Genomic DNA, 144,179 nt, shown 5'->3' with positions numbered 1-144,179 from the left:
AACAGTCAGCTGGAGTTCATCCTGATAGTCCTGCAAACCATTTTATCACAAAAATGTACAGTAATCAGTAAGAAGCAGCCACAGTATTTTCCCACCACTTTGTGCTTTATAGGCGTATGGGCAAGGGGGGAAGAGAGACTATAGTGTGGGGTTCATGCTGCATGTGAGTAATGAGTTTGGTCCATGTTTAAAAAAAATGTATCTTGTGGAAAGGGAAAAAAAAGGAACTAGGATTGCATGTGAACTTCAGCTCTTCCTTTTGCCTACTAATTATTTCTTCTGTTTGTTAGGGCAATATTTCTTGCATATTTGTTCATATACCATACCAAAGGAATGAAGATGAGTCAATAAACTGATGGATGTTACATTCTGTAATGTCTTTGCATTTGCCTCCACTGCTACACTACCAGCTGGGGAGAGACTCTAGAAGCATCAGTCCTGCTTCACAGGCTGATCACTCGCTTAGTGAAGACAAAATTTCTCCTATTTACAGAAGTAAGAAATTAGAAGCACCAGAGTATTATACCTCCAGAGAAACTGATATTGGCTACTTTCAGAGATAAGAGTACTGGCTTAGCCTTCAACCAAGATCCACAAGAATGCAGTTTTAGCATCTGTTTTCTATTTATACCAATCTGGGTCTTAAATTGAATCACTGTATTTCAGTGTGATGTTTCATAATGCTTTCGATATACAGCTTTCATCATCTCAGTGTAAAGATACAACTTTATCATCTTAAAAAACTAGATGTCTTGTGTGCCAACTTACTTCACAGTTTCGATTCAGGAATACAATCGCTTTTCACTTTGTACTCAGTTCCCAGGTGTGCAGACCTGCTTTAACTGGGTCCTTTGAACACTGACATCGAAAAAAAAATTAATTATAGTGGTGGTAAAGTCAAAGGCAAAATGACCCATTGAGGTTTCTGGTTCAGGCAAGTTCTTACACTGTCGTCCTTCTACTAGTTCACTTCCAGCTGACACATGATGTATAGATAGTTGTTAATGTGCTATGACCCAGTTATTAGAAAGAAAATCCCAGTCTTGGCCTCAGCGAGATAATTAAGATGAGTAGGAAGAGCTTTTATCCTATTTTATAGGGTTAAAAGCCAGAGGATTGATGGCATGACAGCAAATGCCTCTTCTGGCATTTTAGAGACACATTTACCAACTCTGTGAAATTACGATACAGTCGTTGTTGAATCTGAGGCATTTGTATTTTCCTCTTACACATCACATCCCTGTGGCCAGGATGGAAGCATTGGTTCAGAGGTCAGCCCATTGGTTTAAAAAAAAAAACAAACAGTCATTACAAAATTTTTCTACAAGTCTGTCAAACCTGAAGTGCTCTCTCCCAGTCCTGGTGGGCTGCAGTGGCAGTGCTGTGAGGTTTCTGTCTAGGAGCCTGTGGTCCTAGAGCCCCCAGCTCCAGAGCAGCCCTCTGCACAAGCAGTCCTGGGGTGAGGGGCTCTGGGGGAGCGGGGGCGGCGTGGAATCCTGCTCAAGCTAAGAGCAAGGAAGCCTTGGAAGCTCCGGCTTTAACTTTATTTTGGCCTCCATCTCTCTAGCAGTCAGCTTGCAACCCCAGATCAAGCCAAAATTTGCCTGCCCGCCAGGCGTCCTGCCATGCAGGAGGCTGCCGAGGTTCATCGCTAATTCAGATTGACCTGTGCCGAGGGTCCCAGGGTTTCCAGGCTCCCAGTCCAGCTGGCTTTCTAGGCTCCCCAAGTCCACCTGGAGTCTCAAAGCCGTGGCAGATGCTGACATGATTCCTGTTGATTTCACTACTGCTTACCCTGACTAGCAGCCGCTTTCTCAAAACTGCTGCCATGAACCCAGGAGAGTACCTTTCATTTTGGAAATTATGTGTGTTGGTATTTCCAGAATTATTTTTTTCACTTTGCTTGCTCAATGGGAAATTTCACAGGCTTTTGTCCCCTCTAATCTGCACATAAACAAATTTCAAAATGCCAAAATTTCATCCCTTCAGATATTCTGGGATTTGGCCACCTCCAGTGGAACTGTTGGTATTTAAATCCCAAGAAAGATTCACATGGTGAGACTACCTCAAAATGTAGCAAGTTTCCCTAGCTGAGGGAAAGGTAGAGATCTGCTGACAAGGTCCATCCTCTTTATGTTTAAAATTTGAGAAAGTTCATCTCGTGAAGGGATTGTAGCCAGGTTCTTTGGTTTTCTGTATTCTTTACACTGAACAAAGATGAACAAGAACTGGAAATTCAGAAAAGTAAATTTTGCTCCCTCTTCAACTCTGGTAAAGCCTCTGCCCAGCAATTTTTAATACTTTCCTTTATGGGTTGTTTTGTAAAATATCCTCTTTAAAGCTGACAAACAAGCACCTAATCGCTCATGAAAAAAAAAAAAGGTTAATGTCGATGCATAAGGAAAAGTCCATAGCTTCCTAATTCTTAAACTTCCTGTGCTCCTGCAGCTGAACAATATAGAATTGTGTTGAGAAGGAAAGCACATTCCCAGTGGTACCTGCCTGAGCTTGGGATTACACCGTCATTTAAGGATACACCTAAATGCAGTTTCACAGGGCTCCAAAGCTGACATTTCCCTGAACATCTAGCATTGCCTTAGTTTCAGTACTGGTTTTATCTACCTTCTGCAGTTAACAATGCATATTTTTAGATGATTCTGGGGTCCTATGGTTTCCAAACCAGGAAGCTGCTGCAGCCATTGTGCTGGATCAGATGAGTATGAAAAATAGAGGAAAGCATCACTGCTTTGTAACTACCATATCTCTCTGCAGGGCTTCTGAAAAAAATTAAAAACAGCTTCCTGCTTTAGCAGGAAACTTCCTGTTATTTATACAGCCCTCTCTGTCACCCAATGCAAGGTGTCAAGTCTTTAACTGGAATGTAGTGTATCAAGTATTGTACCTCCATAAGGCTGAACCAATTCTCCTTTCCATTGCTTCATTCTCATGGGTACTAGGAGGGGCATGAACAGAAAAGGAAAATAAGGAAGTTTGTGGATGACTGTTTTCTGCTAGAAATTCTTGTTCTTTTTATATTAAAAGGAATTTTTTTTGGGGGGGGGGGGGGAAGAGTCTCTTATGTAGTATACCTTCAACACACTCTATATGCTTTCAGCTCTCTGTGTTGCCTCCAGCCAAGCCTTCAGGAATAGGGCCTTTAACCTTGCAGATATTTAAAACTTCAAGGCTGCAAACAAGACACGGTAGAATATTACTTCTTTCATGTGTTAAGGTAGAAGAGAACAGTGTGGCATGGCAGAATGGTATTTGGCACTGTGATGGGGCTAAAAATTAGGAGACTGTTATTTTTTCTGCCTCTTTAATATTTTATTTTTCTTGGCAAGTGTGCCTTCATTACATATGATGCCTCCCATCCCTGTATCAGCAGTAGAATGAAGGCTATTACAGAGTGTTTGGAGTAACAGGACAGAAAGTAGAGTGTGGATCCTTTTACTGCAAAGTAATTCTACTGGTACTGACTGCATCTGAATTTGCAAAGGTGCAAGCATGGAAATGGGCAATCTGGCTTCATAGGCACAGTGTTATTTTACTGGTGCGGATCCAGGGAATCCAGAACCCCAGAAAACAACAACCAGCAGGTGTCCATGCTGTGGCTTTTCTTTAGGGAATGAAGGTACGAACCCAAACCAAGATATTTTTCTTGGTCTGTATTACCACAATAAGAGATTTGCTCGTCAGGAACAGCTGTATACAGGGTCCTATCATTTTAAGTGATAAACAAGAAGAAGAGTATCAGAAGCCTTGCACAAGCGTGTGTTTCCTGCAAAACTTTCTGTGTCCTCTCTTCCCTCTCCCTTGGCAGCAATAGATGGAACAAATCTTTCCAACTTACAAAGGTGCAGTAGGCTTTTCTGCAGAACGTTTTCATTGCCTGTCCCCAACTGTTTTGGCTTTTGAGGTAAGACTGGTTTAATTTTTCAGATCTGCTAGGATTTGGCCTGCATGTTTTGTTTTTCTTTTCCTGTGTTATTGCAGACTTGTGCCCTTCTTGCTTACTTGTTGATTGGCAGCCAGATAATGACACTCAAGAACTGATTTTTTTTGTCATGTTTTCTTTTAGGAATGTTTTTTCATGGTAGAAAAACCAAAGGCAGTGAAATTGAGTTTATAAGTTTAGCATTCACAAGCATTGGTTTTGTTCAGAATAACTTTCAATTTTCTCACTTCAAAATACAAACAGCCGGAACTGTTATAACAACAATGGTGTCATAACAAGTCCCAGATTTGTTCATTGTTGTCGAGCCTGCTTTTAATTGTATGAGTGTTATAAAAGTAAATTCAAAAGTTTTGAATTAGCAGCGTTTAAAAATCTGTGCAAATCTGGAACTAATAAGGCTTGTACTGAAAGTTAGTTCTAGAAAGTAAGGCCATTTCAAAATATATTCATTTGTGGCCATTGCAACCTTAAGTTTTGCCCTGAGTTGACTTTGTACAGAATGGGGGTACATTATGTATGATGTTAAGAGAGAAGCCAAGCCCAGAACTCAAGAGGATGGACAATGCTAGATGTGATCAGGGAAACAGAGACATCTGATAATGTAAGAGTAGTGAAGAAATTGCAACCATATTGCTTTAAAACAACACATAAACAAAGGCACCGAGTAGATGGGGTAGATGCACTTTTGAGAATTGTGTGAAGGAAAGTACTGCTAATTCGGATTGCAGAAGAGATGGGAAAAAAACCCATATGAATTTGTGCAGACATCTGCCACTAACTAACCTAAAGTCAAGTGAAAGTTACTGTGTGGCTAGGCAGACAGAAAGGAAGATAACTAAAAGTATTAAAATGAAACAGCTGAGCTTTCCTATTACAGCTACAGATATAAGGCATAAAGTGAAAGAATAATCAGGGAGAATCTGAACCTAGTAATCATTAGATCAATAAAAAAGAATTCATTTAGAACAACTGGGAACTTAAGAATGTAAAAGCAAGCACAAAAGTGATGTTTTGGCCAGGAACGTCTGGACAGGGAAAATAATTTTTTTTTCTAATGTCAGCAGAAAACTTTGTCTAAATGTCAGCAGCAAGAAGAAAATGTGAAATCGTCAGCAAAAAGAAACATTTGTCATTCCTGAACTTCCATGTCACCTATGGTAACTTCTGGGAACAAGCTTTTCTGCAGGGAATATTATGAATATTTTCTGGCACTAGATTTCAAATATTTTTCAATATCTCCCTGAAAACAAAATATATCATTGGATGTCCACTCCAGAATGGCCTTCTGTATCTGAGAGGAGAAGCAGCGTAAACAGTACACCTACTTCTAAGCAAGATCCAGAATGGTTTTCAAAAAAAGCAAAGGCTGAGGAGGGTAGGCGGTTTTGGTTTTGCTGTACAGACACAGTTGATCCTAAAATGCTGAACAAATGAACCCACTGCAGTCTTAGAAATCGTAGTGAAATGCATCACAGTGCAGCAGTTTTGTAGGAGCCCTCTAAAAAACCCTGAATCAAATAAGAACAAGTAGACCAAACTCATAGTAGGTTATTAGCAGATAAACGTGAAACTCCTCTCCTGGTAAGTGTAGCCACGCTCTGGTACGTAGGCAGTCCGCCACTGCTTCCCAGGTCCAGCTGGCTCATAGCACCTTACGACCGTACGGGCTGAAAAATGACAGCAGCGTCGCCTCATCGCTTCCAAGCGCGTGAAACTTTCAGATGAGGCCACCACAATGCAAACCACTCAATCCGCAAGGCAGCGTATGTCACCGCAGCAGAAGACTGGCTTGCCCCCGGTCAACAAAGCCGGCCGTAAGAGCCCTCTCCTGCTGTGAAATGCCCCTTCGGACCGGTTCAGAGTAGGAGCTGGCGCTCCCGCCTGTCCCTTCCCCACTGAATACTTGGTGGTGGTGTACCCCAGGTGCTGCCGGGAGCTTTTCATGGTGCTACACCCTGCTCCTCGGTTGGTGGGATCAGGCAGGGTTCTGGGCTGAGGTTGATTGATAGAAAGCGCCTACGTTGCTGGGCAGAGGGCTGGCCCTGCTGGCGGGGTGGAGGAAGAGGTCCTCGTCTTTGCTTGTCCTAAACCCAGAACAAGTTACTCCCAATGAAGAAATGATGATTGACCTGCAGGTAAAGACTAGGGGTAAGTAGGTGTTTCTCTGCCTACTAACGTCCAAGTGGGATGCTCATTTTGAAGCTACACTTAAAAGTTAGTTTGATAATAATCCAGCACCTGCAGCAAGGGGGTTTCTTTGAGAAAATGTTTGGGGGGTTGGGGTTTTTTTTGTAAATTGTGACACTAGCTGCATGAAATGTATGTCCTACCGCAGAGTCTGTGCTAGAACTATGAAACCCAAAAGCTAAAGCATGGCATAGCTTAAGACCACAATAATGTACAATTTCTGGAAAAACTAGACCTATCAGCTATGAGTGTTCATCAGCAAACAGCATGAACTCTTATTTTTTCTGCATAGAAGACAACCTGAAGGACTCAGAACACCTAAAAAGACAATACCCTTTTTGTATTTTTGTACCAAATTCCCACTCTGTAATATGCTAGGTTTTTCATCATACAGCCTGATTACCAGATACCGGACTATATAGTCCACCACGTTATTTTTTAGGGAGAATACTTCAAAAAAGCTAAGAGAAACTAATGCAATTTGCATTCATTTTGTCATAATCAGAGTCATTCCTGTTTACAAAAACATACCTCTGAGTTGTAAGACAGTAAGAAAATGGCACAGTCCCCTGTCGCACCCAGGATTACCATGTAACACACTCAGTAAGGGGGAATTTAAGCCGCTGCTGTCCATTGTGTCACAAGATAGAAACTTTAAGTACGTGGAGGTACAAAGAGGAACTGCTACAATGCTTTAGAGACTGTCTTGGGCCACTGCAATGGTAACAGTGGGGAGAAGGCAGCACTATCTCCACTCAGCACAATGAATAACCAGAATTCTTCGCAAATAGACACATACGGGTCTTTTTAGGCGTTAACACTGGAAATTATAATTGGTTCCAACCACTTCACCCTCAAGCTAGGAAACCAAAAATCCTAAATCTAAGGAAAAAGCAAAGCATCAGCCTCAGAGTACCATATAAGCCTGCTAAAAATCAGCCTATGCTATGGCTCCAGGAATTTAAAGGCTATGAAAATAAACCAATTTTACCATTCAATTTCTAAGCTAGAGGCTTCATCGTTACCTAAATGGCCTGCCAAAGCTAGATAGCAGTGTACAGTAATATTTAAAGAACACCTTGACAGTGCTATTTAGAACATAGATTATTACTCAAAACTTTCAGAAGTGCAGCTCTCACTTTTTGAGGTTGCTGAAGATTAATTGAAAACTTGGCTTTTTGCCATATGGCCTACCTGTCTACATGTTACCTAAAGCTCCTATAGGGTGTCTCTCAAAATGAAGCCCAGATTCTGGAATATAATCCTTGACTGGAATTGTGAAAATGTCTTGCTAAGAGAGATAAACATTTGCATTTCCTCTTCTGGGTTTGTGTAGTTCTGGACATATTATTACCATAGAAAATTCAGGAATATTTGACGGGTTCTGTTAAAGAAACATCTTAAGGACAAGGTTAAATAAATCTCATGCCTATGCAATGATTCAATGGATCTATGATTATAAAACCCAAGCTCATGGAATTTTGAACCCAACACAATTTTTATTTTGCTGGATTGGAAGAGCAGACATTTCATCAACACACAGAGATCCTGCAAATTTCATTTATTCATACTGCATAATTCTCTTAGTCTCAAACTAAATTTCAGTGATCCAGAAAAATCTGAAGTGTCATTTTTTGATATAAGATTTATAAAGTACCTTTTTGTGCACATGTATCATACACACATGCACGTGTGCATGCACCCATGTTCTCTTTGCTGTTATTTCACCATTACATTCTATATAAAAACTGTGAAGGTTCTTTGGATAATTTCTGATGGCTCAGAATACCCACTGAGGCTGAGAGCAAGCCAGAGTTTCTGGAAACCTAAAGCCTCTCATTTTAATAGTTTTGAAAATCCTTGGCATTTAGCTTTGAACTTTAACCAAGAAAAGTTATATCTTATAAACAATGGCATTTGTTGATTGGATGAAGGACTAGATCAATATTGATTTTGGCAACTTGTTTTGGCTGGGTTTGCCTGAAGAAATATGCTGGTTGTGGTGTTAAAAAGTTATGTCAGTTCCTCAACATGTGCCTCTTTTTCTTGGAGCATTGCCTGAAAATTAGTTTCCAAAGTTACTTCCAGAAGTTAACCTAGAGGCTGGCCTCCTCAGCAGAGGAAGCTACACAAAAAAATACTGGAATATATTATTGTGAGCTAAGAACAGCCTTCTGCTGAGCTATCACCATGTATGAAATAAACCATTCAAGAAGACAGATTAAAGACATATAAAACAATGGATTTTTGTTTCACAGAAGTCCTAAAGCATAGGACCCAATTTTTCTTTCCATTGAGTCTGATTTACACTGTTCTTGCAATTTAAAAGGAGCTGTAAAGTAAGTAAGTAGAGTGATAGCAACAAGACTTTAGGCACTATGGGAATTATCTAGTTGACACGCAGCGAAGAGCCGTATGATTTCCATGAATCAGTTCCTGATTCAAAAGCAGCATTATGAATGCAGAAACATATATCTTTTAGAGAAAACGTGCCATTCTAATCTCAAAATTTCCACTGAGACATAATCTACTGCAACTGATAAATTTCTACAATTGCCATCACAATTAAAATTTTCATCTCATTTTGATTTGAATTCTTGTTTCAGCTTCCAACTGTCTGAGCCTCTGATACGCCTGCTATGGGAAAGAGTCACTTTGAATGTGACTATCTATCTATCCACCTATCTATCTATCTACCTACCGATCTTCCATTTCCTGTATATGCTGTTAGTTCACATATCTTTCTCCTCTCGTGGTGCTCAGCCCTCTGATGTATTTCCAGCAAGCAACCATATCACATCCCAGCCTTTCTTTTGCTATGATAAACAAGACAAGCTCCTTCATGCCTGCTCTACAATAACAATTTTCCCCATTTCGTCCAGGTGCCAGCTCTACCCATGCACAAGTTTGAATTCTCAAACATGAGTGAACAGAGTTTCCAGATAACATCTTACCAATAGTCTTGGCAAATAGCATTAATATTTTCCCTTTTTAAAAAAAGAACTTCCCTCACCTGATTCAGCCTGAGATTACTTGTCCCTTTTTGCATTCAGGTCACTTTGTTCCTCTGACTGCATCCTGTGGCTGACTAGCCTTTCCAGGTTAGGGTTTTTTTTATTGTGCCCTGATGAGAAATGCCACTTTGCAACAGAAATTCATGTTCTCTGACCCAGAGGATGGAAATCATCTCCTCTGTCTTTAGGCACTTTCAGAAAATGATTTAGTCTGTCCTGAGAGAGGACTCCAAGACAGCTGGGATAAATGAGCAGCAAAAAGCTCCCATTTTGTATGTTGAATAGAGATGCCTTGAAAACTGCTGTAGAGGAAAGTATTTCATCAACGGATTATGTGAATACAGTGTTGCATTCCCCTAGAAAAGAACAAAATCACTTACTGAACATTTCTAGATTTTCTGCATTATTTATAATTATCCTCTAATAATGGCTAAATACATTGTGGTCCTCTCTGGTCATTACTTTTGGCCCTTGATTTTATATATAGATATATAAAAAATTATAATTAATGTGCTTGTGATGTGTGGGAATTGTCCCTTCCTCCTTCCTATGCAGAACCAAGCGTATTTTCTTAATTTTTAACATCCAAATTAATTATTTCTTAAGGCAATACAAAGGAAACAAAACAACCCCTATACTGAGAATGTACAAAGTAATATCTACTTTTTGAAGATATATATAGAAAACTCTTCCAATTGACTGTCCTTTATTAAATGCCTTCACTTTCACTTTAGCATCAAGTTTATTTTTAGGAAAAAATGTGCTGTTTCAAGTTTTTTACTGTTGTAAATTATTGCTAATGAAAATGGGTTATGAATCACGTTATAAAAATTAAGGTTATGTTAAAGATGTTAATCCATAATAATTTAAGGGTCTTGCACTTACAGTAAACTATTGCACTTATAATAATGTATGAAGTGACATATTCATTCCATAGGTTTTATCTTTTTCCCCACTATCATGATGATACAATAATTCTGTGTGACTACTTTATTAATAAAGCTAGGTTTGCACCAAACTAAATCTGAGGAATTTGTGCACTGCATGTGTAGCTGCCATTATAATTTTCATTGAGCAACTTTTTCCTTAAGGAATTCAAATGTGTTTTACAAACAAACAAACATTCCATCTGCACATCAGTATTATTTTATTCAATAAAGGAATGCAGGTAGCACTGAGGTATGAACAGGTCAGTCAGTTTAGGCAAGAGGTGGATTTCAGATGGGATTTAATTACGGGTTGGAATTTGACCAATTAAATGTTACTCTTCCATAAGCCAATGGAGAAAATTCAGTGGCAATAAATATTCTGCACTTGGTTGTGCTTAGTTTTCCCTTGATATGGAGAATATAATTTTGGAAGACTGCTTTACCCTGCATTAGGACAACCAGAGTGAAGTGATGCATCAGTAGAGCTGCTGTTATAGAGTTCCTTTATAGATTTTGTGATAACTTTCTCCATTCTCCATTTCATTATTTCAGAAATCCTTTCCAGTTTACACTCAGTTAAATGTAAGTTTTTCATCACCAAATCTAATAATTTCAAGAAAAGAAGAGAAAATGTTCTACAAGTAACTGGCCCTTTTTCTTTACTTGACAAGAAAAATTTCAGCCAGTTTTATAAGGCCAGCACTTCCTGCAGTCACTGGGAGTCTGCTGCCTGAGTTTTGATCAATGCTACTTTTGATGGCAGGCTCTGTTATCAGTTGGAAGTGGTATGTGATAGAAAATTCTTCAGCATTTTACTCTAAGTTTGGCTAGAGATCTGAAATTCTCTAGTCCTCTTTTACCTGAAGTGGTGCTTCTGAACTATGATGAGAGCAGAAATAATTTCCTTATTGCTCCAGAATTTGTCAGACATCTTTGGGAGCAAGCTGTATTGTGGGATTTCTGTGTCTCTGCCTCTGACCCTAGGTTGCCAAATTCAATGATCAGGGCGCCCAAAAAAAGGAAAAAAAAAAACCTCTTACTCCAAGGGCCGAAATGAAATGTTTCCCTTTTCAGTCCTTACTTCTTTTGCCCCTGATTGCTCAATCCTAATACATGTTAAAAAGACTGCTTTACAAGGCCCAGTCCATGATACTAAAATCAATCCAGACTTGTTAAGAATCCCTCAGCAATTCACAGGTGACCTGTCAGCCATATAGCCATTATCTTGCCTGGCTTCTTCTCTAACGCACAGTGCATTTGATGCAATAGCGTGTCATTGCCACTGAGCCAAATCAGGGCCGTGGCCACAGCTTGTCTAGCTGGAGGCAGTGCCAGCACTGGATTCCGCAGAAGGAACAGTTCCCCCACGACCATCTCAGCTGGACCGAAGTGGAGCTGTTGGGAAAGGCTTTCTTTTCGGTTGGGCTTTTAGGGGAAGCCTCAGATCACCTTCTAGGTCTTCTACTTGTTTACTGGATCGGAAAGCCCTTTATCATCAAATTGTTTCTTCCTCAATGAGCATGACTTGCAGACTCTCCCCTAACTTTATCACCTACCTAATATATAGGTTGAGCTCCTTTGAGTCTTTGTACGTCCTCCAGTTCTTTAACCATTGCTGTGCATCCTCTTTGAGTTCTCTCCAATCTTTTGAGATCATTCTTGAATGCTAAAAACAAGAACTGCACTATTCTAGAAGCTGTTGAAGCAATGGCAGCTACAGAAACTCTTAGCCAACTGAACTGCTTGTCTTCTCGGGTTGGTGCTTTACATACTGAATTCCACCATGTACCTCCACCCTCCTGCTAAGAAGCAGAGAATAATCAATGAGATTATCAGTCATCTTTGAGATCCTCACCAAAGGCCCACAAATATGAGACATAGGTTCCCCAGCCGTGCAAAAGGCACGTGGACCCGCAAGCCCACATGCCAGGCCGCAGCTCAGTGAGATTTGGATGCTTGCTGTCTCCCCAGCAGCTCCTGGGAGGGACTCGTGGGCAGGTGGGAGCCAGCACACGCTTCGGCCACATGCTTGAAGTGAACAGCTAGAAAACAGCCACCCTGAGGTGCTTCACAGCATGTACCTGCTGTACAATTTAAACACATCCAGAGAGACATTCAGACTGTTTAGAGGCCCAAAACTGTAGCCACATCTCTCACAGAGAGAAAATAGCTAGAAATACAGATTAAAAAAACAGTCTCTTCATCTTCCAATATGAGATCTCTCAAAACTAGGCATGAGGGGCAGGCAAAATGTAACTGACTTGAATAAAAATGACATAGTTCTGCTTCTTTATAGTACCAGGCAGAGATCTTTCAATTAACAATTCTTACATCAAGTCCTCTTTTCCAGAAAATGTATCGCTAAAAGAGCTAATACAAAGTGGGACAGAGGCAGAGTAACACTGCAGAAAAGTTTAAGAATATGTTTAAATAGTATGATAAGCACCTGCAAGACTTTCGTTGGGTCTCATTTACAGTATCAGCATGTGATGTTCTTGCAGCGCTTTGACCTCTGAGCCACAGGATTGACAGTCTCCTACTTTATCCCCATCCCTCTGTATCCCTTTGGCTTTTGGGCTGAGCTCTGTTATTTTTAGCTTGAAGTGGAAAAAGGAAGTTATTCAGATCTTTCATCTGAAATTCACTAACTCTACATAAAAGAGTAGACTTCCTGGTTCATATATGGAGCAGGTCATATTCCTCTTTCGCTATGACTGTCAGATCTGTGATATAACCTCCAGAAACCCACTGCAGAGAAATTCAGACAGATTTTAGAGAAGTCGTTTACTTTTGCTAAATATAAAAGGGCAGGGACTTGCTTTTAAAGACTGAAATTTTGCTTTAAAAGTGATCTTAGTATGAGAAGGAAAATGAGTCAGTAACATGTGGAACATATATTAAGTGTGAGACATCTTACCCACGCAAAGGGAGAGGGGATACAGAGAGGAGTTTTGCCTGCACTTTTAACAACCTCAGAAAGCTTCTTTCTCCTTACCTTGCAGGACAGCAGATTTCTTTGTTCATACACTAAACTAGTCATTATGTGTTCCCAACCTTCTAACTGAGCAGGCTACTCAACGACATCCTTCTGTCCAGTATGACTACTTTGAGTGGCATTGCCAGCATGATCTACCAATAGAAACAAACTAAGTGGTCAAGGGAGAATCATCTGAGTTTCAGGATAGCTCTTAACATCGGGTGCCTCCCATCTCACATCCTGCTGCGGTAGCAGCAGAAAAAAGGAAGTGGCTGGAAAGCTTCTGACCCAGCCAGCTTTCTGCTGCATTTGAGGCGTTCTGTAACTCACAGAGCCCCAGCATCAGCTCTGTGATAACTCTGTCTCTCCTGTTTCTCGCCATCCCTCTGGACTGTTGCCTCCTCCAAGCATGGATGTGACTAATAGGAGGGAAACAGGGCAAAAGCAGGGCTGTGGATAAAATTATGAAATCACATGCCCGGTTGGCATCGATCAGATTCAAAATTCACAAAGTTGTCAGAAAGAGGTATCTGAGATACTAGGCAGGTCTGGTAACCTTTACAAGAAACACCCACAAGCTTTTCTGTCTTCTAACCTTTTCCCCTTGACATGTGTGCAAGGCAGGAGGAGGCTATTACTGCTTTCATTTTACACCCAAAGGACTGAGACCCGGTGGTTATAACTAAGCAGCCCAGTGCAGGGACACATAAATCTACCCAACTTAATCATGTGGCGGCAAAGCAGGCACTGGGAAAACAACAGCCATGCTTGTTTGGCCAGTCAGCCCTGCTGGAAAGCAACCTGTGCCTTGCTAATGAGATTATCCTGCTTCCAGAAACCAGGATTGCTCATTCAGGGACTATCTTTTAGTATCTGAAACTTGGCTTTAGAAATTGTCTTGGTATGAGAAGGTTCAGGGTTGGCTTGGTCATCCCTGCATGGAGAGGGACCCAAAGGAACTGAATGGATCATCCTAAAAGTACTGAAGGCTTTCAGAGGAAGTTGGGGCAGAGCAAGCAACTGTACCCACATCTGTTTGCAAAACTGACCCCCAAACCAACCCCCAAACCGACCCCCAAACTGATGAAACGTGTGCTGTTCGGTCAATGGCTATAGAGACTCTCACTCACATGAAAAGCTTTGACTTGGGCTCCTGGGTATGTCAATGGTTCCAGTGAAATTATACTGCTGTTTTCATAAGCTATTTATTTCCTGTGAATATCTTGGAAAAATTCTTAGAAGAGACTTAAATGAAGACACTATTGTAACTTGGCAAGTTCCCTTCAAAATTCATTAGCGCTCGTTTTCTCTTTTCCTTTGCGGAGCTCTGGTGCCTGTCGTCAATAGTCAAGGGGAGAGATGGGGGCTATTTTGTTTTATCCTGATTCTACAGAGGAAAATCCTATTGGCTTCAGTGTTTGGCCCTAAAAAATTATTGAATTTCCCCTAGGAAGCTGCAACTTTAAAATATTCTGTGCTGATGCATTTTTAAGTCTGCCCAGATGTAAAATGTTTACATGAATTAACTTCACTTTTTGAGTATCTGAGACAGAAAGATTTCTTAATTAAAGAAGATATATTTTGTATTAGTCTTTCCTATCTATTGTGATTCAATCCATATGATCAATCTATTTTCCTTATGTCATGGATTGCAGAGACCATTCAACCATGGTGATTTAACATAGTGCCATGCTGTGTTTGTACAGAAACACTGCACAAGGGAGATTCCAAAGGGATTTTAGCAACCCCCGTCTAACACAGGAATTTTGAATAACATTACTTGGCCATAGGCAAAAAAATTTCCTTTTGGCAGTTTTTCTCTCCAAAGAAAACACAAAAAGTGGAAGTTAGATAGTACTGTTATTAGAGCTTTGTTGCAACGAGAGAAAAAGTGGTGTTCACAACAGCATGGATACAGCAGCAGCTGAGACAGCTCCTCTGCTGAACCTTCATTTGCTCAGCCTCTTTCCTGGATTCAGGTCTTCACAGAACTGATCCCTCTCTTGGGCCACGCCTGCACATCCCACTTCCTTTTCTTAGAATCCTCTATATCATCGGGAGTTTCTCAGGGCAGAGAGCAAGCAATGAAGTCAATGTTGAGATTTTTCTATTTTAAGTGTTAGTTACTAAGGAGATGCTTGGAAATATTAAGGTTTGCTCTGTGTGAAGTTCTAATGGAAAGAAAGAGATGAAGACTGAACAATCCTGTCAAAAAACCCTCAAGCAAAAAAAGCCACCCATACTTCCCCTTGGCTGCAACCTGAATGGTGTAGGAAGCACTAGAACATAGCAGGTCTGTTTCATGCACTCACTAGAGCCAGGGAAAAATGTTAATATTTTCATAGAAAACATTTCAAAATAATCTCCCTTCTGCAACAGTTTTTGGGTTCTCAGTTTTCTCCTGGTTTGTGTTTTTTTCCCTTGCTCTCCTTCCATTTCACCTTCACTGGTGAAATAAAAGAGAGCAGAAAGGCGGTAAGTGATCTAGCTAGTTAGATACATAGGTAGGTATCTTGCAGTGACAGGGGAGTAAGTATGCCTTGAGGTAATCATCAGGCCTGTTGAACTGAAATTTAGTTTTCAAAGATTTCTTCCCATACGCTCTGCATGCGTCAGACTCGTGTTTCAGTTCCAGTGAGTGGTGTGCCGTGCTGAAGGCATTTACGCAGTCATGTGTGAGGTAGCTAATGGCACATTGTGACACTATTTGCTATCCAGCCAAGAGAATGTATATTCCTGCTCCACTGTCAACATGAGACAGAATTGTCTCTAAACAGCCCATTTATTCTTTTGACTCTCATTTATCACCTGTATATGTTGACTTGTAACTTAGTCTTGTTTCCATTTACTTCTCCGTTATGCTGTGCATGGACAAAGCAGCAGTAGATCCTTGAACAGTTCCGAATTGTCACTAACAGTTCTCATGTCAAGTTTCTGTTCCTAAGTGACTACGCCTAGAACTGCTTTAGGCTTTAGAGAACTGGCTCGCTCATTTCCTTTAATCGTTTCATGCCGTACTCTGATTGCATAAGGTAACAAAATCATAGAGCACTCCTCTTCCTCTGTTAGACTGAGCTCCTATCTTAAGTCATCCCCCCTGGGTGCAAGGCTTTCTGTATTTAAAAGTTGGTTCTTATTTTTGGAGTCTCTTTTAGAGTTCAGCATTAGATACCTAGCAAATCCAAACTGGAGTCACAAAAGATTTTTTTTTGTTTTTCTTAATACCACCAAATAGATGTCCCAGGCAGCTGCCTAAAATGACCAGGTGGTCTGTAAAAGGTAGTCACCGGTTCCTCTTTCAGAATTTTGCAGATGTGAGCTGCATACATAGGTAAGGCTTGGTGCTCGCAAGACCTGTCTGGCACTAGCAGACCAGGCTGTGCCCACTCTGACATGCAGCATCTCCTCACCCCACTTCACCTGCCCAGACCAAGCTGCTGCCACGGATGGTCACATCCCGTGCTCACCTCAGGGTGCTGCAGCCATATTAATTATTAGGTTTTGTTAGTGGTACACATGGTAGCACTCAGTAGAGGAAGAAAGCAGGGTTTTGAAATGTGTTTTATTATGAGTAACTGAACTGGAGAATGATGCAGAGAAACGGAGCTGGAAGGGAAGCCAACATATCTCGGAGAACACAGGCATGACTCAGAGTCACAGGACCCCGAACACTCAAAGTTCTAGCGCGTAAAACTAAATATGAAAGGTCTACTGGCTTTTCCTTCCATCTCCTTATTTTCTCTTTCTTTGGGCCATTTTTTATGGTAGCTTCTCCATCAGCTACATGGAAGACCAGATTAACTGAAAAACGTGCAGCTTGCAAAATACTAGTTCTCTGCCTCTCAGATTGAAATGTCATTTGTAACAGGGTAGTCCTTTGCACCGTGAAGACGTAATATGCACTAGAGGGTGACTACATCCATTTCAGGGTTGACTGTGTTACTGGGGCAAACAGTGTAATAAAACCCAGCATTAAACTTTGAAGAACTTGAGACGACTTTGAAAAAAATCATTTCTTAACAGAAGACTTTCTAGTCTATGTTTCGACTACCATTTTAATGGCCAATAAAAATTGGGCCATAAGCCTGCTTCCCTACTTCTCCCTTCCTCCCTTCTCCTAGTGCTGCAATTTACAGAAGCAAAAAGAGGAAATCTGATGATGACTTTTTTCCAACCATAGAACAATTTTTACTTCATGTTCCCTGCAGTGTTCTTTGCATAATGTTCTCATTTCTTATTCCCTTTGTACATGACAGTAGGAAGAAATGGTTGCTGCAAGACTTGGTGTGCCCATGCTAGCTTTCCTTCAGAGAGCAAGGCCAACGTGAAGGCTGAGGACCGAACTGCATGGCTTTCAGCCAGGGTCCCAGGTAGTTCCCGATGCCCAGGCTGAACCCTGAGCTACTGCACCATCACTTTTGTGAATACTGGATACACTGCCTGGGGCATAGCTAGCATCTTGTAACTGATTCTGTTGAGACTACTCTCTGAATATATCCTTACGTTATTTCTGTTTATTGTGAATCTTTAAGGAGACAGGCACATAACACAATGACACTGCCACAGTGATTTCCATCAGATGGTCTCAAGATATCTTGCAAGGCATATTTGTGAGAGGAATACACCTTTAGAAACTGGCAGCCCGCTATCCCAGAAGCCCTAGGACTGCTGGCGTATCAGCATTCTGTGGCCCTTTCTGATAGCGAACAATATCAGATTTTTTGGAAGACAATGAAAAAATCCTTGTAAAATAAGAGTTTATTTATTTTTAAAGGTAACTAATAGTGGCGAAGTCACTGGACCAAAACCACTAATCCAAACCTAACAAGATATGTTGCATGGATACATCAATGTCCAAATAACAAAAGTCTCCCTCTGCCCGTTATATAGAAGAGTTTATAAAGTCAGGAAAGATTATAGACAAAAAGGCTTAAGAAGTCCAGAGAAAAATGCTTGCTGAATGAAGTGCTGGGTGAGATTACATCTGAGAAAGGAGAGGAATGGCCCAAAACTGATGAGCAGGAAATTTGGCTTACTTGGCGAACAACAAAAGGATAATCCTTTTTTGCTTACTGCACTTTTGTGTCCATAATTTGATGCCAAGAGGGCTGAAAGGAGAGAGATTTACCTTCGTGCCATAAAATGCCCACTGTCTGCTGGGACTTGAGGGTTCTTTATGGCATTGTTGGACCTTAATTCTCCTAATGGTAAGAGATGATGTAGGCAGACAGAGTTGACGGGAAGGATCTAAAGGATAACCCCATTTCTACTAGCTTCTGTTAACTTCTGAATGATATCCAGCATGTAAGGCTCAGGTTCCTGTTCCCAGCCTCTCCCTGCTATCTCCTTTTCCTTCTCCAGTTCAGTTAATCTTTCTCTATTCTTGCCATTTGTTTAGTTAGTCTGTCCTAAACTGTTTCTTTTGCAACACTGCTGCAATCCTGCAACCAGCAAGATAACCAAGAGCGCTGCCTTTGACAGCCCAACACCAGTGTAAATTTGCCAGATCTCAGAGTGACTGATAAGGCTTTCTGCTACATTTTTTTCTTTCTCTAGCAGCAAGCTTGGAAGAAATAGAATGAGAAAAGGACTCTGCTGCTGTTTTGCTGTCCCATTCTCCCTTTCCTCTTAAGTTTTTTTGTCTTGTGTTGTCCTCAAGAAACTAGGAGTCAGTTTTAAGTAAGAATAATAAAATCACCTTTTTTCTGTTCTACCAAATGGACAGTTAACACCATAAAAGATTCAGAACATGGGAGTGAAGGAATCTTCACAAGAACTTGCTGCAGCTAAATAGAAAGGGAAAAAGAAGGAGAGTTAACTCCCTTTCCTTCTTTGCCCAGGTCTCAAAAAATGTCCAGGTGATTATTAATGGTAACTGTTTGTCAGCATGCCGTAAAAGAGAAGATCACGTTAGCACCTGTGAATCTCTATGCCCAGTAGTTTCATTGAAAAGAACTCAGAGCAAATGTGCCTCCTCTGCTTCTGCCTTCTTTATTGACTGCCTGTTTGTGCCATTGCTATCATCAGTGCACATGGCACAATGCACACTTCAGCCTTAATATGATATTTAGAAAGGCAGTTAAATGCTCTGGCATCTTTATAAGAAAATTTCCCACCTTCAGACTGTCCATGATGAAGGGGACAGATCTTCTCAGCCACTAAGTTCTTCTCCTCAAGCATTTTATGGCAATGGAAATTTGGCATTTACACCAATATGTTTCAAATGTCTTCCCTTGAGTCTGTTTCTTTTTTAGAGAATGCTACTTCCTTTTTCATTGAGTTCGGTTGACGACAAAGTGTAGCAAGGAGGGGTGACTGGAAAATTGGAATTCTGTTTCATTAAACTGCGTCTAGTTTCAAAATTTGTTTCTGTATGCATGTGAATGCAATCCACAACCTTTCCACTGAAAACAAAGCAGAATTCTGACAAAGCTCCCAGAGAAGGTTCATAGTGGCTGCACTCCCCAGGAAAGGGGGAAAGCCCTCTGGAGAGCTTTCACTGACCAGACTGGGGTTGGAAAGTTGGTTTTCCATGCCTGGGAGAAATCCAAGGCCTTTCTCTTAGCTTGATCTCTTCTTTCCATATATCATCTGGAGAAGCTATTTTGCCAAATTTTGGTGAACTGACATTTCAATGTTTGAATGCTGCAACAATATGACATTTTCTGACTAAAAAAGATTTGTCAAAAGACTCCTGTTTTATAGTTGAGTGCCCAAATAACATTATTTGTACAATTCATTACTGTATAATCTTTATTGAAAAGAAGCAGCCCTCTAATTTTTTCTCTCATCAGTTGCACTGAAAACGGCACTTCAGTCTCGATGCTAAAGAATTGAGGTTTTTATTCCACAACTTTGATTACAACACAACCGTATAAAAATATTGTCAGCACAACATTAAAGAAAACTTAACTGTACAACAACCCAACAAAAATTAGACTCACTTTTTTTCTGAACCCATGTATTTTTCTGCAGTATTACTTGTAGGGTTTCATATGCATTACTTAGCATGGAAAGTAAAAAATAATATTGCCAACAACTGAGCTATAGGTGAAGCTTGGGACAGAGACAATAAAATGAGTTCTTATTGTAGCTGAACCGTCAAAGTAGCCTGTTCACCTCTGAGAGCTGAAAACGTACCCTCAAGTGTGCTGTGACATACTGTAACCAGCATAAAATGGAACTGCCACTAAAAATATGGATCTCACCCTTGATGCACTTTACACTTCTCTTTCCCAACTTCATCTCTTGTCTATATGGTCCCTTCCCACACAAACAACAGAACAGCTTTAGCTGAGCTTCTCCCTTGATCTTGTTCACCATGAGGCATCCCAAGCATGTGTGACATGAAAAAAGATGGAGCAGAACTGGGAATGAATGGGCAGCTAGAGATGAACAGAACAAGATTTTTTATTCCAATGGCAATGCCAGTTTAAGCAGGATTATGGCATTTTCTTCTACCTGGTAGTTTCTCTAGAAGTCACCAGAAGCTGCGAATTTCCCTATAAAAGTTGGGTTATGGGGAGACCTATTTTTGATGTCAATTGTCCCTCTGTGTTTCCAGTACAATAGAAAGGAAGCATATTTGGACCATTGTAAGAAAACCCATTTTCCTGAAATGTAGCAGATGGCCATGAACTCTTTAATAGGTGCTTGGCCATCCCCCAGGCTCAGGCTGTATTATATCAAAGGTAAGCTGTCTGGCACACACAACGGCAGCTTTGTGTTATGCAGCATAATACTGGATTTCACTCTCCCATCAGAATTCGGAAGATTCACATACCTATTATTTCTCCAGCTATTGGGAGTGGGAGTTACATGCTTAAATTCCTTAGCTGAAAAAAATCAGACTATCTTATTGACTAAACAGTATTGTTCCTCTAAAAACACACACACACAAGACATAAATGCAGATGAACTGTTAAGTAATTTCCAATAGTTTGAAATACTTATATTCATACCGTGCTTGTACACTTTTTTTCATTGGAATACATTTTGCACTCATTAACAAAGATGCTATTCCATTTAAGTCAATCGGGGCTTCTCTGGTGTATCTTAGAACAGAACTGGAGCCAAGATATGTATCTTACTCAGTTCATTAGACTCTCCAATGCTGTAGATTAAATAAGCAAGTATGTCACTAAATCTGTTCAGCATTAAAATGATACAAAATGTATTTTTCTTCTTCCAGCTAAATAGTTTTCTTCAAATCTGAACCAGATGGAAACACAGTGAGTTATCTGAGATGAGCTCATCTGGACTTCTGAGTGGAATGTCCGACATTTGGTCACACATCTTGAGATGTGAGTTAGGGTCTGAACGGGGAAATTTTTATCATCTTATGTTTACTCTTGTGGATAGCCTCATTAGCTTCAATGGACAACAAGTAAAATGAATGACACGCACACCATGCAGGATACATTTCTGTACAAAATCTCTCAAATATGGTTCATATTCCCAAAGACAGTTGTCCCCCAAAAGTCCAGCAAACACATTAAGTGAAACTCAGCATCAAAATTAGTTAAGAAATCTGGAGCAGCTCTTCTTTTGTCTTCCATGAAACCTGCTTTTGCTATGTTTGTCTGGGAGATTAATATTTCTGGGGGCATGCTGACTTGCAAGTCCTTTATGGAACCAAGCATACTGTTGCCATTTGACTAATGAAAAAAAGCAGGCATCTAAATTATTCCTTTTTTTACAGTTATGGAAAAATTATGAGGGGAGTTTACAAATGCAAAGTGGCAGATATTAAATCCCCTCATTTACAGGATTAAAAACAAATGGCTCCAATGAGAACTCACTTCCACATGGCAATGCTACCAGGAACTACATACATTTCAGCTGTAGAGTCATCTTCTGTTGTCAGGTTCACTGAACGCTGCAGTGAAACTACTCTTGTGTTGAAGAAGTACCTGTCCTTTATTAGCCCAATCAGGACAATCTTGCCTCACTGAATTCAGGGGAGCTTTGCCATTGCCTTCACTGACACTAGAATTTTATCTTTAGTCAAGAGCCTGAATATGAGATGTGTTGAGCTCCCACATCTTCAGCAAAGTAAATGAGACCTGAAAGTACTTAGTACCTTCTCTACATTATGCACATCCGATTTTTAGACAGTCTGGTGACGGCTGCTTCAGGCTAATTTACCAGGCTCCCTGATAAGATAAATTAGCATAGGTGGAACTCCTCTCCGTGAGAATTAAGCTGCTTCTAATATTTAGACTGAACAGGTTTGGTTCTTTACACTGCATTGAACTGGGGCCAGCATACTTTTAATATGCAACTCTCCTGACTCCCATGAGCAAGTTGGAGGAGTCTATTCTGTGGCAATGAAGAACAGAAAATCTGTGTATCTGAGAGAGATTTAGCACCCATCTGCCTGAAAGTTTCTCCAAACTCTACTATAGGTTTTTGTTGTTCGGAGTTGTTTTTTTTTTTGTTTGGGTTTTTTAAAATGCTTCTTATCACGGTCCTAGAATCAGGACTCACTCAGGACATCACAGATCATCAAACATCAGAGAAATTAAACCAAAAATATTTCTAATCAGAATGGCCTGGCTTTATTCCTCCTGTGACTCCACTGCAGTTCAATAATTATTTTGTATTTATTCTTTACCTCTTTTGGAAGGAAGACAGTGAAAATAGCTGCATTTAAACAAACTCCAGGCTCATAAGACAGCTCTCTATCCTGAAGAATTCAGAGGTTTTGTGTTTTGTTTTTTTTTTTTTTTTAATCAAAATCAGAGACATGAGATCTGATTTGTACTGGCTAAATTCCAATTTATTCCTCTTGCCTAATTTTTCCTCCTGGCTGGCCCTGCATCTTCAGCCATGTGTAGCCAAGAGGAATCACCAGGCATGGGGATGTTAGTGGAATTTAAACTGACTAAAGCTGGGCTTTGGTGCCTTCATTTTGTGACTTTTTTTTTTTTTATCCCTGAAATGTTTGACAGAGGCTTAAGAGTTCACGGACCAAGATCTAGATTATTACTTGAACGGCAAAAGATGAAACAGAATATCTGAAACATAAATGAATTTGCACATGAACTCAGAACTGAATTTATCCAGCAGAAATGTCTCTGTAGGACTTAACGGACACCAGAAAGAATGAAAAATAGTGGGATTAAAAAAAAAAAAAATCATACTTACTGGAGCTGTGGACATTCTCAGGATAATTAGTTACATATGTTTTGGTTGTGCCCTAGGGTAAAATAAGTTCTGGGATGAGGTAATAAATAAATTAAATGTGGTTTTGGAAATAGTTATCCCTAACTACCCAAAATGTCCACTGTGAGAAGAATTTGGATGCAGCCGACTTCTTTGGAAATCTGAAAGGACCACAGAAACAATTTTTATAAGAGCAACAATACTGCAAAGAAGACACCACAAAAACTGAAGTCAGCACAATCCTGAATGCTGCTGATTGATGCACTGAGCTAATCTAATTGATACATTTTGGAAAGATTTGTTTGAATAAGCTAGATAATTTGGAAATGAGGTATATAATAATGTACCCCCACATAAAGTCATCAATTATTATAGCACCAACTGAAATACTAGCTGCATCTTTTGTTCACATGGGTGAATTCTATAAATACTGAATTGCTTTCCACTGCCACCACCTTTTTTTTTTTTCTTTTTCACTTTTTAGAGTGGAAAATGTAAATACAGCTTAGCTTCACTTATCAAGTCATATGTTCATTTGCTACTATTATTCAGTCTTGCTTGCAGTACCTCTAGAGCAAACTTTTTTTAACTGCTATGGGTCAGATCCCGGTTAGATCCTGTCCTGCCCCTGTGATGAAATACAGAACCTGCTTGACCCAGCCACTCTGAGAAGACAGATTTTAAGTCCTTAACTAATCACTAGGCTTGTACTTAGGGCTAATTTCCATTTTCAGTGGAAAAGACAGATTTCAAGGATTTGACAACATGCTGGGGCTTTATTTGGTCTTGTAGGGGCAAGGAGCTATCAGTAAATTTGCCCAAGTCTCCTGAGGTTTTGGTAAATTGCATAATTTCCTTCTCAAAACATGGCTGATTATCCTCACAACTTGTTCATCAAATTTCCCAGAGGATTTCATAGAGATCTCAACATTTTAATCGTATTCTTGGGTTGGACAAAAAATATTAATACTTAGTCTACAGGATCAAACTCATTTCTACATGTCTTTGCTGTAAAGTCAGCTATTCAGTTGTTTGACTCCATTTTAGCTCTTCTCATTCCTCTTCCATTAGATGCAGGACAATTCTGGGCTGGCAGCTCCATAAGAAGAGCCTCCAAAGAAGGACTCTCCCAGTGGGAAATAGGAATCAGCAAGTCCTGAATCTGGTGTATGTTCCCAATGCCCAGTTCCCAATTATTAAACAAATGGACAAATCAAGACCAGGCCAGCTTACCACTCCTGCCCCTTTGTGCCAGTTTAAACCTTAGCCCAGTCAGAGGTACTGGAAAATTCAAATTACTCCAACATCCAAAGGACTGTACTCAAGGACTAGACTTTGGTTTCCTCCTATTCAGGAGTTCCCTAGTCTTTGGATTCTTACATCATTAAATTTTAAGAACTTAGCGAAAAGATAAAAACAAAAATTAACTTCCAATTCTGTTTTGCTGTTCTCCCACTTTTTCCATTTAGAATAAAGGTGTAGATGTTTTTCATTTCTCTTTTTAACTTTGAACAAAATTAAGGGATGCTAGCATTTCACATCTTTAAACCATTGTCAAGTGCTAAAGAGTAAAGGGAGAACCCAGAAATCCACTGTTCCAATGCCTCACCACCCTTATAGTGAAGAACTTCTTCCTTATATCTAATCTAAAACTAGCCTCTTTCAGTTTAAAGCCATTACCCCTTGTCCTTCTTTCCCTATTATGCTGGTGTAAATAATCTGCTCCATCCCTGCTCTCTAACACATAGCCATGCATCTTGTTCTTAGAAATCCACATGTGAAGTTATGCATGACCACCAATTGCCCATCAGAAGAAGCCATAGGACAACATCAGTTCCATTTCTGCTATCTGGCATATTTTTATTTTTTAAAAAGAAAATTAAGTACTAAATTTACCAAATTTTCCATACCTGATAAATACTTGAAAATAATGCAATTCCATCACTGGCCAGCAATGGATCTAGTCTTTTAATCTATTTTATGCCTTAGGTGACTATCAGCAGAAGAATTTTTCAGATGGACAATGGCCTAGTCTTCAGTCCCCTGCCATTAATATAGCAACTTGCTTTAAAGAAGGTCTGAACACCTACCCCATGAAGTTAGCAGAAATTCACTCTTATTTCAGCATCTGTATATACCTATACAAGGCCACTAACAGATTCCAGCTGAAGTATTTTACTCCAGATTCAGGTCCTCCCTCATCTGGGTAACTCACAGGAAAGCTGGAACCTCTCTTCTCTTTAAGTAAACAGAGGTGTCTAAGAAATGAAGGAAGTACCCAAGCAACATAAGAAATTAGGGATTTAACTGAAATCTTGAAGACAAGAAGTAATTATACAGGCAAAAGATATCACGGAAATGCTCAAAACAAATTCAGGGCCATCAAAATAACAAAAGAAGAGATTATTATTCCTGTACAAGACTAGCAGAGGTAGACTGATAAGAGACGAAAGACCGGTGTTTCAAATAAGGAGCTTAATCAGTCTTTGCTTGGCTGCTTACCTCATCTGAAAACTGTTTCAGCTGTGGTAGGATTTTACTTCAGACTGACTAACTCTAATCACAGCTTCTCCCCTCTTCTTGTTTGTCATGAAACCAAACACTACAATTTTACCTTGCATTATTTACCAAGGTTAGTCAAACCTCATGAACACACACCCAAAAGAGGAGAAAGAGAAGACGGGATTTGTGGCTAGCTGATAGGAACATATTTCTGATGCTAATTATCAGCAACTGATAGGAACACCCTCACAGATTAGGAATCCAGTGTTGAATCATTTCTTACCAACATGTTTTTCTAGAACCTCCTTAAGAATACAGGTTACAGCTGGGAAATATTGTTCATTTTATTAAAATTATTATTATTATTTCCAAAGCTTTCAATGCAAATCTGATAGTTTGCAAGTTCTAGTTTTGTTTCTCTTGTGCCTGTGTAGCAAACACTGTATTAGTCAGCTCTTTAGCAGAGCTTGGAAGGAACAAGGACTCCCCCAGCACTGCCTCTGAGCAACAACATAGCATGCAAAAGATTCTCCAGGACCCAAATTCTTTCCCCAGCCTTGCTTACCTATGCTGGACACCCATGCAATCATACCGCTAACCCTGACCATTATTTGCTTATTTAGTACTTGTTCCATGTACCTCCTGATTACTTCTCTTGCAATGTTGCTTTGCTGACAGCCTCACTTTTCAAGCCTCCCAAGCCTCTAATAATTTTTCCTTTTTTCACTGCTCTCCTATTCCTATATATTCAAGTACACACAGTAAGAATTCTGCAAGCAGGTAACTAATGAATCAAAGAGGAAGAAATTGTCCACTTAACATCACTCAGATTGGATGCCTCACTGCTGAGTTCCTCAGCTTTTTTTTCCTAGATGTGAAATTATTTGGGGTGACTAATGGATTTTAAAAATCAGTATAAATATTCACTTTGGGCATGAAAGCTAATACAGGATGCTTGTGCAAGCACCTTAAACCTAATTTACGTGGACCATCATCTTACTGTAGAGAATACGAGGTGAGTGTTTATTAACACAGCCAGAACTTCTGAAGAAAAAGTTGTGTTTATTTTCTATTAGGAAGGTTCCCTTCAGAAGATGTTCTGATGCTTTTGTCCAGAATCAGGCTTACAGTAATATCCATACCTAAATCCACATCCCACTAAATACCTTCAGAATGACCTTTACCTGAAAGGAGTATTAAGAAAATACATCATATTCAAACGAGAACAAGGACTGCACCTACCTCAAGGCCACAGTTCAGTGGGTGTGCATGAAAGTAATCTGGGAAATACTGCTGGTTGCCTGTCCTGTTCCTGTACTCTTCCCAGAGTGCCTGAAGTTGATCACTGTTCCTAGTGGATTTTCCTCCAAAAGTAATGGGCCTTAGCCAGTCCCTAATAAAGCTGAACACCCTCTGGCCACCACCTCCCAGCAAAGTATGTGAGCAAAACAAAAACTAGGGAGAAAAACAATGATGGGGCAACAAATGAAAGAAAGGGAGAGACTTCATGGTCATAGGTTAGAAATGAAAAACCAGTATTTGGAGAGGGAAGGACACAACAGAGGACCCTTCCAAGGGTCCCTGAAACCAACCAAGGAGCTGGTGGATGCTGTGCAGCAGTGCTCTGCCCAGAGACATGACAGATGAGAGAATGAAAATAGGCTCGGGTCCCTGGGATCCCCATCAGACATCCCCTCCCGAGGCTACGACAGAGCAGCTCAAGCACAGCAGAGGAAACTGATGGGGAGGTATCCTACAACCTGGTGGGTCTTGCATTGAGGCATATAAATAAAAAGGCAGGGTGGAAACTGAAACCAAAACCTGATTAAGAGGTTTTGGAGGAGCTTTAAGAGGGACTGCCATGTGGTGAACTCAATATGCTTGTACATGGTGGTCTTCCAGTTCCCACAGAAAGGACACGTGTCAAGGGACCCACACAAGTTGCAAAGCAGCCCATGTCTTTATTATACGAACACTTCCACAAAATATCAAAGTTACATGCTAAATCTAAAAAAGTTGTATGAGCAACTGAATTTAGCAACACAATCTGTCCAAAGCCACTGAAAATCATCTTTTAATAGCAGTCACCGCTTATGTTCTATCAGCATATTTCTGAAACATATCCAAGGGTGTTACAGAAATATGAGGTATTGTGGGTAGAGGTAACCTGGACTCTGCACATAAGTAGGCAGTCACAAAACACACATTAACCATAGTTGGTGACTAGAGTTAGGTTAGAGTTAAGCAGTTTTCTACAGGATTGCACTTAATAATGGTAGGAGGGAAACAATCACATAAGTAGAACAAGTACCATTCATTCACTTCTTGCCATAATGGTATGTCAATGTCTGTAGACCTTGCTCCAGACTACTGTGTTCTGAGCAGCAGCAATTTGCAGTAACATAACTGGTAGAACTTAAGTAAATCAGGATCATAACTACTAGATATAGGGCTATGCATCATTTGTAATATATTAAAATTTAATAATCATCTTGGTTTTTTACAATATCAAATGTAGGGCTTTAGCACAACTCATACTTATTTTTTTTGGCAAGCGGAGAGCTGCTGCTGTAGTTGCACCACCAGACTGGCATTCAAGAGATGTAGGGTTAGCCACACGTTTCCTGTGTGACTTCGTATAAATTGCTTAATCTCTGTTTCTCAACTCCTCATCCATGAAACAGAATGATTTCCTTGTGCCACAGGAATGCGTATTAAAACACGTGTATTAATGAGCAGGTACAATGGTGACACAAACTATATAAAATGGCACTTAGGAAAATGTCAGCATTAATTGAAACTAACAGTGAAAACTCTCTGTATTCATAGCTGTAATTTATTCCTAACTTCAGTCCACTCTACAATTTCTGCAGACCTATGCTAATACTCCACTGGTAAACTTTTATACTACTCTGCTTAATTCCCCGGAGAACATTGCAAAAGTACAGCATTCTATCAGAATAATGTTTTTACTATTTCACCATGTTGTCACTAAAATACATGAAAAAAATTCAAACTAGAGGATCATCAAAGACTATTTGCATGAGAAATAAAGTATCGTATGAGGAAATAATCCCACAAAACTTTGTCTCCTTCAACAATCTTTGCCAGTGATAAAAGTGTTGTTGAAAATTTGTCCAATGTGAAATTCAGATATGTTAGAGATGAAACTGTAGGTCATTTGATAGGTAGAAAACATGTAAATAGATTATAGCAATGCCTACTTTAGGACCTTTGATTAAAAAATGCTCTTGAATATATTGGAGCAACTCTTTTCATGGCGGGTAAGGGAAATGGGGAGGCGAAGAGTGAGGGATGATGTAAGATTGCACAATTGCTCCACGTGGAGTGAATCTGCTCTAGCGCTGAGGAACCGTTTGAGGAAGCTGGGAAAAGGAGAAGGGTGTGGCTGCTGAAACCGTGTCTCTCAGAGCCATAACCACATGTTTAAAATAGCATTGAAAAAATACACTCTGGACCATCTTTGTTGGTTTTGAGTGCAGTAAGCTTGCTACACAACTCCTTTAAAACAAGCATGAATACAGAAGGAAAAATAGGAGCCATCAGTGGCACAAAGCATGTCCGTAATTTCCACACTCCTCTCAGCTCTAGGCAAGAAGGAGCTCCCGAAGTCCAGACTCTATGTAGTTATTGTCTAACTGAAGTATCCTTTCTAGTGATGCACAGCAACAGAAAATGTTTCTTATTGATTCCATAGAAAATGAAGGAACAGAAAAACAGGGAAAATACTCGTTCGCATTCGTAATAAGAAGAAATGTGTGGGCTTATGCATCACGAGTATAGATAGGTCACAGTCAGGAAGAACATAGTATTCTGGTAAAATAAGTTTCCACTTTATATTTATTGAAGAAAAATATTTCATTTAGGCAGGGCAAGAGATTTTTCAATGCTAAAGAAATAACAAAGCAAGCCATGCAACTAAAAGCAGTAACTTTGCTAAAGGTCTCTTTCTAACCAGTTATTTAAAGGGAGGGGAAGTAGATGTGGAACTACCACAATCACAGCTACCATTTGAATTTGACAAAATGCTTCAGGGGACAGTAAAATGACAGAATGAAAACAAAAGTGATCCTCAGAGTGACCCATCTCAAAACAGGTCAGGCCATCTCGGGCTCTTATGTCACTTCATGCTAGCCCCTATTTCAAAATGGTTCAGAAGGCCCTTTCCAGAGGACAGCAGTCCCACACCTAGCAGACTGAGTCAGTTCTGAGTAGTCATGCAATAAACTTCTTTCCTACTTGCATAGCTGCTGCTTTTTTTTGTTTTGATTTAAACTGAGAGGTGATACCAAGGCACATACCCTGACATGACACCAGGATTTGAGGTTTTCCTTGTATGGAGCCAGTGCAGTTGTTTGATCAGTTACTAAGATAAATGGAGTCCTGAATAAACAGGTACAAGACAGCACATCAAACAACCAAAAAATATTTTCACGGTCTGTCTTAATGTTGTAGATCTTTCTGTATTGGATATGGTATTCAGATCCTTAAAATTGCTAGGAGAGGGCTTGTCTGAGTCCTCTCACTGAGGTCTCACAGACTATCAATCATTTAAATTATCGACTGGACTCATCAGCCTTATTGCAGATATTTGCTCTCTCCTGAACGCTGGCTCAGGGTCATATGAGCAAGTCATTCCCTGAAAAGCTGCTCTTTTGTCAAGGTCTGCAAGGCAAGATTTACAGAATCACAGAATCACAGAATGGTTGAGGTTGGAAGGGACCTCCAGAGGTCATCTGGTCCCACCCCCACCTGCTCAAGCAGGGTGACTTAGACCCAGGTGCCCAGGACCACGTCCAGACAGCTTTTGAATATCTCCGAGGATGGAGACTCCACAGCCGCCCTGGGCAATCTGTGCCAGTGTTCGGTCACCCACACGGTGAAACAGTGTTTCCTGACATTCAGAGGGCTTGTGTGTGATGGTGCCTGTTACCTCTAGTCCTGCCAGTGGGCAGCACTGAAAAGAGCCTGGCTTTGTCCTCTTCATATCCTCTCTTCAGGTACTGATATACACTGATCAGAGTCCCCTGAGCCTTCTCTTCTCCAGGCTGAACAGTCCCAGCTCTCTCTGCCTTTCCTTGTAGGAGAGGTGCTCCAGTCCCTTCATCAAACTCGTGGTCCTTCACTGGACTCTCTCCAGTAGAGGTTTTACAATAAACCTCCTCATAATTGGCCAAGCTGAGGAAGGACTGCATTTATTGCTTGCTTTCCAATAAAAAAGCATTGGCCAACACTGGCCTCATCTAAGAAAGTGTCAGAACTTTGTTCGTATATCGTATGGCGCTCTCCCAATCTCCTGCCTTCCAGCTTTGCACACTCTGGGATCTTTTGTAGAGGAAAAATGAGCTAATTTCAGAGCTGAATGGACTTCACTGTGATCAAATAAGCTTTTCTGAGCTTTCAAATATTTTGGCAAACTTAATTTCTCTAATTGACCTCACTTTCACCTGAGGCACTGGCATCCCGCGCAGCAGCAGGGGTAGGTGCCAGTTTTGCCCTCCCGTGCAGGGGTGGCTCGCGATGTGTGCCTGCTGCGCCGTGCTGGGGCACACGCACACGTCGGCACCTTCCCACCTGCAGCACAAACACCTGTGGCTTTGCCACTTGCTCTCCAGGGTTCGCAGGCACCATAAGTGTGCAGCTGTTTGAGATCCGCTCTGTTGTCGCATACCCGCTCCCTTTCACAGCTGGGGAGAAGGTAGCTGGTCAGGTCCAGCCTCTTCCTCTGACTGTCCTGGGCCACATCTCTACAACACCATGGGGAACAGTGCAGCATGCTCCAGGAGAGGGTCAAGCGAGTGGGCAGGACCAGGTCTTGGCTGTTACTACTTCGGATCCCCAAAGCAGTTCTGCTACGTTTGCACACTGTTGGGTCGAAGCTATTAAGCACAGGTTTCAGTTGGAGATGTGAAAGACTGTGATAAGCTCCTGGAAAAAACGTAGAATCTCCTTCATGTGAGGTTTATAATGACAAGTTAAAAATGACCTGTCAGGAAGGCATATGGATACCTGATCCTGCATTAGTGCTGGGCAGTTTCAGGTCCAAGTGTTTTCCACCCTGCGGTTTCTACAATACCTAGCTAAGAGCTTCCTTTCTCCACTGGGAATCAGCTTTTAGGTTTAAATTCTCCAGCCACAGCTTCCTTATTGCACAGCCATGCATAGGCCAGTTGAACCTGAAAAAAATCTCCTCCAGCACTTGTGCTTCTAGTTACTTCTGAGTGGTCCCATATGGGCAGCACATCAGGATGGCATCATGCCCCCAGGCTCATGCAGCAATCCCAGCCCACCACCACCTCAGTGATGTTGCTTGAGCCTACACTCTCCTTCTTATACAGAGAATGACCTGAAAGAGACCATTTCAGCCCTCTTGCACCTGCTTCACATTTGCCTTCATCACACATCGAAGTGCAGGAAGGAAATATTGTCATACTACTTTGTAATTTTTTCATGTCACCTTGTAATCTTTTCATGTCACCTTGTAAGTTTCTATGCATATTGATGTGTTATTACAGAAAACAGCTCTTGTTGGGGAGCTCACAACTACTTCTGGCCTGGTAATCAGACAAGAATATTGCAGAAGGGAGAGTCTACCAGATGCTCCAGAATACTTCGAAGATTGATTGCAAATATTTTTTTTGTTGTTTAGATTGAGCTGACTTTAGATTAATTAGAACTGCTGTTAATAAACAGTGAATGACTTTATGCTGAATATTGCTGCCAGTTACTCCATTTAATTGTGCTCACAGTGAGAGTATTAACAAAAGATCTTATGGGAATCATTACATTCCCTCACTGTGAAAGGATTTCTTCGTGTTTATCTTACATACTCTTACTGCCAGTTCAGGCATTCGGCTTTAAAAAGTTCCCCATCACTTTCTTGGCCTGACGTTGCCAATTCTCAACCACTGTCACCAGCCTATTACCCAAAATGTGCACAAAGGCTGCCATTCAGATCTTTAGAATGCTGCCTTATTATTAATTAGCTGTAATATTACAGTTACTACTACAATACTATTGCAGTAGTTCCAGTGTGTAACATGATAGTAACATTTCTGATATGCAAATATAAATAAATTAATATTGTAGCCTGAAGTGGTTACAGCATTTCCCTGTGATCCCCTGGTTAAGACCCAAACCCTGGGGCAATGATATCTGTATTCTCACACTCATGCCCAGTCTGCTGTCTTGGGCCTGTCTTCAAACATCTGCATCTTTCAGTTTCATCATTTGTGAAACAGAGACAATGACACCTTTGTAGACTTTCTTTATAATGTTTGTGAAAAGCTTTGAAATACTGGGTTTAAAGATGCTAGCAAAACCCAAAGTAAAGTTAGGTGCTTCATTTGTTTGACTGTGTCTTACCTAGAATCTATGTGATCAGCAGGTCCAACTCTAAATGGCCTGGTGACAGGCGAAGAGAAAAACCAGACCGTTGGCATGATAAAAGATTAGAAACAAAAGATGTGTAAAACAGGCTTGCCACCCGCCATTCACTGGGCTTTTGTTTAGCTGTCCCAGAGATCTGCTAGACTGTGCCCAGGGTAGCTGGACTCAGGGAAACCCGAACCCATCCTGCCCATACTCCAACCTGGCCAGCTGTGAGCCAGCTGTGGTCTGCAGGCCAGGTAATCATGTCCAAGCTGAGATACCCTGTGTTAGCATGGGTCACAGCTTTCAGGTCAGAGCTTGGCCATATTTCAGTTAGCTCAGAGGACTCTTGGACTGTCTAACCAGCACAAATACACCTGGCCATATTCAGTATGTTCCCCATCTCCAGACAGGTATGGTTATTGTTAAATCTCTCACTGCAATAATTTGCATCTCACAAATACTAGCTCCCTATTTACCTCTGTTCACAAACTCGCTTCCCTGCAGTCCTTGTTCTTTAAGAAAGGGAATTACAGGTCGCTGCATCAGAAGGGACTCATGGATTTTCAACAGAGCAGACAAAAATGCATTTTGCCTCCTTGTGGGTGAGAGGTCAGACCTTCTGTGATTGGAGAGGAGAGGAAAAGGCAGAGATAAGACAAAGACTGAGGGAAGAGCCCTCATTACCCATCCTGCCGTTGGAAGAGGCCCTAAGCTCAACAACTCCTGCCCTCCTGCTCATCCCTGCCAAAGACCATGGTGACAAGCCAAGGAGCAGGACCTCCAACAGACGAAGCAAGCTGCAGAGCCTTTTTGCTGCCACTAGACATCTGCCACCCTTGATAATGCTCCGCTTTGCCTATGCCGGCAGCTGGCCCCGACCGAAGCCTACCTCTACAAACAGCACTCTCAGCACGCTCCGTCTGCAGTGCCGCCCCAGCTCTCGACGTGAGTGTGGGCCCTGGGGCACTGGCAGCCATGGCTGTGGGAGCACAGGAGCTGCTGTTGTCCTTGTGGTCTAAACCTTTGTCTCTGACAGGACTTAATGCCAACTTCATCTGAGAAGGGCTTTAGAAAATCTGTGCAAGCAATTAGGGGATGAACTGCCTCCAAGGAAACTTTCTCTCTAACCCTTATTAGTAGTTAGAGGTTGGCCGCAAAGCAAGTAGCTTTACATTCTCAGACTTGCAGACACCATTATGATGGATGCCCCGACAGGAGCCAATTCAAAACAGATACACGGCACTTTGTTCGGTAACGTGGGTGCGCTGGTTCGCGTGAGGTACTAGCGCTGCAACTCCATACTGGATTGACGTGGCTTTATCTTTTCTAAGCACTGGTCTTTAAGAGATTAAAAAAGATTTTTTTTTAATCTAAAGCCAAAATAACTTGATTTGACAAGACTTCGCATTGCCCTGAAACCAAAACCAGACAATCTATGAGCACTTAAAAATTAAATCTGTTATGAAAACTCATTTATTTTGGGGGGGGGTTAAAAATATTGTTATTGACATCTCATGCAGTAGTGTAGCAATGCTGTCTCACAGGACATGTAATGTTGTACAATACTTCAATATTCTATGAGCTGATTCTCATGTTTTATTTTATATATGGACAGCTGCATCTTAGTCAAGGCAGAAACTCTTATTTTATGGATTGGGAGGTCTTCTGTTTGTACTGTGACACATTTTTACAGAATATTTCAACAGAATTTCCATTCCACAGGAAGTTTCAGACTGTTTTCCTTCTGATGGAGAGCAATTTGCAAAGTGACAATATTTTCCATGACATGGAAATCCCATCTTTTAACTCATTCCTGTTCCAGAGCAAAGAACTGTGTGGGTGACTCCTTCCATCTCACTCCCAGCTCCAATGCCAATCCTGTCACTTCCTGCATTATGTACTGTTGCTTTTCAGCTCAGGATTTATGTCTCCAAGGTTAGCAGGTATGATTCTGCATACAGGGCTAGGAAGAAGATTTCATGAAAGGAGCATGCCATTTTTTTAGAGCTGTCTCGCTTCACATCAGAATCACACTCCAAAGCCAAAGTCACAGCCCCAGATTAAATATATATATTGTGTGTGACCAAGCCCTGCATTTTCCAGGTCATAAGAGTTATTATGACCTGGTCTTGAAGGGAGTTGGGTCCTGAGTTGTGCAACCATTTTGCAGATCCTTTTATTTGCATGAACAGCTTCATCTGTAATCATACATGCACCATATGCAAAGTCCTGTTTGCAATTCACATAAATTATTAATTCACAGCTTAAGCTGCACATTCCCTCTATTAGTCACATTTCTTAGAGGCTTCTCATTACTGCAGCATATGGAAGTCCTCTGTGGACTGCATATGGAAGCGCAGTGATTAATTGTGGGAATGAAAAGGTATGTAAAAGACATAATTTAGGACCAAAGTCAACATAGAAATTTCCCTAGCACAAACCTCAAGCAAGCAGTAGAGTTACTGAAGTTTATATTATATTACTGCAAGCTTTTTCAGTGTTTGAAGACAACATATTTTCAGTTTGTCCAATACCAAATGGACAACAGGAGTTTGAGAACTATTTGTAGGGATTAATGACTAGCTGGGAGGAGCTGATAGCTCAAACACAGTTGAGGGCCATTAATCATGGACAGTCATTAATTCTCAGGCAACACCCAGTGTCAGAGTTGTTACTCTTATGAATTGTTGTTTAAAATAATGTATATCAATGTTTTTAGGGTTAGGTAGTTATAGTCAGCATGTATGGGGCATTTCTAGAAAATTAACACTTTGTATGTTAGGCAGATTGCTTATGTCAGCTTTCCCCATGGCTCTCATTTGCTAATATAATTTATTTTGGATGATGGATTGTGGTTTATGTTCTTATACACTCCCAGTACAGGATACTTAAGTCACACCTATTGATTTTTCAACAGCTTCCCTGTCCGTTTGTGTGTATCCATCCCCGCCTTTTAAGACAGTGTATTCCAGGAGACACACTCCACGTTGACACATCTGACATGACTTGTAAAAACAAAGGAAAGAATTTTAGGTAAATCACAAATGAAAGGGAAAACCTCCCAGGATGTTGCAGGTTATGTGAGTATGCAAGAAAAGGACAAAGGAAGGTAGAGCAAACTGCTGACAACAGTCATACCTGCAAGGTATTTTTAAGTCAATTGCAAACATGCAGACACATGCCTGTTGGACATGCTGTAGACTTCTCCAAGATGGTTACAGGACTAGTAAAAATGTGCAAGTTCAAAGAACTATGAGAAGCTCAGGAAAATGATGCTGGCATATGAACTACTTTTCTTATCAGGCCTCCAATTAAAACCTTGCCAATGATAACCTGTATCTATTTTTATGGGTTGTATGAAATGAAGATGTAGTTTCAGTTCCATTCTCAGCAAAGGCCTATTTGCATCACATAGTCATCATCAGAGAAGATGTTAATATGACTTCCTTGTTGGGGAAGCCAAGACCTAAAGGACTATGGAAAATGAAGCTTCCTTTTCCCATTAGAGTTTTTTTCTCCAGGTTGAGTTGGAAAGGTATTGGTAGTGAAACACAAAAAATATTCCTGTCCTATGTATGTCTCCCAGGTGTCTCAGCATGCCTAGTTAACACCTTTCACAAGTGCAATATCCATTTTTAGTGGTCATTTTAAGGAAAGAAAAATCTATTGGTTTTTCAAATATGACTACTAAAGCCAGCAAGCAGACATATAAAACAGAGAGCACATGAGCAGCTGCAGATGTAATCCAGGCAGCCAAAAGAATAGTGCAAGCATATTCTTCTAGACCTCAAAGCCTGCCAGAGGACATCCATCCTCTCCCCTCCTCCCTTTCAAAACCCCCTTTGCCATCTTGCAGATCTGTTTATTTTCCCTACAAAACCCTAGGTTCTGATGGGTTTTCCTGAAATAAGAAAATAAAACCCAATTTACTGGTGGGAGGACTTAGAAGTCCTGTTGAGATCAAGGTTCTGTAAGAACATGCCAGTCTCCAGTATGAGCTTATTACTAATCTTGCTTCACATTGTGCTGTCTCTGAGGGCAGAGCATTTTAGAAGCATTAGATTGCTCTGCAGGGAGAACTTCTATCTTATGCACATGGAAAACAGAAGGGTGAGGGAAAGAAGTAAGGAAAGACTTTAATTCTCAGATAAAATTGGATAGTTAAGTCACCCTTATAAAACATAGAGACATCCACGCAAATTTGAGAGTTGTATATTTCCATGATAGGGAAACTGCCTCATCTGCAGATGCAGCAGTGTATTTTATGCACACCTGTTTGACTGCACAATAGCTTAGATTCTTGATCTTGCAATGAACTCTTCATAAGCAGGTCCCTGTGCGTAGGTGCTTATTTTTTGATAATGTAGCCTCTAAGTCTCTCTTCAGAATAGTTTTAAGGTTTCCATGAACTTTGCTCAAAAATGTGCCAAAAGACTTCCAAGTAACAAACATGCTTTTGCAATTTACTGAAACTTTCCCCTTGTGTTCCAGAGAAGCAACCTCCCCATTACTCACCAGAGAGACACACGAGCCAAGGAGGAAGGAAAGGGAATCAGCTAGTAAAAACAGGCAATTCCCTTCTTTAGTGTCTACACTTAGTCATTAAATAAAAAATAGAAGTGAAATCCAAACTTTTTTTTCCAAATAGGTCACTGCCTCAGTGAAGATTGACTAGATGAGGACTATTTGTATCTCGGTTTTGATCAGAACTTTTTGTAATCAGTTGCTTTTTCAAAATAATAGTGCTGCACTTCATACCGTAGCAGGGGCTATTGTGCATTTGAGGTACTCTGCATCCTTCCAAAGGAATGCAGTCTCCCAAGTATATCTTTTTACACTTCTTTAAATAACTAGTGAACTATATTACCCAATAAGCAAGGGGGTTGGGGTTTTTTTGCCAGATACTAATTTTACTTGGAAAAAATTGAGTCAAGGCCAAGGCACAAAGTTCAGATCTAAATCAAATTCACTTTCCTCTAAAGTTAGAGTTTGTTGCAGCCTGAGGTTTCCAACTGACTCTTCTTGAAAATGGACTTTTACAAACTTGCAGTGTTGAGCTTGCTTGGGTTCTAGGCTTGGCTCTACTGGGAATAGTAAAATTATTTTTTGCAAGCTATGTCACAGGGAAGTACAAGCACAGGAGATCATAATGTCCCTTCTAGCCTTAAAGATATGGCAGTCAAGTAGAAGTTGAATTTTCAAAGGAAAATGTCAGTTGATACATGATGAAATGGTAATTCCTGTTCATTTCACACTACAATGTATTCAAGGCCAGAGAGTGATACTCAAACCTTACTTCCTGCCAGACAGCACCGTACTTAGTAACATACTGTGTAGTATGAGTTGTACACTTGTAACTCATGAATCCCCCCTGCAATTTTTCAAGAGTAGTCAGTGGTAGGTAGCAAAAACCAAGCACACATCTTCTTTTTCTTGAGTTATTCTCTGAAAACTTTCTCTACAAGATCACTGGAAAGATTTTTGGGGGTGCCTCCTGTACATTTGCCACATCAAAGTGTAGAAAACCATAAAATAATCAGTGTTACATTGTCAAGGAAGCATTCTTTCCATGCATCTTGGCCAGAGCAAATTCTGAAAGGCTTTCTGGTGCCAAAGCAGTTGAGTTAAATTAAAAAATGGGTATATTTAGCCATCCCTCCAGATTTCAGTTTCTGAGTAGCATTTGGCTGCAGATGAAGGTGCAGAAGGACTCACAATCATGGGTCAAGTTATAGTAAATCAGCTGACCCCCAGGAAATACCTGGCTGTACACTTGGCTGTACTAATTTGGCCAAACACAGGGTAGTATAGCTTAGTTTAGCCATCTTTCCCTGCAGGCAAAGCTACGTCAAATTGTCTTACTTTTTCCGTGGGCTAGAAGCATTCACACTGGATTTACCACATCTCAGCTGACAGATGGTAACTTATTAAACATCAGTATGCTGATGAAGATTTTGAGCCCACAGGTTTTCTGAGGCTTTGAAAAGAAATAATTTCTAAAGTATGCTACACAATTTCCACCTACACTGCTAGCTACATACATTTGCAAATGCTTTGTGGGTATAAGGTGCCATATTTGCAAAGCCAAGCAGACGTGGCACTTCAGCCTCTCTCTCTCCTCTCTCCTGCTCTCACAAATTATCATCCTATTGAAACAAGCAGGCTATTTGGCACAGTTGCAAGTGTGGTTACATAACAAAGCCAAAAAAAGCAGCTCCCACAAATCCAAACCACAGATTAAGTCTAGTTTTAGAAGATAATATGTACAGTAGTGACAATGAGAATTATGCCATAAGAAGGAACAGCTCTCTGCCTCCATTGCTCACAATAGTTAGGTTTAAAGGCTCATATGTAAATATTCCAAAATACAATAAAAATTGAGTGTAATAGTCAGGATGATATTTTCCATTCATGTCTTTTTCCCACACCTACAAAGCCCACACTGGAGGTAAGCAAATTAGTTTGTACTGGGCATTCCTTCAATAATGTAAGAGCTGTCTCTGGAAGCAGTACTAACAGCATTGTGTGTTTATATACACAAAAAAGCTGATGGAAGAAGGAAAAGGAAGAAAGGATGTAGGCTTCAGAACTAGCATGTCTTGAACTTCTTCTGGAAGAGTCAAAAAAGTGCACCTATAGAGTCTTAAGAAGTCTTTGCTGGCCCACAATACCATTTGACTCCTTTCTGAGGCACACATATTTTAAAGGTAGATGCACAGCCACATTTGTCTGCTTGCGGGTACTGAGTAACAAGTACTTGGAGATTTTTGGTAGGTGAAACATTATTTTTCTCACAACATTTGGGAAATGCTTCTCATTACTACCTTTTTCAGCAGTTTGAAATGAGTCATAAAATAGCTGGTTGATTGTCAGGTAAGCTGCCTACACGGGGCTCCCAAAGTAAGTATCCTCTAGTGGAACTTGACAATCAGCTAGAGGTTCTTCACTGTTTATATTTGGTTTGTAAGTTTGCATTATCGTCATTAATGAGGCCAAGAATGAAAATGAAAAGCTATGATGTGCTTTGTTAATGGGAACTAGAACAAGAACGACATGGCTTTGGCTAAACTTGAATAGAACAGTAGTTGAGAATACAATCAGTGAAAAGAACAAGAACTCTCAGATGCTGTATATTATGATATTCACAGGCTTAACAAAGTGTCACACGTGTCTTGAGGTTCTGGCCCTATTATGTGTATTTACTTTTTAGTCCCAATGGTTGATGTAGGAAAAAATGCACAGCTACCATTTTATAAAATACTGGAATTGGAACTAGAACTGGAATTGATTACAAATGATGAGAAACAGAAATGAGTTTCAGACATTCCAGAAATAGTCACAGCTTTCATAAAAAAAAAAAAAAACCAAGAAAAAAATCCCAACAAATAAAGCAACCCACTCTTCCAACCCTAAAGCTAAGTTGTAGTATATGAAGCACAAGAACTAATTCCTTATTACTACACTAACAGTTGTCTTAATTATGTTGGCAGGTTGAGTGTTGGGTAAGGACTAGCCAGCCTTGTCCAGGACACAATTTCTGATGTTTCCTGAGTCTACAGTACTCTTTGTGTGTGAGAACAATTCTCAGAATGAACAAACAGAAAATAGAGGGTGGCTGCATAGCCATTTTAGAACAGAATCTTCTACTGGACAGGAGACCAATAGGAAAGTAATATCTGTAAGGTTTTCACTGAAAGTGGTCAGAGAAAGCACGTTGGCTGAACAAGGTACATGCCCTACAGATCTTACACATAGGATTGAACACTTAGGAGTGGCTGATGGAGTGAAAACAACATACCACTTTTCTGGTTTGATCAGGACATTATCAAGCCCAAGTTCCTCCTTTTAGCACTGTTCTCTCAGTGCTTTGGAGCTTTCTCACCAAACAGGTCTTCTTCTAAAAAGAACCTCCTCTCTGGAAGGTTCACTCACCTTAGGAGAACAGAAATACTCATTCATTAATGCCGTAACCAGCAGCCCAACTACCTGATGTTAATTGTCATCAACATGTAAATTCCTAACTGCCCACACTGATAGGAAGTCCATCATGGTTCAGAGATGGCTCAAGACCAATGAATCAGACTGACAGAAATCACTCTTTAAAAAGTGTAGCACAATTACAACCAGAATAGTTAGTTCACTACACAAAACAGCTTATCAAGCCAGGCAGTTTAATTAAGACATTAGACTGAAGCCCTGGAATCTGTGAAGAATCATAAAGGTACAGGACTGGTAAGATAAGTAAACCCTCATAGGAAAAAATGTGCAATCTTTCAACAGATACCATTATCTGTTTCATCACTTCTGGATGATCCCATCCCATATTCATATGGCAAAGCTCAAGAAAAGTGGTGAAAAATCAGAGTCATAAACTATGAAACAGTTCTGTGGCTTTCTGTATTGGTAACAGTGCAGAAGTTTGTTGCCTGCCAAAGATGGAAATAGCCAGTGCCTCAGTTGGAGAGATTTACCTATCAAGCTCCTTGAAAAATAAGTAGGTTTTCCACTCCTTAGAAAGGAAACACTATCCCCTGAAGATCTCTGCAATTGCCATCTCATTTCTGGGCAAAACTATTAAAAATGCAGTAACCAGAAAGTGCCAACAGCATACAACTGCCAGCTTTCTGGAGGCCTTGCAGTCAGAGTTCACATCAGGACACAGAATAGAGACTGTCTTTATTGCTACTCAGGTTACCACTAACATAAACAAAAGCCTGATACTCTCATATAGAGCCATATGCAGGGGTGCAATAAGCCATGAAATGCTGATACAGAAAGAGGTGACCCTGCCTGTAGTACCTGCAATGTCTTGTTTGAAGCAGAGCTCAGAATGATCCGTAATTGTATCTTCTGTCCAGGCCTTCACCTGCAGTGTCACACATGTTATCCTTTTTCTTTAATAGCTACACAAGGTCACTGGTGGACACTCCAAGGTGGCAGAGGCGTAGCTGATAACACTACAAGGACACTTACTCTCAACAGCTACAGCTATTACGATTATTGAAAAGACAGACAAAACACCTACAGGAATTCAGCTCTGATAAAGCATGGCTGGCTGGCTCAAGCTGAACTTAGGCAAGGCTGAGTCAGTGTTGGTCAGACTGGGGAAAATGCTTTGAACTGCCTGAAAATATTCCTGAAAACTTCAGAGTTGAGCTACCACAGTCATGTGGTGAACGAGGGCATTGACTGACACTCTGCTAGGTGTGGATGGCCAGAGAGTGTCTCTTCCCTCCTTTGGTCTGCTGGACAATTTGTTCCTTACTCCTTAGTGAAGATCAACCCACGCCTTGGTCAGATCCAAATTTAGGCAGCTCTATTTGCTGTAGCTAAACAACTTTTAAGCATTAACAGACTTCCTCTGTCCTCTTTCTCATGGACTCAGACCACTGTGTCAAGATGTCCTTCCAGAAGCTTTGGAAGCTGGTTTGAAAACTTGGTCCTAATTTCTAAATCAGTTGGTAGACTAAACCCCAGAAACTAAAATGAATTCTGATCAACAAACCTCTGCAGCTGCTTTATCTGCTGGGACAACGCAATCACAATGCAGCAAAGCCTTCCACCACATCGTGGCCCTTGTCTCAAAGAAAACCCAAACAACTTTCCTGCCCTGCAAAGAACTCTACCCTAAGCACTTTTTTTAAAAATTAATATGGACAACGTACCAGAAACAACATGAAAACTACCAGGAATTTAGCTAATTTTTAGAGATAGCATTTGCGTATCATGGTGATAGATGTTGATACTGATCCTATAAATAGATAAGTTCAATATTGAGGAGGAATTAAACAGGAACATAGGCCGTCAGATAAAAGAGTGATGGTAACTAGAACAGGAAGATAAACAAGAGAGAAGTTGAAGGAAAAGTAAGGCTTTTTTTACTCTTGTGGAAAGAAGGTGGAAAGAACAGAAAGGCAGAAGCACAAGCTTATGAAGATGGATTTCTCAGCTGACTACCCTAAATACTGCTCAGTTTTGTGGGGGATATAATGAAATTTAATGTCTCCTAGTTTTGGATAGAACCCGATCACTTTTAACATGGACTAAGAATAAAAATACAAGAGTAACAGCCTATGTATATGAGTCCAGAATGAATAGGATATTTTTATGCCATTCTGGTGATACAGAACAGATGGAATGGACCTTGAATGTGTCTCCATGATTTGACAACCTGGAATCTAAACTGGCTTTTCCCCTTTTCCTTCTATTTTCTTTTAAACAGTCCCCCAGCAGTTCTGAAGAGGTACTCCTCTTGCATACTGTATGCTAATCACCATTTGTGTGCTCCTCAGAATTAAGCACTGACTTCATTGTGTGGAAAGTCTTTAAAAAAATGTGGAGGTGTGTGTGGGGGAAGTCATTTCCAAGTGACATTCCAAGCCCCTCCTTCTCCCTGGCTCCGAGGAGTAATTACTCAGCTGGAAAATGAAACAACGCTGCTATTTTAGTGTGGCTTAGGACCTTGGGCCTGGTTTCATGTTTCAGATTAATGCTTTCTGTGCCTTTTGGAAATTCAGAATAGCAGAAAAGCCACCCTTCAGAGAAAGCTGCATCCTATAGATGCAAGGCATTCTGGAGACATGTATGACTTGCTGCCCCTTTCCTATTTTGCTGTGTCCCATTGAGACACATAGCTATTTTCCCTCCCACTTGAATGAACTTCTAACCTGCATCTACAAAGCCACATCTGTTCTTCCTGACCCTCTGTCCGGGTCTCTGGTTGCTCTGTGATGAACACTTAGTATACTTTGTTGCAACACACTAATAAAGCAAAACAAACTAAACCAAACTTTAAAAACCAAGTACCAACATGAGCCACTTCAAGTCAACTGAAAAATCCAGTCTTATGATACCTTATGATCCTACCTAACTCTAGTCCTAGTAGGACATGGCTGGCTAGCATCCCAGAGCTTTAAAAGAGCTGAAACACTTTCTTCAGCATATTCTTTAGTATTTCAGTAAGCAGCAAGAAAGTGCTTCAGTTTTGGTTCTACCATTTCTTACATTCCAGTGTGGTGGTCGCTCCAAGAATATGGACACACCAGGGCAGTGGTGAGATGCCATGCAAGGGGAACTTCGATGTAACCTATCAATCCGAGGAAAAAATCGAAGCAAAGTACCCCTTTACAAAAACAAGACAGTCTGAGACCAAAGTTTGGAAACTGAGAACGATTTCCAGATTGTGAAAATAAATTAAAGAATAAAAGCTTCCAAAAGCAACATGATCAAGGCATTATCAATAGCTAAGGAAAAAATGATTAGAACACTGAGTCAGTAACTTGTCTTTCTAATATAATAACAAATCAGAATGACATAAACTATGAACTCTGTAAGTATCTGTATCCTCATTTCCACACTTTTAAAGGATTATGGAAAGATATGGGTATCATTTTAACAGCATTCTATAATCTATCTGCTCCTTTATTTGTATATTCTAGAAATGGTTTAACATATAACATAGTAATTGCCAGATCCACAAAGACACAAGGTCCATTTAGACCAGAACACTTCCATTTAAGTGTCCAGCAGGAAACGTTTTAGCAAAGGGAACAAGAGGCTGCACACACCAAAAGAAAAAAAGTGCACCAGATGTGGTATACTTTGCAGCCTTACTTTCCACCCCAGCTCTCCATACACCCTCTTCTTCATCACTTAATAGAAAACAAGGGTCCTTTTCAAAAGTGTGCATGCTCTTCAATGCACCAACAATAACAATCCATACTGCTATAAATTCTTTCAGCAAAAGTAAGACAGCTTATTAATAAAGCACGAGAAGAATGAATTCCCAAAGCTGTGGGTAGGACATTCACCTATAAATCCCACATACATGGTTGCCAGCAGTAACAGTTCATAGCAACTAGACTGTGCAGCATCAGATCCCACTGTCTGCCCTCTGCTGAGAATATTATTGACCAGGTGATTGTCTCTGTTTGTGAAGTCTGGGAACGTTTTCAATAGTGCAAAAGCAGACACACTGACACACCTCAGGTCTACCATATGTGTGGAAGAAATACCTGGTTGATTCTTTAAAGTTCAGAGCTCATAAAAATTCTGGCAACACGCATTTCATTTCTGCTTTACTAAAGTAAGCATACATTTTACAGGGAAAGTACAAAAGTGAAATCTCACTACTTCAAATAATTCCTTCATACTTCAAGAATTCTAATAATTCAAAATGATTCATTGATCTCTAACAGGCTGCCTAGAGATGATCACAGAGACTCCTACAAAGCTTTGCATATTGTCACATTCTTCCTCCTGCTGATAAGATACCCAGAGGTAGAAGCTGCTGTCCCTTAGCTCCTTAACAGTGAACAGAAATCAGTCTCCAAAAAACAAATTATCACTCTCTTTTCCTTATGAAAAGCCATGATAACTCATTCACAGCAATAACGGGACTAGTTCACCATGCAAGTACATAAACACCTCCCCGTTCTTTTTGATGTCTCGCATCCAAGTTGCTCTTTCAAATCCCCCAAACAATTCAGCCCTATCTGATAGCAGTCATAAGGGAAAGTAAAAAGCTGTGCTTCCTCAGGTGAGCTTTAATTTTTTCCTCCCACAGGTGCTGCAGGGTCTTCTTGTTCTTTGAATGACATAGGACACCATTGCTACCAAAGTGGTGCCATCACTTTCTCCTGTGGGTTGCTAAGTCTCCACAGTTACTGCATAAAAACTTGCTTCAATCACAGTGATCTTGCAAGAACTTCAGCAGGAACTTCTGCCAACACTGAACTTGAGGTTTAGTCTTTGTTTAGCGAAAAAACTCAAAATATTATTACTCTCTGTCTACCTCCAGAAAATGGTGGGACTTCGAACTTTATTTCCTGAAGTCTTCCGGGACCTACCACAAATTGCTGCTTCAGGGAGCTGTTCCAAGAACCATGAACCAGGTTTCTAGAGAATAATGCAGTGTACTGGCAAAGTGACTGGCACAGGGACATAAAGTACAGGGACAACTGAATAAAGATGGCTGTTGTGCGCTGTTGTTCCTTGTACTAATAGTGTGAGTTCATATCTCTAGCCAAAGCCACAACAGTTAATAGGTTTCTTTTTGAACACAAATAAGTTCACTTAGGGAGAGAATATATAAACAGTTTCTATCAAGCATGGAACTTTACTCCAGAAAAAAATTGCTTTCTTCCTTGAAGCCATGAGAGGTTTCATGAGATTTTCCAATCCCATGCCCTAGCCTAGCAAGCTAAGAAACACACAAATCCTTAGAACAAATAAAACAAGAGGCATCAAGTTACATAATTCTTTAATAAAACACTTAAATAAAAGTTGAGAATACTAGGGACAATTTCATAACAACTTGGTCAGTTAACTATAGCTTTTGACTCAACAACTTTTATTTCATATTTTCTCTGTTTTCCACATTGTGCCAGCAAAATGATTTTTTTTTCAAGATCACTGGAATTGGAGACAATTTCTGCTGCAGCATGTGAAAAAGAAGGAAATAAATCCTGATCTTTACTTTCTGAATGATGGGGCAACATTTTAAACACTTCCTGTTTAGGCCCTGCATGCCCAAATTGTTTCTCTGGCATTTTGGCTGACATAGGTGAATGAAACAGTCCAAGGAACCCAAGCCCGAAGTTTTCTAACACCAACCAAACATTACAGCCAGGTGAAGGTCTGGGTATTGAAAAAAAAAATAAATCTATTGAATCTTTTCACTGAAAGTTTTAAAACAAAATCCAACAAAAGGTTTCAAATTTAATTTTGTTTGGTTTTTTTCTCACTTCACTCTGCTATGGAATGTAACAAGTTTAGTAGAGTTATGGGGATGTTCCTTCCCTTACTATTTTCACATCTATTGTTTCACTTACTCAACGAACTCCCTTCCAGCTGGAAAACTTAGGGAGCAACAAAGCATCATGACTGTGGTGCCCTTAAGAGTCATGGAGGAAAAAAATTAAGGATATAAAAAGAACTGTTTGCCCCTTATTTTTAAATGAAAATTCATTTCATGTCAAGCCCCATGATGGAATTGCAGCAGCATTCTAATATTTATTTTTAATTAGCTTTCTATTTTTTCACCTACTGTAGTCTCTGCTCTGTCAGAGCTGGTGTGCATGAGTTTTTCTTGGACAGCACTTGCAAGAACATGGACATAGTGGCTGAAGACATCTGAGGATCGGGACAGATTTTACATTTTAAAAGTGAAGTGGTAGAAGCTAGGACAGCGTTATCTACCAGAGCGGGTGCCATTCACCTGTGGAACTGACAGATTTCTAGTATGTTGGGGTAATTCCCTGATTAATTTCCTAACAATTGCTTTGTCTGCATTTCTCCCATATTTGTGTCACTTCTTTCTTCTGTCACCTGTATGTCCTTCCCCTTTTTGCTGCCTTTTCTTTGTCTTTCTTCACCATCTCTTTGGTTTCAGATGGGTATTCTTCACTCTTTATCAGTGCACTTCCTTCAATACAAGGAACTTCAGTGGTGCCAGCATTAGTTATCTGTATTTAAAACACCTACAGAAAAAAAATATTTAATAGAGTTTCTCCGTTTGTGCTGATTGTAAAATGCAAAATATTCCTCCCGAGCAACACAGCCTAAGGTCTCAGTATTACCGCTTTTTCATATCCATCTCAATTCGTTGCTGCAGGAATTCTACCTAAAAATTTATTAATCCCTTGCTTGTGTCTTCTTATTTCTCTCCAAAAAAGGAAATAACCTATTTCAAGAGACCAAAGATTCCTCACCGCCCAGGAGTCATGACAAATTCAGCCCTGGGGAGGAGCAGTGGCTCCACGTTAGCCAAAGTATACACTGAAATGCTGTTCTGGTGCTTATGGTTTCCAAAGAAGTGTCATGTGGCAAAGATGTCACTTGGTACTTGATAGTTTAATCAAACCCTCAGGGGCAGCAGACATTCATTATCTTGTAGTCCAAAAACATTGTTCCCTTCCCATAGTGACATCATTTCAGTATGACAAATGCATCTCCTTTCACTTTTCTGACTGGAAAGCTAACACCAAATAATTCATCAACAGCATCGTTTTTTCCTTTAACAGCATTTTTGCTCGGGTGGAAAACATTGCACAAACAAAGAATATTGCCATGAGCGTGGTGGCAAAAGTCAGGCCTCTGAAATAGATTGAAGCCTTTCCCATCCTGCCATCTTTCCCTTAGTGGTTGTTAAGCAGCAGGTTATTCTCAGTTCCTACTTATCTCTTGGAAACTAACCTTGGCATTGGGATCCTTTTACCCGTTTACAGATGTTTACCTCTCTGTGAGGTGACTTTTCAGATGCCGAGTGCTTGACGATCTCCTTGGGTTTCCGTTTAAAAGTGCTCTGCTGAGGCGTAAACTTACTCCAATTTGCAGGGAGACTTTAATTCAAATGGGCATAACCATTTTGATTATAGTCAGAAGGCCAGGCTGGTGCTGAGGTTTTGCGCTCACCTTTAACAAACGCTTTTGTTTACTGCCTGCCCAGATGATAATTTTGTCTGGCTACACCCAAGAGACATCAGCATTTCTAAAGCATCTCTAGCAATCCAGGAAAAAAAGCCGGACTCTAGCAGTCACCCTCTTCTGGCAGAAGCATTAAAATCGGGTATTTGATTAAGCTTCAGGTTTGTGACTTGGAGAAGGCACTCGGGGAGGTTTCGGCACGGAGCAGGCAGGCGCGTTCGTCCTCAGGCCCGTGGCCTGCACGTGCTGCTGCCGGCAGAGCTCCTGCGCAGGGCTGCGCTGGCACCAGAAAGCCAAAGCGGCCCTCAGGGCCCTGCCAGCCCCCCCCAGGGCTCCCCTCACCCTGCCCAGGGCCCAGGACCCCGTTTCATTATCCCCTGGGGCCATCAGCCGCTGCCCCAGCGGCGCTGCAGCAGTGCCGGTCTCCAGTTGCCCACAGCCATGCCCCATGTCCCCAGGAAGGTGCCTGATGTCCCCAGCTGTGGCTGCCCCATTGCCCCCCCCCGGCTGCCTGCTCCTGGCTGGGGCGGTGGGACGGACCCCGGCTGCCAGGCCTGGCAGCAGTAAGCAGTACCACCATCAGCAGTCTCCAAAAAGGAGGCTCTTGCCAGCAGCCCGTCAGGCAACAAAAGCATCCTGGCACCATTTTAGCTGAGGAAAACAGAAAGAGCTCTTGGAGCTGCTGTAAAGCGGCAACAGCTACCAGCATGGCTTTCATTTATTTCTGTGAATGTCCTTACATGCAGCAATTGCTATGCAAGTGGTACGTTTCATTGCAGACAGCTCAGTTTTTAGCTGGAAATTCCAGCTTTTAGCTGGAAATTTGTTGCATGGTAAGGGTGATTTCAGAGTGGCTGGTGAACTACCGTTTGCTGGAAATGGCCATTCCGATGGTCATGGTCCAGCACGCCTGGGCCAGCACCCCTGCAGGAGATCAGCAGGTGTCATCCTAGTAGAGACCCTGCAATAAAGGGTCAATTAGGGAATAACACCCCTTGCAATGACTGTCCCCTTGACACGCAGTGAGGCTGTGAGAGACCATCTGGCTCCCAAGAGCAACACAAAGGTGTTACACACACTTCTCTGGAAAGCTGGGCCCTTAACAAGAACACAGGCATTTAAGGCAGGTGCAAGAGTGGGCTTAGATGATATTTACAGGTGGCTGTGCATAGAGCCAGCAGGCAAGTAAGACACAGCACCCACTCCCAAGGAGTACTGCAGCTTCTGGCAGGGGTGTGTGGACTCCACACGGTTCCTCAGTGGGATGCTTGGCAAGAAGAAATGAAGTGTGAGACAGAGGAAGCAGGAGACACAACAGAGAGAGACACTCTTAGTCATAAAGCTAGCAAGGGGTGAATGAAAGCAGGGTGTAAATGACGGATTTTTATCTTGACTTACAAACACAGGGATTTCCCCCTTTCATGTGGAAGTGAGAGCTTGGCCATGCATGGTCAGATATTGGCATAGAGTTTCACATCCCCCAGATTCACCCCCCCGATATGAGCAGGTTTTGTACCACAGACCTGTGTTACCCTCTGGCACGTTGGCTTTTCTCCACATGGCTGGCAGATAATGTAATACCATGGGTGCCCCTAACTTTCACATCATTTTAGGCCCCCGCCTTTGCCTTTCTGAGTGACTGCAGAGAGTCACGGAGAGAAGAAAGGGCAAATACCATGAATCAGTCTTCTCCAGCAATTCTGCTTTGCACATCAGCTCAGAAGGGTTGGAAAAGGATTTCCTCCTGCATGGTGCCATCTTCTCCTCATCTGTATCTGAAGGTTTGTCTCAAGTTGCAATCCTACGATCTCATGACCTACAGTTTTACCTTCACTTGTGCCTTATTGTTCAATACTGCAAACACGATCTTGTTCACTTGACCTGCATGCATGACATCATTTAGCTCTACTGGACTTCTAACTCAAGCCTGTGCCATCTGTGGCATAAACAGCCTACTTCCGTGTGCTACTTAATGGCACACTAATACTCCTCTGTCTAGGAAGCCACTACACTGACTCACACTGGGTTTATTTACTACGTACATTGCAGACAGATGTTTCGGCACTCAAGGCCGACTGGAAGGTGTGCAGCCATGTTAGAGAAGTGTTAAGCCACAGCTGCAAGTTTACGAGTTGGGCTCTGCACCCTGCTAACTACAGTCACAGCTCAGAGCACAAGCAGAGGGAGCTCATATCTGCTGGTGAGTGACCACATAGCTATAGGTATAGGTAAGGAAGTGAATAACAGTATGAAAAGCCACATACAAAAATTTGCCAGAATGAAGACGCTCGATATGTTTTACTTTGTTGAAGAGTATAAAGTTCAAAGATGGCAACTTTAACTTTATGAACTCCAGCAATGAGGATGCAAACATGTATCACCATAATAGTGTTAATCATAGCTGGATCAAAGGTCCTGTTTAAAATGAACAGGATACGGTAATAAAGACTATCTGTGGAAAGTGAAACATCACGAAGAAGCAATCAAACGGGTTATCAAAATAATTGATTTTTGGATGATCCGCATCAGTGGGGGAGAAAAGTGGTTTTGACAGTAGCACTGTAGGTCAAAACAGTCTGAAGTTTATTCTCTGTTTTATGAGACTGAGTCAAATGATGTGCAACAAGCCTCAGATATGGAGAAAAATCCAGTGTCAGAGGATACCAGGACAAAGTACCCTCTGAGCCCTCAGAGTCTTCCTGGCTACTGCCATGCACAGTCCGCAGCATCACTGGTGGTTCATCTTCCTCCACCCTTCTTCCACCTCATGCTTCCCAGCATTTGGTGCTGTTGTTACTGATTATGGCATGTTTAATGTTCAAGTGACCTATGTTACTCCTTCACGGCTGGTAGCCACCTCCTCCCCATCCTCAGCTAAGATGTAATACTTGACAACAGATGAAAAGCATGTATGTATCATCCGGACTATGAGATTTACTTATACCTCTCCAGAGATGTTTTACTTCACCCTGAAGTCGAACAGGAGCATGCATTTAGATACAGACTTACCTCATTCTGTCTTAGGGAAAAGAACAGAGGGATAGGGTAACAGAAGACTAATGTGTGCACCATCTCACCTGTGCTTGGCACTGCAGTAAGATTTAACTAGTCCTAAATTTTCAGGTCCCTCATCACCTGGAAGAGGAAGTGCAGTCTGCCTTCCTTCCATGTCCTGACTCTGCCTTGTAGCTTCAAGCTGATGCTTTTAAATCATAAAGTCCTTTTCTCCTAATTTTCTTCCCCAGGGTCTCCTTCCCCTTGCAGGCTTACCTGTAATGCACATCAGGAAGTGGTGGTAAGCCCACAAGTCTCAATACTTGAATTACTAGCCAGGCATCAGCGAGTATCTGCCTACACACAACTACACGTCTGCAGGAAGGAAGGGGTAAAACCATCTCTCACTGAAATCACAACCTGCCCAGCTGTAGCTCACAGTGTGGTATAAGTAAAAAGGCAAAAGGTACATATAACTTGCCAAAAAAAGTCTCTGTCTTACCACTTAGTTGAACATAGCAACTAAGGGAGCCCATACACGGTAAAAATCAGTTTAATGTAGGAAGTCTCTTATGTGATGAGGGAGCTATAATATAGCGTACTGTCTTTATATTTTCCTACGTACTTGAAGCATATGCATCTGGAATGGCTCCACATTTTCAGTGTATGAAATCTAATTTTATGTTAGCCAGTCAACAGAAGTCAAATTAACTCAGTGTCCTGCATCAACAACATACTTTGATAATCAAATTACATATTTAACACTAGCCCATAGAATATGAGCTCTGACAGGTCCTGATCCAGCCTCCTCTCTCAGCTCGCAGTGAAGTCTACAATCTCATTCAGTCTTGGATTAGACTTGAAGAACTGCACATAGCAAAATGGTGCATGCAGAAAGAGGGTAGGAGAGCTGCAGTCTGCACACTGGACTCTGTTGTTAGAGTAGCTGAGGACCTTCCAGGCACAATGTTGAAATGCCCTGAAGGTGTTATAAAGTGATACCATATTAAGTAAGGGCACTAAATGGGTTTTATCCATTTTGACAGTCTCAGTTCTCCACAGCTAAAGGGAGGGAAACAAAGTATCATAAGCATGGAACAGATCTCTAGGCACCATCCAGTCTATTTGCCCACCTTATTACTTCTTCTAGTTTTTAACACAGGCTTGGAAATTTACATTGTTTCTTTCTTCTTTATTGTATTTGAAGATTTACATCCCTCCTCAATTTGGTCATTTGTCATAGGTATATTTTGGGTTCCTATCCCCTTAAAAGCAAAATAAAACAACAAATCACATATCCTAAGCATTGTTCAATCCCTCCTGGGGACAAGCAGTCTCGCAGAGCAAGCAATTGCACAGGGAGGACTATGGGATATGCAGACTCCATCTGCCCCTGAAGTGTGTGTGCAGCACCGGGCCAGCAGCGTGCTGAGCTGCGGCTCCGTTCCATGGAGACACTTTCCACGTTTATTGTTCTTGATTAGAAAAACATTCCAAATTTCAGAATTGACATTTAAGACTGAATAAAGTTCCAGTTTGGTTTTATCAGGGCAAACTTTAAAATAGATTGTCTATTAGCCTTTGTTACTATATTTCTTTTATGAGTGTGAGTGGGAAGAGCATTAAGGAAGGCCATAAATCAGATGCATACTTCTGGTGAGTGCAGGAAATCCTTTAACCTTTATGTTTCATAGAAACAGGAATAAATGCGGATTTATTCATATTGTCTACATTTTCTGAAACATCATCCGAGGAGGCATTTCCAGAAGCAAAATGATCAGAAGAAAACAAAGACTGCCAAAAAATCCCCCCAAAACACAGCAATGTCTAAAAGCACCAATTAAAAGCCATTGCCTCTTACTCATATAAGACAGAAGGGGCAAAAAAACCCCTACTTTTTCTTTTCTTTTTTTTGGTTGGGGTGGAGGATAAGGAAACACCATGGTACTAAGACTTGAGACAATTCTCTTAACACCGATAGCGTGCAAGCATGTCCATTGGAAAGTAATCTGCCCTTAGTGACTAACTCCCAGCAGAAAACTTGGCTACTTGCCAAAATGTAAATATCCCTTCATGTATGCAGAAAATCATTTTCAGCAAACCCAGAGCTGGTCTAGCAGGATGGGAGATTCTGAGCAGCACACCATCCATATATTCTTATTGGAATGGGTTAAAAGGCTCTCACAGCAGCGTGTTATGGATGACACCAGCGAGAATTTAAGCATGCAGCATAATGGTAAAGCAATTAATAAGAGCAGTTGCTAACAGTTGCACAACAGAGGAGTGTTTTAAAATTCCTGTGCTCTTTAACAATAATGTGGAGAGACGCTGTGAAAGCGAAGAGAAAAAAAATAAAAAAGCCTGGCATGGAAGGGACATTCCTTCAGTTCCTCTCAAAAGTTTGAAAAACCTCTGGATAGGAAAATACTATTGAGCAGCCAATTCTTTCCACATTTGGCTAAGCCCAATGCCCAAAATACACAGAACACTACTTCACTTTGAAAGGATTGCAATACTCCTATCTGAGTCATCTGAAAGCAAATAAAATGAGACCTAAACAAATAAACCTAATTGTGCATGGAAACAAATCCAGCTCTCCAGCTTGGCCATGGCTTTGTTTTTGTTAGTTTAAAGCCTGCATATGCAGTTTTAGTGGCATCAGGAGTTATACAAATATTGACAACAAATTGCCAAATGTTGTTTTTTTCCCCTCAGTGCACAGTGTGAAGAAGCTGGGGGAATGCTTCTAGGAACCTTCCCTGGTGCACTGAACCAAATCACAGCTTGATGGGATCTGCTCCAGCCTCTTCTCTGAAGGGTAGACACTAATGAGATTGAGCTTGTTGATTGTTATCGTCAAAGACTTTTATTTTTCACTCTGTGAACTCTGCTGAACACAAACTTAGGCTTTCGAAACGTAGCCCAAATGTTTGCACCATAGCCAGGGCATTGTCACATGCTCTGTCCTCCACCCCATGATTTGTTGCTAGTTTGTGTCATTCTTAACCTGCTTCTGGTGCTTCAGCCAGGAGAGAAACAAATAATGATGACAAGTGAGAAAACCAAGCTGCTTTCTGACATCCTTCCTTTAAAATGCTATTGCCACTTGCTGGTTGTGGAGAAGGGGCAGTCGCCTTGAAATACAAATCACTCATGAAATCCTGCTGTCATCTGTCAAAGGTATATTTTGATCTAGTTGGTCTGAATCCTTAGCAGCTTGCAAGGAGAAATGAGAATATGTCAAATCTTGATCTGTCGCAAGCCAAAGTTAGCAAAAATATATTTACATTTGACTTTTAAATGAAGCCCAGACTTTCCTCTCACACAGAGCCAATGAAACAACACATTTTCTTCTTCTTTGCCTCAAATTCACAAGACACCTACAACTTTTATTATTCTAGCTGGCTGGATAACAAGGTTTCCATTTTGCAAAAACATAATCTTTTAATCCCAGGTTAAAAAAAAAAGGAAAAGAGAAAGAAAAGGAAGAATTTTAGAATTGAATGAAGACCCCGAGAGTTTTCACACAAAGAAACCACAGAAATCAGACTCATGCACCCTCCACAAAAGCCCAACAGTTAAAACACTTATCTACAGTACTGGAGAGATTAATTCATATTCCTATTTTTTCTAATTCATCCTGAGAACTTAGAAGTTGGTCATGTACATCTTGGAGATCACCCAATGACCAGGTTATTGAACACCCTGCAGTGGACTCTCCCCTATCAGAAATTGCATGCTACACATAAGAAACTCCCCTAAGAATTTAATCACAAGTACTGAATTTCCAGGAAAAGTTTTAGGTTTTAGTTTTGACATCTCCAGCAAAAAATTCTTGACTGTTTGTACATCTCTTAGTTTCATTATTATAACGTCCATTCTTCAGTTATTGTAGCATTATATGCTCAGTACATTCAGGAAGACCTCAATGTATTCAGTAAGACATATGCAGAAGCATCTACACAGGCTTTCTGTGTTGCATTTCTTACCATGGTGCAAGTGCCCTTAAGCACTTGCACAGTAAAGGGTGAATCATTAAATCGGTGGAAGGAAGGCATAGTGGAAAGGCATGAGAACTTGGGGGTTTGTGAGAAAGCGGAGGAAAAAAGATCCTCTCTATTTCACTAACTCTGGACCTTCGTAAAAAAACCAACACAATGCTTGGGACTGTTCGTGCTGTGAGCAAACACTGAAATATGACAAGGCATCAAGGCATGTTGCGTTACATGATATTCAGGCAGCTGCTGTGATGGCAGTTTCAATCCACCAACTGGTTCAACGAAACAAATCTGAAATGTAAAAGCTAGATTTCCACCAAAATATTTCATTAATATTACATGCATGTAAGTCAGGGAACTCAGACTACTAATCCCCGCAGCTACCCTGAGTCAGCCCTGGAGGACAAAGCAACAACGCAGCTGCACAGATAGGGTCTCAGAAGGTATTCTAGGTTTCAGTTTGCTGATCGGAGCGTGCAAAATTTCTCTAACAATGTTTTCTTAGTGTATTTTCTTTGAAATTTGTTGAAGGGGGAAAATACCCGTTGCTTTTCTGTGGAATGCAAGTATGAAATGACTGCACACCAATATACGAAGATAGCCAGATATAGCCAAATTTGTATGAACACCTACTAGTGGAAAGTCCCACCCTGTGCAACAGACCTCAGCAACATGCTTTATGTCAGAGCAGGAGAAGAGAGCTGAATCTTCTTCCGTCCTTGATTGCAAATCGGGCACCAATGAGCTTCCATAGCATATGCCACCCTTGAAACCTGGCCCGCACTAAAAACAGTCCCATCCCTCTCTGAAGCCCCAGCAGCCAGTCTGTCAGCCCAGGGGGTGCGTTGCCATAAGCCCTCACAAGAAGTGCGGACCCGTTGCGCACAGCACCAGAGCTTTGCTTGCCTCATCTCAGCTGAAATGCCCCGCAGGTCCCACTACATGGAGGAGGGAGAATGACCTACCACCAAAAGTCAACCGCAAGGCAGGAGAATGACATACTTCCTAGCAAATTAAGAGAGCAAGCAGGAGCGCAGGTTTTGTCTGATTTAGCAAAGCACCTTCTCTCATGGAGAGATCCATTCAAGCCACTTTCAGATTTCCAGAGATTAAAGCAAGAGGGAATGAGGAGGAATAGAAAGGAAAGCAACATCTTAAGCTGTCTGTTAAACAGGCCAATATATATCTGGATAAGAGATTACTGGACATAAAGGGCACCTCACCAGCCTACTCTCTCCTCCCCACCTCTTCTGTCTCTCTTGTTCTCACCCACTCTTTCTCAGGCTGGGCACCTTCTTCAGCACTGAGGCAAGTCAATTAAAACCAAATAAAAACTATAAATATCACACATAGGAAGGAGACTGCCCTCCCAACGCTGACAGCTGCTGCTGCCAACCTGAACTGCACAGGGGCACCGAATGTCATCCCTCCTGACCCTCCCTCCTACTGGCTCCCTCACCCGACAGCTCCCAAGATGCGGAGGTGTGAGTCTCCCACCGCAGCATACAAACTCCCCCTGAGCACAACAAGGCAAACTGTCATTTTCCTCCCTGGCTGCCGTTGTGGATGTTCATGTCGGTGTCTGCTCGCATTTGCACAGTACTGGACACTGCGGAGTGTACAAACTGTTCCATATGGCACATGAAATGAAATGTCCCGTGCAGAGAGCGCCATGCTAGCAATACAGTACGAAGCTGAATTTAGCAGTCGTGTTACCGCGTAGAGCCCCTGGTCTGTATTCGACTTGGCATGTCTGAATTATTAGAGGATAAATGAGAAAAATCATACTTCTCAGTTGATGAAAACGCAGGAAGAGTGGCTACTAGCAAGTCTGTGCACTTTATCTCCAGGTTTCTACCTGTCACTCTTCTGCTTGGTAGTTGCCACAAGTTTAACTGTTTCTTACAATCTTCATTGTTCCGCTTAAATAGCTTTTACTTCTTCTTCTTAACTTTCTAGGCCACCTACTTGTTTAATATCTGATCTTCTCATGCTAATTATTTGACTGCTATTTCCGAGACAGTTTGTCAAGTTATTTACCTTGCTGAAGTGACATAAGTTCTTCCCTCCCCATCCACCCCCTGTCTGTCTGGTTTCCCCCCTCTAGTCTGGCTGAAGTGACAAACTCTCTCCCCTAGCCAAACATTTGTTTTTACAAGGTATTTTTATACCATCACCTCTTCCCTGCATCTCCCCCGCCTACCCACCACAAACATATGCTGTGGTGGGAGGACATTCTGGTTTCACATCATTTGCAATGTTAAGGTGACAAATTTCCCCTCCTTCAAGTCTTTTTTTTTTTTTTTTTTTTTTTCCCCCCCAAGATCTGGTTTGTAAAATGCAGATGGAAAAGGGCTAGTTTCTCTTTGCCTTTTTTACCCACTGCATGGAGATGTCTTTCTTTGCTTAGTGGAAGAGAAAGCAAAAACCGCTTGATTTATGTTATTTGAAACCTATTTATGCTGTAAAAACATTCAAAAATATACAGAAAGAATATTGTCTGTGTTGATAGATTCCTTTTATTATCCCAAGGAAGACAGGAATAGTGAAGATTTCCAAGAAAGTAGGCAAATGTAACCACCCTACTGACTTCATTAGTCTATCACAGTCTGTTTTCCCCTGTATTAAAATGCACATGCAGTCACATTTGCACAGTAAAAACAACCTCAAGTGCTCTAAGCATCAGGCTTGGACCCATGAAAAACATGACTGTGGCCTTCATCATACCCAATTAGGGGTAACATGTACTCAGCAGTGATACTGGTGTGGTGGAGAAATGCCTAAGCCAGCTTTAAATTAGGCAGGAACAATCTAGTTAAAACAGCACAGAGCCCAAATTGGGCTCAGCCACTCTAAATATTTATCCTACCCTGAGCTAGAGGTTGCAGGGCCATACGTACTACCACAACTGGAGAACTTCCAGTACCTACATTCACCACTGCAAAGCTAGATCTGATGTGCTAAACATCCTGGTCATTTTAGCAGCATACATGCATGGAATGGGCCAAATTAAGACTGTTTATAAAGAGACTGAGTTTACATGGCAGGATAGCTGAAAAATGCTTTTTATACGGAGACTGTATCTGTTCAGCACACACCATTAGACTTTTTGAAGCAGGAAAAAGTCTTATTCCCTGTCCCAGGACCACAATTAATATTGTTCCAGCATGTCAGCTGCATTTTAATTCCCGTTTTACGCAAAACTTTTAGTGCAACACAAGACAACCAAAAAAAGTATGCATCAATAATGCATCTTTGTTAATTTAATCTTGTGATTTTGTCTCATATAAGAAGGGCAAAGAAAGATAAATTTGAAAAACAAAACAGGGTGGGTCAACTCATCACCAGCAGCAGGGGAACAAAAAGGGAAAGTACTAAACAGTGAAATTTATTTATACTGTGTGGCAACAGGCTCCAGAGAACAAATTATTAGCAGAAGGAGCCACTCACAGCACATGCAAGGCTTCCCTAAAATCAAACAGATATGGGTGTCACTGTGGGCAGTCATGGAGCAGAGAGAATGAAGAAAGAGGAAAAAAACCCTCTCCACAGACTGAAAACATTTTGTAGTTAAGGGACTCGGAGCAGAACGTGGGTAGTGCCCTTTGTTTCACTTTGGTTCTAGCAAGGTCATTTGGGGAGAATGTCCGCAGAAAACCACCAGGAGTGAGCTGAGCAAAGGAGAAGGGAACAATGCAAGTTTCTCAGTAAAAAAAGTACACAAGTTGGAAGGACATGAGCTGTTTGTGCATTCCAAGAATTTTTGGAGATTGCCCCCTTTTGCATGTTGTGGAAAAGAGAGTAGAGGATGACTAGACCGTCGCAGAGGAGCCATCCACCACAATTATCTGGGGATACATTGGAGAAGAAGAGCCATCCCCCGATCATTTCTGGAGCTATCAGTCTCCAGGGCTCTGCTGGAAACTGTTCAGGGCAGTACAGTTCTGCTGGCTCCTAACTCATCGCCTAACCCCTGGCACATACACAGAACCAGGTGATATTTATTTGGCAGCACATTCTTTACTAGAAAAACAATATGAAATCCCTGCATTAACACCCTGCTGTTGGCTAAAGATACGGTCCTCTTCTGTACACCACTGAAGACTAACAAGTGACCTCTGAATATCAAAATAAGCACCCGAAGAGGTATCTGTTGGTCCACGAGGAAAATACACATGCACATGAAGAGACTACTTCTCTCCCTTCAGGGTCACTGGACATTTCCCTGTATTAGTCATTAGCTGAACATTCACTCAGCAGGCAGACATGGCACAACCTACCCTGAACCTATTTTCACTAGTGATAATCTACTCAGTATTTCACTTTTTCCATTCTCCTCCCCTCAGAAGCAGTAGAAGAAAGACGTATCTTTGTGGATGTATCTTTGTGACTTGCCTTTTGTCTTCCATCCAGGTCTTGGATTTTTTTTGCTCCTAAAAATAGTGCAAATGTATCTTCACACTAAAGTGACTGCAGCTCACGTGTACCCACCTGAGCTAGCCGTGCAGTGGCCCACTCAGGTCCCGTCACCAGTGTAGCTGCATTGGCACAAGCTCAGCACCAAATGCAGAAACCATCTATGCAGCTAAGGAAACACTCGGCCAAGCAGCCATAGCACTACCAAACTCAGTGTAGGCTATGTGGATGGCAGTATCCAAAACAGGCAGTATAAAGCTGGCTCAAATATGTCTGGTATTAGCCTACCTTTGTTAACACTATCAAAACGTTCAGATTTTGGGTGACAGATGCTGCATCAGCACAAAAGCATTCCCACAGCAGTAAACACTCTTGGCTGGACCACTGCCTTTTCTTGAGCTCTGATTTGCTTCAAGTAAATACAGTCATTTACTGCATGTTTCACCTTGTTGTGGAACATCTGCTGTCTATGAGGAGCCAAATAGCAGACAGACTCTCAGTCCTCCTGAGATACCTCTGGCTAACAGCACGCATAGCTTTCCTCAGAGGCCAGCATGTCACTGAGCAGTTGGCTTCCTATAAACCACTGCATGCTGTAGGTGTTTCCAGCTGCCTCACGCTGCATTTGTGTCACAGCCTGTGTTCCCGAGGAGCCTGTGCAGTGTAAGCCATGCTTTATACCTACCCCAGGAGCAGTGCATTTCTTATAAAGCAGTTCTTTCCATCCACAAAGCAGAAAATCAAGAGAAAAATCACTAGCTCTTGAGGGAAGGTCAGGAGTAGAGTGTGAAAGTAGCAGGGTTGAGAGCTAGTAACACTGCTCAGCTTATTAGGAGAACATCTCTTCAGGAACAGGGAAGGATATGAAGAAAATAAATAGGAGAAAGACCATGAGGACAGGGGTAAAGTCAGAGGGTACTGGATGGTCAAGACACACACAATGAACAAAATGCAAATGCTGGCTGAAAATGCACTGAGGAATTTAAATTTCATTCAAAACTTAGTAAGCCAATGAAAACATTCAAAGGCAAAGGTAGATATGGCAGGAGCCAAAGGAATTTTTGCTGTAGGACTGTCAGTAGACTGAATGAAAAGTAAACAAAGCAGGACTGCAGCAGGCTGTAGGAATTTGGCTGCAATAAGCCCCGTCTGAGTCAGGCTGCTCACCATGGAGGAGGCAGTGTTAGAGATAAGGTCTGAGGGCATCACAAGGCTGCAGAAGAGGGAGCAGCTGGGGCAACCTTTGAGTGACATGAGGAAAAGGTAACGCAAATTGCTCCTCCAAAATATGGAATAGGTTAAGGTAACGCCTAGATTCTGTATAATGTACTTTAAGAGTCTGGCTCACCTCCTAATCAGTTTAAACGTTTGTAGAGTCTGGTTACTCTCACTGTCTGCAAAGGAGCTACTCTCAGTTTACACCAGCTTAAACCTTGTTCCCCTCTGTACTCAGTATTAACCATCTTAGTTTTAACCACGTAATGGTTTCAAGCAAGAGCGCAAAGTCATGCTAATCCAGCCAGGAATTCCTCTGTGCTCCCTACCACCCAGAGAAGTTGGGATATCACAAACAGGTAATGACAGATGGTGGTACATAGACCCCTGTGCTAAACTAGTTAAAGCCCAGCAGCTGAGGCCCTCCCTATGTATCTGAGAAGGTAGGCTGACATCTATTCCCCTGTTCTGGTTTTTGAAAGTTTGAGGAGAAAGAGGTGGGTTTTGTTGTTTGGTTTGGTGTTTTTTTTGTTTGGTGGGTTTTTTTGGTTTTTTTTTAAATCTTTAGCCAAGCTGTTTTCTTTTATACTAACATGTTGTATTTGCCTGGCCTATCCAGTTTAATATAGATACAGGTTTCTTCACCCCTCCACCCAACTATCTCAGCAAGCTTGCCCCACTCTAAAATAAAACAGCATATGCATATCATTACCTTTTATTCAAGGCTGAAGAGTGGAACCTGCTTCCACAAGGGCAAGATACACCCAACTAACCAAACCATGATATCTCATCTATGGGACAAGCAGAAGCCCCCCCCCATCACTGGGGTCTGCACCTGCAGAAGCTCCTACCTCACACAAGGTCAACTTCACTGGAGTTGTTTGCCTCAGTGTAAGGCAGAAAATCAGTCTTGCACCTGCACCACATTGCCTGCAAGAACACCATCAGCTCCAGGACTCACACTACCAAGCTGAGCTCCAAGGAGTGGGGACAAAGCAGAACACATTTAGGGAGCTAATGTGTAGAAGAACATGCAGAAGTTTGATTGTGACTAAAGGGAAACTGAGGAGTCTACATTCCTATGTGTTCAAGAAAAAGCTTTTACTGCTTGTAACAGGGAGCATTCAGGGACTGACTTATTTTGAGAGTCAAACTCTCTTTGGATAAGTACATCACATGAAGTGTGAACAGGAAGCCTGAAGTGTGGGCAGAAAGCAACTGTGGCCAGCAACTATGGTCACTCATGTAGTCTGTACAAGTCTGGTGCATCAATAAATGTATAAAAGCGACAACAGCTTTTGGAGGAGAGAGTGAAGATGACAGGCAGGTAAGGCGATCTTGTCATTGGTACACTCTACAGGCACATGGAAGGCTACCAGGGACTAAAACTTGGATTCTTTGCATCCCCATGAGTGTTGTAAACATCTAACTATTGGCTAGTTTTGGGGAGGGAACATTCATTCCCATATCTTTGCACAACAAAACCTTCAAAAGATTTGTTTCCATCCCTGTGTAAAGAAAGGAACATAATTTTAAATCTCAGAATTTCAAGGAAGAGAACAATTGTTTACGACACATGTTTGTAAAGAAAATAGTCCAGTTGCGTCAAAGTACGTAATTTACCCTTCCAGTACAAAGGTAAAGAGCATTCAAACTAGACTGTTGAACTAAGAGCCAACGAGGGCTACATTTTAACCTTGCATTCAGAAAAATCTTGACAGTAACTACAAGGAGGCTCACTTTCCCCATCTACTGGTCAATGGGAAGACTGGATTTACACGACAAAAGCATTACCACCGAGGCCCCGATTCAGTCGAATTGTCAAGTTCTCATTTCTAACTTCAAACAGATCTGTAAATGCCATTGACAGTAGCATTTCTGTAAGCACATAAGTGCTTTGCCGAAGTGGAGCCTGAGGCTGATTGTTTAGTATTTCAGGAATAGAGTTATGACTTCTTTATGACCAAAGAGAAAAACGCATTATTTTAAAGAAAATACTAGCATAGCCTGTTCAGTAACACTGGCTTGTCAACCATGAAAAATTAAATAAACATGCCTTCTTTTCTTCTGAAGTGGGCTAAGGTCATTTAATACTCTAAATAGCAGCCTGCAGAACCCTTGTCACAAAGCAGCCATATACATTGCAGCTCAGCAAGGTCATCACCAGGTTACCATGGCTTCTTAGGGATTTGTTTTTATATAAGTATTTGTTTACTAAATAGCAAGTCAGATTCCCTAAAGGCCTGTTGAACTCTTACTTTCCATCACTGCATGCAGTGCATCCATCCTTCCCTTCAGGGAACAGGCTGGAGTCTAGAGTGAAAATGTGAAGTTTGGGTTGACTTGAAGAGACCTTTTACCCTACCCCAGGTAGGAAGACTTGTTGGATTTCTTGCTTTGAGCACAAGCTTCACTCTCATCCACGTTCTTTGAGGGCAGCACCTGTGCTCGTACTTTAACATCCCTCTGCTCCACAACCTCCCATGCTGGTTGCAAGTCTGATCAGATGTGCCTGAAGAAAAGCTACGGCCAACAGAAAGGCCACCAAAAAGCCTGGCAGCAAGCTGCCCACCAGGTAAGCCAATATACCTGCAAGCCGATTCACCACAAAATCTTACACCCAGCCATGCTTTCTCCACAGGACCCCAGCAAGCCTATGACAGTTTGCTTAGGCAGATACTCAGTATGCAAGTAACTACATTTCCTGCAGGACACACAAGTCTCCTGCTGGGTCTTGAAAATTCTAAGCAGAGACAGGACTAAACTATCAGCATGTCTATCTAGGCCCAGGCAAGAGAGTTCAGAGAGGAGTTATTGCCACACCACAACAGAGAATGATGAACCATCATTGAGGAACCATTATTCTTGGCAAGCAGAGCCCACCATTGTCTTCAGGAAGCACAGCTGGCAAAGCACAAGTGTGACCATCTATCTTAAGGAGCTATGACTCTAGTTACCCAGCAAACTCTGTGAGAATAAACCAGCCACAGCAGGGAAGAGACTGTAAAGGAGGAGGAACAGCATCCCCACTGAGGCTCATTCATCTCAGGTGATAAACCTGAGAAGGAATTATGACTATTTTTAAACATATCGTTTCTATAGCAGGCAAGGAAAGAAATCATTGGTGGTAGACCTAGACCTCCTGGTGTATCAAGTGATGTGTTGTACATGAGAGTTCATAAAGCACATGCACTACTCTGAAGCTCATTACAAAAGGTTTGCTTAGCCTCCTCCCAGAAGTATATTTTGGGCTGAGTTATTTGTCTTAAGGGTATGGTCAAACGTTTCTGAAATTGCTGGAGTCCAAGACTCTATAATGGAAAAAACAATGGACAATAGTGTCTTGGAGCAAACATTTGCACAGCTTCACAATGGCAGCATAAGCTGCAATTCAGCATTTCTAGCCGACATCCCTAGAGAGGTCACAAAAACGGCCAAGAGATTTCTCAGATGAAGCATGTAATAGCTCGCACCTCAGTTATCCTGGGACTGGGGTAGAAGAAACGCTGTCAGTGCCCAGAAGTGTCTGCAAGGGAAGTCCACCGAAGACAGGCTACCTCCCCGAGTTCTCCGAGCATCACAAGCCTGCTGGGAGATGCCCCACGAGCACACAATCACCTGGCATACTTGCATCAGACAGCGGGGAAGCAAACAGCTGACAGCTAAGGTGTCACCCAGGACGGTGCACAGAGGTGTGAACTATGGGCATTGCCCAGAACCGCTCGCAGTGTAAGCTGGATTCCTCAAGGGCAGGTGCTCTGGAAGTTCTGTAGCTAAGCATCCCTGGCTTCCTCAGTAATTCCTCAGCTGCATAGGACCAATAGCACAACTTACGAGTATTTCAAGTCTTCAGCTTATAAAATACTGAGTGATCGAAGAGGGGCCAGAACTTACACCTGAGAAAACAGGTGCCACCTGTGCCTGGGCTTGTGAATTAATGCACAGCTCCCCGCACATGAAGGCCCACCCAGAGAAACGTACCTCCCAACAGCTCAGGATTCCTCCCTCCAGTGAGGATACACCATGTTTAGCTCCCCAAGTGGTCACTCCCAGAGCAAAAGCTTCAACCCTGTCGTGCTTGGGGGGACCCGCGGAGAGCAGCTGGTCAGGTAGAAGCTGCTGGAAAAGGAGCTATAACAGGTAGTTGTGAAAGAGGCAACCCTGCTGAAGAAAGACGCTGAAAGGATGCCGGCCCGAGTTCTACTAGCCGTGGAGTCGTATCGCTCTCAAAAGCGGCCTCCACAGACAAGAGTCAGACTTCATCAATTCTCTAGTCCCTCACGGCAGATACCTTTGACAAGCCACATTCTGGCTTGTTAGGCTGGGAAAACCCACTCCGTTCCCTATATGAGGCCAGATTTAGACATCTGACTTGCATCACGGGCCCAAAGCTTATTATGTCAATCCGAGCTGATAAATAATCCAGAAACTGGCAAAAGCAAATGTTTGGCGAGAGCTTTGAATATAAACCAGACTTTAACTGAAACATATGACCACAACTGCAGATAAACCATTCAGTCTTTCTGTTGCCATCAATGTACATAAGACAATCCCCCTCATCCCATAACTTCCCAATCTCTGCCCCATTATCAGTGTTCAGAAACAATCTTCGATTGTTATTTGCATGGCACTTGACAGATTGAGAACCATGGGGTTTTTTTTGTAAAACAAGGTGAATCAAACATCCTTGTTCCTGGTTGTGAATAATTCTATAATTAATTATGTTAGCTATATACAATACCTTTGAGGGGGAAAATCTAGCACTATTCTTCTCTGAATTTATTTTCTTGGTTACATAACAAAATTGAATGCAATTTTTCTTCCCTTTTACCTGGGAACAAAGTCTGCATTCTTCAGCTGTGATCACTCAGGCTACTGGTCGGTTGGGTTTTTTTTTAAATAATAATGCACAAGAAGAATACAAAGACAGGGTTCCCTAGAGACTGAACCATGTATTTTATATCAAAAGGCAATCCACTTTCATTGGAAAATAAGCAGCACAGAAAATACTAAGCCAGAAGTTTCATTCTACATTCAGACACTTAGGAGTGGGCAATTATCCAGCTGATTAGTCTCTGTTTTGGGGGTTCTTCTGGGGTGCAGGGGTAACTATATCTTTAGTCACAGATATTCTAAAATTCAAAACAAAAGAAATAGGCAAAGCAACTGGTGTATCACGTCTTGCTACCACCACAAGCATTAAGAATATTTTTAAACATGCCACTCACCAGGAAACAAACATCAGAAGGAGCTGGAAATCACTGCTTTGCCACCACTCAGTTTTGACACTGTCACTTTTCACTCCCTTGCAGAAGTCCGGCAGCACCTTTCCAAGCACCACCTGCACCAGGGCACACTGTAACATCCCACGGGATCAGCCAGCTCACTCTGACATCAAACTAGGCTCAGGTGCTGGAATCAGACCAGGGGCCGAGTCCCAGCTGGCAAATCTAAAATGACTTCCAGCCCAAGGGAAATGAGAGAGGAGTGTTTGGATAGAGCTTGCGTAGAGGGCTTCCAAATGGTAGTAGCCCTCCTTTAGAGAAATAGGAATACTGCCTAGGCTGAAGATCAATAGATGGTTTGGACTGTTTGAGGAGTGTTGTGGGGATGGTTCTCTTCTTGTCCTGGACCGGGCTGAGCAGGCCCCATTCTTTTGCTAGTGAGCAAAAGGAGTTTGCACAAACCTGACTGTGGCTCTTGCTTTGCTAGGTGGAGAGAAATGTGATTATTACTCATTCCCCACTGCATGGCTGCCTTGCAGCTGCCAAAGCCCTCCTGCCAGTGAGGCTTCAAAAAGGAGCATGGCTGGCCAGTTCACCCAGAAACAGCTCCTCACCTCTCCTGGCAGTGCAAACACCTCTTTGAAAGCCCATTCCACCCATACTCTCACTAGGTAGTAACTGCTGGTTACCACTCCCTCATCTGTTGTGGGAAAAGCAAATACAGCTCTCTAGCTGTTCTTTGCACTATGGACATATAATGAGAGTGTTCATTAGACAGGCCCCTGCTGAAAGACTGAGACTTCACCATGACCCTCCATTTCCCTAAAAATACTGCAGGCTGAATGGAGCCTCCTGGCAAGACAGATAAATCCAGTCAATGCCACGTAGATCCCAGTGTTTGTCCCCTCAATAGAGCACAGAAGTTTATTCTGGCATTCATTTATTATGCCATCTAACTAACACACAGCAAAGGGACAAAGGTGAACTCTTTAATCACTGTAAGGATGTTTTTTCTCCAGGGCAGGGGTGTCAAGTCTGGAGATGACCAACACCATAGTCCCTGGTATAATCTAATGAGCTTTGCACCAAAACACACAATGATACTTCCACATAGATTTCAGATGAGTAGGTACTGATTCTGCAGGGATGCCAGAGGTGATGATGTTTTGTACTTATCCAAGCTTAAGGGACTAGCTACAAGACAGCACATAATCCTGCGATAAAAGTCCTTAGCAACTTAATCTGACACTGGAGTTAGCCCTGCTTTGAGCAGGGGATTGGCCTAGATGACCTCCAAGAGTAACTTCCAGTATATAGTCTGTGATTTTGTGATACCACTGCTTTTGAGACAGCACATCTGTGAAGGAACAACGGAAAGACTGCTTCTACCTCAGATCTGGGATTGGGGGTTCAACTAGAGTTAACATCACCCTGGCAAAGATTCTTGATGACCTTTGTGATCAATAAAATGCAAACACAGCAGAAACACACTGGACAGATCCCTAACATTCAGAGCAGGCTTGTGGCATTACGCTTTCACTTTGTTTGGGGCAAGGGTGTTCCTGCCCAAGGAATGTCTTGGGTCCTTTCCTATGCATAATTCCTCTTGAAAAACTCCCTGTCACTTCCTACAACAGCAAATATATGGAGCAACTTTATACTAAATATAGTAATTCCCCAGATGCACAGCCTCTGCAAATTTCAGTGGATGTGACCCTTCCTTCATTACTTTATATAAAGTATTGCCGTGATGTTTTCTATGGTAACACAAGATGGTAAATCCATTAGAATTATGAGGAAGACTTTCGCCATAACAGCTGGCATTCAACTCATACTCATACGAAGCTGACCATAAAGAATACACTTAGATAATACACTTCGAATATGTAGATAGTAAATAGGGTATGAAATTGGATAAAGTAAGACATCTTTAGAATTTCTAGGATCCAACAGAGCATACAGATTGTATTCCAGGTAGTTCCTAGAGGGTGTGACAGTAGACAAATTAATCACAAAGTATCATGCCATCAGTATCATTCCACTAAAACCACTAGCACAATTGAAATATTACATTTTTACCTTTATCTGTATCTCTTCTGTGATTCTAAAGGATTGGAGCAAAGGGAAACTTTGTATCTTCTTCCAAGCAGTCAGTATCTGGATGTCGTGCCTGAGTTATCAGGAGCCTAAGTGATAGGCACCCAATGAAATGCGGAAACCAGAACCAGGTGTAAATTCTTTTGCACCCCCCTGAATAATTTCACTAATGAATACAGATGTGACAATTCACTTAATCACATTTTGTCAATAAGGCTCGCTAACTGCCTTTCCTCTTCTGCAAGTTTGATGAGTGATGTTTTTTCTGTCTAAATAAAACCAGCCTTGTGTTCTTGTATTATGCTTACAGCAATTTTCTATTAGCCAGGCCTGGTTCTTATGAGTCAATAATCAATGACACAGACACAGGATGAATATAAACTCCTGAGCTTTTGAAAGGAACCAATAGCAGCAAACATCTCTGCTTTCTGCCCGGGATGGAGAGGCAGGTCACTCTCACGATGTTTAGGTATTTCTAACAGACCCAGTCTTTCATTTTATATGTGTTACAATGCATCCAGACAGAAAGAGTATGAGGATGTCTGGGTATTTCTGGGACTTCTTTTGGAAAACCTCTGCCTAGCTGTTATTCTTTCCAGAAGAGCACACAAGAATCATGGCAAACTCTGAACTGAAGAAAAGCAGGGACACAAATGAAGATTCCTACAGTAGAACACATCAGAGTATTAATCTTGCTACCTAATCGGGTAACCAGCTTGTCAACATGACAAAAATTCAGGGGATATGTTCTATCTGGACTTTAGCTAAGTGTTTGGAGCAATGTCACGTGGGAAACAATCAGCAGCTGCAAGAATTGTAAGCAAAGTATGGAAGTAGCTAAAGCGGAAATGACAAACGGGAAGTCATTGGCCTGGAGGGATTTTACTGGTAGTGTTCCTCAAAGAACTGCCCCAGGACAAATTTAATGTAATTGTTTGGCACAAAAATAGCAGTATACTTGTGAAATGTTCTGATTAAACAACTTGGGAGGCAATGTCAGTGCAAAAGAATAGCTGGAATGGTAGCTATGGGACAAAATCTTAGTGTACTAAGTGCAATAAGGAATAACAAGAGTTTTTGCTATGAACCAAAATCTTGTCAGCTGAAAACAACTAGGAGGAATTCTGAGACATACTAGTAGGACTGCCAGACTTCCTGTAAGAGAATGCCATCCTTAGATCCTCACTGCTCCTTACAGGCTCCTTCATCTCAGGATGCTGCTGGCTTTGTTGCTTTGATCCAGAGGCAGAGAGAGGTAGGCAGGGAGCAGGCAGCAGAGGTCACAAAATCACATAACCCATATTAAAAAACACAGAAAATGCAGGGAGAAGTAATACCCCACAAGTTCTTAATATGGGACATGGGATTTTGGACTGAACTATGAGAAATTTGTTGTATGAGACATCCAGCAAGCCTGTGTAAGCCACTCACAGGGTAACTATAAGGACCAGGGGAATGGAGCTTATTTCAGAGGAAGCTACAAGCAGACAGTGAAGATTGTGTTACTGAGATTACCTGCTTTCCAGGCTTCAGAGGACTCCTAGTGGTGCTGTTCAGCCAGTAATGGCACAAGTTAGAGCTCTTGTATGAACCTTCCTCATATCTGTAGATGGGAAGAGATCTAGATCTAGAGCTGGCCTAGATCACTGGCACCCCAAAAGTCACAGGGAGCAAATGCTTCTGGTTAATATCCACAGTGGTTTCTCTTCATCCAGGGTGGAAGAATAAATACATTGCTAAACTGTGCCTGAGCCATCCAGTTCCGGGAGTGAATGGGTGGCTGTGGAGAAGGACTCCTCCTACAGGAATTTCTGGTGAAGCAATGGGAGTACCTTCCTCCTCTACCCTGATTGGTATTGCTGATATACACTGTCCTGAATTACAGGAAGAAATTGAAAGCAAAGGAGGCACCTTTCCCTCGGGCCTCAGCATAAGGTCCCTTCCAGCCCAAGCTATTCTATGATTTCTGACCTCTCAAGGTAGGCTACAGTGAAGGATAGTTATACAATTTCTCCTTAGATGCTCTCTTCTCATGATAACCTCCTTGTCTTGACTAGGAACTTTCTTCAGAAATGTTTACCTCTGATCTGCTGGGGAGGAAACAGAAAAGAGGGGAAGTGGTATCCCAATGTGCTCTGTGAGCAGCAGAGCCTATGAAGGCTGTATTCCAATGGATTTATGTCCTATGTCCCTCATGCTACTGCCCATTCACCTGACCAGTATGCCCTGTCCCCTCTTCATATCCACCACCCTACCTCCAAAATCTTCCTCCAGGGTGACAGGAGGAAGACTCTTTTCCCTGCAGTGTCTCCAGTTCTTCCTCACCTCCTTTAACTGCCACCCAGCCTCCCCTGCCTAATACCTGTAGGTCTCTTGGAAGACTTTTAGCTACTTTTTTGGCATACAAAGGTCAGAAGGGAGGACTCATTGTTACAGAAGACAAGTGAAGTGGCAATTCAAAATATTGAAAATTGCTGTGTCTCATAAAATTGCTGAGGCACCTGAGCCAGTAACGAAAGCTGACCAATGTTCTGGTTTTTTGTGCAACTGTAGTAACATTCATATTGGGCTGCATTTCAACTTACATGTAGAAGTTTATACTCAAATTTGGAGATCTTCTAAAAAACCACTAGTATTGTGAAAAGCAGGTGAGTTTTCTGTTCGACTCCCAAAACGTAAAATTTCCATACATAGAGCACAATATTTCAGCAGTATAAAGTCCTGGGAATTTTCAGAAGTTGTTTCCTTTTGGAAAAGATTCTTCAAAACATTTCAAGTTCTTGCAAGCAAAATATCTGATTCCCACACAAATCCAGACCTCTTTTTCCTCACCATGAAGAAAACTCAGACAAGAACCAAAAGTGTTTTCTAGAGCATCAAAAAAACCCTAGCACTGGATTTACCTTCATCATGCCTTGCAAGGAAGGGGAGTACTATTATTGCTATTTTACAGAAGGAACTGAAGCTCAAAGGCTAAATTACTTACCTGCTGCCAGACAAACATGTGGTGGAACAGGGAACTGACCACAACATTCCTAATTTCCAAGACAGTGTCTTAAACACTGCACCATTTTTCTTGCAAGGCCCACACAGTCTGCACTATGCACAAATACGCCTCAGATTGTAGGCTAGTTTGTGAAAATGAGAGCTTTAATATGCTTTGATCTGCACTTTGTTTTTTGCTCTCTCCCGTTATACATTGTCCACATGGAAACAGTGTATATTCTATAGTACTTTCTCAGAAGCTGGAAAATAATTTCCTTCCACTAGCAAACATACTACTTGGGCTGCATGGCACCACAGGAAAAGCCAATGCAGATTTTCATTTACTCTGTGTCTGCATGTTAACATGAAGAAGGTCATGAGGAGTGTACACAGTACTGAGAAAATGAGTAGTTAATTATTGCTAGACTGCAAGAAGGGAAAATATATTATTTATTTTGGTTTAGAAAACTGCAAATCACAAGAACTGCAAATCACAGGAATTGCTTCTTTTTCTGGACTGTTTTTTGTGGAAGGGCATATGTACAGTAACATTTGCGACAATCATTGGAGGCTATCCAATGTGCTTTGACTATTACAGAAAAAAAATCCCTTCTTATCAGTGGGAACAATCTTAATAAACAAAGTACAATATTCAGCAAGAAAAATCCCATTTTTCTTGCTCGTGTATAATCCGGCAACTTGCCAATGTCTGCTGCCATATTTACTCCTCCTGAAGTGTTCATGCTTGAAGGTTTCATTGCACCATCAACAGTCTACAGTGCTTCAAAACTAAGCTCCTTTTAGATCAAAATACCAGATTTGCTCTTCACAGCACAAGTTTTAATTATTTCAAAGCTTATCAGCATACAACAGCAGGCTTAAACTTAGTACAACCAGATGTTTCTGTTGGGATGTCAATGCACTGTTTAAAACTTTTCTCTAGTCCTCCAAAGGCTGAAGTTATATTTGCTGTTCATATTCCAGCTAGGATAAATAAGCAAAATGCATTCATATTACAGAATAGATAACTGTTTTAAAAACATTCTAAGAAGGCATTTTTATCAAATGTTTTGTCCCAACCTTTCTATCAGAACAATTGGAACAGGTGGACCAAAACTAGCAAATCGGTTCCTCTGCAAAAGGCAGACTAGTCCCTCCCAAATACTAATAATTACATACAATCATGCATAATTATAAACACATCTAACATCTTTGTGTGATTGTGTTGAAAAATAATAGTTGTTGCAGGCTACAAAAGTAGCAAAAACTCTTACTTCCAGACCAAGATAAGGAAAGAGTCCTAGGGAACACAATTTGCTATACTCAACTTCACCTGTTACTGGGTAGCTAGGAGGAGAGGCTTATGTCCAGTGTCAATGAGCAGAGCAAAGCATTGTCACAAAGCCCAGAAAGCCAGCTGCAGGATTAGGACTTCCCACACGAGTCTTGGGCAAGCATCCAGGCAACTGGCAAATGCCAGAGCAATCGTAGAAAATTCTGGAGAATTAGTGCAGTATGTTCCTTGTTGACTTAACAGTTTTATCCAGACAGAATACCAAAGATTTGAAAAAGACATTTACTATCCTAACACTTTGAAGACATGGTCAATCAGGCCACTTTATTAGGTGGAATACAGCAAGTCAGAAGCGATGATCATTAAAACCAATGTACACCATTTTCAGAGTTTAGATTCACTTCAGTAGTATTCAACAGATATGGACTGCTGCAAATTCTGTACAGGCAATTACAAAACTTACCAAGCTTTTCTGCACTGGAAAGAACTAGAGACCACAACCAACAGACACATACAGTTCTATAATGCTAAATAATTGAGTTCATGTACTCAGATGTTTTGCAACGTTTAAGTAATATGAAGGCAAAAGGCTCAGCACCTGCCAATGTCCTGAAAACATCCAACATTTTTCTAGGCAAGATCCAGACTCAGCAAATTGCTCAACTTTACAAAGTAAACAAGTAGCAGAGATTGTCTTATCTCCTAACTCCAACCTAAGTCATTTAATATCCTCTGTCACATCATTTACTCTGAAAGAGTGGTTTAATAATTGTTTCACACTACCATGATGTATGTTTTTTAAGCATTTGTGTCACCAAGTGACAGAAGCAGCATTATTGAACAATTCCCAGTTTCTCCTAAAACTCTTTGTTTTGCAGTTATACATGGAGTATCTGCATTTAAGCAATGTTGTATTTCCACTGGAAAGGTATTTTAGACAAAACAACTTTGGTGAAACTGTCTCATGCATCAGTACAACGTTTCGTTCAAGACAACAAAAACAAGGCTCCTTCATTTCCACAGTCTCACTGAAGAAAGGTTTAAGTGATAAAAACCTCTTTGTTCTTCAGTCCAATTGATTCTTCCTTTCCTAGCAAACACTGAATTAGCTTTGTGACAGTGTTGCTCTGTGCTACGTAATGCAACTTCTGTCAACATCCCTGCAGTGAATGCGTACACTCTCTCTGGCTTCAGCTATCATGTGAAATCACCTGACAACTGAAAGGTATAAAATATCATCACATTTTCCCAGCAAGAAAACCAAAAAAATTGTAATGCTTACAGTGATAGTAGAAGACTGAAAAAAACCCAACCAAAACTCAGAACAGGAAAGTTGTGTCTGAGTGGGAGGGGAATGACAATGACAGGTAGAAAAGGAGTAACAAGTAACAGAACGGAGGTTTGGAAAAGAACATTGTAAACATCGAGTCTTTCATCTGTCTTCTTAATAAAACTGCATGATGTCTGCAAAAAACCCCCAAACTAACATCTGCTGACTTTATAAATAACACTCACTGCACATACATTCTTCATAACACATACGATCCTGCAATGGTCTTTAAAATGTTATGTACCATAATGAAGTGCTAAAAATAGACCAAGAAAAGAAGATAGTACATTCAAGTTAAATGTACATGCTACACCTGTACTCAAGAACAGTACTGGTTAGGTTATAGACTGTAACTATAGATTATAGACTGTTTCTTTCCTTTGAAATCTGAAAACACGTAGTTTATTCAGAACCTATTATTAAGACAGATACCCAATCTGGGTAAAGATTTTCAGTAGGGGCAATCCTTTACTCGCCTGTTCTAATGATCATTACACTCACCATGAAAAAATGCCTTTTAAAAAAGATTCTTTAAAGTATCTGCTTTTCTAGCCCAACATTTAGTGTTAACCTCCTGTATCAGGTGTATGGTCAAGGTTTTGGCAGCAAGGAAGGTGGGCTGCAGGAGTTGCCCCATGCCAGCCAGACAGTTCCAGCTGGCTCCACAAAGGACCCACTGCTAGACACAGCTCAGCCCAGCAGCCACCTGGGTGGCACCTTTGTGAAAACACCAGACAAGCAGAGGAATGAGGGGAAAAAAGTGAGGAACAGCAGTATGAACACCAAAGTCAGAAAAGAAGGCGAGGGAGGAGGTGCTCTAGGCAGATATTCCCCTGCAGCCCATGGAGAAGACCACGCTGGAGCAGATAACCACACCATGGCCTGGGGAGAAGCCTACACCAGACCAGCTGGGTATTTCCTGAAGGAATTGCAGCTCATGAAGAGCCCACACAGGAGCAGGGGAAAAGTATGAGGAGGAAGGAGCAGAAGAAGAACTGTTACAAACTGACTGTAACCCCCCATCCACCACTCAGGGGACTCGGGGGGGAGGAAAAAACAGAGGAGTCAGGAGTGAAGTTGATTCCGGAAAAAGGGAAGCAGTAGGAAGATGTTACTTTAATTTTTGTTTCTTACCATCCAAATCTAGTTTAACTGGCAATAAAAAACTATATTAGTTTTCCCCAAGTTGAGTCTGTTTTGCCTGCAACAGCAACTGGTAAGCAATCTCCCTGTGTTTATCCAGACCCATGAGCTTTTGTTACCCTGTTTTCTTCCCCCGTCCTGTTGAGGAGCAGGAGTGAGAGTGGCTGGGTGGGCACCTGGCCAAGGTTAACCTGCCACACCTACTTGCAAAACAAATGAAAAAAAGTACACATTGGTTTAAAAGGAAGACATTTTAATATACAAATTTACACTCACCTTGTTATATTTTCTGCACTGATCTCTCTCAGTATATACTTCTATCATGTTTTCATAATAAAACCACAAAAAGTAATTCTCAAACTAGGGAGAAAACTGCAGCAGTCTGCATGATTTATTCCACTCATAATTTATTCTACAAGTGTTTACAGATTAACAACAACAAAAAAAATTCCTCTTCCTTTTTCTCAAGAAAATAAATATTTCACTTCTAAACTCAGGAATCATTCAGCTCTCTAACAGTCTCTGTGCTACACCCTGGCATCCTCTGTCAAAACTAGCATGTTTTTATCTCTTGGGATTCAAACCAGTAGCCTTTGTTGCTCCTCACGTGCCCACATAGCATATTCAGAATTCTTCTCCAGCGACACCCAAAGACACACTTCAGTGAAAGAAGAAACAGCTGAAGATGTCCATCTTCAGTTTTGCCTTGCAATACACCCAGCCGCCAACATTACTTTCTTCCAAATGGATCAGACCACACTTTTAACCCTACAAATCAAATATGAGAATACCAGCAGTTCATAACTAGACTGTTGGAGAAACAAAAAACTTTTAAAAATGGGTCTGCTACTCCAGCCTTGTGAACGAAACAATGAAAGAACCTAACAATTTCCGCACCAAACTCACAACTCTGCTTAAGCTTGCAAAAACATTTAGAAAGACAACCTTATCTTGATCTTAAGCTTCAGGTAATGCAAAAATCTATCAAATCCACAGATAGGGTGTTCTAATGTTGTTGGAACAACCATCTAGAATTGCATCTTGCCCTTGAATTTGTCTAGATTTCACTTTCAACTAGTGGATCTCATAACTTCTCATCAGCAGTTAAATTTAGATGAAAAAGTTATACTGAGGAGAACTGGTCATCATGTACCTGCATCTTGGATTAATGAGCCAGTCCAGTCCTCTTTAATGTTTAATAAAAGAAGTCAGGTTTACCACACTTCTATTTCACAATACCCTTTCTACTTCACTTCAGCATTTCACCACTTTCCTGGAAAGCAAGCCCTGCACTGATGATTTAACTGGTATGTGTAGTAAGGACATGGCGTGAATCCTATTTGGTTTTCCCCTGCTGCTGATGTTAGGCTTTTCTAAAAATAGGAATACATTACCATTTAACATACTGAGATATGAACTGTTTCATCAAGACAAGCACTCTCATCTCTTTGAACAAGAAGTGCCAACCTTGCATAATCAATAGCCAGTTCCATTACCTATGAAACAATGAACTATCAAGCATAATCTGCCACGCTTTTACTTTACTCCCCTCGTATACTTTTCTATACTTTCTACTGGCAACGGCAGGGATCAAAAAGCTACTAGCACCACATTCCGAATTTTCCTTTATGTCTAGTGGATTTCTGCCTTATCCCTCCACCCATGAGGCTGGAAGGTACTGACAAAGTGCTCATAAAATTGTGTTTCAGCTGAGTTGTAAAGCAGTATTCCACAAAAACAGGGTGCAATAGTATGTTCTTTACAGCTACAGCTCAGCCCACCCACGGTTCTTGTTTGCTCTGAGCTGGTTCAGAAGTTAATTTCTGGTGTGGAAATTGGCATCTATTTAAGAAAGTGTCAAGATAACAGTATCTCTGCAACTTATTTGGCCAGTTAAGTCAATTTAAGACAAGTTTCATTAAATCCATAATTTTCAAGTGAAGAACTAGCCTGAAAAAAAATATTTTCATGATTAAGTTTTATTATACATGTATTCTTTGAATGTATTCTTCACTATATTATTTAAATCCATATAAATATTTAGGTCTTATTTCAAGAATGTCTTTAAAACAATCAATGCAAACACACGAATCAAGTATACCTGCAGGCTGAATATCCTCTTGAACAATACCAGCTCGGTTTATTGACTGTTCTTTCTCTGGAAAACAGAACAGAAAGGACATTACTAAAAAAAAGTAAATACCAGACATCTTGACTGGACCCAATAAAATAATATTGAAAATTGTGTTAATTCTGGATGCTACACAGTAAAATTCTGGTGAGTATCCACCTACACAATGCGAATATAGTATTCACACTTCACTGAGAATCTAACAGCTAGTCTGCTTTGAGAGATTACAAACAGTAAGATAATAATCTTAAGGTAATGACTACTGTTTTTAATAAAAGATGCCAAAATACCCACCATGATCCCATCACTTAAGAATTGCCTAGTACTTTTAGGAGCTATCACTCATATGCTCAACATCAGTAATCCCCATTTTCAGGCCTTGAAAGATCTTGCATCTTATCACAAGTACATTTCATGATAGCATCTACAAAATTATTGCTTGTAAACTTTGTGAAATTAAGTATCGGCGGGATATTTTTCCACACAATGGGCCAGTCTTAGGCTTTCGATTTTGTTTGAAAGATTCAACTGCTTCCAAGAAGAGAAATGGCCAAAACTATTATTTCCCCTTATTAAATGCCCCGCCTTTATTTTCCCTTCCAGTTAAGCACTTCACCACTGTGGTACTTTCAAGCAGGAAGTCAAAGCTCAGCTGGATTAGCCTTTTGCCCATACCACTGAACTTTTTAAGCCTTTAAAAAATTGTAGGGTGCACATTCTCAGGGGAAACTCAGAACTAAGCTCACCTTAAAACTGAAACTTTTCAGCATCCTATGTCACTGAGAATGCACAAGCACTACATGTTATTAGGCTGCCTAGGAACAAGCCTAATACTACTGGGGACTAGCAGGCATATCACAATAATTGATTCTACCTGCAAGGGGGCAGGCACTAGAGGCAGATCCAGCTTCTCCATTTCTGTTCACTGAGCACGGTAATTGCCATTCTATCCTTTTTGGCAGACAAAATCTCAGGGAACTGTCTAATTTCAAAGGAAAGGGTACAAAACCCAGACAGGGAAAACAGAATAAATTAGGGCAAGGAATCAGACTTATTGTAGGACATGGAGGAGGAGAATATTTAGTCATAGGTGGAGACTAAGATCGGAAGAGAGGCAGAGACCAAAATGAGACTCAATCTGAGAGGTCTGGGAACACACCTGGAGTGAACAGAAAGAGCTGTTAACTGGTCAGGCAAAGAAACCAGTGCAGAGAAGTAACAGATGAAAAATATGGAAATAGGACACAGACCAGTCAATAGGGAGACTGGTGTGGGGCCTGGAAACAACTTGGAAAACAACTAAGCCAAAAAAAGGACAATGAGGAAGAGTCAGTCTTGATGAGAGGACAGCTACCTCCTAAGATGGGGAAGGAACTGAGTCTCACAGTTCAGCAAAATCATGAAATTGACTGTAAAAATGCCTCAGTATCAGTACAAATAGCAGCTGTCAACCCACTGTTTTAATTAATCCAAGTGGAAGAGGTCCATGGTGAAGACCTCAAAGTTTCAACACTACCACTGAACTATGTGTTTCATATGTGGAAATAGTCTTTTTTTAAAGCTAGTTACAGACAGGAAAGTATTAAAAACATCAAGGCCATAAACTGAGGCACTAAAAACCTACAAAATGATAGTACTTCTCTATGAAATTAAGTCAAACCCCTGTGTGCACAATTTAAGGTTCATATTAACAATTTGATTACCTACAGTTTTTCCAAGTATGTTCCATTTTATTTGTTAAACTGCTAGGAACTCCTCTGAAGATGTGTAAGAATTGTGCAGAAAAGTCTTCTTCCTGAACATAATGTGCCTCATTTGTGTAGAATTTGGGTGATACACACAAGAAAAACAAGATTGAAGAAATGATAGCATTTCATATTTACATAGTTGAATGTCACTCCAGAGAACTAAAATCCATTCTTGCCTTTTGCAGGATTACCACGTGATGCTAATCCAAATATCCAACTTCAGACCCAGCATCCCAAAATGCAGAAATACTGAGTATTCACCCACAGCTCAAGCCAATGAGTGGTGTGAGCTGCTACAGAAGTTGTCATACAGCTTACTAGGCTGTACTCTGAAAAATCAAATCCTTTGTACCCCAAAGGTTAAAATACTTCCGTTCAAGTACCATAACAGTGAAATTCCACATTCTTGTCTAAAGCATTATGACAACGAATGCTTGTGCTTCTCTCATACTGCAGCAATGAGCATCGAGAAAAGCACATAGGAAATTAATAAAGGTGAGATCAAAGGAGAGTTTGAGCAGCATGCAATAGGTAAAGTTTAGAATCAGATATTAAATAGCAAGTTTAAGCACTTGCTAACTGTGCTTCGCTGATTTTATGTGCTAAATAGAGATTAAAAAAATCCCTAACCTGCTAGGGAACATTTGCTCATGTAATTCACAAGTATAAAAGAGGACGTTGTCCACTACTTCCGTCGTTTCCTGAATGCTGAGTGACACTTCTAATATTATATTTTTGGAAAGTGCACCATAAGCAGAAATGAATTAAGAATAAGGTTTTTAAATGGGAATACAGAGTATAAAACCTCTCTTTGTGGGCAGTTTCCAATTTCACAAATACAGCTTCCTTAAATAAAAACTCGCTTACGAGTTAAATTTTACTTCAGCTTTGATGCAAGGCTAAAGTCCCTCCAAGAAGATCAATAAGTTTGTTACCCTTTTGCTTTTTTTTTTTTTCTTCCCAGAAATCTCTTCAGCTGTCTCAGCAGATTAACCACATGCATCTTCAGGTTATTGCCAACAGCTTGCTTAGTTTTATAAAAGTTAAAGCGAGGGGATGAGGCTGGTTACACCAGAACTTCTCACACTTCCTTCGGTGGCAGTTAACATAAGGTCAAGAGTAGTTGTAGGTCCTCCCCCTACCGTGCCCGTGGCCTGCAGCTTCCAAGGCCTTGCACCCAAAGCTTCAGTGCCTTCGAGTGCTCAACAGCTCCCTGGTTAGAGTCAGTCACAGGCTTTGGCAGGTTTTCTGCGTTTCTGGCAGGAAAGTGGGGTTTTCTTCAGCAGCCATTTTCAGAGAAAACTCTGCAGACTGAGACCAGCTCTAGCAAATCATCACAATCAGTAAAGGCTCTGTTAAACACATTTTAAGTTGAACTTTTCAGCTACAGCTGGAAAACATAACTCAAACAACTTGGAGAATCACAGAACAGTTTCGGTTGTAAGGGACCTTTAAAGGTCAACTAGTCCAACCTCCCTGTCATGAGCAGGGGCACCTTCAACTAGATCAGGTTGCTCAGAGCCCCATCCAGCCTGACCTTGAATGTTTCCAGGAATGGGGCATCTACCACCCCTTTGGGCAACCTGTGCCAGGGTTTCACCACCCTCATCATAAAAAATTTCTTCCTTACATCTGCCCTCTTTCATTTTAAAGTTGTCACCCCTTGTCCTATCACTACATGCCCTTGTAAAAAGTCCCTCCCCAGCTTTCCTGCAGGCCCCCTTTAGGTACTGGAAGGCTGCTGTAAGGTCTCCCTGGAGCCTTCTCTTCTCCAGGCTGAACAACCCCAACTCCCTCAGTTTGCCTTCACAGGAGAGGTGCTCCAGCCCTCTGATCATAACTTTTTCAATTGCATCTCAATCCTCTCAATCACTTCAGAGAACAGCTAATGGGTGTTCTTCATCACATGCTGGCCAGTAAGTTGAACCAAGAATAGTACTTTTTTTTTTTTTTTTTTTCTTTAAGTGTCTCTCAGGCGACCAGGAAGCCTTTCGGGAGTTGCTCACCCGGCGGCAGCCCCCAGCACTCCCCCAGCCCGCGCACGCCTGCGTTCCCGCCTGCGTTCCCGCCCTCGCAGCCCGGCCGGGGCACACACCGGCTCACGGCCGGGGCACACACCGGCTCACGGCCGGGCCCCGGGCCCCGGCCCGCTGCCCGCCTCGCCCCCCTCCCGCCCCGTGCAGGGACTCACTGTACTCCTCCGGCAGCAGCAGCGGCCGGAAGTAGATGGGGTAAAAGGCCGCCCCCACCACGGCCACGAAGCCGCCGAAGATGCCGAGCGTGCGCGACAGCCCCGCCATCGCCGCCGGCGGCCGCAACCCGGAAGCTATGCGGCTCCCGCTTCCGGCACACACCGGAAGCGGGGCGGCGAGGCACCGGCGGCGGACTCCCGGCCCGGCGGCCGACGGCGCCCCCGCGCGGGCCGGCGGGACACAGCCGGGTGCGGGTGCCGGCGCCCCTCCGGCGCGGCGGGCCACGGCGCCGGTACGCGCCCGCCGCGCCTCGTCGTGTCACGCCTAGAGCGGGCGAACGGCGGCGCCTCCCGGGCAGCCCCGGCGCTCGCCGCAGCTGTGAGGAGGCGCCGCCCCGCCTCACCGCCCTCAAGCCACCCCGCGGCCGCGCGTCGCCCGCCAGCGGCACCGGGGAGCTGCTGCTGGCAGCGCAGCGCCGAGCCGAGCCGTGAGGGTGGGGACGAGGGCGGGGGGAGCCACCGCGGAGCCCCCGAGCGACGCTGCCGCCGAGAGGGAGGGAGGGAGGGAGGGGGGTGAGGAGGCGGCCCTGCGCCGGGGTGCCGCCGCTCCCGGGACGCCGCCCGGTGCCTGTTGTACCGGGGTGCGCGGGGGGCTGCGGGGCGCCCCACAGCACGGCCGGCGGGCTCGGCAGCCCGCCTCGGGCTCTCGGGCTCCGGGCGTGGCCCGGCCCGGCCCGGCCCCTCCGCGCCTTCCCCTCCCCTCCGCACCTGCGGGGCCCGGCGCGGCCCTTGCCCTGCCCGGGCGGCGGCCCCTCCTCCAGGAAGCCGGATCTGCCGCATCCGCGTCGGCGGGGCCGGCCGCGCTGGGCAGCGCCGTCGCCCGTGGCAGCTATGCGGTCCCCGGCTGAGCCCCGCGCCGTGCCCCGCCGCCGCCCCCCTCTGCTCCTGCTCCTCCTCCTCCTCCTCACGGTGAGTGGCGGCCGGCCCCGCACCTGCCCCCGGACCCCGGCCCTGCCCGCCGCGGTGAGGGCCCGGGCCGGGCGGCGGCCCCCGGGTGAGCGCCGAGCCCCGCGGGCGGGGGCTGCCCGGCACCCCGCGGCTTCGCGGCGGTGCTCCGCGCTCGGCCGGGCCGGTGCGGGGCCGCAGGTGGTGAGCGGAGGGCGGAGAGGGAGGCGCAGCCCCCGGCCGGGGGCCGGAGCGGGGGGGCGGGGGGGCCGCGGCCGCCTCTCGGAGGCAGCCCGCCCGTTGTGCGCCTGGCCCGGCGCCCCCCTCTCCAGCCCCCGGGGTTACGCTGCCTTGCCGAGCTGGGGAGCGTCAGGTCGTTAAATGGAAGTGCTAAAAAGCTTTCTGTCCGAGGCGGCGTTAAATTTCTGGGCTTTAAAGAAGGGGGGGGTGGGGGCGGGTTGCCTCTGGCGTCTGCTTACAGATGCACGTGTGAGTGTGGTGCCGCACCGGCTTACGGAAAAAACTGCGTTTCAGGGGCATCTGCTAAACCACTTTTTACTCTTTTATGCTGCTGAACACAACCCCCCGTTGAAGTCTTTGTACGCCTGTACGATATTGGTGCTGACTGGGAGCAGATTTGGCGTGTCTCCTTTTCACACCTCTTAAAATCTAGCGTGACGTGGCAGGTGTTCGCAGGTAAAGGACTACGGTTATCTTCAGACTTTGTGCAAACAGGTGCAGTTGCACAGGGTCATGTGGAATTTCTGCGGGAGTGAACTGGGGGAGGGTCCTGCTGACATCTTACTCCAGTGAGTGAAAGAGCAGTTTCTCATCGTTTCTGTAATATTACGCTACTGAAAATTTTCACTTTCCTACCAATTGTTGTGATGGCCTCCCACAGTGATTTTTATCCCAACACCTGATGGGGTGACTTGGGCTAACTCCTTCAGATTCAGCAGGTTTTAAGAAAAAGATCAAGAAAAAAATCTTCTACAGCTTTTGTGGCTAGCTTGCCCCACACAATGAAGCCTCTGTGTCTTTCTTGTTGCACTCTGCCTAGTTTATGGTAACGTTTTGAATCCAGCGTAGCTGGCCTCTTTACTGTGCTGGGAAACTCTTATGTTTAAATCTCATAATCGCGCTCATTGTGTAATCCTTTCATCCTCATGCTCTGTAGTCAGAGATGATGCACAATTAACTCTGCCTTGTCTGAGATAATGGGGAGGGAAGAACTAGGGTTCCTCACTGAGTAGGAACTTTTAGATAATACACGTGCCATGCAGCGTGCTGGGGAGCACTGTGTAGAGGCAACCAAGTGGTAACAGAGACTCAGCCGTGGCCTGGAAGAGTTTACGGTCTGCAGTCTCTGTCACGGCTGCATCGGTGCGGGGTTGCTCAGGGGTCTCTGCACCGTGTTCCTTACGGGATGAGCCTCCTGAAGGGTTTGTTAGGTGTGGTATAACAGCAGACCCAAACATGCTTCATGCATTTTTTTCAGCACATGTCTCAACTAATGCCCAGGCACCAAAGAATACAAATAAAAGTTTCTTGAGTAACTCTGTGGGAGCCATTTAGCAGAATAGGTACTAACGGAAAGGCAGTAAGACGAGCACGGTTGAAGCTAACCTTAGGCATCAGCAGTCATGGTACATCGTGCTCAAGTGGTCTGGGAACATCATGGAGCTTGTTCTACACCGAACTGGCTTTGGGTTGCAGACGTTACAACCTTGGGATCCCCACCACAAAATTTCTGCCATTCACTGGAAGTCAGATGGCCACATTCATACACTGCTCCATCTTTGCTAACAAACTGTGCCAGACCCAGGCCATCTTTGCTGGAGGCCAGCTCCCATATCTTTGTATTGGATAAACCCCTGAGAAAATTGAGAGCTGGTTGTGTGTATTTTGACAGTAAGTGTGTGTATGTGGTAAGCACGCAGTGGTACCACAACGCTTTGGAGTGTATACCTGCTAGACTTCTACATTTTGCGATAACCACATGGCATTGCTTTCATAATATATTACCACCTTCCTCATGACACAGCCCCCATATCAAGGATTAAGCTGTTTACGAGTACTTTTAATTGTAAGATAAAAAAAATATGTAAGAAATATGAATGATAACCATCAAGTAGAAGAGATTTAGAATAATTTGTGGTTGCTGTGATGTGCTTTTAATGCTTTTAGAGGTATCTATAACCAAAGAAGAATTATGTAGGAGACGTAAAAGAATAGTATCTTTGCCAAGTCAAGCTCTGAAAGATACTCAAATTGGTATTAAAGTCAACATTCTCTTGTCAATTTTTATATCAGTATTTGTGCATGTGTGTTATTACATGATATGGTGGTAACTTTGCCAATGGACACGAGCCTCCTATTGCTATTCCTTTTTTAGCCCCTTCAGTAACATTTTTCTAGAATGGGAAATGAGGCAGAGAGGAAGGCTGTCACTGTGAAGAGACTACCTGTTGTAAAAAGCCTAGATACTGACATTGTGGAGTGTTTCGCATTTTTATGGCACTTTATTTGTTCAAAGTGTGTATCTTGGTGTGCATACACATGTTTATGAGTGTTCAGCGTCACTGCACATCTGGCTTCCAGTTTCTCTTGTTGACATAAGAAGATAAGGAGCACTCGCTTGTTCTTGATGAAAGTGGTTTAAGTGACAAGTTCAGAAAGACCTAGGAACACTAAATAAATCTGGTTATCTAGAATTACCCAGCTGCTAGCAATATCCAGCTTTCTCATCCAAAAGTTCCCTCATTCAGTTATGTCTTCCAGCTTCTACCTTAAATAAAGTCAAGATCTTGTGGTAAATATTGTCCTCTATGCACAGTTCTGTTCCACTTGCAAGCCTAGAGCTCTTTTGTGCCTTTAAGGAGGCAGGGATCCGGGGGAAAAATAGCATTTGGTCACATAGTTAAGTCAAAAATCCTCATCTATAGGAACAAGGAAGTAATATAGGTGAACTTAAGTTCTGACTTTTCCTAATAGTTACACCTTCACAGGTTTTGCTGACTTGATGTTTTTTCAGTGTAGCTCTCAAGGAGTGTCAGTGTATTCTTAAGAAATAAAAAGCAAAATAGTTTATCATTAGGGGCTTTCACTGATCCCATATTGGTTCGTGGGCAAGGTCTTGTCCTCAAGGTGCACAGCACATAATTCCAATAATTAGAAAGGTACTAATGACTTGGCCAAAGCTTTTAAATATTTTGAGAATCACAGTGAGAAAGCCATCAATCCAAGATAGATATCCAAGATAAATTTAAGTTCGATTTGTTAAGCTTAGCAAAGTTAGAAGTCACCCAAGACAGAACTTCTCATTTTAAGCAGTCTTATTGACCAGCTTCCCTGGTAATCCTAAGTGACAATTCTGAATATTTTAAACGGATCAGGGGACCTGGCAGAAGCGCCGTGCTGGTGGCTGGCCCGCTGAGCAGAGTAATCCTCAGTATCCTTGGCAGTGCATCAAGCCGGACGCTGACTGCAGAGCAGAAAGAAAAGAAGCTGTTTGAAGCCTTAGAGACAAGAACTTCAGCATGGAGGATAATCCTGGTGTATGTCCAAGCACTCACTCTCAAAGTATATTATAATGTACATAGTTGTGGAGAGCAAAAGCTAAGCAAATGCTGCCTGCTGGTCTTGCTCCTCAGATTTGTAAGTCTGTCTTCAGGATAGGAACATTTCAATAATAAGCTCTTAAATACTTCATGAACATTAGTTCAGGAAACCATTGTGAGCTGCCTTAGTTGTTGCTCTGCCTTTCAGGTACCTTCCCAAGAGGTAACACAATTAGCTAACTTTACAGGAAGATACAGAAACATCAGGCTGCGGCAGTACTAGTGAACAACAACATGATGAATAAATGCTGGTACGTTTTAGTATATACTCTTTAGGCCTGATCGATCCTAGGAGCATGTGTAAATAGCATGACGTGTAAGTCAGTATCTTAGACCGGATTCCACTTGCGGAAGGGGCGAAGGATACAATACACCCTGTAAATACGGTTTGTTTGTAGAAGCATGTGTAACTTTGAGAGCTTAATGTAGGGGAGTTACCCTTAAAACCTTGATGGTTGCTCTTCAGTAATCTGCATCTACTTGCTGTGTGAAAGAATCCTGGTATTTTGGAGTTCGAGTATGGTATATAGACCTTCTGCTTGTGCACTGTTCTGTTATTCCTGCAAGTATTTTAGTAAATCATGTAAACTTAGATCCTCCGGTTAACATGTTTTGTGTTTGGGGTTTTTTTTCCAGAATTTTGCACCATCATTTGGAAAGGAGACGTTACGGACAACGGCAGTTACTCCACAGTTTGAACAAAACATGGATTATGTGGACTTTATTCATTTAAACGTTTTAGAAAAGAAAGTTCTTAACAATTCTGAGGTTTCAGTTCAGTATTTATGTTCTAAGCCTTGTATCATCAACTTGGAAGCAGTAGCTTCCTCCGAGTTCAGGACTGGTGTACCAGTGTATAGAAGGAGATGGAAGGATGAGAAGAACCTTTATGTTAGCAGAACTCGACAAGTACATTTGAAATTTCCGAGTATCATGGTTTACAGAGATGATTATATCATCAGAAACTCAATAATAGTGCACAGTGTGATATTATATGCATGGCTTAGTCACAAATCAGTTAGCAGCTATGATGTTGAGCAGAATGAAGACTACCAGGATGCAGTTGCCAAGAATTACACTTTTTTAGAAGCAGTTCCACCTTTTGAACGCCCATATAAGGACCACAAAGTTTGTCTTCAGTGGGGTGCTGACTATTTGTGGATGCTCCAGGCAAACAGGATACCTCAGTGCCCTCATGAAAGTGGTAGGTATAATGTCACTTTTTTCCCCAAGGAAACTGATGGGACCCAAATAACATCTTTGGTAAGCTGTTTAAAAGTGCATACCTTTAGTAAATAGCAAATGTTACGTAGAATGATTTACTTGGCAAATATTGTTCAATATGTAAGCTTCGTAACTGTGGGGTTAGGGTTGCAAATGACTGAAGCCATCATGTCCTTCAGAGCTGGCTTGTTTCATCACAGCCAGCCTGGAGATTTGTAGCAGCATGGCTTTCTGTTTCCTGAGTGTATTCAAACAACTTTGTTTAAAACCCACTGGGTTTGGTGAACATCATTCCTTTGTCTTCAGAAAGAGTTGTTCAGTCCCTTACTGTGTTATTTTCAGGGTCCATCCTGCAGTTCTTTCATACATAATTCTCCCACATGTAGTCTACTTCTCCTTAAGATGATAGCCACACACTCAGAAACATATTTTTAAGTCTTTATAGTGCAGTAAACTTTATAGTACTTCTTTTTTTTTTTTTCCCCAAAACCATTATGGACAAGCACTTTTGTTTTAAAAATTAATAGTTTTAAATAAAAAATTGTGTCTTGCCAACTGTATAAATTATTGAAACTCACAACTCTGCTTTCTAGAATTTTTCCCTGTTCTAATTTTTTTTCTGTCTGCCTATCTCTACCTTTACCTGCTGACAGTTCTTTTTGTTCTTAATATATATTCAAAGCAGAACCTAAAAAGAAAAACATTATTTGCTTCTAAAGGGTTGTCTCCTAGAAAATCCCATAATGGTATTTGTGTCATTTATTTCATGACGTTGGCATGTAAATGCTCTGAAGATGAACAGGGAAGTGGTGATGTTGCTTCCTTCAGGGCTTTCTGAATTTCACACAATGGTGTGAAATATTTTATGTGTTATCTAATTATATTATAGATGAAAATGGTAAGAAATAGGAGGAAATAACATTCAAATTTATTTTTTAAAATAAGCTTGTAACAAATTGCTTGGGGTTTGGGTTTTTTTGGTTTTCATTTTGTTTTGTTTCTGGGGTTTTTCTAAAAAAGCTGATGACACGTCATGGCCTTGATCTTTTTCCTGTTTCTTAGCAGGGGGAGCTTTATCAGATTTATTACAGGATTATGCATATCAGTTCAGAACAGAATTGGTATCTATCCATACATACAGTATAAACTGGAGAGCTGAATATGGAGAGCAAGTCCAAGAGCTGTGGAGTAATGTCACATAAGCATAACCAAAGATACAATGAAATTTAAGCGAATAACATAAATGAAGATTTCTTCCTTGCTAACTGGTTCTTTAAATATCTCAGATTTAAATTAGTTTGTTCTTTCCCTGCTTCTAATACCAGCTGGAAGTAGACTCCATTTCAATTTCCATGGGTTATTTGGTCCAAGACTGTTATGTATTTAATAACAGCAAGTAAACTTGTGTTTAAGGACTTATTGAAAGTTTGTGTTAATTTTTAATCTGTTGTGTGATTCAAATGTTTGACTGTACCAGTGTGAGCTAATTAATTAGTTATCAATGCTTGTTGCCTGGCAGATTAAGAAAGATTGTATTTTGCAGATGGTGTCCAGATTCTCAACTTTATATATGCTTCCAGTGGGGAGAAAACAGGAATCGTGAAGAAATTTGAACAATTTGAAAACAGAGAACTTGAGACAGTCAGACAACATCAGATTGATTATCCCATGTAAGTATAGGCTAATAATTGAAGCGGACTATAAATGATGATTGAAGGCTGTAGAGTGTACTAGAACTCTTAGGCTATACCACAAATTAAAGGAATACTGCCTTCTAATTTGCGAAAAGGCTCAAAAGGAAACTAGCCAGCAGTTCCTTCTGTTCTCTGATTTCAGTTTTAGAGAGGATTAAGCTGAACCTCAGAAAGATACTTACAGCTCATGTTAGTGCAGTGCTGTGTAAGAGATACCAATAGTAGGTGTAACTGAGCTGGTTAGGTGCAGTTAGGAGGGTAAGTTAGCTGTTATGTGCTGTTGTGATCAGACTGCTGTCTCATGACTAGCTAGCTACCTTGTGGTTTTCTGCATTACAAAGAGATCTGCATTTCAACCAAGTGCAGAGTAGGGTTTCTTGCAAGGGCAAGCAGTGAGGAGCAGCTTTTTCCCTCTAAGTTCACACTCTAGTTTATTTTGCAGCTGACGTGCCCTTAGTGATAGAGTCCCCTGCCTAGATAAGTCTTCCAGCTTGAGCTTGCACTATTTCCTTCCACCATCGCTGTGTAGACTCTCCTAGTTGGACAGGAGTAAAACCATTTAGCCCCTGCACACTCTTTAGTTACAGAGGAATCACTCTGGGAAGATCATCTTTCTCTACTCTTCTCCCCTTTCCCAAAACTGTCACAACTCTTCAGTCATACTTTGCAACTTTAGAGGAAAAGGTATATGGAGAGATATATAAATATATCTCTCTTCCACCAGATGCTGTTACCCTGGCAACGTTATTACAGAAATAGGAAATGGTCACAGGAACTGGAACTTGCCTGCTGGTTTGTGTTTGGCCTGTGACCACAAGAAGAGTGCTAAGGAAGACTTGCCAGATAGCATAGGTTGCATACGAATTACTAGCCCTCAAACTATAGCTCTGAAGTCACAAGTACAGAGCAATTTTTAGCTCCTGGCCTCTTCAGGATGGATGACAGCCTGGTTTGCACAGCCTGCTGCCCTTTGCTTACCAGCACGGTTGCATTCTTCTTCTGACACTGAGGCGCTCAGGCTCTGGTTGAGAATATATGGCATGAATTTATGCAGCTCTTTACCTGCTCCATGCAGTTCCACCCTCTCTTGCCTTCGGGTGGTGTCTCCAGCGTTAACATAAAGCATTGCCTGTGTGTTGCAGTTGCGTGACAGCCTGGGGTAGCTCTGTTAAGAAGAGGAAGAGTTTTCCTTCAGCTCTCCGTATGTGAGCAGTGGTTCGCCGCTGCACCTAAAGGCCAACAGAAGCAGATGGATCTAACTGAAGTTACTTGTTTGACTTCAGTCAGGGATTTGTAAGGAAAGAGGACTGGAGATAGACAGCTGTCATTTGAGGTAGCTACCAGTGGACAGCCTGCAGCAAGGATGGGCTGGGACTGTAAGGGACCACTCACGCAGTACGGCATTCTGCAGCAATGGGGGATGTGAAATGAGTCAGCACTGTCCCAAACTCTGCCCCAAAAAATTTGTCTAGAACAGTTATGTGCTCAGACTGGCAATCAAGGATTAAATGGAGACTGCGGCATTTAAGTTTTCTATGTTACCAGAGATGAAAGATGCAAAGAGCGATATATAAACATAAGCAGTATTTCTGGAAGCACAACGTTTGCCTGTAGGTTGTAACAATCAATAAACAAGTGACTGTGATTTACAAAGCCTTCTACCTCACCCATATACCATCTCTGGAAGGATATGGTATTATTAGGTATTTAAAGTATGGACTCTGTTAGGGAAAACTTCACCACCCTTGCATATATTTTGAAGCAGGAGAGCAGGCCTTCAGATCTATATTGCTTTAGTTTAGGAATAGATACAAGGTACTCTATGTTCAGCAACTTCTTGAGGGAGAAATAAGGCAAGCTGACGCAATTCTAAAGTATTATAAAAAATACTGGCATTTTTTTCTTAATTATAGAAATAAAAAAAAACCAAATAATACCTCCTTCTGAAAGTCACTAAGAAAAGAGAACTTCTTTATCAGAGATGATAATAATCATAATGCTTTGCTGGGTTGTACATTGGAGGTGCGGTTTTCAAAGGCGTTCAGAATTGGCCTAACTGCTATGGAATGTTATGGAAATAAGCGGCCAAGTTTCTGTTTAAGAGCACTGAAGCAGATTTAGTCTGGCACAGAGGAACTCCTTAAAATTAGATACTGTGGTATAAATGCTGCTTTTAGTGCCTCAGCCAGCTTTGTGCAGAAATTTCTAAGTAGATGGTGGTGTCAGGTCTTCAGTTTTTTATTTTGCACTGCTCTATAGTTTGCACAGGCTCTACCTTTATTTAGCCTGTGATAGCTCTGTGACAGCTATTCATACCTATCTGTACTACCCAGAGGCTGGATTCATTTTTAACTGCTTCTCCCAAGCACATTTTCACAGTTGGCATTTAGTATAGAAGACAGAGCTTAGTTTTTACTGGCTTCCACAGTCAAGATTGCAAGACCACGCATTTGGGGATTTTGTACTGTAGCCTGCAAGTGGGAGGTTGGCTCCAAGTTGTCTCGGTCGTGTTTTCAGTTCCCTATTGATGTGGGATCTGGCAGTAGCTCTGACCCAGCATTCTGGAGTTGATTCAGATAACACTCCCTTACTCTCCTCTCATGTTGTTACCACAAAAGTGCGTGGTTAAAAGGAGAACACAGATCCAAGAGTCTTAAGTACTGTTGCTCTGAAGGTTTTCAGTGCAGAGGATGTGTTCTGTTCTGAAGATTACATGTGTGAAACAGGTTTGCTAAATTAAAGTGAAATGCATGCTTTTCAAATTATATAGGGAGATTTCTCATCAGGATTGGATTTTCTTGTTTATTTTTGCTCATGCAGGTTCACCGTTTCAATCTGGCTATATTTACACCATCACTGTGAAAAGGATCTGTGTGGTATACTCTATTTTATTGATCCGAAAGAAATGTATAGTACTCCTGCTGTATTTCTAAATGAGGAAGGTAAGGGATATTATTCACGGCCTAGAAGGGGTCTAATATAGCCTTTATAGATCTGTGCCTAGGAATAACATTTATAAATATACTATCAGACCTATTTTTGAAACTGATCCCTTGGAAAATGCTTCTTTTTAACTATAGTGTCTAAATAGGAAAGTAGCTACTAAATTAATAGGGTAAAACTGAGAAGTAATTGTGTAGCATCTAGTCTTGGCTAACTTCAGAAAATGTCTGCTTTGTCAGGAGAATATACTGAACTTACACGTCAGGAACATACACTGGGATTAAACAGTCTTATCTCAATGAATAACCTTTGTTCTTAGTATTGAAGTATTGTTTTAATATTGTTCTCAATTCTTATATACATAGCACATGAAAATTTTTGAAAATTTGAAATAGCCTCAGAAAAAGTCCAAATGATTCAAGGTCTTGCCTATATTGCAGTGTTCAAGAAGCACTGTCTATTTCCCTGATTCAAAAAAAAGTTAAGAGGTAGCACTGTCTGAGTCTAGCAACACTTGCAGTAGAGGAACATTCTGCCAGAAGACGTCTCCAGCCTCTGATAGAGAATGAAATTCAGCAGCTGGGGGCTGGCTGGCAGGGTCACAGAGGAAGTAAGTATGCAGAGTTTTAAAAGTGCACACCTGGCTTTCTCATAAGACATTACATTTTTTCCCCTTCTTTGCAAGTTTCACAACTAATGTTTTCCTCTCTTGTTATTTTTGCTATTTCCATTTTCTCTGTCTTGTAACCGATGTAGATAATTAAATCTATCCATTATAAACTGGATGCTTTTCTTTGAAGAACAAACAAAAATGGCAGCTCAGCTGGAAGTTAGCAGCTTGATATGAGATTTGCTTGGAGAGGTTTTAGGGCCAGTTTTATCTTCAGTGTTAGACTAGATTATCGTAATAGCCTGTTCTGATCTTAAGAGCTCAGACCATGAGTCTAGCTTCTGCAGGTCGAGTAGTGGAGGGTAGAGGCATCTTGTATTTGATCATGGCACTCTTACATGCTAGCAGTTGAGTGTTGAGTAGATACCATTGCCTGCTGTCCCCCTCTGCTGTTTGCTGCAAGTCATGTCTCCTTTCTGTTGTTTGAGACCAGCTCTGGCACCCTCCCTGTTTGCCTTGTGTTAGGTGTGTTTATCCCTCAGACAGTTGTTTCTGAGTCTATGGTTTCATGTGGGAGCCTGGACATTAGGATGCGAGACATGTAACTGAAATGTGGAGCACATTTCCCTGGGATTCTGCAAGAGCTGATGTATGGCTTGGCGAGTGCCCAGATCTCTGCTGGTGATGAAGAAGATGAAGAAGAGAGGATCACTGTGAATAATACATTAGGAAGCCCATATGTTGATATTTCTGTTGTGCTTATTTCCTTTTTCTTCCTTTGTTGCTCTGTCAGGTTATGTACATATTCAGATGCATCTCATGAGAGGAGATGACCTTGCAGTGAAAACTAGCTTTAGCCTTCCTCTGAAGCAGTGGTTTCGACTGGATCTCTCTTTTAAGGGTGGACAGGTATGCGTGCTACTGAATTACAGGATCAAGGCTGAGATTTGTCTAATTTGATTATGCCTCTGACAAACCCCTTAATAGGTGAGACTGAGAGAAATACTGTAATTTGTACATGCTCACATAGCAAAAGAATGAAAAATCTAAAAATAGAAATTGTCTGGGGGTGTCCAGGCCGTCTGACTTTGGGAATCAACTTAGATGCTTAAGATAAGAGCCTAGAATTACTGTGTATTCAGTGGCTATCTTGGTGCAGAGTTGCTCTCCAGAGACTTTATTGACTGTACAGGCAACCACGACTCTTGGCATAGATACCATATCTAGGTACTTTAAGTTACATGGTGTAAATAGTTCTGAGGGACTTTGCACTTGGAGGCTTAGGTGTTTTTACTATTCTGATATGAAAATTTAAGTGTCTCTGCTTCTGTACAGTAGCATGCCTCTTGCCTGGATGTGTTAGCTAACAGGAGGCATGTGCAGTTCCCAAGTTTTGCGTATTTGATGAAGTGGCATCGGATTGACTACCATTAAAAGACAGAAGAATATTGCAGTATCTCTCTGTAGTAGATTAAATACATAATTTACATTTTAACAAATCACAGTTGTTTTTTCACAAAACCTTCCAAAAGCAGCTCTGAAAATGCCCAAGTTCTTGTCTGAACCTTCAGCTATTAAGATATTAGGGTGTGAAAATAATGAAAAGCTTAGTCTTCCATTTCTCAACTGTGGCACTTAGGGACATCGTTTAGTGGTGGACTTGGCAGTGTTAGGTTTACAGTTGCACTCGATGATCTTAAAGGTCTTTTCCAACATAAATGATTCTATGATTATTTCATTTCCATTGATTTAGATACATTTAGTCCAGCATGATCTGAGACAAACTATATAAATTAGGGAAAGTTGGGAAATTGAGGCATCAAAAAATTAAGAGCCAGATTTTAAGAGCATCTGAAGATGCAGATGAATCCCTAAAAATACCTAGGCACTTGAGAAAATTTTGCAGGGTTGTTTTGTGAGTCCTTAGGCAACTTTTTACAATACGAACATGTAGAAAAATCTTATTTTGTCTTCCTCTTGGGCATCTGAATTCTTTTAACCATTCTGGCACTGCAAGTCTACCGAAAGTACATCTCCTGTAGCAGTAGGAGCTGAACTGAGATTTTTTAAAATCATGGCCAGTTACATTAGCTTTATGACCATTCCTTACCTGTAAGCTACAATTTCTTGAGGAGATCAATATTCTTTTCATTTAGCATCTCTGCTATATAAAAGCAAAACAGGCTTTCACACTTTGGAAGAATAAATGCTTCAGCAAAGTACCGATGTCTTGTAACAGAACACAGGAATGATAGCTGAAGTGGGCAACATCTGTGCTATTTTTGCTATTTTTCGTTGCTCGTGGTTGGCCAGGACAGATCAGTGCCAATGCTTTCCGTTATATTCTTCTGACATACATCGGATACGTGACGCTATCCTCTTTAGTGCAGAGGAGATGCAACAAGCTGCAGCTGTAATCTTCTGAACTATGTGTTGAAATGGCTTAATAAATATACCTTGTAATATTTTATTTATTGTAATTAATATTTTGTGTTCTTTTAGGTAGAAGTAAGCACTGTTGGGAAGAATTTGAAAAGACATCATCATCAGTCTTTTACGTAAGCAGCGTTTTTCCCTTTGTTGAGTAGTATTTGTGTATGTGTTCACATATGGAAAATGGGAGAAGGAGAGCACAAGTTTGTAACTGAGATTCCAAATGATTTTCAAAATGTCTGTGGTCTTTGTCCACTCTCTGCTTTCAAAAACAGTTTGCATTACTGTGCTTAGATTGAGCATGAGCTGAATAGTTTTGTTAATGCCATGAGCTAGTTGAGTTAACATGCTGCATGATTTAGTACTAGAGTCTGAAAGTCAGTGGCATTAGGATCAGTCTTCAAATGAAATCTTGGCCTTACTGAAGTCAAGGGAAGTTTTGCTTTTGCTGAGAGAGAGCTAGGATTTCACAGGTGAAATTGCTATCTGCTTTGCTTAGGTAGAGAGCAAAATTTCTACCAAAATATTCTTGCTCTATCCTTTATTCTAAGCAACTGAGTAATTTTTAAAAATGGATCTTTAATTGTTCTCTTTCACTGTAATTTAAGATTCACTCCTTCTTTTGCAAATAATTAAATAAAAAACTTTTAATTTGGATACTATAACAGTAAATTGCATGGCAGACTTCAGTGTTGTTCCTTCTCCGCTATGGTTTACAAACCAGAAATTGTAAATTTGTAGATAGTAACCATAAGAGACAGATAACTTAAATTTTCATATGCCAATTTTAGAAAAGTGCAAGGGAGAGGTGGAACTGAAATCTTTGAGGTTGTGTAATGATGCATAAAACACCAGAAGATACCTGCAGGTCAGAAAAATAAAACACCCTGCTGGTTTAATATGTTTGCAGACAAGGGTTTTGTTAAATTTACTCCAGAATTTATCACACTAAATTGCAGAGTAGATTTTGAGAGTAAACAGATTAGAAAAGAAAAAGATACTGGCAATGAGTTTAAGGCTGTCAGTTGCGGAAATTCTGAGGTACAAATTTCTTTTTTTCTTTCTTAGTACCTCTTGATAGCCATCTTACTTCTCTTTCATGTTCTCAAGTTTTAGGGAAGATTTCTATTACGATGACACTGCTGGATACTTTGTTCTTGGAGGCAGTGGATATGTAAATGGTATTGAAGCATTCTTTGGACCTGTGAAATACTACCGTCTCAACGTGTTGGAAACAGAACAGGTGAACAAAAGCAGTATTGGAAGTGTTTAAAGATTAGCAGCCAGCTATGTCTGTATTTTATGGTTTTTTAACTGAAGTTCTTACCAAGTGATAAACTTCCTATGAAGCATAATAGTTGGGAATATATAACCAAAATATGATCATTTTCTGTTGAAATCTAGGAATGTTAGTTACTACTTCAAATGCTATAAGATAAGACTTCTAGAAGTGAGTACGTAAAGCAATGTTCCTAAATCTATATTTAAGGAAGGACTTATTTTCAGTATTGCTATGTTTCACAGAGTTTTTGATGATACAGTATTGAACGCATTTGATTAATTTATGGTTTTGTTGAAATTGGTGGTAGAAGTCACATAGGCTTGGTCAATTTTGGAAGTTCATCCATGGTTTCTTGGATTATGGCCACTGGTTTAAAGTCATAGTCTTTTGTGGCCAGCATCAGGTCATCTGGCACATTAACATGATGTGCCAGATAAGCTGATTGTAGTAAACAGTCTGTTTCCTTTTGTTATTTGCCTACAACACTTCTTTTTAGCCAAGCATAGACAACAGATACTGCAGATGCCATTTATCCATCACTTGCCTTTTTATAGATTTCTAACCCTCTCCATGACAAAGAAACAGCGGAACAAATTGAACTCTACTACGAGAGATGTATGGACATTCAAGAAATAGTTTATGAGTACAGATATATTGTAAGGCAAGGCGAAAAAGCACTAAGAAATTGTAAGTGTTGATCTATGAGATACAAATTTTAAACTGTCATCTTTGGACACCTGTTTTCTTTCCTTTTACCAGAATCTGGATAACAATCATCAAAAGTAAACTTAAATTCAGCCATAATAAGAAAAAAGGCAATTTGAAGAGTTTAGCCTTGTTACTGGTAGCTAAAACTGTGGGTTTGTCCCTGCGAAGACTTTTGTGCCATGGAATACAAACTTAAATCATGTTCTTGATATTTCTTCTCTAATAAGACAGGTGCATAAAGGGACAAAGAAACACTTTCAAGCTTACATGTAAGCTATTCAATGCCTTTCTTCCGTTTCATTCCCAAGTGACCCTAAAGGCACATATATTTTAAGCCTTTTCCCAAAAATGGGTGGGGTTTGGTAGAATGTCTCTGCCACAGTTGCCTAATGTGCAGTTAATTGAAGCTTTATACCAAAGCAACCGCTTTAGTGAAAGAAGAGTAACATATCTTAGATGTGTGCTGAAAACTAGCTTATGTTTCCAATTAGAATTTGATTGCATGCATTGTGACCAGAGTCTGGAAGAGAGTAGAAGAAATTTTATGTATTTGTAAGTGGCCTGTGCTAGCTCTGTGAGTTTTTAGCACTACTTTGTGTTAAGTTATGCTCATCTTGTCCATGAATTTTTAGTTTACCCTAGAAACATCTTTTTTTCTACCAGAAGCTTTTTTAAAAATCAGCCAGGTCAGCTCTCATGCCTTAAATATGTTTTTTCTCTAGGTTACTATGAAAACTATTATTTGGAGTTGATTTACAAATATGGAGAAAAATCCAAATGTGATGCCTTCATGTGGGGAAAAGAGCTCAGGGAAAAGTACCACACTTTGTTCAAACTCTTACAAGAGATGGATTTCAGTGCTCCAGATGGTAATCATATTTTATTTTATTGTTCTTAAATAATGCCACAATATATATCATGTAAGTTAGTATGCTTTGACTTCAGTTCTTGCTTAATACATCTTTTTTTCATATCAGCTAACTTAGTAAAGGAGTGTTATATGGCTTATATGTTGTGCTGCAAATGAAGGACGGCTTATTATGTAGAAGGAAGTAGAGATATCCTTATGTTTTTAGTGGTTAGCTACTTTGAGATGGTCTTTCGGATTTTTATTCACCCTTCCTATTCAATAGTACCTTGTATCTCTAGGAATTTTGGTTGTCTGCATTGAGACTACCATTCAGCATGAGAAATAACAGAATCTGTCTTAGTCCCATTAAATTAAGGAGGAGAAATTGGTTCCTAATTTTAACTCTTGCAATAGCTGTGCATCCTATGTTTTATTTTTAGTGTTAGAAAATGGAAGTGACACAGTTCTAGAAGTTGGACGGAGGATATTTGAGAAGGTTGCAAAGGGTTTGTCCAGCGCTGATGGCCTCAACAATATGGGCTCCTCTGTCCCTCTCTTGGTGGATTCCAGTTGTTGTGGATACCATAAGGCTTCCTATTTCCTTGCAGTTATATTCGAAACAGGGCTCGGTGTGTCTGTGGATCGTACAAAGGTAGTATATTTAATATGTTTGGTTATGTCTGTGAAATTAATTACCTTTAAAGGCAATTTAGAAACAGGATGAATTTATGATCAATTAAATTTAATAATGTGAAATGGCCTCCAGATCCAGGCTGTTGTTGAAGGGATTCCCCAATACAGCTTCTCCTAAATAGCCTGATGGCAGTGACATCTTTATGAAGTCCTGATAGTGGGAATCTTTATCCTGCTCATCCAGAACAAGGAAATCAATGATTCAGTAAGACCTAAAAATGGTGGTAAAGTGAACAGCATGGAACATACTGCTTTTTCCAGTCACTGAGAAAGTAGGATGAGGTAATAACCCTTGAGTCACCCACAGTCATTTGTAGATGGGTATGAAAAAAGTCTTATATCAGGCAAATCTCCTAAAGTGGAAAGGTTGCATAGTACAGTCAGGAAAGAAGTCCCATTTTGCAGTGTGCAAAAATGTGGCCCTGAGTATATTATGGTCAAATGATTAAAGGTAACCAAAGTAGAACAGTTTTCTTTTGGAAGAATCTGACCATGCTTCAGCTGAGCAGCTGCAGAGTATGTGAACTCCTGACCTTTTAGGCAGGTCGCAAATAACTGAAATGATTCCATGCGATTCCATTGCAAGGTCAAATAAAGGTGAGGTGTTTATATATCACTGGAAGAGGGCTATACTGAAATTGCCAACAGATATTTAATTGTGATATAATAGTTTAATATAAAATGGTCATAAAGAATAGCAGATCTGCCTAATGTGGTTACAGGATACTAAATCAGAAGAACCCCCAAGGCCAAGCTCACTTCAGTTTCTCTAACACAAGAAACCTTAGACAGGAGCCCTTTTTATACCCTAATTATGGAGTATACCTAGTGCTAATTGTGGAGGCTAAGTAATTTCATTATTGGATCTGCGTCAGATAGCATAGGAAATAATTTAATATCCAGCGCAGATGGGATATCACTGTTTTTATTACTGTGCATGTGAAAAATAATAGTAGTGCTGAAAATGGTTTTGGCAAACGTGCAGTACCTAGACTATTTCTACCACCAATTAACGTGTATCTCAAGGGAGTTTTGTGCTGAAACCTTGTCAGCCTCAAGTCCCATCCTTCTAGTCCTGTCATATCCTTAGGGTAAGATTTTCAAGTGCTGTTTGTTAAGTTCCTTATGTTTCCACTGAATTCAGTGTGAAAACTCCAGTTGACATCAGTAAGACTAGTTAAGTCACTGCTGAGTATAAAAAGTGTCAGAGTATAATTACACTACAATAAAGTGGCATTAAAAAATTGCTGCACACTTAGTGGTAGCAGAATAAGAGCAATGCTTGATAAGTATTTAGAGAGTCTAGTTTTTCTTTCAAGTATTTCTGTACATATAGAAGCCATTTTAACTGCTTTAGGGCTGTGCTTGATCTTGTAACTGTGTTTACATGGTACAGCTAGTATATCAGCTACCAGTTTGAACGCTCTGTTCCCTGTAAACCTCCACTGAAGTGCTAAACTTGTGAGATGTGCAGTGAATTCACTCTTGTTTATGTCTGTTGATTTTTGCCAGGGGCTGTTGTATAGTTTGGTTGGCGCTCAGGGGAATGAGAGACTTGCTGTGATGAATCTTGGCTATAAACATTACCAAGGCATTAATAACTATCCACTTGATTTGGAGCTGTCATATGCTTATTACAGTAATATTGCAATAAAGACATCGTTGGATCAACACACTATAAAAGGGGAACAGGTAAAAGAGTTTAAAGTGTATTTGAATTTGTTTTCTGTGCAAATGACTTTTCATATATTAATATTAATTATGTGGCCAGAACATTTTTGTCTTGATTTACAAATATTAACTCATCTGATTGATGTCCCTGCCCATGGCAGGGGTGTTGGATTAAATGATCTTTAAAGGTCCCTTCGAACCCAAACCATTCTATGATTCTATGATTGTTACAAAATCCCCCAAATTATATGTAGGTATCATTACTCTGTTTCTTAGTGAGGGGGAAATCAAATCAAAGCTAGGCTCAAATCCTCAGAATTGTCCACATGCCTGTCTTTCAGTAAAGTCTAAGTCTTATTCTTGGGCCTCATTCAGATTTTTAATTATTAGTATAATTGGATGTGTTTATTAAGCAACTCATCTGCTGTTTCAGTAGCCTAACATCACGAAGTTCGTGTAAAAGACGAATTGTCCTCTCCATACTTATACCTTCTCTATAATCAAATGTAAAGAGTTGTCTGTTAAATAGCTATCTGTTGAGATAAAGTTACAGTGAAATGATTTTAGAACGAGCTGCTAAACAGGAGGGAACACAACTTTATCTTGAAAGAATACTCAAGGTAGGCCAGTACTAAGATCCTGGCTTTTCAGAAATAATGATTATTGTACAAAAAATAGAGAGATTTTGATTGCTGAAGAACCAAAAATCAGCAGACAGCCACCTAGATAAGAGTTCTGTAGGGCAGGTTTTCATCAAGCTTTCTGCCAGCCTTTTTTTATCTTTTAAGAGAGATTTCTATAGAAACTAAAAAGCCTTAAAAGGCTTAAAAGCACTTCTTTGCCATTATTTAGTGCATTTAAAACTATAAAGGGGGGGGGGGGAGGGTCGGGGGTCAGTTGTTGACATCTTGGCATATCTTTCCAGTGTAGAGTGGACTTACAGTTTTGTACTGTAACAAAGCAGTAAATGGTTTTTACACTGGATGTAAGGATGGTTCTTAGTGCACTGGCCAGCAGAGGGGTGCTGACAATTTTAAACCACAGTATTGATCATGAATTTTTAGGGATAAACAGGAAATGGGCAACATTTTCATTTTGGTGGCAGATGTATGAATTCATTGTGTAATAATTTTTTTCTGTTTACCTACTCTTCAGGCATTTGTTGAAACTATAAGGCTGATGGATGATGAGCTGCTAAAAGCTCAAACAAAAGAAAATGGTGATGTCTTTATGTGGTTAAAACATGAAGCAACAAGAGGAAATGCAGCTGCACAGGTATAAAGTAATACATTTCCCCTTTCTTGATTTTATGCACACATCTTGTATGTACATCTATAGACTATGTAGAAATCTTGTGGAGGAGAGTGAAGCAGGTAGATGTTTTCTCTTTCCACCCAGAATTGCTTCTTTTTTATGAGCTTGAACTATTTCCCATGTTTCTGTCTGATAATATCCAGTGACCATGCAAAAAGCTAGAAGAGTGATGCAAGGCAAAAGGAGCCTCCTTTTCTGATCATTTTCCCTGGGTTTGTATTTGACACAGTGCAGTTACTGCTGCTGATCTGAGACCAGCAGCAATATGTTGTAATACTGAGCCATTTGCATGCATCAAATCTGCCTTTATCACTTACCTCTGCCCTTAAATCAAGCCAGACTTTTGTGGTACTGACAGCTGTAAAAAATATCCCTGCTGTAGATTTAATATCAGTACATTTCACCACTGGGAAGCCCTCTGAATATTCCTGATAACCAATTGTTTTCAAACTGTTGAAGACATATAACTAGTTTGTTCACATATTTAAAATCTATTTAAGCCTGCAAAAGTCTGCTCCTGCACAATTCCAGTTTCAATACTAGCATTTATAACATTAGTGCTTACGCTGGTTTCTTTTAGCAACGATTGGCTCAGATGCTGTTTTGGGGCCAACAAGGAGTGGCAAAAAATCCTGAAGCTGCAATAGAATGGTATGCAAAGGGTGCAATAGAAACAGAAGATCCAGTGTTAATATATGATTATGCCATTGTGTTATTTAAGGTAAGTCACATTTCATATTTTCACTTCCAAAAAATCATTCCTATGTCATGGATGTTTGTAAGTTATCTGTAGTGACACACTGTAAGAGTGTATACAAGTGCTTTTAGATTTACTCTGAAAATCAGTCAAGAGTTACAAAGCTAATGTTGATTTTTACCAGATATACACAAAAATTTTAAAAAGAGCAAGTTAAAAGCAGTTGTGTCACTTTGTTCCTGGACAGATTCAGTATTAAAATACCACCTAAATTGTGGATCCTAATTTTTCCTAATGACTTGTCATCTCAAAAATCTAACCAGCTAGTAGGCATAGGGCTTGATGTAGAGATGTAGGTGAAAGTTCAATCCTTTCTTAGAATGCTCTTTACTAGATCTCTGGGAATTTTTTTTTGAGTGGGAATTAAATAGCCTCTGCATGTAGTTAGTTCTTCCCTGTAAGAAGCAGTAGATGGCAGAGGCTAAACTCAGACATAACCCCAGGTGAGTCAAATAAGTTGTATCAGCTAAACGGTGTCACGCATAAGACATTCAACAGTACTAAAGGTTAGATACATTAGTAAAGAACCATTAGGTCTTCATCTCATTCCTTTGACAATGGAGGGCTGTTCTCTACAGCATGCTTGCTTAAGTTTTGCTTGTGTTATTTTTGAGCACCCATAGTCTCTTTGACCCGTGTCTGGAATTAATTTATATGGGCATCATCAGCATAACGTCTGTGTATATCCTCTGGAGACACTCTGACATCCTTTTTCAGGAGAGCTGAGAGCTCTTACTCATTGCCAAATTGTGAACAATCTATGCACCTTTGAATGCTATTCATTCTTCCTTAGTTGCCAAAAATTAAAGATCCATGATATTGTTTACCCATAAAAATCACTTGGATTGACTGGTGAAATAATTTTTCCTAGACTGAATCATTGAGATTTTGTAAAGCTGTGAGTGAAGGATGAGCACGAAGCTGCTTTTTTTGTTGTAGCTGTTTAAAGCCAAATAACACCTAGTAAATAATAGTATGAATGTTAAATGCATCTTGAATGTGTATATGTGAATTTTCATTATGTATTTTTTATTTGTTTCACACATCTATTTCGTAGGGCCAAGGTGTGAAAAAGAATACAAAACTTGCTTTGGAATTGATGAAGAAAGCAGCAGCCAAGGTGAAATGTAATATTTCTTTGTAAAAGTCCTATACCAGGTGCTAATAATAATGAACTCTGATTTATATAAAATGCCTATTAGCATAATTCTGGGTAAATACTGGTTGCTTCTCCCACTGTCTTCACCATGAATGGTGAAAGTCTTATTTCCCCAAACTGAGAGACTAGACCACTCAAAATCAGCCAAAATGTCTATGGAAAAAAAAGAATTCTCTCTACTTACATCTTTTGGAACTTGATGATAGTTAAGTGACTTACAGAGTGAATAGTTGGTCCAGGAGTATGTTTTTTCCTCATGTTCCTAAGCATTTTCTTCTAGACCATACTAAGTATGCTTTCTCATAGGAGTGCCTACCAGGCTCGAGCTTTTGACATGGTGATCTCTCCAGAGTCAGGTAGAAATAACTGCCATCTTTGAAAATCCATGCCAGCAGGCTTTGTTATAATAACAAAACATCTTTAAGTTGTAAAGTGAATGAAAAAGAGTAAAGACCAAGGTCTGGATTGTACTTCTGCAGTCTGCACTGAGTGATGGTGCATTCCTGCAGCACAAGAGCTGAATGCACAAGCATGGTGGCTTCCTATCCCACCACCTGTGAGCTGTGGCGGTTTATGGCTAGTTCTCTCTGCTTAGAGTTAGGACTCCTCCAGGGGATGCTGGTGACTGGAAGAAGACTGTATGCGCTCTCTCTGGCCAGCTCTTCTCTACTTCAGGGAGAAAACCTGGATGCCCCAAAGCCTTCTGTTTTTTCCATAGCAGGGGGAAACATTGGCAGGCACCACAGAGAAGAGGAGCTTTGCTCCATTTAATGATCTAGTACAGCCATATTACCCAGGCCATGATCTGGTCCTTAGTATAAAAATGAGTACCTAGACCTTGAATACCTTCCTAGCTCTAGAACCAGAACCAGTTAAATGGCTGACAATGACAATAGGACTTCACTGCTAACCACCATCAGAAAAGAATTGTGCTAGTTCTATCATTCTTTTGAAACAGGAGAGACTACCTGTTCTACTGCCTGTTTGGGAAAGGCTTGAATAAACCGAGTGGCTTTCACAGTGTAATCAAAATTCTCTTGATTCAGGATCTGAGGAACAGATTCCAGGAAGTATCCTAGAGACAAAAATTTCCTTACTCTCCTTGAACCCAGATACTTATGGTTTTATGCTCCAGTGCACATCTTCTATACAAAAATAACACCATAATTATTTAAAAGTTTAACTGCTTTTGCATTTTAATAGGTAAGTTAGTAACACTGTTTAAATCTGAAAGGAAAAGGAATCCTTTTCCAGACAGCCTTTGTAAGTGCTGGTAGTATGTATTTCCTTCTACAGAGATTACAGAAGGAGACTGCAGTGTAGAAGCCAACAGTAGCAAGCAAATAACTTGTATTTGTGCACTGAGATTTTTTAGGCAGTTTTTACCTTATGTCACTGTTCTGGCATGGTTGCTGTTAAACATACATTATGAAATAGGAGTAAATAGCATGTTCACGTTTATTGGTACAGAGTAATTTGAACTGCTGGCATACTTCAGCCACCATGTGATCCACCAGTTTATGCAGGGAGACAGTGACTCATTGCAACCAAAATAAAAACTGTCCCAGGAAGATTTTCTCCTCTTGATCCGTAATTATTGATGCAAAGATGCAACTTAGTGATAGCATGTAGCACTATCTTAAGCAGATCTGTACGATGTTGGTCAAACACATTTTGAAACAACATCACAAAGTTCTGTGTTCATTGCTTCCTATTTATTCTTAGGGAAATGTTCTAGTTTAAAAGAAGCGGGTTTTTTGATTGCTAATCCTGTCAACCAGGTTCTGGAAGTTCACAAGAAGAGGTGTCCCTTTTTGGTTTTGCAGAGGAAACAGGTGAAAAACAGTCACAGTTTGTTCTTGTCAACAAGTACAAATATGAATGCAGACATGGCTGAGACTCTATAGAATAAGACGACACTGGAGTCTTATTCTGTGCTCTCAGTATGAGGCCACAAGGAAGAATAGTGTGAAAAAAAGCCAGCAAACCTTTATATCCCTTAGTTCTAGATCAGTGTAATTTTGGCCGGATCCTTGTGCCAGACATCTAGAATCTAGGCAAGGTCACAAGAGCACCCAAAGTCGAGCGGCAGGTTGGAATTGTGAAGTGACCCAAAGCAGAATCAAACATGTGACCTGACTGTTCTTCTCCTTCTCTAAGGGCTTGCCCCAGGCAGTGAATGGATTGGGATGGTATTACCACAATTTTAAAAGAGACTACAGAAAAGCAGCCGAACACTGGTTAATTGCTGAAGAATTGGGAAATCCAGATGCATCGTACAACCTTGGTGTCCTTTATTTAGATGGGATTTACCCTGGAGTACCTGGTAGAAATCAAGTGAGTAAATATTTAATAATACTATTTCTTACATCAAGGCCCAGTTTAGAAGATTTTGCTTCATTCTTGAGACTGCTGTGTTCACTCTGAGTCGGATTTTGATACCTTTTATCACAAAGAAGGGTGCTACTGGGGAATTCAGTCAGATTGCTTAGAGAGAGGGTTGTTACTCAAATATCTCAGTCATACTTATGTACATGTGTTTGTGTTCCTTTAATTTAGAAGCAAAACGGGTGCAGGTTTAGCTCCAGGGACTGCCTCTGCTTTCCTCCTTCCAGTGACAGCAACCAGGATAGTGTGTGCTCTCACATCATGTGATCCTTTTGGTTTCTCTCAGTTTTAGATTGGAAAGTATATAGGAAAAGGATGCTTTCCACAATAGATGAAAGCAGCAGAACCTTGTCTCTGAACTCGTGAACAGCTATGCTACATTCACATAGCTTCTGTGAACCTCAGAACTGCAGTGAAAGACCTTCAAGCCAGACTTGCAAACGTACCTATTTAATGAAGTCCTGGTAGACTGCGGTATTTTGGTTTGTCTTTCTGTGACATAGCCCTTTTATTAACTTTTCTCATTGACATGTGCAAAATTAATTTTCCCCTAATAGGAACGGTCTACTTTGGTTATATTCCTTTTAATTAACTAGGTAGTTTATGACCAACAGCACAAACATAGTGAGGTAGGCTGTAATAAATGCAAGCAGACCTTGTGCTTGGAGCTGAAAGATGTTTCTAGTGTGGCCTGTGAGGTCTGAGATCTGGATATACTCCAGATGGTGAGCATTTCTGCTGCCAACAGCAGCAGTACTCGCCAATGCATGCATTTGGCAAACACGTTTTCCTTCCCTGGAGACCAAAATACACATTTCAGAGTGGACTGATTCTAAGTGTACATCTAGAAGTGACCAGGCTTCTTTATTCACCAAAGCCATGGACAAGGAGAAGTACTTTGTTATGGCTGTGAAGGATACTCTGAAGTCCATGGTCACTCACAGAAAACATGTATCAATGATTAAAAATTTCCTGAAATAAATTATTTCAGGCTGTATGGTGCTTTGGTTCACATTGCAGGTTACTGTTTCTGAGGGTAAAACATGGAAAGTCACACAGCCCTCTGGCTTCAGCAGCTCTGGCCCTACCTGCTTGGCCTGTGTTATCTTTTATAAACCAGTTTCAGATGGTTGAGCGCTGTGGTTGTGCACTGCTGGACACACTGAGCATTGCTGCTGTTCCCCAGCCTTCACTTAGGCATCACCAGTGCAAAAGTCCCATTCTGTGTCTCTTCTCCAGGATCCCTTATTAATCTCCCTACTAGTGAATAACTAATTTTACTTTTATCAGTGCACACAAGACTTGTATGCTACCAGGTGTTAGTTACACATTTAGACACTTTTCTATTTGACATTCCGTATATTACCAGAATGTATGTTTTTAAAAACCTTTTTCCAGCCTAAACTATTAAAAAGTTAGAAGAAAGGAATTCATTTTCACCTAAGTACATTAGAAGTAGTTAAACTGGCTTGCCCTCATTAGCCAATTGCCTCTTCTAATTCATTTAATGAGACGAGACCTGGGAAACAGAACTCAATAAACTCAGTTAATAATGCAGAGTTGTTAACTGTGTCTTGCTTCTTCACAGACAGTTGCTGCACGCTATTTCTATAAAGCTGCCCAAGGAGGCCATATAGAAGGGACTTTACGATGCTCTCTGTACTACATCACAGGAAATATGGAAGATTTCCCTAGAGATCCAGAAAAAGCTGTAATGTAAGGAATGAAAACATTTGTTAAAGGAAAATATATTTCTGGTGGGATTATTTTGATTATTGGTGACTTTTAAGTCCATAGTCTAAATATGTTGTACTTCATGGTGCTTACCTCCTTGACAAAAGTTCTGCAGTTAAGTTTGATCCACATTAATATGTGTATTATTTAAATGACCAGTAGATTTTGAGAGATGCTGAGTACTTTTAGTACTTTTTTTCCCAGAACAACTCAGAGAGACTGTATCGAACAACTCTGAGAGGTTGTATCTAACAAAGCCACGCGTATTTGATTTTCAAGAAATATCAGGCTCCTGATGTGGTAGAACTGGTGTTTTGCATGAAGAAAAAGGCAGATAATTAGTTATAGCACGTATTAACTTCTGTTTGTTTTCTTAAAAAAAAAAAAAAAAAAAGTAAGTAATTTTGCCAAGAAAAAACACAGGATGTCTCTGATATGCTTATGGAGATGAATGGACAAAATGTTCTCACTCGGTCAACAGTTACAAGACTGAGACAGCAATTACTGTGAAGTCCCATAGTTTGTCTTATGGAAGAAGTCAGAAGGTGATCCCTTATCCTTTTGTGTCCTTTGAGTCACTGTGAGTTGGGATAACATTACTGGAGCACAGCTGTTCATTTTTTATTGTTTGTTCTTTCCTACAGCTGGGCAAAACACATTGCAGAGAAGAACGGCTACTTAGGTCATGTCATCAGAAAAGCTCTCAATGCTTATCTGGAACTCTCATGGTATGTTTGTTATGTTCTTTTCAAGTTTATTTTCTATTTTTCACTTTCTTTATAGCATGATAAAATAAAAAACATTGGGCCATCAACTCAAAAAACCACAAATAGCAGCACCACTGAAATCAGTAGCAAAACACCCATTGACATAAAGTGAAGGAGTTGACCCGAGGCATAATTCAATAGTTCTGACAGAATCAAGTGAAAAAGAGGGAGTTTGTAGGGTGAAATAGTGTTGTATCTGCTGTCTGTGATTTTCATCCTGGAATACTGTAGTGTGTAATGTGCACTGGATTAGTCAGAGGAGCACCCTTCACTTTTAATATTCCCTCTGTTCCAAAAACCATACTTTGCTTTCTCTCTTCTGTATAATTCCATGTCATGAGAAGTCAGGCTCCTGGATTAGATTTGTTCTTTTTCTTGTATATAGTTAGTATTATCTTTTCTGTAAAGTATAATAGGAGGCTACAATATCCAATGAACCAACCAAAAGGTTTCAGCATAGCCTCCAGGTTAATGCTACATTTTTGCAGCAACCTGTAGGCATGGACATCAGATACTGTATGTGCAGGCATCAGAGTGGCATACGTGATTAAGACAATGGCTTGTTTAGTCCTGCAGCCTCCGCCTGCTAGTGCTTAATTAGTGCTTCAGGCTTAGGAGATCTACAAGAAACTGTCAGTGAACTGTTCTGGAGTAACCCATTCCTAGAAGAAGTTTCTTTTTATTCGGTCCATCACAGACATTTCTCCTGAGACTTGACCTCACTTTTCAACACTGAAAGAGTCCTAGTCAATATTTTTGTAGCATGTTCTGATGTACAAGCTTGTGACTCTACCCAGCTCACTCTGCATACACTCGCATAAAAGTCCGGTGTATGTGACAGGTAGAGCATTAAGATCCCAGAAGGTCTGGTCTCAACAGCTAGGAGGAAAAATCTGCTGGGAGTCACACCTGAGCTGCCAGTGACTGGGAGTGTATGGCTAGTTACTTATAAATACTGGTCCTAGTCATCTCTGGTTTTAGGAGTATGTTCATGTTGAAATCTTTCCTTCTGAATATTTCTTCATGTATCTTGCACAGGGGTAAATTGTTAGACTGCCAAGCAGACCAAGTAATAAGTGTTCCTCAGTCATTGGCATTAGCAGCCATGTGTTCTACACACCTGTTAGTAATGGTAGTTTCATCTTCAGAGACTGGTTTAAAGGCCTTAAATGTAGTTTCTTTCTGAATTGCCCTTTGAGACTTAAGGATCAGAAGAACTGACTTCCAAGTGTAGGTATCCTGAATTCCTCCTGTAGTGCCAGGTCTCCATTGTCCCAGGTGTTTTTATAGGACAAGCACAAGGAAGAATTTATAAACTTGCAGAAGCAGTTGGGAAACAGGAGGTTACACCTGCTAATTCTGTAAGGGCAACAGCTTTCACAATTTCATTTAAAGTTTCTTTGCTTAAGCACCTGCTCTTGAAGTCAAATGCATATGTAGCCATTTATAATTCCAGTTAAACAAACCATTGAACCGTGAAACTTGCCATGGTTTTAGCTTTGTGTTGTGGAGAAAATCATTGGAAGCATGACCCTTCAATAGGAAGCTTTAGTAAGAAAAAAGTACACCAAGTGTTTTTTTTGTCTTGTAATTTTAAAACCAAACACATGATTTTAAAGACTTCCTCTTAATTTTAATGCTTAGTCTTCACAATACTGAGTAGGTGAGTGATAGAGAACATGAAAGACATGCTCTCCTCTGGAATAATGAGCAATGGTGTACCACTGTACTGCAATACTGAACTGCTATACTGCAAATGCAAAATTAGCCTTTATTACTTGCTTTACAGTCAGTGAGGTGCCTAGAGTCCATAGAGGGACTGAGACTGTTATTTTATTTGCACATTCAAATATAATGAGAGACAATTCCTGTTCCAAAGAGCCCATAGTCTAAAAAGACAAGACAAATAAGTCGTAGAAGTAAAAGGGTAAAGCATACCAAAGAAGTACTCGGATGAATGATTGACAAATACATACACAGCTAAGTTAATATATGGATTTTTTTTTTTAGTGGAGGAGGTCAGAGTCTTTTAAGAATGTTTTATCTGAAACATTTAAATAGATAATTTGGCTTAATATCAATTCAACTTTATTATCAGTCTTGCACTTAGAGTAAATGCACACTGAGGCCAATCTAGGTTCAATGCAAGACAGACAACACTCCAAATTCTTGAGATCCAGCATGGCTTATTACACCAAGCATTGCCAGTAGATGTAGCTGTTGTATGGGTTTGCCAGCCTCCTGCTTTTAAACCTTGTACCAAAATTATGCTCTTAGGTGATCTTACCAATTTATTTGGTGACATTTTTTAACTATAACTAAAATGCATGTTATTTTTGTTATTTTTTCACTATTTTTTTAATCTAACATTAGGCATGAAGCTCTGCTGCATTATGTTTTAGCAGCTGAAACTGGGATTGAAGTGTCACAGTCAAATTTAGCACACATCTGTGAAGAAAGACCAGTAAGTAAATGTATTCACAACTCATTATCCTGAAACGAACACTTGTTAATAATAGTGTGATCCTAATCTCTTCTCTGTGATATGAATAGGTCAATTATTTTCTTTCCAGGACCTCGCAAGGAAATACCTAGCAACCGATTGTGTTTGGAGATACTACAATTTCTCTGTTTCTCAAGTCAATGCACCATCATTTGGTATGTATAAGGAATACTATCTGAATTTTAATTTTACCTTTTATTTTAATTTCAAAACCTATGTTTGTTACAACTTCTACGTGAGTGAGCAAGTTGAGGGAAGAGTAATCCCTGCTTATCATACATTTTCTTTTTAGTGTTTCGATAGGAATTTAAGAGGGCAAAAAAGGTATTTTAAGAGTTGTGTTTCAGCACAGCTTTTGTGAGAATTTCCTTTTTATGGCATAAAATGGATGAAATTTGAATAGAATAAAATAAAAAAGCTACACTGTGAGAAGGGGCTAGATATTTAGGAGCCTGAGCAATTGACTCAAGGGTTAAGAAAAAAAATATCAGTAGACTTTAGGAGCTCATGTTGTTTATTTTATCAAAGAGAAAAAGCAAAAGCAAATATACTTCCATATCATAATTGAGTCATGAGACTAAGGCTAAAGGATTCCTTATCTAATTTATTATGAGTTTTTCTGTTAGGGTACAGAGTTTATCAACATTGGCACAGCTTACCTTGGGGAACTAAAGGATTCTCTGTTAAAAGAAAGAAATAAAAAGAAGGTTTACTTACATATAAGTTACATTCCTCTGGCCTTAAATTTTACTACATCTGTAACTTTAACGACTAAATCATTTTGGTGCGTTTGTAAGTTATTCAATATTTGAAAACGTTGATCTGATTGTCTCACAAGAAGGTTTAAGCAAGTGCTTTGTAATATGCATGTGGAAAGGTGGAGTGTAAAAATAATTCAAACTATTCATTTAAATACACAGCAGCGCAGAAACTGAATACCACATTGATACAGCCTGAAGCCACAGGAGCTGACAAACCCTGTCGGCTTTCATGAGATGTTTGTAGATGCCTTAGCAAGGTGCAGTTTGGTTGACCCTTTGGGAGACCCACTGGTACAATCTTACATTAAAGAAGCTTCTGAAGGTCAAACTTACGGGGCGAGACTGATTCCATTCAAGGAAAGGAGAGAAAACTTGCTGGGTTCAGTAAGGGAAGGATTTTATTACTTTATGTTACTCATGTGAGGAAGAGATAAGGGGAATTTTATCTCGGACGCCTCTCTGCAGTAGTGGAGGATCAAATCCCCAGTGTAGGACCTGGGATGGAGAGTCTAACCCTGGCAGCAGAGATTTCCAGGGCTATGTTATCGGTGCAATGCAGGGTGAGCTCAAGGCCACTGCCTGTTGCAGGAGTGCTCTGTGGGCCGGGGCTGGAATGACACAGTTGGTGTGGTTGAGGGGAACTCTCTTCCTGATGATTCACTACAGCGTTCATGGCCTTCTACTCTGCATCTGTGCCAGCCCGTCCACATACTCTTTCTGCCTTTGCTGTTGGATCAGTGACCGACTTGCTTCCTGGAAGAGCTCTGCTATAGTCCACTGTAAAAACTGGTGCGATTTCTAGGTAGCTGCCATAGAGGCACAAGGCAAGGTACAGAAGTGTTTCAGACCATTTGGGGAAAACTCAGGTGAGATAAGTGTAGACACGCCATGGGAGTTTTTAAACTCTTTAGCATAGATTAGTGCAATGTCATGCTTGCTCCCATCTGGGTTAATGCCCACTCTGTTGGTGCATTTCATTACTGTGCAGTATCACAGAAAGATGTTTGTAAAATATTTGCTGGGCATTGCTTCCTTCTAGACCAGGAAAATTCTATACCTACCGTGGTCCTGGGTTGGGCTGGGTTTGAAACTAATGAAATTATCACCAGCAAAGTTCTGTAACATTTGGGATGGGTTCAGCCACCATAGTGACAGGTACAGAACAAACACTTAGTGTGTTTTTAAGTCTCATCAAGTTAGTAGGGCTAGCCTGAATAATAAGGCTACAGGTTGCCCAAAGACAGATTCAGCAAGTGAAGAAGGAATGCAGTATAAAGTCTCCAAGTCTCTGTTTTTGTGAAAGTAGCAATATCATTCACTAAATTAGAAACCATGGGAAATTTCATCCAGGATAAATATTTCCAGTGGGCAGGCTGATGTAAAGTAGTCATGGAGACAATCAGAGAGAAAGAGTACCTTTTTTTTTAATATGGTGTTTTAAATAGAATTACTATTAACTTCTCAATCACAGTAATAGTTGGTTAATTCTATTTCTACAAATACTCTAAACAATCTGCTACTGGTTTCTTCCGCAGCTTATTTGAAGATGGGCGATTTCTACTACTATGGTTACCAGAACCAGACTAAAGACCTTGAGCTCTCAATGCGGATGTATGCACAAGCTGCATTAGAGGGCGATTCACAGGTGGGTCTGCCATTGTAATGTGTTTATAAAACACCAGAGTTTAGAAAAATCTGAGGATCTGTCTGAGACTTGTTACTCTGCTTGGCTACATCTGCACTGAAGAAACCTGCTAGAATAAGTTATAATTATTTCAAGATACCTTGTGAGTCAGTTGTTGCTGTTTCATGATGACAGAAGGTACACTTAGGATAGATGGACGGTCCTAGAATTAGGCTGTTTTGAAAGCTGATTGTGAATGGCCTAATTCAGTGCTACTTTACCCAGGCACAATTGATTCTGTTGTGACCTTGGTATTTTTGCTACTGCAAGGGGAAGAATTAATAGACTGCCGAGTTGTATTCCAGCCCTAGCCTCTGCTATTTTAGGATATAAACAAGAAGACTGGCCCATCTCCTGTGGTATCTTGAATGAATCCTAGGGTGAATTTTGTTCAGTCTGCCAACAAAAGCTTAATCTTAAAATGCTTTATAATTAAAAGATACACCATATCACATTACCAAAGACATGCAGTGTTTCAACGCTGTCTCCTGCCCTCAGACCCTCCTGAATTGTCCTGGGTGCAATATTCTGTTCTCCCTGTCCCTATGACAATGTCCCCAGACAATATCTTGCATGTAAATTTATTAGAGGGAGCACAGTTGGGTTCTGTTTTGAGGATATTGGGACAAAACATTACTGTTTAACTAGCAAGGGAAGAAGAGATGCATGAGCAGTTACTTTAAAGTATGAAAGCCAAACTGATGGGGAATCCTATAATACGTGTCCTGTGTGTTCATCTTCATGGCTCTGAAGAGATATAGGGATGCCTAAGACTTGTCCAAGCAGTCAAAACTGTAAGATTAAGGACTTAAATTGTCTGGAGGAAATTTCAGCTTTCCATTTAGCTATTCAGATTTCTGTTAATCTGTATTGCTACATGGAGGGGAATTAAACAGTAACAGAACAGGAATCCATTTCTGCTTTCAGTCTGTGTTTCCCTAGTAGATAAAAAATTACAGTTTGATATGGTGGCTGTGTTTAAAGAGCAACTAAAAATGAGAAAGCTCAGATCTTTTTCCAGATGATTTCTAAGAAATTGGTGTCACAAGTGAATGTTAATTCTTTTGCATTTTCCGTATTTACCTCGGTACATGGTTAGGAGAAAAGGCTCTCATAATTATTCAGTGAAGATCACTTTATACTAAATGAATTTATAGAAGACAGTTATAATTATTTAGATACTTGGTGCTTACAGTAGACCTTAAATATGCATATGAAAATTTAATGGTTAAAAAGTGTGTATGCTTTTTTATTGTTAGGGTTTCTTTAATTTGGCCCTTGTCATAGAAGAGGGCAACTCCATACCTTCCTACATTCTGGATCACTTGGAAATTGATCGGGCTTTGCATTCTAGTAATGCATCACTTCTTCAGGAACTCTATTACAGGTGAGTCTTTTTTCCCCTTCATCAGCCTCTTCTGTTTTTCCATATGAGTAGCATTTACTCTGGAGAAGAGCAACTCCCGTAATTATTAACTTCGTTCACTTGTATGATTTAAGGCAGGTTAAGGTCAACATGCTTGAAATGCTTAAATTACCTAAATATATTTCAGCTTATGCCTGTTAGAGACCTGATTATATGTGGTTATCTGAAATAGCAGGGACTGGATTTAATGGTCCAGGAGATCTTTTCCAATCTGATACATTTAAGTTCCTAAGTTACACACTGACAATTTGTATAGAGTCCAAAACAATCTTTTAATGGTAAATATAGCATAATTTAATATGGAACTTAAAAGTATGTAACTGGGATTATGGCAGTCCTTCCTATTTATTCTGCAAAGATGTTCCAGCCTGGCACAGATGTTGTGGCACAGAATATTAGATATGAGAAGGTTACAGGTCTGCTGCCTGAACTGCCTGTGCCAGCACTGTTCATGCACAAACCACCTAGAGACCTCTGGTTCCAGTACAGAACTTAGGTTTCCTTTACCTGGGTAAAGCAACATGTGTTAGAAAGCACAGTGGGAATGGGAAGCTTACACAATATTTGGTGGATTTGTGGAATTGCCTTTGAGATATTTAAAGGAGGACCTAACAGTTAATACACAAGGCTGTGAACCAAGAACGAGTGGTTTATTTTCTGTTTAGATACTGAGTGTTGTGGGACCCAAAAAAAAAGCGGAGATGATATCAACATTAAAACCTCATTTGTTGATTCACCAACAATCCACTGAAATTGTTCTTCACTGCGGTTAGCCTGAACTTGTACCCTGAATTACCTCCACTCCACATGAAATTACCAGTCAGATAAATAGGGCTTCTGGACCAGTTGGTCCATCTGGGATTGTAAGCTTGAGCCCAAATTCTGCCTTCACTTGTGCTGAATCCATCTGCTTTGCAGTGAGAGTAACTCCAGAGTTGACAGTGCTGCAGGGTTTTCCTATTGTCACACACTTCTGTCCAGAAGGGCACGTACTTTTTTTAAAAAAAATCTATAAAATATATAAATCATATATAATTCTATACAAAAAGTATATATTTATATATACATTTTTATATAAAACTATTTTTTATATTTATATATACACACCCCACCCCCACTCACCCCTCCTCCTCAGCTTGGCAGAAAAGAATCAATTTTAGCTTGAAATAAGTGCCTGTGATTTAGCTGTCTAAACTCCCCTAGTAGGTGAAAGTTACTCAGCTCATCCCACAACAGATGCCTCGTAGCTAGTCAGCTAAAGCACTCTTCAAGCTCTGACTGCATTGTGTAGTACTCCATTGTCTCTAAAGGGGGTTTAGGCACCAGCATCCTGCATAGGCAACTAAATTTTATACATCTAATCTTAAATCAAGTCCTACTGCTGTTGATTCACATTAGTTAGAACAAAGTATCTTGGGTACTACCTTGTACTGTGACTGCTTGGCAAGGGTAACCTGGATGCTTAGACCTGTTGTTGACTAATAAGAAAATAACAAATACACTCCTAGAGTAAGGTATTCTGTGCTTAATGAGGTTAATCTGGTATTTCTATGAATTTTTACTTCACCATCTGTGAGATAGTGATGGTACTATCTACTTGTTTTTCTGGGTTACTGAGGTTCACTGCAAACCCATTTGACATTCCCAGATGACAGATGCCACAAAATGGTAGAGGACGACTAATTAGGTGTTTTAATCTTCTTGTTGTAGGTGCTGGAATAATAGTAACCAAGAATCAATTAGTCCATGCTCATTAGCATTGCTTTATTTTTACATGAGAGTTTTCTGGAACAATATTTTACAATCTACTCTGGTATGTATTGCTCCTTTGGTACACGCACAGTTCATTTGGAGCACTACCTTGGCTTTGCACTGCTCTAATTATGTTTTTAAACTTACTGTCACAGATCTACTTCATGGGAACCTTTCTTCTATCGATTCTGGTTGCATTTGCAGTGCAGTATTTTCAGGCTTTATCTGGTAAGTATTTGTCACAGGAAAACCGAAGAAAGAGGAGTGATCTTTTTATTTCAGTAAAAACTTCAAAAATAAAAGCAGGAATTCTAGATTTGGTAGAGGTACCTCTGAACAGCAGCTTCTTTGACACACAAGTTATTTTTGATCAAAAAAGGGGTGGATGAAGCGAGGCATAGGTTTAAACCTGTTGGTGTGCGGAGAATTTCCTTTGATAAAGGAGTTTCTTAATAAAAACATTAAATGCAGGAGATTATGACTGGAAATAAGAAATTATTTCCCACCTCCACATGTGGTGGTGTTAGAGTAATTATATGGCTTTGATTTTATATGTTGTCACCACAATATGCAATGAGACTGTGTTCTTTGTTTCATATGACTGGATCCATTCAGATACAAAGTGGGAGAAAAAGTGAGGTTCAGAGAGCTGGCACATTGGAGTAATTTAGGAGGCAGCAGTTCAGCCTCTTCAGACCAGTAGCAGAATCAGTAAATACATTTAATCAGCACTTGGAGACTCCTCGTGTCCTAAACTAGGAAGGTTTGCTCTGTGTTCTCTTTTCTGATGGGACAGAGAATATTAAGGGACAGAAAACCAAGTGCCAGACTTCAGTCTGTTAAAACTCCCATTATTTTTTTACCATATTGAAAGAGATATCAGAGACAAAGCTACATTGCTCAGGAAAGGGCAAAAAAACCCATGCCATCACATGCAAAAATAATGATTCGTCATTTAAAAAGCATTGCCAGCTTCAACCAAGTGTTTCACTTCAAATCGCAAAAGAGGGTCTTGATTAGGAAGTTGTGAAATGAATATTACCAGTTGTGAAAAGAATTTCTTCCACTAAGTATATTTTCTTATGTTGTGGTTTAACCCCAGTAGGCAGCTTAAGCCTATGTCAGAAAATACTGTTTTCTGACATATGTCTGTAATAAAATACAGAAGAAATTACTTTACATATTGACAACTTATACCTACAGGGAATAGTATTTAAAAAAACAACCCAAAACACTATTAAATATAAAAAGATTATTTGAATTTTTAATTCCTAGATAGCATTTAAGACATATAGCTGTGAATAATATGCTGACTCTGGAAATAATTCTGAAACCCTGCTTTCTTTTCTTACTAGCTATAATTTACGTAACTTGGGAATCATACTACATATGTACAATGTATATAGTTAAAGTTACAGAGATACTCTTATTTCAATATTTCCTAACCTTTGAGTATTATTTTTATATGTGATTTTATGTCCACATAATATTTAAATATTGATGCATAGATTTCCTAGACCCAGTGGGGTCTTTTTTAATAATTTCTTTTGACGCTTTTCCAAAGCCCATAATTCTCCTGGAACAAGATCAGAACCATCGTCAGATGAACCTTCTTCCTCAGGGAGTAGCAACGAGGATGCTACCAGACTAGTACAGCAAGATGAATCTACTTTTTCAAACAATTTATCACAACAGCAGTCAAACCCTCAGAATCCTCTTGGTATGAGCTGAAGTGTAGTTTTCTTAAGGTTGACGTCCCATTGTGAAGATGGGATGTAAACAACTACAGATCTAAGAACTGGCAACCAACCCTATTAGTGGCATTAATAAGGCAGTCCAACAGCCAAAATTGTAGGGAAATTCACTGATCTTATTTCTCCACTATAGAGAAAAAACATCCCTATAATTTAATACTCCAAACAGATAATGCAGATTATCTCATTATACCCAACACATGATCCTACTGTATTTCATTGAAGGACGGGAAGAAAACATGCAAAGTCTTCGCCTAACTGAAGAATGAGCAAACCTCCTACTGGTTTTGATGAAGAAGTTTTACACATCTAATATTTTATTAAATTGCCTTTACTGCATTTTTACTGGTGAAGTTACCAGTTTTCCAAGTTGGAAGCATGGAAATTACATAAAAGTGAAACCCAGTCACCAGCACTTTCCAAGTTCCGTGGCACACTAGCCAGGACTTTGGTACATGCAGTGATAACAATTAGGTTTTTGGCAGTTTGTATTCCATCCTAACTCTGATGCGAAAAGTGTTTTGTTGGGAAAGAAAAACACCAGGAAGATTTGCAATATGATCATAACATAGTTCTGCTGACTCACCCTTGGTCAAAGTTTCACAAGTGTCAGCAGTTTGCTGGTGGACACGACACAATGTTTCCTGCCCTGCCAAGAGCCACTGATCAGAGAAAGTAGCTTCCCTAATGGATAAATAAAAGAATATTTAAATGTGAACAGGTGACAGAAAGTGAATGAACAATTTTTTTTTTGATTCTTCCATAGATAACATTGGCAAGGATTTATTTCATATTCATGTCTAAATACACCTATTTAAGTGACATTTTATTTAATAAATGTTAGAGGGGATATATGAATAACAAGTATGGAGTGCAAATGCCTTCTGTCTGATTTAAAGCTGTCTGGTTAAGTGGCTGTAGGAAAGGTCTGACCTTTAAAGCAGGTGTGGATGCACCTCTGCAAAATGATGTAGATCACAGACTATAAATTGCATCAATCTATGCATTATTGAGGGTTAAATCCACTCTCCTTGCACTACATTATTTACTCTTGTAAATAAAAATATTTTTCTAATTCAGCTTGTATGTGGAGGATTATGTTTTTTTAAAGCACCTGTCAAATGAAATAGTATCTTGCTGTTGCAAATTCCTAAGAACATTATTTAGGTGTCTGTTTTCTTAGCTTCAAATGGGACAATCAACCCTTGCTTTCTTTGGGGAATACAGTTGTTTTTCAGGTTGTTTTTCAATTGAGACATAGGAGATTTCAGTAAGAAAGGAATGAATTAAAAGGAAAAAAAAACTCCAACCTTCAAGAGAGATTAATATATATATATACACACACGTATCATCAGGGTAAGTTTCACTTCCAGAAAACTGAAAATTCAAAAGTGTTCAGAGAAGCATTGATGCTACAAGGCAGCAGTTTCGTTGAGTAAGCAGGGGGGAAAAAAACCCAGATGGTGAAGCTCTTCCCCCTCCCACCCTGCTTTCCAGCCATATAATCAGAAAGTGAATCAAGTGTGCCACATTACTGAGTTTTTATTTGAGCAAGAACAATGCAAAGAATACTTTTTGTTCTTGGTACAGGTGTAGATACATACTGGGTTCTTTTTATGTACAGGTAAGTATTCTGAAGTATTACAAAGGAGCTTCACTTTTACGTACTAAACTGTTGTTGACTTGCAGAGGTTACATGCTGTGCTTTTGGTATCCATTGCAAATGGACCACCAGCATTTTTGAGTCTATTCTGAGTTGCAAAAACTTGTGCAGCTGAATTTGATTATATCCATACATTTGTGTTAAGGAATTTGATATTTCAAGAATTCTCTTACCTTTACTTTTATTACCTAATAAAAGAAAACTGTGCATTTGTATTAGAACTAGGGCAGGTTTAGATGGTAAACGCAGAAGTATTGCAGGAAGTCAAGCATAGCCTTTGAAGACAAGTAGGCAATTATCACAACATAGGCATGATGTTAGGTACCAAATGGCCCCTATAGTTAGATGGTCACAAAAAACTAATTTGGACATGCATATGGCAAATCTTGCTTGTAGTAAGCTCTATGTGCAAGATATATTTTACTACATGTGCCAGATGTAGCAAAATTGAAGCCCCTAGTAAAATATTAATCCCGTGGGAGTTAGTGGCAGCATGATTGCAACCCATGTGTTGAAATCATGGGGTTCTTAGAGCAGCAGTGGTTTAGGTTGTGTACATATGGGTCAGAGTTGAGTGTTAGCAGTCAGGCTGACTACATTTTGCTCTCCAAAGTAAGCCCATGTTCTCAACTTTAACTAATTTGAGGAGGTTTGCCAGAAACATGATTTCACATCTGTGTTTCAGAAGACAGTTGCTGAAGCTCCAATATATTTCTTGACACCAGCCATTAATAGTTAGGTCTTTGTCTATTGTTATCTATTACATCAGAAGTTCTACCAACGTATATTTGAAGTATGTTAAGGTAAGGAACTCTTCACAATAAACTGGCAATACTTAGGGCTGAAATAATAATAGTTACGTTATCATCCTTCACTTCTTACAAGATCTAGGGGGCTATTATTTGACAACCTAGAGAATCAAACAATTCCCACAAAGAGAGGATGGTTAGTTAAGCGAAGAAGCTACATAGTTGTACTACATCCACAAGGAATTAAAAAAAAAAAAGTGAGAATTAGAATTATTTTTCATCAATTGAAACAAGACCACTGAAGTTTATAGTTTCTCCAGCCCATGCTGAGTGGTCAGGATGGGAGCAAGGAAATAATAAATCACAAGTATAGAGCTAAAATGCTGCTTGTTTATACACATTTCATAGAAGCCCAGCCATCTGAAGAACACAGGTAGTGCTTAAGGCAGAGAAAAATGGCCAACACTCATTCTTTCTCCCTTGGTTCAGCCCAGAATCATCTTTGGCAACTAAATTAGAGACAACAAAGAAATTCAGAGTGGTTATTTACAAAATAGGTGCCCAATTATAAAAAAATTTATGCAGTTTTAACCAACTGAGTGAACAGATGGTGTGTTACAGCAAGTGACAAGGGACAGAAGTTATTACATACAATATATCAAAGTCCTATGAAAAAAGTGAGAATTGGTTACCAACTACAGATTGGGAAAGGGAGGGAGGTGAAGATAAGCTCAAAAAAAAAAAAAAGTCAATGATGAGTAGTTCTGAGTGGTTAACAACTTTACAGTTACTTAGTAGGTGATTCAAACCAGTTATGCAAAACTTGCAACTATGCTGAAAAGTTTGTTCAGCTTTGAACAGGGTAGTACCACAATAGACCTGAATGTGGGTGACGTTGTGACCACTGCATGGTGCTGCTTCCCAGTCCATACAGTGGTGAACATTACATCCCAATGTACAGGCATGAGTGCGTGCTTAATGTTATATATTAACACATGTTGAAAAGTCATGCCTTGCAATAGGAATTTTATACAGTGATAAAGGGGCCAACGCATGGGAATCAGTCCCGGCATACTGATTATGTATTATAAGTATACCTTCTGTCACAACTCTTGTATTCCCATTTGAGCTAGTGGGAAAGCATAGATGGTCTTTAAAAACATGTGGGAAACATGGATTATCTGTGAAGAGATTTGTTTTATAGCAGATTCTTGTCTGTGTAAGCTGTCCCCATTGACTAATGGACTATGACATTTAACACTGGCTGACTGTTGACCCTTATCCTAGATGAAATGCAGCACAAAGGTACAAAACAGGTTGAATAAGCTTTGGCTGAGGAATTCCACCCACACACCTTCTCCTCTCTCCCCTAAATGCATGAACTGCATTAAAAGACTGCGATGTAGAAAGAGAACAGAAGTGAAAGAAAAAGCTGGAATTTTTGAAAAACAAGCCCAAGTGTGAGGAAGCTAAAGAATGACAAGGGGAGTCTGAACATGGAACAAATTCCTGTGCTGTCTTCTGAGATCTAGGTGACAGGAGCAATTCCTGAATAATCAACAGAATATTGTAAATTAAGAAAAAGCAGCTACTGGTATATAAATGTGCTGGAAATGCATCACAGCTTGGATGTTTACAAAAAGACCCAATTCCTATGCCAGAAGGCCAAATTATTATTTAGAGTAAAAACAGTAACAGTCTATGCCTAAATTACAAGGTATCTGTGTTAAAAAGCAGCTGCACACAGGTAAGTGAGCATCAAAACCAGAAGAGATCGGGAGTAATGAGTAAACAAAATGGAAAGGAGAAGATCACTTGCATAATTACAGTACATGCTTATGTTACAGTAAGCATTAGATGTGTTTGGAAAAACAAACAAACAAACCCCACCAAAACCAAACAAAAAAACCCAATCACTTGCAGTAGATGAGGTATTCTGAAGCATTGAGGTTCCAAACTTAAATTGCACCAGTGCTGTGTCCCCGATGACTTAAGGGACTTGAGTTGTTTAGTAAGTGCTATCAGATACTCAGCCACCTTTGGGCATCTTAATAACCCCTTAGAAGAAAACTGGCTGCAGCAGGGTTGTTTATAAGTCTGTGTTTGGTGATCTTTCCTCTCTGCTAACGTATTCCTTGACCTTGCCTGCCTACCTCCCTGGTTCACGTTTTTTCGATTCCTGTTGTTCTCCTTCATCTGTCCCCATTGACCTCTCATTAATCGCTCATCTTTCTAGATAGCTCCTAATACTGAGCCTTGCTATTTGCTCTTATCAGTTCTGCCAGGTGAACAGGAAAAAGCGCAAGTCCATTAGCAGAGCCTAGCACCGTTTTATGACAGTCCGCCAAAGTAGGAACCGAGATACCTGCACAGCATTCGTTATCTGTTCATTATGGCATGGCTTGAGTCATGGATTTACACAGCAAGTATCTTTAATTGTGCCAGTCAGAAGCAAATCTTCCTGGCTAGATTTGTATTACTAAGCTAACGAAGGGCCAGCTCTGCTATCTGGCTGTGAGCAGTCGAACCCTTCCTGGGAATCCCGTTGTCTGGTGCGCTGCTTGTTGGGACCAGTCCTGGTCCATAAGACCCCCAAAGGGTGCCCGGCCATTGTCTAGGAGGGTTCTACTTAAATGGGCTCAAGTTAGGCCAGGAAGCACACCACCAAGCAGCCGAGATGCTCAGGAGCCAGTGCCCGAGCGTCTCCTTCAGGCCTTGTTGAGGTCAACCGTGCAGACGAACGGACCGCTGGCCTCTCGTACAGGCTGCGAGACTCCATTCCGCTCCCAGGCAACTGCTGCGAGATCACTCCCCTGGTGTCACCAGCCTGCGTACCAAGGTGTGCCTTCCAGCACTCCAAACGTGTTCGGAGCCGTTTTGAAGGCTTGCTTTCTGGAGAGCAGTGTGCTCAGCGGGTGTTTGTAGGCCACGGGACAGCCTCTCCAAAACATGCCGGTACTGACTGACTGGAACGATAAATCAAAGTCTCCACTCATGCTTTGCCTTGTTCCAGGAAGACCAAAGTGTAGTTTTCCCCTTCTGCTCTGCGGAGTTGTTTAGTGGCAATAACGCTGACCCTGCCTCCTTGTCCCCTGTCAACTCTGCTCTTCTACCCAGCTGGCAAGGTTTAGAGGCTCACATCTGCTCACTGGCATTGCATTGGTCTTCGAAGCCAGCTCCAGTTACACGTGGACAGCTCTTCTGATTTCATTTTCGAGTCCACCACAGCATGCGAGTCCCGCAAAACAAGTTAACCATTTCAATTCTGTTGGTTACAATACCAATAGGGGAAATCCAGATACCTCTACTCTGATAAAAATAGCCTAGAGTTTTCTACATTAAACAAATATGAGAAGTTGTGGAGGGTCAGAAATCTTTCCTCTAGATATTTCTAAATCTTTACTGCTCAGCTGTGTCTGATCCCAAGCAACAATAAATTAGTACATTAAAATCACCAGCAGCCTTCAGAAGCACCAATAGGCCAATATTTAGGAGTTAATTTACTGACCTGAAAAGCCACCATAAAATAGAGACATGAATCCAAATATTCCGTAGCCAAGAGTGATTCTGGCCACATTCTTCAGATACCCAAGTGGACTAACAGAATTAAAAGTGATAATCTACACTCATTAAAAGCACATAGATGTCCTTAGAGAGGCTGAAATCCCCAGCAGAAGTGACAGCCACGCAGAGGTAACTGTGGCGGGTGGAGATGCGACCTGGGAGCTCCTGGGGCCAGGGTCCCGAGGCAGTCTGGCAGAATTGCTGCTGCACAGCCTGTTTCTCAGGCTCTCCTAAGGCAAATTCTTCTATCCCATGTGGCACTGCATTAGTGTGCTCTGCAAACATACCCTCTGTGCCTTTCCAATGTTAAAAGGAGACAAAAAGCTTCACTTTTTCATATCTCACATATCCAGTGATAATACACAAGAGATCCTTGGCGCCTGGATACTATCAGCACCACAGGGGTTTACGCAGAGGAACAGCATGTGACACAGTCACTTACACTGATGCTGATATCAGAGATAGGAAACACCTTGTTCAGCATTTTGAGTAATAAAATACCTATGCACCTTTCTGAGAAAGCTTTATTAGCCCATGTGCTAATTCAATTAGCAAAAGGGGGAGGAAGAACACACAAAAAAAAAAATAAAAAAAATCAGGCTACCTTCCAAAGCCCTATCTCGTGCCTGTTTGTACCTTGTGACTCAATACCATATTCCTGGGAATATTTAGATTCTCTTGTGATGCATTAACTGCTGGTTAAGGGTATGCGCATAAAATAAAATCCCTTTTTCAGCTGAAGTAATTTTTATGGTCATAAGTCTGCCCATAAAAACCATAACAGGTGAATTCTCCAGGCACCCACCTACCTCACCACCACTTGCAGATGAAAGCAGAAATTTAGATATTTACCCACCTCTTTGCCTACTTGCCTTGTATAATTCCAGAGCTATTTGAAGTGGTGAGGGTGGGAGGCTGGGTTTAATAAAGGCCCCTTCTGCAAATACATAAAGATGCATACAATCGATTCTTTCACTGAATCCAATAAAAGGATTTTCTTTGAAATATTCGAAAGATTGTGCTAGTGTTAACTGCACACCTAGGACAAAGAGAAGTTCAGCTTATCAGGTGCAACTTTTGAAGATACACAGTATCAATGCTACTTAACTGAAGAATAATTCATCTAAAAACTCTTAGATATTTGTCTCACCCTTGATTGCCTCCACACAGGTCATGCTTTAACCCCAGCCGGCAACTAAGCACCATGCAGCTGCTCGCTCACTCCCCTCCATGGAATGGGGGAGAGAATAAGAAGAGTAAAAGTGAGAAAACTCATGGGTTGGGATAAAGACAGTTTAACAGGTAAAGCAAAAAGCTGCACACCCAAGCAAAGCAAAACAAGGAATTTGTTCCTTACTTCCCATGGGCAGGCAGGTGTTCAGCCATCTCCAGGAAAGCAGGGCTCCATCATGTGTAACGGTGACTTGGGAAGACAAACGCCATCACTCCGAACTTCCCCCCTTCCTTCTTCTTTCCCCAGCTGTATATACTGAGCACAACGTCATATGGTGTGGAATATCCCTTTGGTCAGTCGGGGTCAGCTGTCCCGGCTGTGTCCCCTCCCAACTCCTTGTGCCCCCCAGCCTGCTCCCTGGTGGGGTGAGAAGCAGAACAGGCCTGGACTCTGTGTGAGCACTGCTCAGCAGTAACGAAAACATCCCTGTGTTATCAGCACTGTCTTCAGCACAAATCCAAAACATAGCCCATATTAGCTACTATGAGGAAAATTAACTCTATTCCAGCCAAAACCAGCACAACACACAAAACCATCATGCCAGAGTCTGGTGCTTTAAGTTGAGGTTAGCTGAAAAAGAAAGCCATTTTTGTTTGGCTGTGAATAAATTGAAGCAAGGGAAAAGAAGACGAGAGAAGGACACACACACGAAAAACCCCAAACCCCACAATCACTGGAGTCCTGAGAGTCTTCCAAAGCCTTTTACAGTCTTCATCACTCTTCTATCCAGAAAAAAAGAACAGTTCTCTGGGTCTTTACTGCAGTTCTCTGATAAATACAGTGACTTTGTGTACAACACACAGAAGGGCTTGGAATATTCTCCTGGAAGTCTATGTGTAGCACAAGTCAAGACAGATTAGTTCAAGGATGATTCATCAGGGTAGTTCCTTGCATGGGCTATCCCAGGTGCTATCAGCAAGTTAACCTCTACTTGCTTTTCAGCACAGAGATAACTGTCCCTTTTCAGCCAGCAGTCCTGGGCAAAGGTCCAGACAGTAATAGCACTTGAACCCTGCTCAGGTTTATGAGCCATGTTAGATCGCTGATGTTGAGTGGTAATGCCACAGGGAGCAGCAAAGAGTCCTAACACCCATAACTGGTCTGCAGCATGGCTGGACTGTGATATGGGGCTTCTACCCCGTAAACTTTCCATACTGTTGGCCTCACCATAGTTTCTGTCCCATCAGCCCCAACATATATCTCAACCACTCAAGGCTCGTCCATGCTGACGTACTTTTACTCACACAGAGGTGAAGTCAATTCATGAGGTGCATAATCTACATTGCAAGACAAATTTATTTTATCTCCGTCAGATTAAGAACACTGAGTCACTGTTGCAGTGTCTTCCTTCAAGGCTTCTGCTTGCTAGAAGCGAACTTAAGAGCGTGTCCTCAGGATTTGTGTCTCACCAATAAAAAGTAATGAAATAGATTGTTCCCTTGGACATTTGACTTCCAGATGAAATATTGCACACATTCCACAGGACAGTTTCTGATAGAAATGGGTTGTTTTGCAGAAAGACTGGACTTTTTACCACTACACAAATAAAACCATGCTCCAGAGCAGTTCCCCTCACCATAGAAAGAAATATCACATGACTGTCCTTGTGTTTTATGACAGAAAACTGAATTACTCTGCTAGACTTGACTGTAAATATGAACCTTTGCAGAAATCTTTTTCCTATTCAAAGACCATGGGAGAAAAGCCCACAGGCCACTCACAAGTGTGAGTATTCAGGAGCTAAAGGGCAAATTTGGGAGCTGAATGTCCCATTTCACTGAAAATTAATATTTCTAACAGTTTCTTCCACACAAAGGTAACACTCAGGTAGTCAATTTTTATAAATTCAGAGTAGGTAAATTCTCAGTCCAAGCCCTTTCCTGCCTTACAAACTGGAATTTAGACACCTAATTTTTGTTGACATCTGCAATTATAAGCCCCCAAATCCATTTGAAATATATTTTGCATAATTTGCTCCAGCACTCTTTAAGACTCAGAGAAATGGCAATAAGGAACTCAAAACTCAGAGATATTTGTGGTACATATTTCTGACTATCTTTGATTACAGCTTCTGGTTACTGTAAATGACAAAAACCTGTCTGCGTGGAGGTGCCTCATTGCCCAGCATATCCAAGAACCTGCTACTCTACTGCTGCCTTTTATATATATATATATATATGTGTAAACGAAAAATATTATATACCTAATGCACTGATAGGGCTGTGTGATTATACTACTGTCTTTGTATACAAAGGCAGCTTTTTTATTATTAAAACCAGCTTGGTGACTAGAGAACCTACCCAGGATGAAACAACACTCAACAGCCCCTTAGTCCAAGGAGATTCATGTCTACATCTCTGACTCCACAGAAAACTGTCCTGCCCCTACAAATCATGGATACATCACAGAGAAATGTGAAAGTCCTGTCAACATCACTTGTATTTGTGCCACAGGAGGTATGAATGGGAGCTTTGCTTATGGACTAGGCACGTTATGAAGCCTTCTCAGGAGCTGTTTTACACTCCAGTGCTATTCTAACCCAGAGACAGCATTTTGGGTACTGCTGGTATTCATGAGCATTTTCTCTGTTGCTACCTAGTCCTTGGGAAACCACTACAGGGCTAAGATTTCTACAGGTGGCTACATGCAGAACCATCAGCTCGCTGAAGGTGCCAAGGGGATGTGCAAGGCTGCCCAGCCTAGCAGCCACCTCACACATGGCTGCAGCAGGATGACTCCCCATCTTTGGGGGTTTGGTTTTGGGGCTGGGGTTTTTTTGGTTGATTGGGGTTTTTGGGGGGGGGTTCTTTACTGGTGGTGCCTGATCTGGGACACATGCACCTAATGCTCTTCCCAAAAGTCTACCAGGAAAAAAAGAAGCCACCACCTGCCTGTCACACCAATAGCTCCTAAATTCAGCAATCCAAATTCCTATCTCTTTTCTGCTTAGAGCTTTTGAGCCAGCCCTAGGCTGGAGACACCCAGGCTAGCTCACAGTAAGATCAAGTCCCTGCAGCACCTCACATCATCGTGGAAGTGACAATCCACGCACACAGTATTGCCATGCAGTATGTAAAATATGCCACTTGTAGGTAGTACTGGAGCTGCCTGTTACTAGGCTGGAGAATCTCAGCATCGCATTGCACTAACCCTCACCTTGTGATCCTCTCCAAAGGATGGCTTGCCTTGCCATGTAGTGGTTCCTCTCTCAGCTGCCTAACTTTCCTTCCTTTACACAGAGGTCTTCAAATGCCTGAAGCTAGGCAGTAGAATGCCAAAAATTGTGGTGCTCCCATTTTCCTTCCAGAACAGTTCTGCTGCTCAAGGCAAAGCAAAACAGGTAGGATTTTTGCTATATTAAACACTGTATTGCCTCACAAACTTGAATTAACCATAATGTAGTGTTTGTCAACTCAATTTTTTTCTGTAAACCAGTATTCTGCATACATTTTCAGTGAAAAGACTTTCAGGTAGTAAATAACAGGTTATGATCCTCCAGCATGTCAGGACCTTTACTACAGTAATATTTTCTGCACATTTATCTTGGTGTGTAATTTGTTTAGAAGAATAGCAACAGTAAGTGACTATCTGACTCTCAAATAGTTTGGTCAGAACCTGACCTAATCTTCTGTCAACAAAGTACTTCTAGCCTTTTACTCGTATCACTGTTATCCAGCAGTTTTCCTAGTCTGCTTGTGGGCTGTCCTGCAAGTTACCAGCCCTGCCTAGCATGAGAGCAACCCAATCCATCCAGAGCTCCACCCAAGCAGAGTGTCTAAACAAGGCCTTAAAAACTGCTTTGCAACCTCAGTTAAGGCTCATATCCATTTCAATCCACTGGAGAAACCAGCGCTCCATGTTAACCACTTCGCAGCTGAGAAAGCCACATACTTTTTAAGCATTTTATCACACAATAAAAACTGCAAGGCTGGTTCAATTTCTGTTGCTTTTTACGGACTTAAAGAGCTCTAGGTGACACTGGATTGGTTCAGATCCCCTCTTCTGGCACAGCACAAGCTGGGTCTGCTGGGAATAGTCTGGGCCAGCTTTAGTTGATGGCCCTGAGCAAAGACAACAGGCACCTAAGGAATAGAGATTGGCCCGCACCAGGGTGATTTGGGGTGGAATTTCCTCACAGCTTTCCTCATTCAGGTCCTTCCCTCCCATGTTTCCCTCTTCTACAGGGGCAAGCACTGCTGAGGGGTGGATGCTGATAGAACAAGTGCAAACACGCAAAGCCAAGTGCAGGACCTGGCACTTATCCTTGCTGAATCTCATACAGTTGGCTTTGGCCCATCGATCCCTCCGAAGACCCCTCCTACCCTCAAGCAGATAACACCCCCGCCCAACTCAGTGTCATCTGCAAACTTACTGAGGGTGCTCTCAATCCCCTCCCTGGAGGTATTTAAAAGATGTATAGACGTGGCGCTTAGGGACATGGCTTAGTGGTGGTCTTGGTAGTGTTAGGTTTACAGTTGGACTCGATGATCTTAAAGGTCTTTTCCAATTTAAATGATTCTATGATTCTCTATCCATCCCTGACTTAAACTCTCAGCACCTCAGTTCCTCCAACATTGTTTTAGATAAGTTATCCATATTGTGTAGTGATGGTTAGCCATATTTTATGTCTTTTTTTCCCCACAACAAAAAGTGCAAGCTTTCTTCAAAAAGACAAGCATTCTGCTCTGTATTTAGTAGCACCCAAAACACAAAAAATCTGACCCATCCCTCCTAAAGCATTATAGCAATAATAAGCAATAAGTACACATAGATATCTATTGCTCTACTTCTCTTTTTAACTTTCCTCTCCTACAGACAGGATAAAGTCTTAACTAATGTTTATCCATCAGGTCGGCTACACAGCTAGCAGAGCAAATTTTGATTATACATAAAACCCTCACAGAAGTTAGCTCATAACTAAGGAAGAGAGAGAAAAGGGTAACATTCCTGCAATAACAATCAACAAAAAGATCCCCAATGAGTACATCTTTCAGAACATCACTGATATGCCCAAGAAAAAACACCCTCCCCTTCCCACAAACCTCCTCTGGTTCAAGAAAATACTCACTCTGAATAGAAACTTCATTCCCTTCTACTATAGCACAGTGGATTCAGACCAACAAACTGATACCAAATGATAAAAAAATTCAACACTTACCTCCTCATTAAACAAACACAGTCTTAAACTACACATCCCCAAGACAATCCTTGCCTACCATAAGCTAATCTTCAGATGCTTAAATACATAGCAGTTTGTGGCTCATACCCTTAAACCAGAAGCTGACTGCCTACAGCAAGGTTTCTTTTCTTCAGTCACTTTTCAGCTGTTTTCAATCATTTCCTTTTGCTTTAAAGCATCACTAGCTGTGCCCTAGGAGCCCTGATTTAGCTGTTTGAGATACTTTATCTCTCTAGGGCAGTTTTTCTCATCCTTTCTAAGCTGAAAAGCTGCTTGAAGCTTTTTGGGGGGGAATTCCCCAGCCCATCTTGAATGGTGTTCATTTTTAACCCAATAGATGTTAGGTAACATTTTGAGTGTTTATTTATTATTTTTCATTTCTACTTCATTTTCATGTTTGTATGTGTGGAAATACATGTGGTTATTTAAAAAAAACCCCAAAACTATTATGGCTGCTTGTGATATCTTACACAGCACCAGTTATCCTACTAGTCATTTGCAGACCTAAGAGTAAGAAATGCCTATCATACAACGTGCACACTCAGGTATAGGAATCCTTTGAAAATTGTGCCCTACAGAGGCCAATGGGAATGCCTGTTCCTGAGGTGAGGCATCTGGCCCAGGTGAAGCAATTTTAAATTCCTCTGGGATTTGCATCTAGGATAATCGCCAGGACATGTCAACAGATGTTGCTGAAATGGCCCTTTCTACTGGTCAAATGGGAAAGTCATTCCCAGCACAGTGATATTTTCCATTAACCTTAGTCTGCTTTGTTGAAGGTGCTGTATGTATGCTGAAGGAATTCTGCCATCCAGCCTCTCTTGTCATCTTTTAAAAGGTTGCTAAGCCTTTTAAATGCTAAACTTGATGTGAAAACACTAAGTGTTCACTCTCTAGTGAGGAACAAGGCATTTTGCAAAACTGATCTATCTATCTGACACTTTGGCTTGAATTGCTCCTGAGCAAAAAAGATTGAGCTCCCTCTGCGTGCTGCCCCGTGCCTGAGCCACCCCCAAGCCCCGAGTCCTGGTGGCTGAACCCCCAGGAACCACGGTGTCCTCAGGACCCCACAGCTCCACCATGCTGGTGAAGCAAGTACGGGGACCAGCCCAGGAGAACATACCTGGCTGTTGCACCCTGACGTATCTCCCAAGTCTTCACTGCCCTAACACAAAACAGGGGTTATGTTTGGCCTTTGTGGATGCTCCGGCCGAGTGATCCTTCCAGCTCTTACCAGCTCAGGTAAGCTGGTAAACTTGACCCAGAACAGCTTCCGCGATGTTATCTATAGTGTGCCTGTAGTAAGATTTTTCATTGACTGAACCTCTTATTAATTACTCTTATTCAAAAATTACCCTGTGGTGTGTCCTGAAACATTATTAATTAAGAGTGACAATGGCTGAGTAAATGTAGCCTCAAATGTTCCTCCCAGTACGGCGTAACACGTCTTCCCCTGCAAGGCACTGCTGAACAGCAAGCTGATAATACAGTGTGCGAAAGCCCCGAAGTTTTAGACTAAACTGCGGTATGCTGTAATTCATCCCTGTCACACATGCCTGAGACATCTTAACAGCTCTAAAAGTTGCCTCTCAGGGCTTATACCTCTCTGACTCACATCCAAGAGGGGCAGCTGAATATGGCTTGGGAACAAGTTAGTTTTACTAACAGAGAAATGTTTGTGCTGCTCTCAGGCGATATCCATACCCATCACAGGACAACTAGTTGCAACAGTAGCAGACCACTTAACAAGCAGAACCTCCAAATTCCCTGGGAACCAGACCTCTCATTTCATGGAGGGGCTAATTATGACCTTTAATGACCCACACAATTAATCCATCTGACTGTTTTTCAGTTACTGATTTCAACAGTGTTGTTTTCCTAGCTGTATATATCTCAGCTTTATAGTCACTGGTGCCTCATCACTTCTTCACATGGGTCATTCTTCCAGCTGCAGATATATGTCCTAAACATACCAACATGCAGTGCTTGCACCCAGCTCATCAGCATCCCTCCATGTGTGTGTATACCTGAGGAGAGATGGCCTGGCTGCCATCTTGCAGAGGGAGAGAGGTCTCCTCCATCCTTCCCCAAGCGGTGCCCAAGACGAAGCCTTATGATGGGGTGCTCCTGAACACCAGGTTGCTTTCTCTCCTTGGCAACCTCAGTGATTGCTTTGAGTCCACTTTATTGAGGGCTTTGTTAAGATTGTGAATGCATGGCTGGTGGTCTCCTACCTGACTAGGAGGTGTGGACAGGAGGTGCTCCATCATATCCATGACCATGAGGTATCTAGAGGACTGCTAACTCCATGAGCCGGGGCTCAGGCTGCCTTGCTGGGCTCACCAGGCATTTTGTTTTACTCCAAAAGAAGTAAAACAGATTCTTTTCCCTGCATTTCAAGCTAGTGTTGAAATTGCTGATGATGAATCCAAAGTGATCTCTGCCTGCTGTGATGCGCATGCAGTCATCTAACCACCAGGTCCAACCTGTCACCCAGCCCCAGTATCAATTTCACGTCATCTGACCCCCAGAAGTTCTGCCCGATTTTGGAGCTCTGTTCCTCCAGTCCCACTCCTGCTCTGTCTGTGATTCCTCAAACCCCAGCACCCCAGGCTTGCAATGTGGGGGACGGACAGGACAAAACAAAATATCATTCCCTGCCCCTATTTTTCCCAAGCTGGGTGAATATCACCTTGGGGGTTCCTTGGTTCAGCAGCGCTGGCATGTTTGAGGGGAGGGCAGAAGAGCTGTTCCAAGCACACAGGATGGAAGGCAGAGATTGGATCCCACCTGATCCACCATGACCTGCTTGGGCTTTTCCTGCTCCTTTCCTCTTTCCCCTTTCCACGCGAGGTGTCAGCTCTGAGGGCGGTGAGGACATGCCCAGCCTGGCTGCCGCCTTTGGCCAGGCAGATTTCCCCAGGACACACTTAGACCTTCTAAGTTTCTTTCACTTCCAGCATGCAAGCCCATGACCTGAGCCATTGTGCTGCCATTTCCATCAGAAATGCTCCTTGTGTCACACCTCTCCTCAAGCACGGGCCAAAGGATGCCCTGCACCCAGCAGGTCGCAGTAGCCATATACTTCCCACTCTGCTGGGGAGTGTTTGAGACTGTGTTCTAGCACAGTCTTTGAGGAAGACAGAGAAATTACACTGAAAGGTACCTTTAAGAATACCTTTTCAGGCAACATAACAGCTGGAAGCAACAAGCAAGAGGCAATACCATATGTTTGTATTATAGAGCAACACCAGAGCTAGCCTTCTGCTGGCAACCATTTGAGATCCAGTGCCCGAGGCCATTGCATTAGTCAGTTAAAATAGGGCTTAATGCTATCCTAGTTCACACGTGCACCAATTTTCCTACTGTCAATTATGGTTGCATGTTGCCTAACCAAGGGCAGCATTTGGTCCATAAATTGTTTGCATGACCTGTAATTTATGCTTTTTGCATTGTGTAAAAAACCCCAATCTATCAACTGTGGTGTTGGTTGCAAAATATCTTCTCCTGTAATTACCCTGATTGTTTATGCCATGGTAATGTGTCCTTAGATGTTGAGCTGTGTAAAAAGATTGATACACCCCAAAAGTGTAAATGGCAATTAAGGAATTTCATCAGGTGCTGAGTAAGACGGAATGTTTGTGACACTTTAATGCTAGCCTTTGCTCTGTTTCTCTGTCTCGTTGAAACACTCGGATCTCAGTTGTTAGGGGAAACCTGCTTAGGGACAGCTCAATGAAGATCAGCATAATTACTACCCAATATGCAAACTAAACACTCAGCTCTCTCATATGAATCATGCATTTCCTTTGTAGTAGAATTGTAATAAAGGGACTAAGATCTACAGAGTATTCACTGTAAAAATATCATGAGTGGGTTCACACATACAGTGTCATGCCTTTGGCATGTGGCAACACCAGGACTGGCCATTAGCTAGAGAAAAAAACCATCTGAATGCAGATAAAGTGCTTGCATGGAAGCACAGCCTATTGAAATTATGCAACTGAAGTGTGGCCTGGTATTCCCCGGCATGTGTATGGAGTATATCCTCCCTTACACAGCTCTTGAAAGAGTGGATTTTTGCTCAGTATTACTCACTATTTATTTTTAACTGACTGGATCAGATCCTTTGCTATTGTGTGTTGGTTAAGCTACTGCCAATGGTACCACACCAGTCTGCACCCCCAAATAATTTGCTGTAAATCAGAGAACAGCCTTTCTCAATGGCATGGCCAGCGGCTGTCTTGGGGGCCTGACCGGGTGCCCACCACTATGTGGCAAGCTGAAGAAAAAGAAGCATTTAACCTGCATTTCTGACCAACGAGAACCCTTCATAGTGGTAGCCCTGGTGCAGTTAAATGAAGTGTTATCAAGAATTTGAAACTGGGGGGAGTGAACGTGAAACTTCAGCAGAGGGTAAAAAAGCACAGGAGCACGAGAAGGAGCTGTGGAAAACACAGTTAAGTCGCAAGCAGAGAGGAAGGAGGCTGAGACCAGTCGCAGGAGCAACTAGGCAATTAGCTGAAGTGTTATTTTGAATGTTTTGAAGGCTTCTAATCAGTGCAGCACTTCGTGACATACCTGCTGTGAAATACCAATAGGCGCTGCTGAACTTTTCCCTAGGTAGCTCTGCAAAGGGTTTGGAATTGGAGAGGTGCATGGCACAACCCGCGCGTGTTTCCTGGATGCACTTTGATTCCTGATGGGCAGTGAGTCATGGAGGGTGACAGCATGTAGAATTACAGTACTTCCGCATGGGCGTAAGAAGCTATAAGTTTTAAATCATGGGCCTAGTGTGCTTACTGCTTACTGCATTTTTAGAAGACGACCATTTACACTGTAGTGCATAAATATTTGTGTAACAAGAAATGCTTCTGCTATCTTCATTTCACTAAAATATGGTGTGGCTGGGAATGACAGTTGCTTTTAGGGCTCCTCAGCTGGTTCCTCAGCTACTGTTGAGCTCATAGTTAGGAAGTCTAATGACCTTTTTTAATAATCTTTAAGGCATTTAAGGAGTACTTTTTATTTCTTTCTTTCTGTTTAATTTTAAGCTCCATAGGTCATGTGTGATTAAAAAAAAAGATGGATATTTTTGCCCAACTGTAAGTCAGACATCATTCAGGTCATGGGGTATAAGGAGCATTTTGGAAACACTCCGTTTGCCATCTTTCATGTAGTAGGGAGAATGTCGGCCTAGCACAGTGATACAGACCATTTGTTGTAACTCACCATGCACCCTGTTGTTACAGCAGCCCTGGCTTTGCTCTCCCATTCATACCTTCACTGAGGACAGCCTGCAGAACCCTGCCAGAAAATATCTTGACCCACACAATTGCACTGAGCAATTATTTTTATTTTTCTCCATATGAAAATCTTTCATTCATGTGAAAATATTGGACACACAGGTATCTAGTGGTTTTCTTTAGTGCTTGATGCTAACCTTGTTTCTTGTACAGCTCAGACTAGAACTTGTCTGCATACTCATTTTTCTGCAAGCTTCTATGATATGTATATAAACAGATATTATTAAAAGATCTTATTTTTTTAAAACTTCTCTTTATTTTTACATTCAGTGCACAAGGACAGACAAGATGAATATTCATGACAAAGTATAAAGCCATATACTGTCCTCAAAACAGTTAAAAGATGTGATGTAGTGTTTAAGAGTTTAAAAAAGTATTTTAGAAACCTTGTATTTCCAAAATTCCTCCTTACAGAAAATTCAAATCTTTTAGAAAAGTAGAGTTCAATATCCTTGTGCATTAAGCCATATTATGAAAGTATGTAGGTGTTTTTCATCTTTACCTTAAGAAATCTGTCTCTGCATTGCTAACAATCTTTACGTAACCTATTGATGGAGCCAACAGCCTCCATAATACGCAGTATACACAGTTACAATTTGAAAAGTTATATTACAAAATATACAGTAGTTCCTTTTTACATTTTTATAGATAAACATTGCATAGTTTTCAAATACGTAATATGTAACACAATCACAAGCCTTTTTCTGTATAACTTATGAAAAATTCTGTACACTCAAATAATTATAAATAAAGTGTAAATATCTTTTGGTAAGAGCAGGGGGGAAAATATGCCGGGACATGTTGTGCTGTCAAGTGTTAAACAGAAATCTTTGTCAGAATCTGCCTAAAACAATGGCACAATATGGCCTGGAGCAAGGAGAGAGGAGAGTAAGAACTCAATAGATCATAGGGGAAATGTTACAATGAGGAACCATAAAGTACTGATATGTCTGACTATTAATTATTACCCTGATTCTGTTGTAAGAACTGCTTTCCCACAGTTATTATCACTGTGCTTGATGGCTTTACTTCAAGATGCAAAATAACGTGCACGTTGTTTAAGAAATGAGTAAAAGTAGATTAAAATGTTTCCTGTTTCAGTGGGTGGTCAATAGAAACTTGAGATAACTTGGAAAGAATTCTGGATATTTTTTTCATATTTTTCATGAAGAAACAGAGCATGGGAATTGCACACTGGGATTTAAAGAAACAGATTCTGAAAGCATCCAGAATTGTGAGAATAAAATGAAGAAGAATTACTGAAGATATCAAAATTCCACTTTAAAAATGAGATGCTGACAAAATCCTGTTTCAACTACATGAAGGACAAGGCAAATAATTTTTAAAAGAGTAGTTTGGCATAACTCTGTTCTTTGCTACTAAACCCCAAAAGAGCAGAACTATACCAAAACTAGTTGCTTTTGGAAATCCACTCTGATTCTAAGCATTTTGTCACTGGCTTACAATTACAGAGACAGTTGGAATCTCAGTATGAATGCAATTTGCAAACACATTTTCAGCAACGCAGTTTGCCAGTTTAAATGTTGGTTTATAAAAGTAAATGAAAACAATTTTCACTTCTAAAATGTACATATTTACCTCATAGCCAAATTCAACCTACTGAATTTCAGAGCTCTACAGAAAACAAGCTATTCAGAAGTAAATGTGTTCTAGCAGCACTGAGTGGCTTCGTTAATCTAAGGGTCTTCTCAGCACTTCCATGACAAATTTAATCTACAATTCAGCCATGTAAACTGGCTTTAAATGACACTTGGCCTACACTCAGCCACCTGATTTTTTTTAATGTTTGTCGTTGGACTTCAGATGTTATCCCATATTCACTGATATCTAAGCTGTTGAAGGCCAGCAGAAGTACTCAGTGCATCTTTGAAATGCTCTTTTTCTGACATTGAAATTATGCCTTTTGTCAGCCCATGATTCAGAGCAGCCTCACAAGCATTTACTAAAATATCAGTAACACTAAGATTTGAGCACAAGCAGCTTCCCACCAAGTGCTACACTACCTATGGATTGACTATACAGGGTAGTGACTACACTACTTACGGATATTATCTGGGGTTTGGATTGCTACATACAATTGCCAGTAAAATTCACATTATTTCTGAGGGTGGCTCAGAGTGCAAAGCGATAGTGCAGAGTGAACACTCCTTTCTCTCCAGTAAATGTTACTGTATGTCCCGTGGCAGCCATAATCTGCTCTCCAGGTTCTCTCTTTTGTAGCTCTAAAGCCAGTCTCCACCGCTACTCTGAAAAGTCATTTTGTGGCTCAGCCAAATGGAGCCACCGTTGCACACAGATCTCCTGGCATCAGCCCAGGCTTGGCTGGCTGTCTCCTCCCCTACGCTGGCCACTTGTCCTCCCTCCTGCACCATTCCTCGGATTGTGGGGTTACATGGTGAACAGGATTGGAGAGGACCATCTAGAGAGAGGAATGGCCACACAACCACATCCTGAGTTCATCAAGCCCTTTGGTAGCCACCCAGTGTCTCCAAACCCAGTGCATAACCTTCAGCAGGCAGAGGGATCAGCAATTACTTACATGGCCTTTAGCTTGAGATAATAAAAGATTATAACCCCTGTCTCCATTGTTAAAGGAGACAGAGAGGGCTCAAATGGGCTTACGCACAGCTTTATGCCAGAGTAGGACTCCCAGAGCTTCTGGAGGATGTCCCAGCATTTCGTTTTCCTTCATACACATAGGATAGATTTTGTCCATATTGGGAAAACTACTGTTTTCCATTTTGACCACTGCAACCAAGCCAATGAAAACATTAGGATTCGGGGGGGGGGGGGGGGGGGGGGGCAGCGTTTGGGTTTTTTTTTTCCATTTCCAGAGCTTTTCAGGTATTATAAAGCAACTTCTGCTGAATAAGCCAGTAGGTCAGAAAGGCTGTTCTACAAGTGCATTGTTTGTTTGTTTGTTTGTTAATTAAGTTTGAATTGTTCACCACTCCTTTCATCCCTCTCTTCATGGGACTACATCAGGATTTCTTTTGTTTGCTACTGATAGCATTGGATGAAGGTATCACATAGTAGATCCTCTGTAAGCAAAACTGTCATTAGCTTTTCAACTGATCATAGATTTTCTAGGGACTCTGTCAAGCTTGTTTGACTCCATTCCTTGATGAGTGATATATCACTGGCTGCAGGAACCTAACAAAATGTTCACTCTGTCCTCAGTGCATTATCCAAGGTGGTTTTCAAGAGCCTGACTGTTCTATGCTGTATCTCTGCTAATATGGGTTGATCCACTACTATAAGGCCGTGTTGTTTGTGCCTGTTTTTTCAACACAAGCTGCAGCTGGTGCCCTTCTTCCACCTCTTTCTTCATCAGCCATCGCAATGGTGTTTTCATAAACCTCCACAGTTTTTAGTTGCTTGTCTTTGGCACCCTCCTGTTCTGCATTGACTTTGCAGCACTTGCAGAAGCCGCAGCAGTGTTTCCCACAAAAGGAGAGCGAAGACATAATTATATTGTCCCAGGGCTCTAGGGAGTGCATCCAGATGGGTAGGAAATCCCAATTTTGGAGCTTCTCAGGCAGTGAATGTGGTCGCTTTGACTGCATAATATTAATTACAACCACAGCAATAAAAAGAAGAAACAGGGGAAGGCAAACACCCAAAAGGACTGGCCAGCCTGCCAGTGACAGACCAAATACAAACAAAGGCAACAGAAAGAAGCAGAGGAGAAGATAAAATATAGCAAACCATCTGTACTTGGCTGTTATGTTCCCCAAGGTCTTGCACATGCGGATTGGCAGCCGGGTAAAGGGTAGTGGGTAAAACAAAATAATCCCAGAAATATTGAAGAAAAAGTGGCACAAGGCAATCTGAAAGCAAAAACATTTGAGAAGTGCATTAGCTAAAATGCCTTTAAATGCTCCTACCAACATGTTAATAACTTCCAGAGGCGCTAAGACTCCATAGTTTCCCTTCCCTTGCTCCACACTGTTTGTTCTTGTCTTTCGTGCTATTTCACTGCAGGGCCTTTCCTAGCACGAAGCAAGGACTCGGTAATACCTCATACATTGTAAAGATTGCTGCCTACAAACTGGGGACAGCTTTTGGACACAAGGCAAGCCTAGAGGGGATGGCATATCTCACAGATGCAGAAGTCTTAAAAATGCAGCTTTCAACTGCAAGAAATGGAGTCCCATCAGAAGTTAAGCTGACAAACCAAACAGCTTTCAGGGAACAGTCCCGTTGTTAGCAAGGCATGAGAACCACATGAGAACTGTCATTATTGGGTTCTGCATCCATAAGTTTTCAATGAAAAGATAAGAAGCATAAATTAGATATTGCATACAGGCTGTTGAGAAATTGTTAACAGTACAAATCTGGATTTTACAAAAACTAGCTAAAAGTTTATAGGGCACTGAGGAGATTCCTGGAATGTGACTTCGTCCAGTTTTTTTATAATAATTTGATTCACATAGTTCAAAATTGTTTTTTAAAAATTAAGCGTGAAGAGACACGTACTTGCTAAAGCTTTCAGAAGTCGCTTAAGGCAGAATAAGCATATTCTGAACAAAACAGTACATTCCCTGCTCACCTTATTTTCATTCTATAACTATTATCAGACTAAAGTAAATATGAAAGTTTATTTTTAAAGTACGTTATAAAAACAGCAAGTTATCACGAAATCTGAGCTTGGTCAAGATAGTATCTTCTCATGATTACATCTGTTCTACCATGCCTGAGAACAATAAAATGACTTCTGTAATTTTCTTGATTTATTGTGGCTAGTAAAAAACATTCATCCTATTCACAAAGGACACCTCATTATCTTTTCACTCTTTGATGTAGAGGGTTCATTCAAATGTTATCTGCTGCCTGGAATGTTCTTTACCGGGTGGTAAGTGGGAGCCCAAAGACAAGCTGCCTACTTTTCAAACAGTCTGAGGCAACAAGGAATTCAATAAACCCACTCAGGTTAGATTTACAATGAGAAAATAGATGCCATGATGCTCACTGCAACCTCAGGTAGGTAGACAACTTGCCATCTTAAGGGCTGTACATCCTTCACTTAGGTTACAGGATTCCCTGTATACTGCATGAACAGAGTTAGGGTCCTGAGGAGGGAACTTAGAGAAATTGGTAACCCTCATAGGGGACTACCTAAGAGGGTTGTCAGAGATGTGGGCACTGAATTCCAAGCTGCAGAGACACCACGCTCAGGGGTCGATTGGCCCACCCTTTGTCAGTTCTGAATTAATTCAGATCACGCCCAATTTACAAAAACAAGATTTTACTATATATTGACATTCTGGGAATGTTTAATACAAGCTTTTTGCTCTAGCAGTTGAAATGAATGAGCTGTCATTAATAGCACACACAAAATCAGGCATGACATCCATGGCATATTTGCATCAAAGCCAATTTTGTCAGGTTTTTTTTTAAGAAAAGTTGCAACTTCTAAATGAAGTCAAGGAAGTTTTATACTGACCTGTAAAGAATATTTTAAGGTACTCCCTGGACTTGCTAAAGCTGCGAGTATAGCTGTTGTGGTTGTGCCAATATTAGCTCCTAAGGTAAGGGGATAAGAGCGCTCAATGCTTATAACACCAATGCCTAGGAGAAAAGAAACAGGATTGAGTGGTTTCAGAATGATGGAGAAGATAAAACATGGCATTAAAGAATACAGTACTGACAACTTACCAACAAGGGGTGTAATAGCAGATGTGAAAACAGAACTACTTTGGACAATGAAGGTCATACCAGCCCCTGCAAGCATAGCCAAGTATCCAGCTAGCCAAGTAAAAGGAAATGGAAAATCTAAAAAAAATAGAGGGAGAACATTGTCTTTAGGATAACAGAATGCTCTATGTAACAGTAACGCAGCACTGAAAAGACTATTAAGCATGTAGAAACATTGTTTGCATATTGCCTCTTAAATGACAATTTTGGGTCAGAGTCAGTTCTACTACTCTAATTTACCCTGTTCACTGTACTCCCTCTCCAGTCTTCTACCACTGGATACGCTTTGAGGTGGATACTAGACTAGGCAGACATTTGTCCTGACCTAGGGTAGCACGTACGTTGTAATACAATTAGGTACAAGAAATATTTCCACAGAGGTCAACAGAAGCTCTTCTAGGTGTCTTGAGTGCCTTGGTTTCGGCAACCAAGAGCTCTGAAGACCATCCTGACAAAATCAGGTTGGTTGTTCTAACTAGTTTCAAGCAGATCACCTCCTAAAAATTCACTTGTTAACTCTTGCAAAGAAAAGCTAACCATGCTGATTAGAGAAGCTAGGCACAATGGTCCCCTGTAGTCTGCAGATTTAGGAGCGAGCCAAGAAGTGAGGACTTTAATCAATTGGGAATATGCAGAGGAACATAGAGTAGATCACAAATGAACAGTACCCAGCAGCTGATTACTTTCTACCCCTTGTTTTTTATTCAGGCAGTGTTCTTTGCCCAGGAGAAGAGAAGACAGAGCATGAGGACCACTTTGTTGCCTTCCCCATTTCTGTGAACTCTCTCTTCAACCACAGCCAGAGATGTGCCAGTTTTGCTTTTCTCTGCTACAGGTTCTAACCTCTCCATTCAAGGGAGAAGAAAGAAAAAGCAGCCAAGTGAAAAAAAAACCACATTTGCACTCAATAGATCCAGGCTGAAAAAACACCTGGAGAACATAGAGAAAGACAGAAAGTACAACTATTCAGGGCTGCCTTATCCTACTGAAGAGAGGGTTAAGCAGTGGAACAGGACAAGCAAAGGGAATTAGATCATTAATCACTACAAACTTTTTTTTAACTTTAGAAGAAACATGCAGGCTGTGTGCCAGAGCAGGCAATCATGATCTCAGCACTTCAGCGCTATCTTTTGAGGATGGGAACATTACATTTCTAACAGCTAATGATTATACATCAAGAAACAGAGCCTGGACTTTGGTCTCTGTTGCTGTTAATCTGCTGCAGTTCTCAAGCAAGCTGTTCTCTGATAAATTTTTAAAAGAAAGAAAATAACATGCTTGGGAGAAAAAAAGTTGGGGAGGGGCAGCGATTTTTGTTTAATACTGTTTTCTTTAAACTATTCTAGAATATCTGCCAGAACAGGAGATACATGCTCAATGTCCTTGTCATTCCTGAAAACAATCTTCAGGAAAAGCAGATAATTACCAGTGTTGATTGTCTTCTTGATAACGCTTGCCACTTGTCCTTTAAGCACAGAGTTTAATAGCTTAACAATCATCACCAAACAGGAGCACAGAACAAGCAGGGACAAAGCCAGAAGGATGAGACCGATGGCAAGATCTGGCAGGTCTGTGTCTGTAAAGAGGTGCTGGCCTGAAAAAGAAAAGGAAAATGAATTGGCCTAGCCACATTTTTCCTTCTGGTCCCAAGCCCAGCTCCAGTTTTCATACATGTCCCTAAGAAAATGGGACCAAAGCACACACGGCGTGAGGGGGTGATGCAAAGAGTGAAAACGCCACCTCCCTTGCTCCACAAAAGCCACGTCTGAGGGGGGCAAGCGGGGCTCTTCTGTGGACACACTTATAAAATACACAGTGGGCACCCCTGTGGGGCAGGCAGGAGCTGCTTGACCATGTGCAAGGGAGAGAAATACAACAGCACAAGGAAATTTTGGTGTGCTCCAAGCCGGATGGTGGGTTGGCTCTTCCCAGAGGTGGCCGCCTGCCTGAGAAGGGCTGTTCAAAGTCCTGAAGGGCATGCATAGGGATGGGGATATCCAAGCAACCATTACAGCAAAGTAACCGTAGCTCCAAGTCACCTAACAGCAAGGGTGACATGATACTGAAGATTTCAATTACTGATATCAGGGAGCGTGGAAAGAAATCCATCTGCAGCAGAGTTACCATGATGATACTGGTAACTCCAGCTGTGTAGCTATAACAGAGCACAGGCTGCTCTGACTGCACCTGCAGTAGTACCTTGTGTGCGTGTGCCTCTCGCTGTACCGCTGAAGTAGTCTGTTAACGCTATCAGAAAGCTATATATACATTTGTAAAGGTATTGCCAAAGAAATAGTTCTACTACTTACATTTACTGATATATTCTGTTTCAGTTACATTCTTGATGGTCCATGTTGTGTTTCCTTCGGTCCAGCAAAGGTCAGGAGATGTGCAGTTTTCTGAAGGTGGAATTGTGACATTCTGCAGTGTCTAAAGATTGCGAGACCAAGCAGACAGTTCGGTCACCTACAAGCCTTCATTAAGAACTCATGCAAAGTTCTAGGTTTTTACTATAACCAAGCATTCATCAGCTGAAGGCAGATTTGTAAGCTGGAGTGTAAGCTGGCACCACATTAATGACAAGGCAAAATTTTTTGCGTTCTTAAAATAAATGGTTGTGCTGTTACTCAAGTGAATCAATACAGCATTTAAAGATTAAAATATCCCCCAAACCTTCTACATTGTAATAACCATAGCACCATGTCATCAGTAGCTAAGAACTTTAACTACCGATGTCAGGATTTGTGGAATGAGGTTCATGTCTCGCTGCAG

General features: G+C 41.1%; 3 protein-coding genes across 6 annotated transcripts in view; 1 reads left to right on the top strand and 2 right to left on the bottom strand.

Annotated features, from left to right (window-relative positions):
* Positions 1–46,435: 46,435 nt before the first annotated feature.
* On the bottom strand, positions 46,436–81,892 carry SMIM20 (small integral membrane protein 20). Of its 2 annotated transcripts, none has more exons than XM_075024079.1 (3): positions 81,323–81,892; positions 77,354–77,410; positions 46,436–47,609 (listed from the first exon to the last, which is right to left on the bottom strand). In XM_075024079.1, the coding sequence occupies exons 1-3, from the start codon at positions 81,429–81,431 to the stop codon at positions 47,587–47,589; spliced, it is 189 nt and encodes a 62-aa protein (XP_074880180.1). In that variant the 5' UTR covers positions 81,432–81,892; the 3' UTR covers positions 46,436–47,586. The 2 variants fall into 2 exon arrangements, with proteins under 2 accessions (XP_074880180.1, XP_074880172.1); XM_075024071.1 differs by lacking the exon at positions 46,436–47,609 and adding an exon at positions 75,614–76,020 and having other exon boundaries at positions 81,323–81,488.
* A 204-nt stretch (positions 81,893–82,096) lies between these two features.
* SEL1L3 (SEL1L family member 3) lies at positions 82,097–119,073 on the top strand. Of its 2 annotated transcripts, XM_075024057.1 has the most exons (25): positions 82,168–82,291; positions 86,036–86,138; positions 86,524–87,091; positions 88,655–88,781; positions 91,626–91,747; positions 93,152–93,267; positions 94,861–94,916; positions 95,902–96,034; positions 96,628–96,760; positions 97,504–97,650; positions 98,072–98,283; positions 99,837–100,016; positions 101,151–101,270; positions 101,890–102,030; positions 103,124–103,186; positions 105,386–105,562; positions 107,202–107,329; positions 107,992–108,075; positions 110,488–110,578; positions 110,688–110,772; positions 112,914–113,023; positions 114,322–114,449; positions 116,199–116,301; positions 116,396–116,468; positions 117,805–119,073. In XM_075024057.1, exons 2-25 carry the CDS (start codon positions 86,133–86,135, stop codon positions 117,969–117,971), a joined length of 3,270 nt encoding a protein of 1,089 aa, XP_074880158.1. In that variant the 5' UTR covers positions 82,168–82,291; positions 86,036–86,132; the 3' UTR covers positions 117,972–119,073. The 2 variants fall into 2 exon arrangements, with proteins under 2 accessions (XP_074880147.1, XP_074880158.1); XM_075024046.1 differs by lacking the exon at positions 86,036–86,138 and having other exon boundaries at positions 82,097–82,291.
* A 19,436-nt stretch (positions 119,074–138,509) lies between these two features.
* The window catches only part of SLC34A2 (solute carrier family 34 member 2), an 18,643-nt gene continuing 12,973 nt past the window's right edge, over positions 138,510–144,179 (bottom strand). For both annotated transcript variants that reach the window (XM_075041076.1, XM_075041083.1), the window contains exons 9-13: positions 143,717–143,837; positions 142,834–143,001; positions 141,369–141,485; positions 141,157–141,281; positions 138,510–139,540 (exon numbers count right to left, since the gene is read on the bottom strand). In XM_075041076.1, coding sequence (XP_074897177.1) covers positions 138,965–139,540; positions 141,157–141,281; positions 141,369–141,485; positions 142,834–143,001; positions 143,717–143,837 — 1,107 coding nt within the window. In that variant the 3' untranslated portion in view covers positions 138,510–138,964. The remainder of the gene's footprint in view (positions 139,541–141,156; positions 141,282–141,368; positions 141,486–142,833; positions 143,002–143,716; positions 143,838–144,179) is intronic.

This window comes from Buteo buteo, chromosome 1, assembly GCF_964188355.1.
Source record: "Buteo buteo chromosome 1, bButBut1.hap1.1, whole genome shotgun sequence".
Taxonomy (NCBI): domain Eukaryota; kingdom Metazoa; phylum Chordata; class Aves; order Accipitriformes; family Accipitridae; genus Buteo; species Buteo buteo.
The sequence above is the reverse complement of the archived record's forward strand: the minus strand, read 5'-3'. Positions and strand labels throughout refer to the sequence as shown.

Excerpts from the sequence above, each read along its gene's own strand:
- SMIM20 (XM_075024071.1), bottom strand. The coding sequence starts at position 81,431 with ATGGCGGGGCTGTCGCGCACGCTCGGCATCTTCGGCGGCTTCGTGGCC. Across the intron at positions 77,411-81,322 it reads GCTGCTGCCGGAGGAGTACA|AGAAAGAACAGTCAATAAAC; the intron begins GTGAGTCCCTGC and ends TCTGTTTTCCAG. Across the intron at positions 76,021-77,353 it reads AGAGGATATTCAGCCTGCAG|GGTTAAAAGTGTGGTCTGAT; the intron begins GTATACTTGATT and ends TTTGATTTGTAG.
- SEL1L3 (XM_075024046.1), top strand. The coding sequence starts at position 82,214 with ATGCGGTCCCCGGCTGAGCCCCGCGCCGTGCCCCGCCGCCGCCCCCCT. Across the intron at positions 103,187-105,385 it reads TGAAGAAAGCAGCAGCCAAG|GGCTTGCCCCAGGCAGTGAA; the intron begins GTGAAATGTAAT and ends TCCTTCTCTAAG. Across the intron at positions 110,579-110,687 it reads ACATCTGTGAAGAAAGACCA|GACCTCGCAAGGAAATACCT; the intron begins GTAAGTAAATGT and ends TTTTCTTTCCAG.